At 54.1% G+C, this 107,755-nt stretch overlaps 3 protein-coding genes, 1 long non-coding RNA gene and 1 other non-coding gene across 13 annotated transcripts; all 5 read right to left on the bottom strand.

Moving 5' to 3' along the window:
- Positions 1–207: 207 nt before the first annotated feature.
- On the bottom strand, positions 208–39,180 carry NAP1L4 (nucleosome assembly protein 1 like 4). Of its 4 annotated transcripts, XM_019755643.2 has the most exons (16): positions 39,090–39,180; positions 25,920–25,950; positions 25,018–25,076; positions 22,322–22,421; positions 20,027–20,168; positions 19,724–19,810; positions 18,309–18,440; positions 15,266–15,337; positions 13,950–14,089; positions 12,510–12,655; positions 9,063–9,085; positions 8,638–8,757; positions 6,505–6,534; positions 6,014–6,070; positions 4,123–4,160; positions 208–1,318 (listed from the first exon to the last, which is right to left on the bottom strand). In XM_019755643.2, the coding sequence occupies exons 2-15, from the start codon at positions 25,931–25,933 to the stop codon at positions 4,155–4,157; spliced, it is 1,128 nt and encodes a 375-aa protein (XP_019611202.1). In that variant the 5' UTR covers positions 25,934–25,950; positions 39,090–39,180; the 3' UTR covers positions 208–1,318; positions 4,123–4,154. The 4 variants fall into 4 exon arrangements, with proteins under 4 accessions (XP_019611202.1, XP_019611201.1, XP_019611205.1 ...); XM_019755642.2 differs by lacking the exon at positions 4,123–4,160 and having other exon boundaries at positions 39,090–39,154; XM_019755646.3 differs by lacking the exons at positions 4,123–4,160; positions 39,090–39,180 and adding an exon at positions 31,660–31,802.
- LOC141572577 (small nucleolar RNA SNORA54) lies at positions 14,510–14,635 on the bottom strand. The gene has a single exon (XR_012497901.1). It is a non-coding gene; the product is annotated as a small nucleolar RNA SNORA54 (small nucleolar RNA).
- A 4,174-nt stretch (positions 39,181–43,354) lies between the features above and the next one.
- CARS1 (cysteinyl-tRNA synthetase 1) lies at positions 43,355–88,632 on the bottom strand. Of its 3 annotated transcripts, XM_019755657.3 has the most exons (23): positions 88,516–88,615; positions 81,710–81,958; positions 78,697–78,785; positions 77,329–77,417; positions 76,856–76,952; positions 76,235–76,333; positions 75,198–75,347; positions 63,775–63,915; positions 63,473–63,561; positions 61,422–61,543; positions 53,597–53,709; positions 52,978–53,106; positions 52,453–52,582; positions 52,228–52,331; positions 51,803–51,900; positions 51,402–51,591; positions 50,834–50,902; positions 48,730–48,811; positions 48,154–48,234; positions 47,433–47,500; positions 45,125–45,184; positions 44,132–44,215; positions 43,355–43,637 (listed from the first exon to the last, which is right to left on the bottom strand). In XM_019755657.3, the coding sequence occupies exons 1-23, from the start codon at positions 88,538–88,540 to the stop codon at positions 43,503–43,505; spliced, it is 2,493 nt and encodes an 830-aa protein (XP_019611216.3). In that variant the 5' UTR covers positions 88,541–88,615; the 3' UTR covers positions 43,355–43,502. The 3 variants fall into 3 exon arrangements, with proteins under 3 accessions (XP_019611216.3, XP_019611218.3, XP_074193007.2); XM_019755659.3 differs by lacking the exon at positions 81,710–81,958 and having other exon boundaries at positions 88,516–88,632; XM_074336906.2 differs by lacking the exons at positions 43,355–43,637; positions 44,132–44,215 and adding an exon at positions 44,244–44,417.
- On the bottom strand, positions 64,398–65,959 carry LOC148755997 (uncharacterized). The gene is made up of 4 exons (XR_016018446.1): positions 65,827–65,959; positions 65,608–65,681; positions 65,064–65,171; positions 64,398–64,526 (listed from the first exon to the last, which is right to left on the bottom strand). It is a non-coding gene; the product is annotated as an uncharacterized LOC148755997 (long non-coding RNA).
- Positions 88,633–90,838: 2,206 nt separating the features above from the next.
- Positions 90,839–104,606, bottom strand: LOC109460373 (tumor necrosis factor receptor superfamily member 1A-like). Of its 4 annotated transcripts, none has more exons than XM_074336903.2 (12): positions 104,457–104,606; positions 102,113–102,200; positions 100,840–100,965; positions 99,806–99,920; positions 98,952–98,996; positions 98,329–98,405; positions 96,711–96,821; positions 96,296–96,334; positions 95,568–95,593; positions 94,414–94,722; positions 92,300–92,342; positions 90,839–91,434 (listed from the first exon to the last, which is right to left on the bottom strand). In XM_074336903.2, the coding sequence occupies exons 1-12, from the start codon at positions 104,493–104,495 to the stop codon at positions 91,130–91,132; spliced, it is 1,323 nt and encodes a 440-aa protein (XP_074193004.2). In that variant the 5' UTR covers positions 104,496–104,606; the 3' UTR covers positions 90,839–91,129. The 4 variants fall into 4 exon arrangements, with proteins under 4 accessions (XP_074193004.2, XP_074193005.2, XP_074193006.2 ...); XM_074336905.2 differs by lacking the exon at positions 104,457–104,606 and adding an exon at positions 103,933–104,054 and having other exon boundaries at positions 90,984–91,434; XM_074336904.2 differs by lacking the exon at positions 98,952–98,996.
- Positions 104,607–107,755: the final 3,149 nt, after the last annotated feature.

The raw sequence follows: 107,755 nt of genomic DNA, 5'->3' as shown, positions 1-107,755 counted from the left end.
AGGCCTAGCAGGCAAGCTGAACACAGCCTCTTCGTAAAATCTGGCTCAGGAGCCTCAGAAAAATGGAAAACCAGGAGACGGAAGTCCCGGATCTGACCACGCCCGTGGCTCTACAGAAACAGTCCCAAAGGGAGGACAGCCTTCCCTAGCCACGGGGCCCACCCACCCCCATAATCTCCCACAAAGAAGGACCGCACGGCACTGGAGTCATGTTTCACAACTTTAATAGAATATTCTAACTATTCTGTACAAATTGAAAACACCGTATTCGGTTACAAATGTATCCTAAGTAAGGCTGAGCACTCTGCAGGCCTGGTCGCAGCGTGGACCCGGCGTCCGTACCCCGGCTGCCAGGGACCCCGTCACACGTGGGAACCCCACACGCCAGCCAAGAACAGGTCGCTCTGAACCCAGGGCTTTTAAGACAAGATGGATGTCGGGCTGAGTGAGAATGGAGCTACTGAGCGAGCGAGACGGACATTTACACTGAGCGGAGGGCGGTGCCTCCCAGCCCAAGGCCCTTCCCGCAGAGCCCAGTGTGGGCTGCCGGCCACGGAAACAAGGCCCTGCCCGGCAGCTGGCGGAGGAGGGAGCGTGCGGTTCCCCCCCTCCCCCACAGGCCTCGCTCCCGGAGGGGACGCCACCACCTCTGCCTGGCCCACTCACAAACATGGGTTTGGAAACTCCGAGGACGAGCGACAGCATGCGTCCCAAGCCCTCACAGCACGCAAGAACAAATAAATACGAGGACAAACCACCCAAGCTCGGCCTCCGCGTCGTGTGCACAACCCCACCCCCACCCCGAGGAAAATAAAACCAAAGAACACTCTGCGGAGAATGGGACCCTACTCTACAGCTCGAGACGACCAGACACAGAAGACAGTGGCTGGAAACAAAGCGCGTGGGTTTCTTCAATGAAAGAAGAGTGAGTCCCACTGCGGGAGGTGGTGCGACTGGTTCCCGACACCCCGGAACCACATCCCCAGACACCAGCCCGGGGCGGCAGTGACCTTCCACCCCCACCCCATGTGCACCTCCCGAAGGAGAGCTGGGAAAACCCGCGGAGCTGCACCCCAGGCCGCAGAGCGTGCCGGAACGAAACCTCCTACTTCTGAAATGCACCTAAGCTGCCACTGTACAGGGTAAGCCAAACGATAAGGACAAAGGAAAAGTGGAAGTGAGATCATGCACGTGGAAACACGTTAGATGGAAGCATGTCAGTGCGGCGACGGTGTGCAGTGTGACGAGTCCTGACAGGCGTCTGTGGAGGGGGCGCTTCTCACTGCTGTTTGCACTCGGAGGGCTGGCTGGGTTCCTTCTGTCAACGAGAGAACACAGGGCTTGTAGAGAACCAAGACTCAATCATTAACGTCATTCTAATTGAAAAACAGTTTACTGCAAATATACCTTTTTTAAACAGTAACAAAAAGCTAACTTCCCAGTAAAAATGTCAGAGCAGGGCTGCCTTTCTGTTTAAAGACGCACTCGTGAGACCCTCTGATTCATGGCATATTCAGCAGGAGGGTCTCAGGGCCAGAGAGTGCCTCCTCGGCCCACAGGATCTACTGAACGAGCAGGACAGACCATGTTCCGAAGCTGGAAGGAAACCACGCGCTCTGAGCGACCCGCAGCACTGCCCGTGGGAGACGGCAGCATGCACACGTCCCTGCCACCCTGAGACGTGTCTTCCTGTGGGGCTGTTCACCTTGCTAAAGGGAGCAAGCCAGCAGAGCCAGGCCCAAGGGGCCGACACTGCAACAACAAATGACCAGAGGCCACCACTAAGCTCCACGGACCAGCCCGAGCCTCCCAGGAGTGTCCCACAGGGAAGCCTGTCCTTCCAGAAGAGGTACCAGGGAGAGGGCGTCCCCCCAGCCCCACAGCCCAGGAGCAGACCCACTTCAATGCCACCTAAAGGATGTGTCTCACACCACTGAAACCACACCAGGCGCCCAATGAATGCTGAGTAGGGACCAACAGTGGCCTGAGAAACAGATGACAATTCCACCTGTACGTCTGAGCAAATACTTACTAACCCGGTCACTAGCATTTTTGGCTGCTAAGGTTGGAATATTCTGAGCACCTGGCATGCCTATGGAATCTGAGAAAACCCGCACTGCACAGTTCCAAAGCAGCATCTGGGATACGCGACCGCCACACCTTCTGTGGAACAAGCCGGAGCTGCAGCTCATTTTTTGAGACATCTCCTTTGAGGGATGAGAAACAAGGACTCGCACAGGACGCGTAACGACAAAGTAACGACCTCGGACCCTGGTCTAGAGACAAGCCGGGAGCTTCCAGGGCTGGCCCTGGGCCTCTGCCCAGCACTGCCCAGGGACAGCAGCAGGCACCCCTGGGAGGGGGGCATCCCTGGAACTGGCCCGTCACAGGCTCATCCGAAACACTGCTAAAGAGCCTGGGCACCAAAACAAAACACACGTGACCAGAAATCCTAGCCGACAAAGTTTTAAATCAAACACTGTTGTTTCAAGGGTGACCTGGCAGTGGCCCAGGCTAGTGGCCTAGGGACTGAGACGCTGGCTCCAGGCTGGGTGCTGTGAGGGCAGGAGGGGGCCAGCAGCATGGACCAGGGGAGCACCACATGCTTCCGTGAACCGTATTTGCAGCAAGGCAGTGGGTCGGAGAAGGTGTCACTCCGGAAGTGGCTCCATGGGGTGACACGGTGCAGAGGGGCTGGGGCTGGTGTCTGGGGTGGGGGGGGACGGGAGGGGGATGCCTGCTGCACCGTCATACTCACACACACACGCCATGCGCACAGATGGTGTGTGGTCTCGTGTGCTGTGAGCCATGTCATGTACAGTTCTCACCAGGAGAATGTCTCGTCTACTCGTGTAAAAGCAACTCCGTAACCTGGGTGAAGACGACTGCTGGAGGAACGAGGCCTCGCTAAAACCAGGACCAGGAGGGGGTGAAGGGACACAGTGGTTTCTGGCCTGTGACACAGGAAAACCACCCTGCACCCCGAACATCCTGTTTCATGTCACTAAGTTTAGTGACACTGAGCGCTACCGACTCACAGACAGAAGTGGTGCTTCACACAGCACAAACTAATAGCTCAAAGCCTAACCGTCACGGGACCAGAGAAGGGTTTTAACAGATGACAACTGCCCTGAGAAGGGTGAAGACAAGCCACCAAGCACTGTCAACTGGCACAGCCTCTCAGGTGCAGGGCCCTCAGTCCGGAGGCGCAGCCGGCTGGAGAAGCCTGAACCCCGACGACAGCCGCTAACACTGCCCCAGCGTGATGGTGCTGGGCGGTTACACCAGAACCTCTCTCCTGCAGATACAGGCTGCACATTCGTGGATGATACAAAGTAGCAGGCAGCGTGGGGAGGAGAGGCGCTTCGGGTGGGCGAGCCTGGCTGATAAGCTCACTGGACACTGCCGTACTGCCCTCGTTTCTCACCACCGCCGCTCCCCCACCAGCCCCTACACCGGGCAGCAGAGCTCCGGGGATGTTCCTGGGCTCGCTGCTGCTACTCACACCTACACCGGGCCCTCTTCTGATTCACTCCGAGCGCGCCAGTGACCTCCCACGGCACTAATGCTCCTCCAAACAGACGCCAGCAGCTCTTTAGATGGAAAATCCTGGCATATCAGAAGTTCAGTTACCCCTTTAATACCTACTACTCTGTACAACGCCTAAATTTTACAAGTTGGAACAGTCAACAGGTACAGGTCAGGGGCCGACCCCCACCGCCGCACTGCGTGGGGACACAGGGTCAGCCCGTGCAGCGTGGCCTCTGGGAGGCTGCTTCTCCCTGGCTTACGGGTGCCCTCCTGCAGGCTGCCGGCCTCCCAGTGCCCTCTCGTTCTGTCCTGTTCCTGGAGAGCAGTCCCGTCATCAAGAAAATTGCCACACCTGTTACATTTTCGCTACTTGGTCAGCAAACAGGAGCCAAACGCAGTTTCTGTCGGTCGTTTTTAAAAGCATACACCAGACACCTGCCAAGTCTGCTTTCCCGAAAGGCCCGTGTCCAGCCTGGCATGAGCCGAGTATGCCTGGACGGCAGCTCCCTCTTTACCCAGTCACAACAAGGCATTGTTACAAAACACAGATCAGAAATTTGGAAGTTAGAAATGAATGGAATTCCACCTTACCTAGAAACGTATGAATGGTTAACAGACAAAAATTACACCTAAATGGGGGAAAAATTGAAAGCAACTGTCAGCATGAAAGAAAATGAAAGGCACAGAATTATACAGAAGGAAACAGCCACAATTTCTCATGGTACAAAAGGGCTGCAAAATACCGACCTGGAGATACACCCAGCTCTGTACCTTTCTCACCATCCTCTGCTTGTACACACACGTGACAATCCCCTTTGAAGAGGTGCATGTGAAGCTACAGAAACGTCACACCACGACCCCGGAGGAAAAGATTCTGGTCCTGTCAACTGCACACAGCTGACAGTCCTAGCACTTCACACCACTGACCCTCCTTATTTTGAGTCATTTGTCACCTACTCCCAACTAACAAAACAACTCGAAGACTTCAATGAAGGGTTAGGATCGACAATTCTTTACTTTCTGTCAAGTAATTTGCGATCACTTGGTATTATCTTCTAGAAAACAGACGTGAGACAGAAGGCTCAGCCAGGAAAGAGAAGAGGATGGCACAAGGAAACAACAGGAACGGAGCGCCTGCTGCCGGTGAGACGAGCGAGCCAGAGACAGTGCACGGGAGCGTGTGGTGGGCACTGCCAACCGCGAGTGTGTACGTCAGCGCCCCACGGGCAGAGAGCAGCCAAGTCCACAGCTGGGACTCGGGCATGGCAGTGGAAGGTGGCATTACCACCCAGTTCTGTCAACTAACGGACACCTGCGACGTCCCTTGCCCACCAAGTGTGGTGTATGGAGGCCGGGCCCCAGGCCGCACGTGCCCCCCTCGAGAGGGCCCCTTACCAGGCGTCTCACACACAGAGCTGAGCACAGAAGGTGCCTACTGTACACTGACCCCGTGAGGGGCAGGTCACGGCTCCGCAAGCTCATTCCCAGAGTGGTGTTTATGTGGCACATTTAGAAGTTTTAACCCACCGCCCCTCCTTCCCCAGGAGCTACTTGGTGAGCACGCACTTGTAGAGACGCGTGGTGTTAATATAAGGATCAGAGAACCAGGGCCTCACACTGGTGCTTAGTGAACACTCCCCTTGGGACACACACGCACACGCGCGCGCGCACACACACACACACACACACACAGACAGACACACAGTCTAGTTAACCACACACACACAGACACACACACACACACACACACACACTGTCTAGTTAACCAGGGACCTGCCCCACCCACCGCCAGCCCAGGCTCCGCTGCCCTCCGAGGCAGGTGAGCTGTAAATGCACGTTAGCCAACAGGAAAAGGCCTCACTGGAGCTCTCGGACTCACTACTGCGTCCTGTGAGGTGGGCGTCAAGTGGCAAACGATCGGGATGTGAGCTAACCTGAGACCAGGCTTACAGGTCAAAGGACTAGGGGTGCCCACTCATTCTTCTCACTTGTTTAAAGCAAAGCTTTGTACTTTAAATTATGAGATATCCAGACATATACTTGAGTAACCTCAGCCCAAATACAGTTGTAAATTACACCTACAAAATTCCATTATTCTATCCATTAAAACCAACAAAAAACAAAAAACCCCTAAAAGTCCCTTTATCCTTTCCAAAAACAAATGCACAAAACAGTTGATTATGTCGTCAGTTAACCTGAAAGAATGGAAGATCTGGACAATGACGCTATTCACTGACCAAGTTCACGTAAACGAGACGCAGCTTGAGCAGGAGCTGTAAGGACCTTTTACTGGACATTTACACTTAACACTCAAATCACGCAGGTGTCTGAATAATTCCTCATTTGAGTGTTTTCCAGAAAAACTTTAACTTTTCTAATTAGAGAACGACAAACACGATTCCTAACAGCGTGCCTCAGAGTGGGGGACACAGTTTAGAAGCCCCACCCCCGCCACAGGTCCGGCAGCCCCCAAACCACTCACCTTGGGGTTGACGTCAGTGTCGTCCTCATCTTCTCCTTCCTCGTCACCTTCCAATTCCTGTATGAAAGAGTGAGCAGGCCTTCAACTCCCGTGGCTCCACTGGCCACAGACTAAAGCAATACTTGGAGTTAGGAGATGGGTTATTACTCTCCGTAATTGCTTAAATCACTTCCTTTGGACACAATTATTTCTGGGCTCTTTCTGTTCTTACAGAGAACCCTGAAATAAACACACTGCTGAAAGAGTACACTGTTTGCTAAATGATTATTTTCTAAGTCGCATTTTCATGAGCCAACTGCAGGGTCAAAAACCAGACACTGTTACAGCATTTGTGTGTCTCTACTTGGTTTTCAACAGGGTTCAGTTTCAAAGGCAGCGTCACACAAAACAGGTGTGGCATGGTGCCGTCGTTTCATAACCTCTGTGCACACAAGCAGAGGGAACCTACCACGACCTCAGGGAAACGATGCTGCACATAAGCTGAGTCTTACCTCCTCTTCTCCTTCCTCACCTTCTTCAAACTGAAAAAAAAAAAAAAGGAAACCCGTTGTGAGGTTTCTGAAGCATGAGGGCGACCTGACCCAGACGCCGTCCCTGTCAAGTGCCCCCACTGGTCAGGCCCGAGAATGAGAATCAGCTCAGACTCAGCCAAGGCCAGTGCTTGGGGCAGCTGGCTGCCTGGCATCTCTGGGCACCGACACGGCAGGCTGGGCCACGTGCTCACGAGCCCTACTGTTAGGACGACGCCAGTCTGCACACCCAACACCGGGCAGCAGCCGTGATGGGATCTGACGGTATTTCCGCAACCATGTGCGTGCGGCTCTGCCTCTGACGGGGAAAGACCTTTCAGTGTCTTGGAACCAACGAGACTGTCTCGGTCAGCTTGGAACCAGCCTCAAACAGGCGCACATGCGGACTTCCTGGGGTTTTGGGCGGTGTCAGCCTAGACCGCCGTCAGTTCTGTAGGGCTTGGCACAGGCCTGTCCCCGATGCGTCTCACACTTGGTAAAGCAGTGGTTCCAATGTGGGGGTGTGCAGCCTCTGGGACGGACAGGACGACCCAGGAGAGTGTGGAAGACAAACCAGAACCCCTGCACCCACTTCATCGTATAAGAACACCCAGGGCCCACGCAGTTTCTGACGTATCTGACCTTTACCCCAACATTTATGGGGCACTATTCTAAGAGCTTGACAAGTGACGAGACCTGTCACCACGAACCCCATGCTAGGTGAGGACGCTGAAGCAGAGGTGACATGGCTGCTGAGTGGTGGGGGGTTCTGGAGGGCACTCTGCCTCCACACCACCGCTCAGCACGGGACGTGCCCAGGTGTTGCAGCGAATCCCACACACATCACATGGCACTTACTGCTCACACGCAGTGTCTACGTGGTGTGGATTTTAAGTAAATACACTTGAGCACTGCGTGTTCAAGTTTTCAGATCGATAGGTGTACGATCCAAAGGTGCAGCGACCACAGGCCTAGAGGGGCGCTTCCCACTGTGTGTGGCCACTAGACCTTTGGTGGCTAAATACAACGCACCTTGGGCTCCTCAGCTGCCAGCACTCATTCTGCACCTTCAAGCAGCACGGGGGGTGGGGGTGAGGGGGGTGGTCAGTGCACCTCACCGGCCAGAGTGCAGAGGACAGTTGTACCCTCACAAAGTCCCACTGGACAGCGCGAGTTCAGAATTCACGTACCTCAACGTCAGTCTTAGCAACTCCCTGCTGCATGCAGAAGTGACCCAGCAGTACGTGAGCCGTGTGTGGCCATGTTCCCCAAGCCCGAAAACCCCTCCCAGCCTAGGGATGGACCAGCCCCCGACTGCAGCCAGCACACGTGACCGGCCCAGCCCTGCTGGTGCGGGGCCTTTAGCACACGGGGGAGGTGTTGGGAGAAGCGGGCCTCATGCCTCGGGCGCGAAGCAACCCGAACCTGCCGGCCCCACCGCCTGGCTTGTTCGAAGCCCCATCCCCGTGTGAAGGCCCAGCCTGCCGCCTGGCCCCTGCCACCCTGTCCAAAGCCCCAACAGGCCTCATAAGAAAGGAAACTGAGAAGCCTCCAGGAGACTTAAGAGTTCTAAAAGCAAGGATATAAACGTCATCTGCAACATATTTCCACTAACACACTACAAAACAAAACTTCATCTCCACAATCGAGACCCGAGGCGGCAGCCCAAGGCTTGGTTATGATGGAAACTGCCTCAGGTGACATCACAGGACAGCTGGGGGCTGTGCTCGCTTCCTTCAAGCACAGTCTTCTGTGGAGCATGGCCTCCCGCTTCTTTGGGGCTCGTGCCACAGGGGGCATGAGTTGGCTCTGCCAATGACCGCTGGTGCGGCCGGATCTCCGTGAAGGAGACCCCCTCGCGCGCAGCAGTCACCAAAGCTCGGCGGCCTGCAGTGGACGCAGCGAAGCCCGGGGTCTTCCCCTGAGGAGAGCCAGTGGGGCCCCCGGCTTGCGTGGGGGCTGCCTCACACACCTGCTTCCCAGTCCCCCAGCACAGCACCCCGCGTGTCGGGCGGTGACGTGACACAGGTGCAGGCCTGGGCTTCCCCAAGCCGCTGCCCACTCAGGACTGCCCCGCCCCCCAGAGGCGAGCCCCCAGGCGCCCCTGCCACATACGTTGTCCTCATCCTCTATGGCCTCCCCTGTGAAGTACAGCACGGCCCGCGGGACTATCCGCTCCCGAAAGAAGTGTCCAATCTCGAAGTCGGAGGCTAATGTGAACTCGGAGTCTTCGTCCTGAGGGGAGATCTGAGTGTCAGCTCATTTCAGTGGGACAACTGCCGGCCTCGCCCTCACTCCTGTCACCACTGAAAGCCCCCCGCGCCAGCAGTGCTGGTGACAGCCATTAAGAGGTTAGGCAGCTTGAAGGACACCAGGGAGGGAGCGGGGGAGGGGGGCGCCCACACGAGGAACACGTGCTTCTGCCCACCCCTGTGCAGTGGGCGCAAATCCGGGAGTGCAGGGATTAAACAAAGGAGGCAGCTACTCCGGAAATAAGGACTAACAGCAAAATACACGACCCAAGACCACACAAATCTTACCAGTGATTCTCCATCTCCAGATGCTAGAAAAAGAGACAAAACACATCTGCGTTACACCACCACCAAAAATGTCCCAAGCCCACACCGGACGCTCGGCCGACAGAATGGAAGAGCCCGCACCTCGTGGTTGTCCCCAGAAATCACCTGTGCCGTGTGCCTCCGGCTGGGCACCCCCACCCCTGTCCAGCTCCCCCCACCTCACTCCTGTGCGGGGCCGGCACCAGCTTCTCACAGACCCAGCAGGATGGCGCCAGCTTTCAGAAAAGCTTTCCTACAAGTGCACGGTATTAACGGTGGAAACACTGCACGTCTGTAAGTGCAGGCTCAACTCATGTCCTGCAAAGCCACACGTGACACTTGAGCAGAGACGGGGACCATCCTTAGCTTTGGAAGTCCTAACTAAGTGTTACTGAGGCGCGGTCAACACTGCGCCATCAGCCTGGGAAAGAGGACGGACCCCACAGGGTACTGAGCGCCCTTCCTGTGGACGAGAAACATCTGCGAGTGCAGGGTGTCACTCACCGATGCCCTACCACCGAGCCCCTCAGCTCTGCTTGACCGAAGTGCAGCTGACATTTGGAGACAGACAGACAGACACACACACACACACGACGATGAGCTAGAGCCCACCACGCAACTGAGCATGACAGGAAGGGCAGGGACTTCAATCACGCTCAGCGAAGCCCAGTGACACCAGGTGATGTGCCGATCCCAATCCCCGAGTTCACAGGTGCTGGCTCAAGGCCCTACCTGTCACCAGGAGATGAGTGCTGACTGCTGGCCTCATCGTGCCTTTCCAGCTCCCACGTCCTGACTTGCTGCCTCTGTCCCCACAGCTGTGCCAGTGAAATGGCAACGCTGCTCACTGCGCGGGGGTGCGAACACCACCCACAGCAGGCAGCGGTCCGCAAGCCTCGGCACAGGCATCCACGGCTGTTTATGACTCAGGTTTGGGGGCCCCGGCCTGCAGTCGGATCAGCACCAGGCCCTTCCTTTCCGCACGTGGCTGCTGCACCAGTTTTGTAGTTTTAGGATCAAGAGGGCACTGGGCTAGCCAGCTTATACTTCCTTCATTTCAAAACACATTTCATCAAGTCAGGCTTCTCCTGACCAGCCCATCACCACCTCCCACTGTCACCCTCTTCGTTTTCACACAGCGTATCACTGAAATTATGTTTATTTGATTACTTTAAAAATAGCTACATTGAGTTATAATTTATGTACCATAAAGTTCACCTACTTCAAGTGTACAATTCAATGACATCTGGTACAGTTTTTGAATTGTGCCGCCACCACAATAGAGTTTTAGATGCCCCCAAATTCTCAAGCCCACTTAATTCCATTTTACCAATTACTTAAAATCCAGTTTTAAGAAAACTTCCATCAAAGTGCCTCCCTGTCATGACTTCACACAGGTACCCTTGAAATGCGTGCGAAACTCCAAAGGGGATCTTCCCAAAAAAGGAAACTGAGGCACTCAACTTATGGCTGTTCTTATCCCCCAAACCAACACACACCTGCATCTTCTAAGCTCAAAGACAAATTGCAGAAAATACCCACTAGGATAAGAAAGAACGAGCGGTGAGGGCCAGCTTGATAAATGAGGACGCCAGGCTCGGAGATCAAGTGAAAACCCAAAGCCTCAGCCTTGAGAGCAGCCCCAACGCACAGCCCCAGTGCTCGCCATCCTGTGGCAGGGCCGGCAGTGCTTTATCTCAAACTGGTTTGTTCATGGACAAGAAAGAGCCACCGTCTTCCCCCGTATCTGTATTCTAACACTGCCAGCTGGTCTGGCCTTCACATTCTCTCAGGATTAGGAAGTTTCTGAGACTTCCACGTAATTCACCCTTAAAACCAGTTGCTCAGCCTTTCCGAGCTCAAAGGTTCCATCTTTATTTTATGACCTGTGGGAAACAAAACACAGCAGCAGAAGACCGAAGTTTCCAAGCTACGATTCTGCCCTAAATCTTTAAAAAATGGAAACCCAACTACTTGTTTGTCACAACACGTAAATCCCCACTGCCCGGATACGCAGAAAGACAGCACTAAGCTTATGAGTGGGGTGTGCCGGTGACTCAAAGGGGTGCAGTGTAACCAGAGCACAGCCTGTGACGGAGGCCCCGCAGCTAAGTCCACAGCCGAGCCGGTGCCAGAGGCACAAAGGGAGGTGTGGAAGCGCTGGCCGTGGGTGCTCGGGCGCAGGCGCTCCCTGCAGCTTTCCCGGACAGGAGCTCGCCTGCCTCGGCTTCCCTTCCTCCACCCCTGGCCTCTGTGAGCACAGCTGCCTCTGGCACAACAACAGGCCCCTGTGGTTAACAAAGCCGTTTTCCATAAGGACAGGTTTCGCCCGCTATCTGAAAGTAGAGCTTTCCCTGAAACCTTTCAGAAGCTGAAAGGCATAAAGCGAACAAGCAATTACTATTAATTTAGATGGGAAAATTTCTGTGTTCCCAGAACCAAAAAATAACCTACCAAATAACACTCAAAACCTAAAACCCTAACATACAGTAAAAGTCGGATGACGTGACCAGCACACACCACTCTGCACACTCACCAGGCAGTCCCTCAAGCAGCACACTTTCCATCTTATCCATTACCGGGTGCTGCCTAGAGACCGCTGTGCTACTAGCAGGACCTACAGGGACTTCGGGAACTTTCAAGACTCTTCTCTCTGCGTGTAAAGTATGAATGGTGGCCACAGGCAAGTGTCTCTCTCTCTCTCTCTCTCTCTCACACACACACACACACACTCAGTCTTTATTCTGCTCACTATGCCTGAAACGCTTAACGACATCCAGCCTTCCGCAGAGCGTAGGGAACACCCTGACGAGCTCCCTTAGGCTTTTCTGAAACCTGCAGGCAACTCTTACTAAGTGATGCACAGAATAAACTGGGCTAAAGCCCAGGTGCTTGCAGTCAGTCAGAGTGGTGGGGTGGGTGCTGAGATGCGCAGTGGCTCCAGGGAGGAGCTTGGTGGGGCCGCTCCCTCTGTCACGGCTCATGCAAAACAAATGCTGGACGCTATTTTCACTTTTCACCTTTTTCCCATAAAAATGAAAACAAGTTTGGGTTGCTTTCAGTCAGTGAAAACCATGTACAGTGGTCCCTCGGTTTTCGAATGTAATCCGTTCTGGAAGACCGTTCAAGTTCTGAAACGTTTGAAAACTGAGGCACGGTTTCCCGTAGAAAGTAACGCAAAATGGATTAATCCATTCCAGACCTTTAAAATCAGCCCCCAAAACTGCAACTTTAGCATGAATTTTACTACATGATGATACCATCAATCCATAAAATTTCCAGCATTCGTAAACCGAAATGTTCGTCAACAGAGACGTTCCAAAACCGAGGTACCACTGTACTTCATTGGTAAGAGTGAAGTGGTGTAACAGACTTTCAGAAAGCAGGGGGACACTTACAAAAGCAGTATTCACAACCCAACCCACTCACCTTTCAGCGGATTGAAGAAGTTGAAAAATGAATCATTGGGAACTTGTTTGGTAATTGTTCTGACAGTGCCTCGACCCTTATGTTTCTGCTTTTTCTTGATCGTTTTGACCGTAACGTTTTTTCCTTTCTTCCAGTCAATAGTGCATCTACAGGGACAAGAGAGAGATCCCGGCTACATACCCCGTAAGAAACGCCGATTACAAACACGCACAGTAAGCAAACCACAGCTCCACTCTTAACCTGGAAGATGTTGCAAGCCCTACCCGCAAGCAAGCACTACACATGCCCCTGAAGTTCACCGGAATTGAAGGTCAGTGAAAGAGAAATGGCCGGCCTGCCACCACCCTGGGAGGGGCACGGTCTCGAGCTTTAGGCTCCGGAACTGCAATGGTGTCATTGCCCCGAGACTGCACGGATTCTGCAACGTGTTTCCTGTGACCAACCCCGACCAAAGCTGGGCAAAGGAGCCTCAAGAGCCTGTCACCAGCTGCCCTGTGCAGACCCGAGAGCACACGTGAAGTCACCCACTCACATACCCGAATTCTCAAGGCAACTAACTGAGTGAGTGGGACAAGTTGTGGAAAGGAAACAAACAAGCACCGCAAATACTGACGAGCAGTGCGAAACACACGGGTTGCAGGTGTGCTGAGCGGTCCTGGGGGGGTTGGGGTGGGGGCAAGCAGGGCACGCCTTTTAGCTCGGAATCACCTTGGACCCACGGGCAACAGCCGACAGCACCTGCTCTAGAACACGCCTCGAAAGCCAGGCCTACTTCTCACATGTCGGCTGGCCCTGGCAAGTGGCTCTCTCTAAATTGCTCTAGACGTGCAAGGCTAGCAGGACTTGCACTTAATAAAGTTCTGAATTACACAGATGGGGAGATTTAGAAGGACAAGTACTTGGTTCCAGTGAATAAAAATAACTGTTTCAATTTAAGGATAAAACAATTTCCCAAATGGTTTCAAACTAACCAAGAGGAATGAACTCCAAGCTCACTGACTCCCTGGAGGCCTACAGACTGAAAGGGCCAGAGAGCTCAACCACGAGCTAAAGGACGATGGGACGGCCCCCTTCCTAAAGCAAGCCCCGCCCAGTACTGCCTGCCCACACTGACTTGTTGGCCCATCAGCACCTCTTTGCTGACCACAATGACCACAGCGTCGTTGACACTGACTAGAGAACCCAATCCCCTCATGCAAAGAGGAAACCGGTCACTGTCCCCAACCTGGGCACACGTAACCACATGATACATCTCCCAGTGCCGGCCATCATAGCCCCACCCCAAAAAGAAAAACTATTTAATTTAAATCTTTGTCTACCGGGCTTTTAAGCAGATTAAAGACGTTTTGGTTTATTCCTAATTTCTATCTTACTTGTACACTTGTAAAATCATCTCCTGGTTTTGTTTCAGAAAAAGAAGTTGAAATGGCATTTCCTTACCCGTCACAGTCAACTATTTCAGGACCTTCAAAGGAGAAGGGGTCGGCCTTATCCGGCTCCGACTTCATCTTGTACGTTTTTGTCAGGACCGTGTTAGTAAAGTACTCATTGGGTTCGAAGTGGAACTCTAATATAAAAGACTGAAAACAGAAAGTCTGGTAAGCACCACCTAAAATCTACAAATACCAGAGCTTTTATAAGCCTCCAGGGGGCACCACGGCAGAGCCTCCGCACGGGAGGAGGGAGGAAGGCGCTGGGGTAACCGGGGTGCTGTGGGCAAGAAGGGGTTCCCTCCACTGCCAGAGCGGCCCCTCAGCCTGTGAACAGGCCTCACTCCCACACATACCCGCAGCCCCACCTGCAGAGGGGTAGCTGAATGTCACCTCCAAGAGAAGCGGACAGGAAAAGTGCAAGGGACAGAGGCGTACCCCACTGCTCGGGCCTCTTGCAAGCGTCCCCTGCAGGACGAGGAAGAGAGAAATGCCATTCCTCATCCTCCACCTGGGACAGGTGCTCTGCGGTGGGGAGGGAGGAAGATCCCAAACCCACAGGCCCAGGCACTTTGTCTCCAAGACCTGAAACTGACAGCCACCACCAGCCAGCCAATTATGTGTTCTTGGAATTGCTGTGGCACTGGAATGGAACCCGTTAGCCACAGCCAGGTAAACAGGTCACGAACAGTGCTTCTGTGAGGACCCAGCTCAGGGAGGATGGCATGCACCATCCCACGTCATCTTCAGAGAAAAGGGAGGGAGGGCAGCCGAGGTCCCACTCCTTATAAACTGGCAGGCCCGCCCCACTAGCACAACGACACCCGATAGCAAGTGTTCTGGAAAGATGGCTGTGTGACAGACCGAAGAGCAGGGAGGCGCCTGCAGTCTTATCCCTCTGCACTTACGCTCTAGAACAGGAGCCTAGTCGCTCCTTCCACCAGGGCCTTGGGTTTCCTGTTCAGGTGCTGCTCATACTGGAGCATTTACCTACCGTCCTTCTACACCTGTTTTACATACACCCGACCCCTGTAACCCTGGGTGACCCTGAGAACAAGGACGACGTCACCCACGTGACAAGAAACAAGTTAGCTGACACCACGTGGGGCCAGGGGCCAATCCCGTGTCTGACTCCTGTACCTGCCACCACACAGCTCGTGGCCCAGAAGGACCGTCACAGACCCCTGCTGCCCAGGGCCTGTCTCGCTCGAGTCGCCCAGCATGGGAGTGGCCAGCTTGGACTCCTTGCCCTGGCGCCAAGCCCTTTACCCTCAGTGGCCTGACTCCCTCCGACGCCAACCAGGAGCTCGAACAATCAGTACTCACCATAGGCTGTCCAGGTTCTGAAAACAGGACTTTGATGTCCTGCAGGTGTTTCAAAATTGGCTCATCATACTCCTAAACACAGAGAAAAAAGAAATTTCTAGCGAGCTTTGGAAAAACAACACATCGTCACGTTGCTTTTCGAAACCACACGGCTGCTGCATACACTCCTAGGTGCTGGATAACGAGCCGGTTGGAATTCTGTTCTTGTCAAATAGCGCCTCCCAGCAGCCAGTGAGGGGCCATCCTTCTTGGGCACGGAGCACTGGCAACCAATGCCTGGCATGAAGACAGCGCCTCCCACACCAGGGGCAAGAGCCCTGACTGCTCTCACCCCAGCCCCAGCCGCCACTGTAAACGGGGGTCAGAAATGCCGTCACGGGAGATGCCGGCGCTGAGCTGCTCTGAGACTGATGACAAGCAGCATGTGGGTCAGCCCCGCCCCCCAGGGCACGCGGCGAGAAGCCAAAGCCCCTGCACCCCCACTCCGTCACTCAGAGTCAGGAACACTCCCGAGGTGTGTCTGAGAGCTCACGTGCACGCATTACGTAGGAGCTTCTAACTGGCTACACGCTTTTACAAGTGACCGCTATTCAAGCTCAGAAGTTTGCCAACGCATCATTCGAGAAAGTCCAAGTGAGGAAAAAGCGGAAACAGAATGACAAGACTTGAAACTCAGTGACCACATGCGAGCGAGAGGTGCTTCGTCTGTAAAGCAGCCACTTCTTTACCCTGAAGGCTGGGGAATGAACTGAAGCGTTTCTGGCGGTCCCACTGAGATCTAAGAATTGAGTCATAACTAGCAACTTCCCAATTTCAAACTCTTCTGACCTTACAGAAAACAAAACCAGCAGCCACTAAGGCACACAAGTCTCTAGACAAGAGTAACCCGACGGTTTCTAAGGAGGCCACATCAGGCAGGGATGTCACAGCTTCAACGCCAGCACACGCGGCCCTAAGACTGTGTGGCACTGACCTGGCACCACGCTTGCCATCCTCCACTGCCGATGAACGTTCTCACTAGGACGTTTGCCAAGTACAGGGCACTGGGGTCTGCAAACTCACCCCGTCAAACCAACAGTGCCCACTGGTACCCCCCAAATTCACACAATAACCACCATGTTCTTAACGTGCCCAGCAGCCCCCCACACCGGGGAGGGCCCAACCCCAGGCCCGGGATCTGACACCGCCGTCCTCACACAGAACCAAAGGGCCCAGGGTCAAGCATGTCTTTGGGATGTGTCGTTTGACCAGGGGACCTACGACTATTACCGCTACCAGGTCACAAACAGGGCAAACGATATCCCACCACTCCATGCCTACTCTAGAAATGCCAACCTGGTTTTTTACAGCTTTGCGACAAAAAGCAGCAAGACCCTTATGGCTTAAGAACTGAGGCACAGCCAGTAATAGAGAGGTGCTGGGAGAACGACAGACACCTCACTGGAGTGCAGCTAACTGCACCACCAGCCCCACAAGGATTACTAAGTAGCTGGCCGCACAGCACCGCAAGCCAGGCTGCCCAGGCCAGTCACCTACTGACTCCATCGTGACAAGCCTGCCACCACACACAGCGTGTCCCAGGCAGCAGCATGGGCCTGGCCTGGGAGCACAGCAGGCCCCCCACATTCACTGCACCAGAACCTGCAAGGCCTTGGGACGGGTGTCGCCACAAAAGTGTCAGAAAACCTAACCCATGGGTCTGCCCAACTGCTCCGCTGGCCCGGCGACTTCCAACCCTCGGGGCCCATCAGAATCCCACAAAAGCTACAAACACCTCGAACTCTCAATGACGAGGGGGCGGGGAGGCACTGATGTGGCGATGCAGCTTTAGAAGTTGCCCAGGTGATGCCTCCAGTCTCGGGGAGAACTACCACCAATTACTCAATTTCCCAGCGCCCTTCTGGCACCTGGCATATGACCTCGCTGTTTTAAACCCCGCCTGAATTTGCATGTGAAAAGGAGGCTCGGCCAGGAGAACAGGCTGTCCTACACCTCGTATTCCAGTGCTGCCAGCGCGGAAGGAAGGGAAGAGATGCAATCCTTCCCCTTTCCTTACGTTCGGCTGACAGAAGCATTACGCAGGGCAGGGAGCAGAGGCAGCAGTGTGGCGAGCTTCTGCAGACCACCACGCCCATCTGCGAGACCTCCTGCGGGCGGCAGCAAAGCTGTGTGCACCCACACGCCCTGTGCCCAGGGCAGAAGTGCCGACAACCCTCTGGAACAGGGCCCAGGACCATCGCTGTGGACTTTCGAGCCATGAAAACCCGCCAAGAAGTCTGTGAGACTTGGGCAGGACTTATTTCTGTATTCTGGGAACTTCTACCATAAGTCAGTTCAGAGAAAGTCAAATTTATTCCCTTTTAATTTATTTACCATTTCATTATGGAAAGCCTGACAGACCAAGACAAAAACAGAAACACTGGCTATTCCAATTTTTTTTTTTAAACTTTTACTTATTTTTAAGTGTGTTTTTCCAGGACCCATCAGCTCCAAGTCAAGTAGTTGTTTCAATCTAGTTGTGGAGGGCACAGCTTGCAGTCGCCCATGTGGGAATCGATCCAGCAACCTTGTTAAGAGCACCACGCTCTAACCAACTGGGCTAACCAGCCGCCCCCCAATTTTTTTTACAACAGACTTTATCAGAAACATGTGATACATCTATTTATACAACTAGCAAGGCTGCACATCAGGCCCAACCAACGGGGAAGTCTGAGCGTGCGCGTGCACGCTCTCCTCACACCTTCCCGCCTGTTCACGACACAGGAAGACGGAGACGGCTCTGGAAGCTGCTCACGGGCTTACTGGGCTGAGGCAGCTGACCTTTCACAGGAGGAAACCACCTTTGAGTTCTGGCTCAGCGTTCCAGGCCTCTCCACTAGACGTGCCACAGAAATGAACCCTCCCAGTAAGGACAAGACCACTCACCTGAGTGGCGGGTCACAGAAAGCGCCTTTCCATCCAAAACAAAAAGCAACTAATGCCCAGTTGAGCAGCTCACAAACGGTTGTCAGACTCGCACCCCTCGGGGTGCAGAGGCGCTTACCTGGACCAGCTCACTCAGCATGTCCACGTTTCTGAAGATGGTGAACCAGAACTCCGGGATTCCTTTGGGGTTTGGCTCTTCTGCCGTTGCTGCTTCATTTTCTGCTATGACTACTTTATTTTTCATGTCTCCCTGCAATATTAAACATGCAAAACAGAACTTATCACAATGTAACAAATTAACAACTCATCCAGTGATTTAATGCAGAACAGAACTTCAGAATCCGACACAAACTATCAAACCCCTGGTCTTTGAATCTGCATCCCCAAGACCACAGCGCACGCCCCAATTTCAAACGTTTCTGAAGGACAAAGCCCGCGAGGCAGTACATCCAGACCTAATTCCACGACAGGATTTCTCATTGGGGCAAAGGCTAAAGAGGTGGTCCAATCACCCACCAGCACACGCAGCTCGTGTCTTCAGCAACAAGAAACTGCCCTGTTCCCGTACGTCCAACGCTAAGGAGATGTCTCTAAACGTCAGACAGAGGCACCGTGCATCAGGGTGGTGACCAAAAAGCTACGCAGCAACGGGGAAACATCAGGCCCCAGGGAGGGAGGGAGGTTAAACACAGCAACGCATGGAGCCAGGGCACGTGTGATGCTATGTCCCAGGGGACCCTTCTGAGGGGCTTTGGAATGAACAGAGGCAGATTTCCTTGAGCAATAAGGCACTCACTCACTCACTACTATATTGATCCACAGACACAGCTTCAGCTAGGCCAGCTTCTGCATTATTTTTAAAAGATCAAAAACATGAACCAAAACTCACATATGCTTAAAAAAAAAAAAAAAAATCCCTGCAAGTTAGTATTACAGGGTGGAAGCTACTTTTCTAAACATAAAATCAGGCCAACAGTTAACCTGTGGCGCGTTGGGCTATTCCATGGCACTGGACTAGGACCCCGTCACCAGAAAAAGGCTGTGAGCAGGTGACGGACAGGGCAGGGCAGCAGGAGTAACGTACCGATTCAAAGCGTGGGATGCCCTCAGGCGGCTTGTTGTGGCTGCTGCTCACCCCCCCAAGCAGGATGGCATTTCCAACGCGCCCTTCGCACCACAACCCCCACTTCCCAGGGACCGCTGACACAGGTGGCCTCTCCCCGCAGGGCTTCGTGTCTGCCCGAGGAAGACTTCTGCTGATGCTTTCATCTCTCCCATCTGATCCCACCCCACTACACCCTGTGTGGAGTCGCCGCAGGTGACTGAGCGGGAGGGAGACCGTCTGGATCACGGGAACTGCCAGCGCCAGCTCAGACGCCAGGCCTGCCGGCTGCTCAGTATTCACTCAGAAAGAGGTCTAAACACCCCAACTAAGGGCGAAACAGCACCTGCTAGAGACCCTTAAAGGAGGTTCCCTCTTCCCAACAGTGTTAAAACAGAACCCAAGTCCACTCATTAAAAACAACAACTTACGGCCAGTTTATCGTCCTCTTCGTTCTCACTGTGCCACTCCGATTCCGCATCTGTCGGTTCCACGTCACCAGTGACAAACTCCCTTCTCTAAGTGAGAACGAGACCTTCGAGTTAGGAGGCTTATTCGGAAAATCAAGAGCTAAGCTAATGAGTGTGTGAAGAATGATAGGAAAAGACTGCCAACTGGACGCTCCCGTAACCGGCCCTGAGAGTCCAAGTGTGAGGGCCTGCAGGACAGCCGTCAGTGACGCACTGGCACGTGCTGGGCTGGACGTGCTGGCGAGACCGACGGGCAGCGCCCACCTTGTCAAACAGGGGCTGGTACAGCGCCGCGTACTTCCGCTCCAGGTCGTGGACCTCCTCGTAGAACTTGGCTTCTATGTGAGCACACTTCACCTGGAGCTGCTTCAGGGCATTGATTCTTCTCTTCACCGCTTTAGGTAAACTAAGAGACGGAGCAGAAATAAAATTGCCACATGCCTACAAAATCAAGGGGACATCTCCCAGATTTCATTAAAACAAATTTAGGCTAACGTACAATCAACATCCTCACTATGAAAAACAGCTAAAAATCATTAAGAAAAGGACAAATATCCCAATAGAGAGAAAAAGGGGAGGGGAGGAAGCCGAAAAGGTAATTCACAAAGGAAAACACAAATAATCAAACATGGAAGAAAACATCCAATTTCACAAAATACCCAAAAGAACATAAGTGAGAAGAACTCCTGCGTCATCCTTACAAATTAGCCATTAAAAACAGCCCACCGCCCAGGTTTGATGAGGCTGAGGGAGGGCAAAGCAGCACTGACACCCATCTTTCTTAGGGGCGACAAGAACCTTGAAAACGTTCTTTAGATCCAGTAATTCTAAGAATCTGTCGTAAGGAAACCACCAAATATTTGTGTGCTGAAATGTCCCCTCACGCATTGCTCGTAAAAGCGGAGACCTGGAGCAGCGACACGTTGAACAGGGCCAAGGCCGGCCTGTCCAATCACGTACCAGGAGCGTGTGTCACGAAGTGCTCGCACCCACACGCCCAGGGGTCTGGTAACAGATGGGGTCTGTTTCCTTCTGCAGTCAGAGAACTAGGAGCTTCTCCGCCTTCTGATACTTTTCGATATGCTAAAGATATTTTAGTTTGTATGTATTACTTTTCTAAATCAGAAGAAAAACAACATTCCAGCCCGTCACAGTGATGTTTGCCCTGAAGCCCTTGGTCACAGCGCAGAACGCAGCTGACTGCTGGGCCTCGTCACAGGCCTACGCCGGCCCCGGGTGGGCCTGGGTCCTGCCCTGGAGGGCTCCTCCCCAACTTGGCCTTCGTCGCAGCACTTTAGTGACCGTCCAACAATGCACAGCAGGGTACCTGGCAGCGCCCGCACATAGGACTGTTTAGAAAGTGCTAGGGACATGGGGACAGCCTCGAATCAGAGGACCCGTCCTGGGTCCCTCCAACCCCAGGGCCCCTCAGGATGAAGGCCCTTCCTTCACCCAAGACCCCCAATGCAGTTACCTGGCTAGGATTATCTGCCAGGAGGAGAAAGCAGACACAGCAGAACAAGAACCAAACAAAGGTAGACATACTTAGCATCTGCACTGCTTTTTTGCATTAATTACTCAATCTGAAATAATTTTGTTTACCTTTCAAATCTTCCTAAGGGAGTGAAAATAACAAAGGACTCTAAGCAAACCGGACCCGATGTCCTCCCAGCCGCCCTCCGGTCAGTTAGTCACTACACACTGCTGTTCCCACGTGTGCAATACGCCCACATGAACTAACCCTATGACCACAAAAGCTCATTCCCACTTGGAATGCCACCCCATCACCCCGTTTCTGAGGCCAGAAAACTAGAAACCATGGCTCACCTTCAACTCTGCTGCCACCCAGCATCACTACCCTCCACTGGTTGAGTCTGCAAACATCCCACAAAACCTTCCCGTGCAGTCACCTCCCAGAGAACCCTCCGCATGGGAGAAGCACACCCCAAGAGTCCGCTCCCCATGACAGCAGCCTCGGAACACACAAGTGCTTCGTGGGGGGACCATGTAGAGGGTGGGGCGTTCTGAGCCTAAGGCCTGAGCTGACAGGCGGAAGGAAGCCCAGCAGCAGCTTGTGCCCCGAGAAGAGCTGTCCCAGGAGCCCGAGAGTGGACGTCCTTACTGTTTTCGCCGTGCAATACGCCCGGACACAGACCTCCTCTGAAAACGCACAGGTCTTGGTGTCGCAGGCGCATGCAGGAAGGTCAGGGAGGAGTGGCTCTCTCAGCCAACTAGGAGCCAACAGGAGGGAAAGCACGTTGCCCTCTGCCTGGCACGTCCTCCCCATCCCGCCTGACTCGCGGGACCTGTAAGGTCCTCTGCAACGGCCAGAGGAGGGCACTCAGCTCTCACGCACCAGCTAATGCCACAGGCTGCGTTTTCCACACTGTCCCTCTCCAGACTCTGAACCCACGCACTCTTCCCTGAGCCCCTGGCGTCGGCTCTCAGCAGGCAGCGTGCGCTGAATGGAAGCGCACTTATTCCTACGCTAAGGAACAGGGAAGCCGCTTCTTCCTGGTTTCCCCCAGCGGTACCAAGTCTCACACACACCATACTCACGTCTCAATGTAGCTGGAAGGAGTGTGGGAGACGCTGTCAAGCCGCTCCTGCAAGGCTGCCAGTACCTGTGGGTTCTGCATCGCCTGATCTGTGAGCTTTTCTGTGAGGAATGGAAAACAGGGCCAAACAATGTAGAAGATGCCGCCAGCACAGAGGAGCCCAACATCTGGAACCACCAACACGTGTCTGCTTAGCCTGGCTTATCTACTTAATTCCTAAATATATTGAGTGGTATCTTAAAAACACCTGCTTCGAAACTACTTAAAATGGATTTTAAAGGCAATTGAAACTGTGTTCATCACCTGGGTGGGTGAGAAACTCTACGGAAGGGCAGACCTAGCGATTTCCAGTTCTCACCTGGACTGTTGAAGCCCCCACCTCCCACTCAGGACATGGTCACTCCCTAAGTTCAAGTGGCTTATGTCCTGTCACCTCGCCTTCTCTCCCCAGTGCCGTGGTGGGGCCCAGACGCTGAGGACAGGGATGAGCTGACAGTTCCTCAGAGGTGAGCGCCCACTGGAGCCCCAGCTCGCAGCCAGGGAAGGCCTGACTGTCACCAGTCCCCTGGCGGCCAGGCTTCCAGCCGTCCTTTGGCTCCTCCTTCGCCTACAATGTCCTCTGGCCCAAAGCCACCCCCCCACAGGCGGGTCCTGACTGTCGCCCTCCCAAGTCACTTGCCTTCACGTCTCCCTCGCTGGCATCACTTCCCTGAGCAAACAAGGCAGCACGAGGCAGTGAGCACGTGACCGCGCAGTGGCCCATCACCCAGCTCACAGCAGCGTCAGTGTCCATTGAATAGTCCCTTACTGACTGTACAGAAAACCAAGCTTAGCAGCCTCGCCTGACTTAAAGGGTGGTCCATACCTGGGAGTTCTCCCCACCGTTTCGTAAGAACGTGACGTGGGCGAGCAAAGTACACCGAGCAGGCACTCAGTTTTCACTACAAACCACTAACAAGCACTGTTTAACGTATGTAACTGCACAAAGAACACATCCTCTCGCTCTGGACACTGAAGGGCCTGGAAACAGGGATACCTGGCATCTACGTTGTAGTTTTTAACTCTCTCTCCCCACTAAAAACACAGGGCCTCTTGGATAAATGACAGAGTCCAGGTCTGGGGCAAGGACAGTTCAAGGAAACATGAGACATCACTTTTGCCATAAAGCTACTAAAAAATAATAATAAAAAAAATAATAAAAGCACTCAAAACTGACGGGAACACAGCAACAGGGCACAGAAGCCAGCTTGAAGGGACCCCCACTGGCCAAGTGGGACAATTTGTACACCAGAAAAGATGAAGATGGCAACTGATAAAACACTGAAGGAACAACTGAGCCATGTGTCTGGAGTGACACTGGGGGGGGGGGGGCTTCTTTAACGGCGGTGGTGTGTTGGACTAGCAGGATTAGAAAACACCAATGTCACTGATGTGTGGTATATAAACCAAAAACAACAAAAGAACAAGACAAACAAATGAGAAGCAGAAGCTCCTAGACACAGACAGTGGTTTGGTGGTTGCCAGAAGGTGGGGTGGGGGCTGGGAGATGAGGGTAAGGGGGATCAAACATATGGTGATGGAGGGAGGGCTGACTCTGGGTGATGAACACACAGTGGGATTTATAGATGATGTAATGCAGAATTGTACACCTGAAATCTGTGTAATTTTACTAACAATTGTCACCCCAATAAATTTAAAAAAAAAAGAAGACACCGATGTCATTAGTGACTCCGCAAGGATCATCAATGGCTGCTGAAACCCTACGCGAGTCTCACGGAGGCCAGGCTAGCCACGGGGGACCCGACAGACGCCTCAGAAGCAGGCTGTGTGAGGGAGACGCCGGGCAGGCAGCGTCTTCACCAGCTCAGCGATGTCAGCACCCCCGCCACGGGCCTACTGCTCTTCCCAGTGCAACAGGTAACCTGACGGTCGCCTGCGGTCACGCCGAAATGGGAGCCCTGATCTAATGAGGACACCACTAGACCAACCCTGCGTGGGCATTTTACAGCTGGGCATACCACCTGCTGGCTGGTGTGCCACTGCAGGGAAGGGTGAGAGGGTGCAGGGACAGCCCTACAACAGAGGAGGCAGAACTAAGTGCAGCATAAGAGCTGTGCCTGGTCCGGATCTGGCTGTGGGGTGACACGACGTGCGTTAGCTAATGGTAAGGTATTAACATTCAATGTCTGGTTGTGGTAATGGCGTTGTGCTTATGAGAATTCATTCCAGTTTTTAGGAAATTTACATTGAATTGTTTTAGGGGTTTTAGCCAGTGTATCCACATCTTGCTTTCAAAAGTTCAGGGGGGGGAAAGTATAGATAGACTTGAAAATGGAGAGGAAAAAGAACATCTACAAATTTATGGACAAATACGGCTCTCTGGGTTCTGCTTTGGAACAACTGGGAAGAGAAGGAAGGCACAGATGAGGAAAGCCTGGCCATTAGTTAACCACTGGTGACGCTGAGTGCTGGCAAGCACAAAGACAACGTTGTGCTACGTTCACGTTACTTCTGCAGCCTGAATTCCTAGAATAAAAAGTTTTAAAACAAAGTACTGATTTTCATTTTAATTGCTCTAACTTTTCCTGAGATGTTTGCATAACCTTTCACTTGTATTTCTATAACGAACGGTTCAAGAGACTCCCGCACTGCTGCCAACTCTCCAGCTGTTACCTTTTCCACGCGCACTGAACTGACCTGTGGGAGACGCATTTTTAGCAGCTTCTAAGGAATCCGAAGGAACTCCATCTGAAAAACTAGGACAGCAGGTGTAAGAAAGTATTACTGTAAAGAAAGTTCCAAAGATACATAGCACAAGCGCATTCTTCTTATTTAACAAAGTGTCTCAACAGTGACTTCAGATTTGGGCAGAAGAGAACTGTGGACACACACGTGTTCTGTACAAGATACTGTTTTGTTAAAAACAAACTCTACCACTTAACACCCCCCCCCACTCCCTCCCCCCACAACTTCTGATTTCCAGTCCTGGCCAAAGCTTCTTAACTTTCCTCAAGAAAAATCTGCTCCCTGCTCTCAAACCAACCCCACTAAGGCACCGACCAGCAGGCCATGGTTTAGACAATTGCTTGAGCGATCCAAGAGAAGCCACGGTCCCCAGCTGTGAGGACACAGTACCAGTGGCTCTGTAAGCCACACAAAGCCTCTAAAAATAACTAAACCCACAAAAACAGGCCTACCAGTTTTCAAACATGTCTGGACACAAGTCCCTCACCAAAAATAAACCACAGAAAATACCACACACAACCCAATGTGACCTCAAGATGACCCACAAAATAGAATCTTTCATATGACCACAGAAGGCTACAGAATGTTAGGCCCGTGTCATCAGTCACATGACCTCACCTGGGAGTGTTAAAGCCAGAAGAGCAAACTCATCCCTTCCCACAAATGGTTTTAAATATCAACGTGTGAGACACATTTAACATTGGAAGCAATTTCTTTATGGGTTCAAATACATGTACGCAGGGCAAAAAGAAAGCCATCCGCTGGAGGGAGCTTCTCATGATGCTGACTAACGTGGCTTGGCGCTTGCTCAACTACAACTTAAACGCTAAGAAACAAAGTCTATTTTGGCTTACCTGTTATCTGCCATCTGAATGTTTTTATCTCCTACAAATTAAAGAAAAGTTGCAACAATTAACATTACTAAACACTCCCAAACAAAAACTGTCAAATGTACTTTTACCAGCATTATCTAGAGCGGGGTGTCCAAACTTTTTTAACGTTTTTTACCAAGGGCCATAAACAGGAAAATACACAAACAGCCTCTTGAGGTGAAGTACGTATTGCCTCACCTGGTTTATTTAAGTAAACTAAATATATTTTTGGAATTTGCTGCGGGTCAATTAAAAATGGATTGCGGGCCACAGTTTGGACACCCCTGGTCTACAGGGATGAGGTTTTCCTAGGAGAGAACTTTTGGGGGCAGGGGTGGAAATGTCCTCGATTTTGAATGGGGTGTTGGTCACCCGGATCTACACACTTGTCAAAATGAAAATATACACTTAAGATCTGTACATTTCAGTGTGTGCACATTTGGCTCATAAAAATTTCGCTTGTTGCTACTAAAATGACCAGACTTCAAAATAATAATCATTTCTAACTTGCCTTATCGGCATAATAAGTTCTGGCAGCAGGAACACGAGTACAGATTGACGCGAGGCCAATGACGTGGGAGCGAGCCAAAGCCTTCACTGGTGTGCAGTTCACATTGTGGGCTTACTTGCACTGAAGACAGCACTTGAGTCAAGACATGGAACACGCGGCACTCCATACAATCCCACTTTTACAAGACACAGGTTAAAATTTAAAAGTCTGTCTCCAGATCAGGTGACGTATACCTATAAATATTAAAGGTGGGTTCTAAACCGTTTGCTCCTTAACCCTATCTAAATGCAGAGTGCTTAAATGAAAAATAGAGGCGTGGTGACGAAGTTCCTTAATCTTAGGTGGTGTTTCGCATGTAGGTATTTGAGCAAAGTCTAAATCCCTCAATCACAATGCTTTAGCGTAAAACAAACCAACAGAAAAACGTATTTAATACTCCAATGGCTGGCCACGTGTGCACCACTGTACCAGTTGGTCACTGTCATGCGGGAGACCCTGCTCGCTGCGCCATTTGTCATGTGGGAGACCCTGCTCGCTGCGCCATTTGTCGTGCAGGGAGGCCTGCGGGGTCTCTGCTCCCACTCCCCACACAAGAACGCAGGATATGGTGAGGCCAAAAAGGAACACCCACGGAGCCATAGGTAGGGGAGTCATACCACTATATTCTCTCTGGCGGCACTATACTCTCACTGGAGGCTGGATCCACACTGTCCGCAAACCACCATCCACGCTTGCCAGCCCAGCCGCCATCTCCTTGCTAGCCCCCATTCTTCTCTCTCTCTTCTCTGCTAGCGTAGCCACAGCAGTTATATTAGTGGCCAATGGCTCACTGGTTACAGCTGACGGCCAACTTAGCCACAGCTGATGGCCATGCAATCACAGTTGGCCATTTACTACCTGAGCCAGCACCTGTCTATGTGAGGCCGAGAGCCTGGAAACTGCTTTCTGGGGCTCTGCCCCCACAGTCACCCACGTGCAGCTTAGTTAGTGAAGGGTGTTAAAGCCCTACAAGAGGCCCCATCACCACCGGCGGAGTCTGAAGTCCCTGCACAGAGAAATTGGGGTTTCACTTCCAGCTGTCTGCCTCGCCACTCTGATTCCCAGCCCATGCTCATGTGCGGTTTGTGACAGGCACACAGCTGCAACCCTAGCATCCCTGAGCTTTTATTCTGTTCTGCCACGTTATAAACGTGACCTGTAAGACAGGCAGGTCTGCAAAGTAACATCTGCTGGCAACATTCTTGGCGCTACTGCACTTACTGTTCACCAGCTGTCAAGCACTGCGGGTTTCCCTTATATCTTTGATAACATCTCTCTGAGTCCCTTAGTTTGTACAGCCTGCCATCCCCGAGTTATTCTTTACCTATGAAGAGTGGAACTGCAAGAGGATGGCTGGGGCAAAGGGTCCAAAAGGATCTTCCACCTGCTGCCAAGCTGGTTCCACAATGACCCCAACAACAGCCTGGCCACACACAGTCACAGCTGTCCACGGTCTAACAAATACACTCAGTCACTTCCGTGGACTGGAACGAACTTGCTCTCTCCTGAGGCCACTGCTGTCACTGCCAGGTTAAAGGACAGACGACAGATTTCAGGGCCCAATCAGTAACAACCAAGCCACACCCCTAACTAGCAAGAGACCTGTGTGACAGGCACCTCCCTACATTTTATACCACACCAACTACCAAGGAGGGGGCACCACTGTGTATTAAGAGGGCAGGGAAGGGTGAAACACCTCAGCCAAGACCAATGGCTAGTAAGATGTGGACTTGGGTTTCTGTCAACCTAACAGGAGGTAAACTGAGGCAAGCTCAAGTTCCCAGAAATCGAGTTTATTCAGGAACTGCAGAGGAACTGGAATTCGGGACACCCAGACCGCAGCGAGCTACTGGAGAGTCCGCTGGAGGTTTGGGACGGGCTGCTTCTATGGGCAGAGTGCAGAAGGGGAACCCAATCAGGGGCCACGCGGCAGGGCCACGCGGCAGGGTCACTTGCTTGTAGATGGGAGAGATTAAGTTCTGATCTTCTGCAAATCAAGCACTTACAAGACGTCAGTCTCACAACTTTCAGAGGGCGCATGCGTGAGATTCTCCACTTCATACCTTTCATTTTGTTTTAGATTAAATGTTCTCACATCCCCGTTCTGCTCAAGGACTTTTGCAGAGAGCATCGCTGATCAACCTTCCTGTAATGGGGATCTTGCTTAGTCATATGCGTCCCTCGGACCTGAGGACCATCCTCAGGTGTCCTGCCCCACGTAGCAAAACGGCAGGCCAACACGTGGCCTCATTTGAACAACAAAAGGACCGAGAAATGGGGAATCTATGTCATGCTCCTCCAACATGGTCAGCTGAGCTTCAGGGTAAGCCTTGGAAAGGAAAAGAACTTGATTCTGCACATGCACCTGGGAGGAAGACGCGTGCCTACTGACACAGGCAGGATGCATTTAACGAGGATTACACCCAGGGCCAGAAGTCCAATCGCAGCTGTTGACACTTTTCAACCAGTCCCCAGCTGCCTATGTTTAAAAGTTTGAAAATGTCCCAGGTCCTGGGGGCTTGGTCCACTTCAATTAAGTTTCCTAATATCTGTCATTACTTGTAGTTCTCGTGTGACTTCCCCAATCTGTTAACATAAAAACGGCCTCCTTCCCCCAGCAGGGCACAAGCTCCTTGTTGATGGGCAGGGAGGGCGTTTGCTAAGACTTCTCCCACGAGGCTGTCTGTCTGGGGCTGATATTCAGAAGCTCTACCAGCAGCACTGAAGGTGGGGGCCACGACTACGGAGAATCCGAGCTGCCGCTTCCGCTGCTCCCCGCACAGGGACAGGCTCCGGTGAAGGCACGTGCAAATCCCTTCCCACCTGCCACGTGATGTCTGTGGGTGTCCACCCAAGGTTGGACCCACCCCAGCTCTTTGAAGTTGGCAGAGGAAAGGGCCCTGACGGGGTGCGTAGTGGTGGAAAGGTCTTTCCTGACCTTGGCGACGGCTCCACGTCCTTTCCATGCGAGGGGGAGTTTGGAGTATACGTTTCTTCCACATAGAAAGAAAGAACCGCTGTTTTCTAAATACAGGGCGTAAGCGGGCCCTTTTGCCCAGACTCTTTCTCATGATTAAAAACAGACATTTACACACAACACACGAGACCTGGCGTCAGTGTGGTGGGAACGGTTAGGAGAGCACCTCGATTGTGAAGCATGTGGAGCAGTGGGGGAAGACGGCTGTTGCGGGTGAGGTTCTGACGGAGCCCGGGATTCCCCAGGGAGAAGGCAGGCTGAAGGAAGTTCCACCACCCGCCGGCTTTCTGACCAGTCCCAGGAGGTACTGCTGCAGTTTTCATTACCCCACTAGAGAAAGCCACCTGCCAAACCCTAATGGCCCGCTGGGTAAATTAAAATGTCTTGGGGGGCTGGTGGTGGTACAAACAGGCTTCCCTGGGTTGGATTTCAGACAGTTTGGAACGAGCAAGGTAAGCACTTTCTGTGGCCTTGCTGATGTTTCCCACCAAAATCTATTCATAACTGTTACTGTTTTCCTAGTGGATCAATAGTTTCATTTGTGTTCAGGCGTCAGTAAAGGAAATTTTAGATTTACTGGCAGGACTGGCTTATTACTGGGTCCACAGCAGAGCCCCCTTTCTTCCGACTACCAATAGCCTTTAGGTTTCCAATTCTGCTTTCTTTCAGAGGCCAGCTGGGGTCCCTCCCTGGTTATTCCCTCAGGTCCTCGCTAGGGGGAGCCGCAGCCTTCTCCAACATGACAGTTTCGGTCTATGGAGCGCATAAGGATGGCGTTTTCTGCAGCGGCATCAGCAAGGTGGTTTCTTCTGGCTTCCAGATTTTTTGCAGTGATGATACGATAGGACGGATTTACTGTGGTTCCTCCAACTACTGGCGCTGGAGTCAAAACCCTGGTTGTCTCTTTTTTGGTGTCACCTTCTGGGGTAGGAGCCAACTGATCGGCTGGACTGACAACGTCAGGGGGGAACCATCTCTTATTTTGTTCAGGTTCTTTTGACTAACTGGGTAAGTCCTTGTTTAAGCCATTTACACATCGAAAGCCACCTGGGTGGATTCAACATCTACTATGGAAGCCTGGAATTTCCTTAGAAACAAACGAACAACAAGAAAATCAGCCTGGAGTCTGCTTCTAGTCAGGACACAGTCAGCGGGCTTTGGGGCCTGAACCTTATCCCAGACCATGGGCGTGGGTCTAGGATGGCTTCATGCAGACTTTTGGCTGTGCCACGAGCGTGGTCATATAAAAGGCTGGTGGTGGGTTTAGTTGAAACCCTAGAAGTGGTGCGGTTTTCCCAACCGGCAGTTCTAATCCAGCACGGGGTGTGATCTTCTCCAGTAAGTGTGTGGACTGACTGACAGATCGGAGGCCAGGCTGGTCGGTGAGTCACATGTGTGAATTTCTAGCGAACAGGAGCCTGTTACCTTGGGAAAGTCCTTCAGTTCAGCCCTGAGCTCGGCTCCTGTCCTGAGCGGAGGAAGTTTGCGGTGGTTTAGCAGGATCGTCACAAGGTCTAATTTTGAAAGTGACACTTTCAATGAGCCTGGCTGGTGGTTTCAGAGACAGGAAAGAAAGGAAGTTCAGATAGAGGGGAGGAGTAGGAGGCGGCCAAGAGGGCCCTGGAGGAGGGACCCGTGGGGGTGGGAGAGACCTCAGCCAGCACCAAGAGGCCTCTGCAGGTTTGTTTTACCACCTTTACTTGTGTATTTGCTTCAGTCCATTTGGAAATAGTACTTCGTAACGAGGTAATTTTAGAATCCTGAATCTGTTTAGAAGCTTCCAGTTACCAATTACAATAAACATCCCATTTGGATGATTTAATCTTGCATTCTTCTTAGTTCTAAGTGATGCTGAAGGAGATCGGTCCATTTAGTACCCAACATGCATGAGGAAGGACAGTGGTTTTTTTAACATAAACTGGCTGGGGTTACTGAGGTGGGGCCACCCTCACAGCACTGAGGGGACTGGGGTCCCATTACCAAATCCAGAACAGAAGGTACAGCTGCCCTTGAACGACGCAGCATTTAGGGGTGCCAACCACCCAACCACAGTCGAAAATCCACGTATAACCTAAGCCAGCCCTCTGCATCCATGGACTCCCAACTGCGGATAGAAAATGCGGTTGGCCCTTGAATAGCACAGGTTTAAATGGTGCTGGTCAAACCCGTCTCAGTCAGGGGTCAGCTGTACTCACCAGAAGGACAACCTGTCCCTATCCAGATCCGGAATGAAGTCGGGGAGCTCGAGATCGGGGGGCACCGCACTCAATCCCGAGGCTCGTCGTTCCTTGGTGGCTGTTGCTTTCGGATCCCACTTCTGACACCATGTAACACCAACCTAAAAGGAAAGAGGCAAACTGAGGCGAGCTCAAGTTCCCAGAAATCAAGTTTATTCGGGAACTGCAGAGGAACTGGAATTCGGGACACCCAGACTGCAGCGAGCTACTGGAGAGTCCTCCGGAGGTTTGGGACAGGCTGCTTCTGTGGGCAGAGTGCAGAACGGGAACCCAAGCAGGTGCCATGCGGCAGGGTCACTGGTTAGTAGACGGGGAGAGATTAAGTTCTGATCTTCTGCAAATCAAGCACTTACAAGACGTCCGTCTGTCTTTACGTGTCAGTTTTCTGAGGGCGCATGTGAGATTCTCCACTTCTACCCTTCGTTCCGTTTTGGATTAAATCCTCTCACATGTCCAATCCAGACCCTCCTGTCCTTTCCCTACCAGCACCACCCACTTCACTTCCTGCTGCCACTTCCACCTGCTCAGCTCAACAGCCCAGTCAGGGTCAGGATCCTGCAGTTCCACAGCATTTCCAAGAAATCCACTGTTTAGAAGCAGTGTGAAAACACTCCTTCTATCCTGTTCAATATGTAGTCCCAGGGCCTGAAACAGCATCTGGTGCAACAAAATCTCTGCTGAGTAAATAAACACACTGTTGCAAGACACAGACCAAAGGTTAGCCTTCCCATGTAATGACACCACTGCAACTTAATAAATCCCATCAATACGATCCACTGAATTTCCATCTATGTGAAGGCATGTGCTATTTAATCCTATTTTTGGCAACACAGGGCAAAGCAGTTAAATTAAACCCAACACAAAATTCTCCCCCCCCCCAAAAAAAAAGCCCAATCAAGGATAGAAAAACAAAATGAGTTTAAGCAATGGGAATACAACAAGCCCAGAACTCAACGTCTAGAACAAAGCAGACACACAATAAATAACATGCTTTTGATCTGGAGTTGAACTCTATCTTATCATTTCCTAGTTCTGTGATCTTAGTTTCAACATCCATAAACTAGAAAGTACCTCCCTGAGAGGTATCGTAAAGACAGAACCGCATGCGTAAAGTACCTAGTATGTGACCCATTCCAGGTCTCTTTCCACTTTGACTGCAATATGCTTATAGATCATTGTTTCTACGGCTTGGTATGAAACCAACAAATCAAGTTAAACATTGTTCCCTTTAAGGAAAAATAATGGAGAGTGATGATGTATTATAAACAAGATGGAGTTCAATTAGTCAAGTTTCACCAACATAATTTATTTTTGTTCAGCAATCCCTACTAAAGTTAAAATAGAAAGTTACAAGGAACTACCAAATTTGAGGTTTGAGAAATATAACCACCCACTTGTTTTAAATACTGACACGCTGCGTTTAATCAATTTTATGACATCATCATCAGGTTCTCCTACTTCTAAAAGGCAATTGAGTTAAAATATGAAAGGGACACCAGGCAGGAGAATATTCTAAAATTTCAAAAGAACACAGTAGGTAGGGCAGGTTCCCTCCCAGGGTCAAAACCTTTGAGCCTACAATTCTAAATGTCACTGGCATGCAGATTTGCATAATTACACGAATGAATGTTTTGCTTTTATTTATATGACACTTCACAATCCTGTTTATGGATTAAGTTATTTTTACCCCAACTAATAAAACTTTTTATGGAGAAAGTAAAAATAATTTTTATAGCAAATTATCCAACATAACTTCAAATTCCTAATTTTAAATGGAAAACATTTAGTCTACAGCTAGAGTAATATTATTTCAAATCAGGCCACTTTTGAGAAAGAAGACGTAAGCTGGGAAATATAGCTGCCCTTCACGAAACTAAAATTTTTATACATTTATCATTCCTTAGTCGAGTCAACGGTCCTCATTGTCTTCCCATGAGATAACTGAAGGATTAAAGTTAACTTACATGTAATCAGTGTCCGTAAGACTTTAAAACTTCATTATAATCTAGAAATCTTATTAAGTTAGGGTGCTAGTTAAATAGACCCCGTAGCACAATCAGTTGGTTCACAGAAAAACCTGAAGGACGGAGATCCCACCCTATCGGCCCTGGGGGACAGGTCCACATCCTCCAGGACCTCAGAAGGGACAGAGTCAGGACATCCAAATGTCTCCGCCCACAAAACCTGGCCAATATGTGACGCCCTGGGATAGTGGTGATGTCACTTATATTGCCCCATCAACAGATTCTTTACCCAGTCTATCACTCCATTCCTTAGTATCAGAAAATAATTGTGTTGGATCCAATACACCAGCAGGTAAATGAAAACAAATCTAAAGTAAACAACTAAATAACTTTATGTAAGTTTTCAAACTCATGGTAAATGTGCTTGCTAATTAATCTGCAATGTCTTAGCAATTTAAGAAAAGGTGTCCAGGTCCTACACTCAGATAGTTTTGAAATTATCTTCAAAGTAATTTCGAATCACATGCAATGATTGATAATCTAATATAGGTATATAATCTTTTCTGGCATTTATCAAAACAAATTTAAAAACACACATTTACACATGAACTAGAATAGGCAATAGCGCACCTAGATGTTACTTACGGGGGATCACCACTTCCGTGTATGTCTGAAACTACTTCTCATCATGTGGTTAAAAAAGAACGTATGACTGATACTCGTGTCTTCCCACTGAAGAACAAGCTGTACGAGGGCCGGGGCCTGTCCACCGGCTCGACACGGCCGTCCCTGCGCCCAGCCCAGGACCAGGCAGGACGGAGCCAAGCTCTCCGTGCCCCGTTCTCTCCCTCCCTGCAGCTGAGTGCCAGTGTTACCTGCACACGCATGGCTTCAGGGACCCCGCACACTCCTTAGCTTCCCCCAAGCAGTTTCTGAAGACACCAGGCACGCAAGTCTGCTCACAAGATCTAACTGCCACCGGACAGGTGAGGACAGTCTTTTCAGAAACTCGCTAGAGACCAAGCCTTCAACTTTCAGGAAGAAAGTAAAAAACTATTTCCTTTCCTTAACCAAAACTCTATTTTACCTCGAGCCACAATGTTTCTTCATTGCTACAGCGTCTATTTCCTCCTCTGCTCGCTTTTCTCTGCGATTCATTAGTATGTGACTGAGAAAGGCAAACATTTAAAAGTTCTTCTTAACCCTGTACTTGAAGATCTTGTCACCTTATCATTGAGGGTTTCCTGTCTCCACCCTATGTAAAATCGTACCCCCACACCCCTATGCCTTCTCTCTACTTCTCAAAAACACCCACCACCATCTAACCTGTCCGTCTCCCACTGCGGAAATACGTAAGAGAGGTCTGTCCCGTCCTTCAGGGCACATCCCCTTACCGAGAACCAGCAGGCAGAAGGTGCTCATGAATGAACCCATATGCAAAGTACTGGAAAGTTACATTGTGATAACTGGGTAAACAAGTCATGTTTCAAATTGTAACAACTGCATTCTTCTAACCTCTGCACATAAATATTTAAAGTGTACAGTTGATCTTCCTACCACAAAACTGTTAAACAAAAATCATCTCATTTTGTTTTTGAATAGGCTTTTTTGGATAATAATAAAGTACACTATTAATAAATAAAAGTCCCGCAGACCCAGAGTGGAAGCACATTGAGTTACAACAGCTGACAGAGCTCATTTGTAAGAGGAAATTTAAGGCTACACAGTGGTCAAGATCAAGAGGAAAAGATCACAAAGCGATCTTTTGTAGTTTTCTTACTACAAAAACACCTGTCTCTCCTGTTACTAAATACTCATGAAACTCAAAATTCAATGGCAACCAAAGTAAAGCAGCCTTGTTGTCACCTGAAGAGGGCAGCGTAGAAAGCCAATGGCCACCAAATGAAAGAAATCTACGTCACCACAAATTATTTCTTAAAAGTTTCATGAAGTCAAAGACCCCATTCTTCACCTCCCACTAATAAGGGTTTCCCAGTTACTGTGCGCTCATGGGCAAATCTTACCATTGGAGTAATTTAGGGAGTCAAGTATTTGCTAAACCAGGAGATACCATGCAAAGTAAGCTAAGGCCAGAGGAGCCATTTCCTGCAATGATTCCCCATCAGCTACTTCCTACTTCTAAAATCATGCCAGTGGCAGAACAGTCAAATGAAGTAATGTCAGCCTTTTACTTTCGATGCCTAAATACATCTGAAAAACAAAAAAGTAAGCACTCCTCAAATAGTAATCCCGGACAAGCTCCCAAGCTCCTCACTGCTGCCTTGTTATTCAAGTACAGACCGCCAGTGGGAAGTATCAGCTTCGAGCTGTACCAGCTTTTGCCGATTTCACACAGCCCATGGCACCTAGAACTTTGGGAATTTCAATCACCCTCCTGCCCACAGATACTATTTCTTCCAAAACAAAAAGAAATTTAGGTTCTCTGGCAGAATCTTTGGAAGTACAGCATGAGTTTATCAAAAACGGTTTTAAAACATTTGAAAACTGCAGACAACAGAAAGGAAGAAAAATAAACTAAAAGTAAGTAATTCTGAGCTCTATATTGCCATTTATACATGTACATTTGAGGTCACTTCCTCCTGCTGCTAAAAGACTACCAACTGCTAAAAAGAAGAACAATGGCAAAGACTTCAATCCTAACCCCAGCTGGTTTGAGAACTGCAGGCACAGGAACTGGTATGCTCTCAGCACCAAGTGGCTGTTAAAAACCCTGACAGGTTCGTGGAAATAACACAGCCTAACTCGAAGTACTAATCTCTGTATAAAATTATGAACTACAGACAAAATCTCTAAACTCAAAACACCACAGAAGAATCTGATAATGTGAATGGTGAATTCACAAAAGAACAATGCCTGAACATTTTTAGAGGACAACAATCTTAAATGTATCCTTCTCAGAATTCAGTTTACTGAGGTTATCAAAACAAAAATGATAAAATCAGCTATCACAAATAATTTCTCCAATCACTATTCTATACTTGTTCTGAAAAATAACAAAGTTCACAAAAGTGTTTAGATGTTATCTTATGACAGGCCCAGATGACTGCAGATGTTCTAACCCAGGGGTGTTCAAGCTGCAGCCCGCGGGCCATTTTTAATTGGCCCGCAGCAAATTCTAAAAATATATTTAGTTTACTTAAATAAACCAGGTGAGGCAATACATACTTCACCTCGAGTGAGTGGCTCGGCTGTTTGTGTATTTTACCACATATGGCCATTGGTAAAAAACGTTGAAAAAAGTTTGGATACCCCGGTTCTAAATCATAACACTGATCAAACGGGGCGGGGGCAGTGAGGGGGGACAAGGGGGTGGCAGGAGACTGCAAATGTATGTGTAATAATAAGTATTTAAGACAGCACTATAGTGGTGAAATAATTGTTTTATAGAATTACAAATAATTATTTTGAGACTTATTCTCATCATATCATGAGAAGAGGCCTTAAAATTCTAATGAAAATGTCCCCAAGGAAACTTGGGAGGGTTACAATTCTATTACCTGTTTTATCTATAAAATGAGTCCCTTTTGTCACTATAATTCTTTAAGAAATTAAGTTTTGCAGTCGTATTTTTATGGACCAAAAAAGGTCTTATCTTCAACGGATCCTTTCAGGTCTCTGAAAAAATAGGATAATTTAGTTCCAAAGATGAAAGAAAAAAGTTTCCTTGTCCCCAAACAAGGAAAACAAACTGAAAAAATTCATTTTCTGGGGTTTCTTTTTCCTGCCAATTCCACCTTAGTAAGTGAACCACTACTAGGTAACTCTAATTTTTAAACCATCTTCCTCTTCTTTAGTCACTGGTTTAATTTCTGGAATACATCCCTATTCCTCCACCACCTTTATTGTTTATTCCACTAGTAACTGCTAATTGAAGTCTGAAATAATTTCCAGATTTTACTACGAGAAGCATTTGGCATTCTGTGGAACCACCGAACCTCGAGCTGGCAATGATCAGCCAGCTCAAATGCTCATAAACTAGACCTCAGTTAGGCTCAGGGCAGTAACAAAAACATAATTCTACGTTAAAACTTCTTCCATGCCCTCTACAAAAGCAGTAAAGCTGGGCAAAGTTAAAACTGCCTGCATTTTAATCCAAGTTGTCACCCCGGCCAAGGCATCATACTTAAATAACGTCCCGGGCCTTAAGTTTCCTGAGGAGCCAAATGGGAAAACAACAGCACCATCTCCGAGTTAGTAGATTATCATGAAATGAACTAACACAGGCAAAGAGACTGGAGGCATCCGTGGTGTGTGGTAACTGCCATTCGTCCCTCAGCGTACAGTTATTACTGCAGGAAGGCAGTAACTGAAAGAAAAGACTTCTTAACTCTTAGGTCCAACAGCCTCGCCTGCACACCCGCACAAGAGAACACCCACAAGCCCCTTTCCAGATGGGACACGCAGCAAGACGGAGCAGGAACTGCTGGAGAAAGTGAAGCAGAGGGGACACACGAGCCCGGCCCTGGCGAACGCATCCTGCGGCCGCCTCCTGCCGGCTCTCGCAGCAGGTTCAGCGCACAGGCGCCCGCGCGGTCACCTGACCGGCCCTGGGGAGTGAAGTTCTCGCGCGGGACTCAGGCTTTGATAGGGAACGACCGCGGACGATGCAGCCCTTTCCTGGAAGGAGCAGAAAGCATTCAGGAAGGGAGGCGTAGGGCACCAAGTGGCCAACGCCTGTCACCGTCTCTGAACCGAGAAACGCCGGAACTTGCCCACCCGCAGCGCGCACGGCTGGTTAAACCTCTTATCTCTTGGGGAAGGTTCTGCTCCTCTCTCCTGACGGATGACGGTGAGGAGCGAAGCAGGCTGCTGCCCCCCCTGCCCGCTGCGTCGAGCCCGTCAGTGTCCGGTGCGTCCGTTAGTCCGCTGTGCGGCCCGCGTCGCCCCTCGCTCTCACGACACGGCCCCGACAGCGGCCAGGAACCCCGCGAGGTCTCCGTCTCCCCACCAAACCCAAAACCTCCAGCCGACAGGCATCAGGAGCCCGGCAGCCGAGGCTCGCGGTCACGCTCGCCGCAGGGAGAGGTCGAGTTCCGAAAACAAAGGCCTTTCGGCGGCTCAGCGCTCACGGGAGCCCAGCCCGCTCCGGACGCGGCTCTCATGGGAGGCACGGGAGGAGCCCGGCCCGCACCCTAACCTTCCCCGCGACGCCGCGCGGGAACAAAGCGCCTACTGACCTTCAGGGCCGCGCCGAGGGCGGGCGGAGCGGGGAGGGACACCCGCCGCCACCCGCCTCCCCGCCGCGGGCCCGGCCTCCCCCGAGGCCCGCCGCCGCCGCCCCGGGCACTCCGGGCCCCGCCCCTGCCGCCGCGGTTTCCCGAGATGGCGGCCCCGGCCTGTCCCCCGCACTCCCAGCCTGGTCCCCGGCCCCCGGCCCGGGCGGCCGCCGCAGCACGCCGTTACCTGGCCAAGCACCCGCTCCGCAACTCACGCCTCCTGCAGCAGTGGCGGCGGCACTGGCTCCGCTCGCTCCGCTCGCTCCTGGGATTTCGCCGCCGTAGCCATCAACAACGTCGCCTCCCATTGGCCGAGCCTCCTGGCCCCGCCCTCCGCGAGCAAGACAGGCTGCGATTGGACTGACTCGGCGCAAGTCAACTACGCTTCGGCGCCGCCGGAGATGACCAATCAAAAGCTGCGCCGCGCTCAGACGCTCGCGCCTGCATTCCTTCCGCCTCTTTAAGGGGCGGGGGCGCACGGAGGCCACGTGGAGGGCGTTCACTGCAGCCCACCCTGCCGCCGGTACCACCGAGCCCCGTAGGACCCTGCGGCAGCTCTCGTGCCCTCCTGGCCCGTCCAGGTCGGCTCCACCCCCAGTGACCCGCGCGCTGGCCCCGCTGACCCCCGGCTCCCCCTCCGCCTCCCCTCTCCCCTCCTCAAATCCGCTGGCTCTTGCTGCCTCCTGGGCGTCGCAGGTGGGGTCCCCCCTAACGTTCCCACCCCCGCCCTCCTCTCGCACACACACGGTCTCCCCGGGGCAGCCCAGGTCAGTGCCCCTCGGCGACTCCGCCTGGCGCCGGCTGTGCGGACCCGGCGGGCCGGGAGCAGCTGCAGGCTGGGTGCGGTGTGGCCGCTGGGGCTGGGGGTCGTCACAGTGCGTGGGAAAGGCTGGAACTGAAGACAACTGGAGTGTGATGGTTGGGTTGCAAGACCAACCCCCCAGGCCCGGGCCTCTGAGTCGCTACATTTCTACGCTCTACCTGCAGCCGGGGGTTTTCATTTAGTTCATTTTTTCAGAACTTCTTTTGGGTGGGACTGCTTTTGAAACAGTTTCTAATGTTTACAGCAAGCTGTTCTTGTCCCAGGATGTTTAAGGAGGTGGGGGAGGGGTGGGGACATCCGGAGACTCCTGGCTGAGGAGCTAAGGACGAAAGGTCAAGGTGGCCAGGGGGCGCCCAGGTGTGGCCCACACTTCGGAGCCCAGCCTCTGCTCCGGTGTGTCCGTGTTGGGAGGCTGCGCGTGTGATTCCTACTTGCCTTACTTGGATTTCTGGCTTTTCTGTAATGGCCTTGCTTTACTGTTGGCCAGGGTGGGGGGCAGGGGTCATACACTATAAAAGACAGGAATGGGAGCATTTTGAAGTTTGAAGGTCTTTCCTCATCCTATTTAATAAAGGCTCAAATCCACCTAAGCCCCTGGGTCTGGCCCGCCTGGATGTCCGTCGGGGATTGGTGCAGGTGGCATCCAGCTGAGGAGCCCCCCCACCCCACCAGTGGTAGTCAGGAGGCTGCCCGGTGGGCAGGCAGCTGGGCCTGGTCCTTGGGGGGAATCTAATATGGGTGGACCAGCTGTGGGGTGTGGCCTTTCCCTGGGTCACTTTGGTGAGTTGGGAAGGTGGGTGATGTCCACCCAAAGCCTTTCTGTTTGTGACAGTGTTGAGAATGCCGTTTTAATTCCCTGTGGCCGCCACAGCAAAGTGCCCTAAACTGGCTTAGAAGACACAACAGTCATGGATTCTCTCCCTGTCCCAGAGGCTAGCAGGCAGAAATCAAGGCGAGGTGTCAGCAGGGCTGGGCTCCCACCAAAGGCTCTCGGGGAGGGTCCTTCCTGCCTCTTCCAGCTTCTGGGGCTCCAGGCGTCCCTGGGCTGGCGGCTGCATCACCAGTCTCTGCCTCCGTCTTCACACAGCCTTCTCTGTGACCCTGTGTGTCCTCTTAAAGGACACTCCAGTCACTGCATTAGCACACACCCTAATGGCTTCATCTTATTTGATTACATCTGCAGACTCTTCCAAATGTCAGGTGCACAGGTGTGTGTAGGGGTGCCCTGGCCAGCGGACATGCAGCAGAGAGCAGGGATGAGAGGGCAGGTATTCCGGCACTGCACCACTGGGGCCAAATCGCGGCTCCAGCCCACTCTGATACAAGCGTCACCTCCAGTGCTGACAAATGATTATTGCTAGGTTTTCTGTGCTTTTCAGAATAAATAAGATGTCTGGATGTCAAGTAATCCTTTTCAGTGCTCAAGTTGTCCCAGACTTGGCCAGTGGAAGTGCCGGAGGCTTTTTACTTTTCAATAATGAGACTCCAGAGACGCTGCAATAGGGAGAGGTCTCCTGGGTCCCGTGTGCCCTTCACGGTTTTCCTGATGGTTCTGTCTTGCCTCGCCAGAGCGGCACTGTGTTGTGTGGCTGTCATGTTGTCTGTCACAGGCGCAGATTCATGCAGCACCACTGCCACCGAGACCCAGAACCCCTAACACCTGGGGACACTAATCTGCTCCATCTCGGTAGTTTTGGGATCTTGAGAACGTGTAAGTGGAATCATACAGCACGTGACCTATGTGGTCGGCTCTTCCACGTGGCACAATGCCTTTGAGGTCCTTCCAGCTGTCGTGTATCACTCGTTTGTCCCCGTGTCCTTTTTACACGACCCCGTTCGTCTCTGAAAGCTTCCCTTTTGGGCCCCACATGGTCTGGAGTCTCCCTGTGCTTCTGCTCAGGCCTGGAATTGGCCATTTTTCCAAAGAGAGGGCTGGCATTTAGACAAACCTGGCTCTGCGGGCACTCGTGGTGACCAATCTGTCCGCCTCTCAGTCTACACAGCCAAGAAATACCTATTGTTTAAATGTCAAGTGTTGTTTAACATCAGTGATTTTCCTTAACATCCTTGATTTTATATTTAGAACACACCCCACTGAAAGATGTACAGGAAAGTGTCCAACTCCCAAATCCGTTGAAGAAGCCCTTTCTCACTGGGTTTTGTGGCAGACAGTACTTTCCGCAAGAGTTGCAATGGTATTTCCAGCCCCTCACATTCCCCCTGGGAGCCCCGCCACACCCCTCCCGGGGAGGTATCTCCACACCCTCTCGTAGAGCATGGGCCTCTGGGAGGAGGACGGTGCAAGTCATCCTGTGACTTCTGAGGTCAGATCCTCACAAGCCTACAGCTTATCTCTAGGGACAGGCACCTTTTGAGCTGCCAGCTGCCACACACTGGCCGACAAGCTGGACACCACACCCAAGCAGCCCCAGCTTTGAGTCTCCCCGCCCAGGGGTGGGCATGACTGCAGACCTGCCCTGACTGCGCCCCCGGGGGGAGACCCTAACCCTTCACCAGCTGACTGTGCCCAGGGGGTGGACCCTGACCCAGAAGCGCCCGGGGAAACCAGTTAACCCACAACCGTCAGATGAGATGATGATTGTCGTTTTCAGCCACCTGCCACCTTTTGGGGTTGTTTGTTATGTAGCAGTAGGTAACTGGCAGGAGTTTGTTTCACTTTGTTTGGGGCCTTTTTTTTCTTACTGGTTTAATTTTTTGTATGTGACACGTTTCCACGGTTCAGCAGTGGGGCAGAGCCCGTCCTCACTGTCTCATAGCCGTCATGCCCATGTGTGACTGGGTGCTCCCAGGACTCCGTTGACAGACAGCTGGTCCCGACACTGCAGCGAGCAGCACGTGCACATTTCACATCACACTGGGCAGCTGTGTCTTTCAGGCAGTGTCATACAAGGGACCAAGGGACAAAGGACGAGTATGCCCACAGCTGGGCCCTCCATACTGGCCCCCAGGGGTTGTGTGGCTTTGCACTGCCATCACTGACGCCTGGGAACAGACAGTGATTTCCAACCTGAGTTCCCAGCACTGGTGACTCGATTGTTTGTCTCGATGGAGCCGAGCGGATGCCAGGCTTTTGCAGGCGTGGAGCGGGTCCTGGCTCTGCCGGTGCCCTCAGTCAAGGAGGGCGAAGCTGCTTGAGTTCAGGTGCTGAGTCTGAGCCCCAGCGGGCAAGAATGCATGAGCAGGGTGCACGCAGGCACGCCCCACTGGGGCCTGGGGACAGATAACTGCTCTGCTATGCTGAGACCTGCCCCTTAGCTGTCAGCTGACAGATGCTGGACCCACGGCAGTGCTGAGCCAGCCAGCCCTGTGCAGCCCAAGCGTGGGGCTGCTGTGGGGACGGCAGCGCTGACTCATCAGAACCCTTTTGTGTGGGGCTCAGTGGGCTTGGTCGGTTTGAGCCTGCCTTTTTCCTACTCTAATACCTCCCAATGTGCACACACCAGAAATCAGCAGCCAGCACTGTGAATGCAGGAGCGATTCTAGGCAGGCGGCGGGGCGGAGGCAGCTCAGCTGACCCAGCACCCCGAGCACTGCAGGCGGACCTGCTGAGCCAGCCGCCCGCCGGCTGCCCCCCGGTGCTGTGTGCAGGCGACAGAGAAAGCGCCGGCCTCCCTGAGGGGAAGACTTTATTACCGACGTCTCAGAGCCGGTGATGGCCTGGGCCCTGTGAACACAATTCTTAGAACCGAGGGCTGCTGTCCACATGAGCAGAGCATGGGCTCAGGAAGCAGGGCTCAGACTGGACGCTCAGCCAGTTCATTCAGGGCCTCCATTTTGAACCATCTGCAGATACTCCTTGTGCAGCTTTTCCTGAGCTTCAAAGAGCTTCTTCAGCTTCTTGGCTTGTCCTTTGCTCAGCTCCTTGCCTTCCGTGTCGTGTGTGGGCAGGCCCTGCAACGGCGACAGCAGACAGTCACCAACCCTTCGGAGCCCACCTGTCTGGGCCCAGCACCTGGAGGCACCCGTTTCACCCACAGAGACGTGGCCCTCTGGGGACCATCTGGGCACCCTCCCGCTGGGGGCATGATGACCCTGCTCCCACCAGGGTTGACATGCCCGGCTCGGAAGTGTGCGGCAGACACAAGAACCAGGAAGGAAGGCGCCCAGGTCTAGGTAAAGTGAATGGCTGTGATGAAGCGCCCCTGGGGGCAGGGGACACATGCCGCAGCCCTTGTGGCCAGTTCATGAGAGACGGTGAATTCAGTCCATCATTCTCAGCCCGGCCACGGCTCTCGGTGCCACAGGCCACTGGCCGCAGTGGTGGATGGCCCCGCCTCCCTTCAAACTGCACCCCACACAGAAAAGCTCGCCCAAGGTTGAAAGTTCCTGCCACCCCAGTGTAATGGGTCTACCAAAGTTCTGAAAAGAACAAAACGAATTCTTACGTTTTCGTCAAACTTGGAATATTTGTCGCTTTCTGACAGGAACATCTCACTGGGCGGGATCTTCATCTTGGCCAGCTTGGCGGCCTGGAACACACACGCGATCACTCCATGAGCACACGTGGGCTTCACACAGATGCCACACACTGGCATCATGTGCAGAAAAGCCGCCCAGGAGCTCGTAGCCAGTCACAGGGAAGCCCCCTCAGCACGCTGTCTTGCCCAGGGCCTCCCGGCCTCCCCGTGGGCACTGCTGGTGGATGGAGGCAGACGGGTACCCGGCCAGGCCCTGGGAGGCAGAGAGAGCAGGGCACGGGGTGGAAGTGCCAGTGTCGGCCCAGGAGCGCCCCCGGCCACACCAACGCGCAGTACCTCCTGTTCCTGCCCAGGAGCGCCCCCGGCCCACACAAACATGCAATACCTCCTGTTCCTGCCCAGGAGCCCCGGCCCACACAAACGTGCAGTACCTCCTGCTCTTGCCCAGGAGCGCCCCGGCCCACACAAATGTGCAGTACCTCCTGCTCCTGCCCAGGAGCGCCTGGCCCACACAAACGCGCAGTACCTCCTGTTCCTGCCCAGGAGCGCCCCCGGCCCACACCAACGTGCAGTACCTCCTGCTCCTGCCCAGGAGCGCCCGGCCCACACAAACGCGCAGTACCTCCTGTTCCTGCCCAGGAGAGCCCCCGGCCCACACAAACGCGCAGTACCTCCTGTTCCTGCCCAGGAGAGCCCCCGGCCCACACCAACGTGCAGTACCTCCTGCTCCTGCCCAGGAGCGCCCGGCCCACACAAACGCGCAGTACCTCCTGTTCCTGCCCAGGAGAGCCCCCGGCCCACACAAACGTGCAGTACCTCCTGTTCCTGCCCAGGAGCGTCCCCGGCCCACACAAACGTGCAGTACCTCCTGTTCCTGCCCAGGAGCGCCCCCGGCCCACACAAACGTGCAGTACCTCCTGCTCCTGCCCAGGAGCCCTGGCCCACACCAACGTGCAGTACCTCCTGTTCTTGTTTTCTCCTGGCAGCCTCCTCTTTCTTCTTCCTCTTCTCCTCTTCAACCTGGGGGACAGGGCACAGCCATGAGCCAGGCCTGCTCCAGGCCCTCTCGGGTGGGAGGTAGAACGCGGCCCCAGCTGTCCCCCTGTGGCATGGCCTGCCCTGAGCTGGACTCTGACCCGGCCCACCCCATGGAGGGAGATGAGCTGGTGTGTGAGGACGGGCCAGCGCTTATCCGTTGGGGTCCCCGGCCCTGCTCTGGACACAGAGGTGGCACAGAACAAACACGCATTAGATCCGAAGTACAACTGTACAGCTACATGAAGGCACGGCCGGGAGGGGGCTCTGATGGGTGGGTGACCAGGGAGAGCATCGTGAGGCCCTGTCAGAGGTGGGCAGAGGTCAGGGCACGGGGGTCTCAGGCCAGGTAAGAGCCCGGGTTAACTGCAAGGGTGAAGGGCCGAGGGGGGGCTGCGGGACACAGTTGGAGGCCCACTTTCCACCTGGCAGGCAGCATGTAGGCAGGGGAGGGGGAGCCTTAGGCCTGGGTATTGGGCCGGAGGCAGCAGGGCTGGGTGCCCGCAACAGGGGGAGGTATACGGCTCCCTCAGGAGGTTTGGCTTGAGTCACTATGTGAAGAGACGTGCAGCCAGTGACAGAAAGGACAAACAGGTTTGGGGAGTTGAAATCATGAGTTCCTTCTCGGGCATCTTGGGTGGCAGGCAGGTGCTTCCTGGCCAAGCGGACCTCTCAGGCAGGTGGCTGGACACAGGAGTCTGGGCACAGGCACAATGGGAGCCAGGGAGAACTTAGGGGTCACAGGCAGATGGATGGCAGAGAAGCCCTGTGACGGGGTGAGGTCACCTGGGGGACAAGGTCTGGGGAAGCAGAGTCGGGAGGGAGACGAGGAGGTGCCACCCGGATGTGCCCAGGCGGGACAGTCACAAGAGAGCCAGCTAAGAGCAGCGGCTTGAGGTGGGGATGGTGGCCTCCTGCCTGGAAGAGGCTGGGAGTAGGGAGCAGGGAAGAGAGCAGGGAGCCGACTGCTAAGGTTTCTGCTTTCCCTTTAAAGACAGGATTGTTTATCTGCTGGTAGACACACTGGAGGAGAGGGACGGCTGTCTATGAGGGTGCAGCGACGAAGTGCCAGAGTCTCCCTGGGGGAGACCAGCTTCCTTGGATTTGGTTGGGCTGGGAGTCTCGGGGTGTGCACACATGAGCTTCTGGAAGGACGGCACACGCTGTCACCGTGGGTGGAATGCCCCCTGAAGGCCCAGCAGGTAGAGGCACGTGGGAGCGCTTCCCCATGGCGGAGCCCACTGAGCACAGCTAGTGGGAAGCTGTGGTTTTGCTTCATAGCCCAGCTTGGGTGGCAGGAGGGGCAGTCTGCCCCCCATCACCTCTGTGGAAGGGCCTGGACAGGAAGGTGACATTGGCCGGCAAGGCCCCGGCTCCTGGGAGCCCACCAGCCAAGCCGAGCCCACAGGCGGTCACCAGTCTAACTCGGTCCAGAACGTCCCTGGCAGCCAGGCGAGTTAACCTGGAAACTTCCTCTCAGTGTCCACACTCACATCTCCCCGACCCTGGGTCCTGCTTTCTGAGCACCCACCGAGGTCCTTCCCAGTCTCCCAAACTCGCTCTCCCGGGTGGTCTCCTGCCTAAGGCCTCTCGGGGCCCCTCCCCCCCTTTCCGTGGGGCCTGCCCCCCACATCCTGCAGGGGCCGGGAGCTCAGGGGCCTCTGTTCCTGCTGTCCACGTCCCCATGGGTGCCTCACAGGCTGCGCCCCACAGTTCTGACACGTATGTGTTCCTGTTTCTCTCTCTCCGTGACACCGAGGCCCTTGACAGCAGTGCCATCCTGATTCCCTGTGGTCCCCGAGGCCTGGTTCAGCCCCGACTGTGGGATGTGTGGTGCCATCCCAGGCACACAGGAGGGATGTGTGCCAGGTCAGGGGAGGGGCAGACGGAGGTGCAATTGTGACAGAGTCTACCCAGTGGCTCAGGAGACACCACTACAGCGAGGGGCAAGGTGTGACCAAGCCGTCCACTCTAGTTGACTATAAGGGACTAAGTTCCCATTAAAGTTCGGGAATTACTTTTTTAAAAAGAGGTCCTTCATCAGATTTTTTTTGGTTTTGTTACCTAATTGTCAATTAGTTACCCAACTCGTTCATTTTTCCTTCTGACATTTAGAAATCCTGGGACTTTAATAAACATATAAACACTAACTCTTAAAAGGTAACTATGCAAACGCCAGTGGTTTTCCCATTTTCAATAAGTACCGAGCCCAAGTCACTCCCGTTTTGCTCACCCTTTTCTTTTCTTCTCTCTCTTTCAGTAACATTTCTCTGTCCACCAGCTTGACCACGGTCGGCAGCCCTGCAAAGCCAGGGGTCCATGAGGGAAGCTGAGGCCTGGGTCCATCCTCCCTGCCGGCCGGCCCCTACCCTGAGCAGCCCGCCAGGTCACCCCCCCCCCACAGCTATACCCAAGGGTCACCTGAAGAAAAGCAAGGGGGGGGGGCCCTTCCTGATTGTTCAAGATGGAAAACCCAGAAGTCATAAAGTAAGACATGTCAATTGAATCTTCAAAATCTAATAATTCTCTATGCAGCAACCCCCCCCATAGAATTAAAAGACAAGCTGTGAAACTCGCTGACAATTGCGTGACACAGGCTGTCTCCTAAGTGACAGATAAGAAAAGGTGGCCAGCGGACCAGCAGAAACATGAGCAATGGGCACTCAGGCCGCAGGAGTGGACACCCAAACGCCTTCCAAACAGGAGATGTTGGCAAGGACACCTGAGAAGGTAAAACCACAAGCCCCCTGCCCCCACACCCCCAACCCTGCAGAACCCTGGGGCCCCGCTCTGGGACTCTTCAACATGGAACACATGCCCTCAGACCCCACCCCAGGAACTCTTCCCGTGGCCCTTTCAGAACAAGCCCCCGCCCCGCGTCCTTCCCACCTCCTTGCCTGTCATATCTGAGGCTCCTTGCATCGAGACCCCAGAAACGGCCCCGCAGAACCCACCTTCGTGATCTTCCAACCGCACTCCGAGCTCGGGCAGGACGTCGTCTCGCAGGGTGTCGCTGAGCTGCAGGACCTCAGGGACTGGGGACAAAGGGAGAAGTTCAGTCTGATTCTCTGCGGCAGGCAGAAGCGCAGAGCAGCCCCCAGGCCCGGGGCCCTCACCCCAGGGCACCCCAGTCGTGTGCTGTCAGGATGCACAGACAGATGGTCCCAAGCAGGAAAAGTCATGGCCACGAGAGCCAAGTGGGTGGGTTCATGGAAACAGATTCTACTGCACAGAAGGAAGGCTCAGAAACTGCCTGCACCCCCGGCCCTGGCATGGCCCTACCTCCCGAAAGAGGCAGCCAGGTCCCACAGTGTGGGCCCTGGGGACCCAAGGCCACACTTGCTCTGGGCCTGTGCCGAGGTCACCTAGAAGTCCTGGGAGGGCCCCTTGCTGTAGCTGGCACACCTGGCCCAGGAACCCCACGGCTCCGAGCACCTATCTCAGCTGGAGGGAAGGGCGTGGCTGTCCAGGGACAGATGGGGGTCGGGAGGTTGGGGTGACCCCACAGCTCTCTGGGGCACCAGCCTCACCTTTTTTCTCTCGGGCAATCTTCCGCACCCCTTCTCTGAACTCTGACAGCACCTGCAGGTACGGCATGACTGTGCACTCGAGCTGTGGGAAGAGGGGTTCCGCTCACTGAGAGAGAAGCTCACCCCTGGATTTATGACACTTCGCACACCTGCTGCACAGCAGGGACGCCCAGACTCGGGACACGCTCTCCCTGACAGCCGGTCCACTCCAGGTATGTGAGTCACACGCGACATGACATGTCCCAGGTGAGATGCAGGTGTTAAAACGCCCGTCTCTGGTGGTGCACCCCACCGTCTTTGGGGACGACTTCCCAGGGGACTGACGCCGTCCCTCCCGGTGGGGCCTTGTCCACACTTATTGAAGCTGAGTATGTCCGTGGCCTGCCTACCACCCACTCGCACGTTCACGTCCTCTCTATGGTTAACCGCCTGTGGGGACACGGAGGCCACAGAATGCAGAGACTGCTGGGAAAGGAACGCCGACGAGGGCGGAACCCGAACTGGAGCAACGACAAGTTTGGGAACAAGGTTTTGTCACATCTGTCGTATTTTCCCAGCAGGCTGCTGACCAAGGTCTCCCCTGCCTCTTAGGTAAGTCATGCGGCAGCTCAATAACCAAAATCATAATGATTAAACGCAAAAGCTGGCTGAGCCAATGAGCCGTCACTAGGACCTAAACCTTGTTGTGAGGAGCAATCCTGTACCTGGGCTGAGGGGAGGCGTCCCTGCAGGGGGGTAGGGGGAACTGGGCTTCTGGGGTGTTGGGTCTTTATGTCACCCACGCAGCAAGACAGCGGGTGGCCCTGGTGCGGGAGGGACAGAAGCTTCCGGCGGTCCAGCTGACCACAGCAGGCACTCTGGACCATTCAGCACCGAGGGGGCTGAAGACTTGGGAGCTGCCCCACCTGCTCCTAAAAGAACTGGGGTGTGGAAGTGACCCCGCAAACTTCCAATGGCCTGACTTGCGCATCCGCCCTTTGCCCCAGCAGGCCCACCTGCCCCAGTCCCGGGGCTGCTCAGCGAGCTGACTTCAGAAGGCCCACGGAGGCCCCCACACCACTGTGACATTCAACAGTAAAAGCATTTTTTTCTAAAACTCCAAGGCAGACTGTCTTTAACCTAGGAGGTTTTTTAAAGAAAAATACCTAGAATCATTTGCACAAGAGAACAAAGCAGCTGTGTGGCTTTCCTTCTAAAAAGCACCAATGAAGGCTCAGATATGGCAAAGTCTAGGCGACACCCCAGCAACAGCGAGCTCTAAGGCTGACAACAACCTCCGGCGATGTGGGAGTGGAGTCTGGCAGGACTTCTGACAGCACAGAACTCTTTACTCTTTGGAAGTCAGTTCTTGGGGAAACCGCTATAAACTCCGTCTGCAGGCGTTCCCTTCCGCCAACGGGAAACAGGGTTCAAAGGCTTTGTCTTTTTACACTGTATTTGACTCCTGTTTTTATTTAAGTAACAGTTGTTATGTTTAAATATTTACACATGCATCCTAATCACGTAATTACAGAGCCATCCTGACGGGGGAGGAAAGTGGAAGTTCGTCTGTGAGGAAGCTGAAAGTGCATGGGACACGTGACGGTGGTCAGGCAGCGGAAACTGCGTGTCTGCCCACGTGCCAAGTACAGGTGAGACGCCAATGATCGCAAATGAACTTTCTCACGTGCACAGACCCATCAGACAGATGGTTCAATGTGGCCTCTGCATACAGATCCACACGTGCCAGGACAGGGTCGAATGACCCGTCCCTTCTAGTCTGGCCCTGGGCTTGAGCTCACATAGGCAGCCCAGCAACACATGTGCTCCCCGACTAACGGTCAGTGGGGAGGCAGTCAGGGTCCCACTGGCCTTCCACACATGGGAGGGGCAGCCGGCTACACTCAACTCTCCCAGCCAGGGAGACATGGCCCCAGACTCAATCTGGAAGGCCCAGTGTGGGTGGGACCTAATACTGGTCTCCAGATGTCCACAGGTTGGACCCAGGAGGGGAACAAGGAACAGGGAGGGATCAGGTGTGGAAGGAAGACGGTGCCCTGGCAGTGGGCACTGTTTCCCGCAGACCAGGAGGGAGACGCTCTGGGCCCAGGTGGGCTCTACTCACGTTGAGGCTGGTGCCAGGTCCTCCAACTGGGAAACCCAGGGAACTTTCCTCTTCGATGGCCCCAAAGATCTAGGGAAAGAAATAACCATGCAGGATGGAGAGGCCCTGAGGGACGGCCGTCAGCGCCGGTCCAGGGAGCGTGGTGCTGGGCACAGAGGGCAGGCAGCAGTGAGGCCAGCCGAGCCAGGAAGGAGACAGACAGGGCAGCTCCGAGAGCCCCATGGGCTCCAGGCCGAGCGCTGGCTCCTGCTGCCCTCTCTAGCCCTGTCAGCCTGAGGCCACTGGGCAATAGGGAACCAGAAGGGCGAGGTCCTGCCTGCAGCAAAGACCCCAGAACTTGTCAGCACAAGGCAGCACGACGCTGCTGCAGGTGTCTCCAGGTCAAGGGCATTGGTTCTGCTTTCCACACCTCAACGTGGGCGGGGGATGGAGGCACAGAGGTGTGACCGCTCAGAGCGAGGACGGCAGCACGCACTCGACTTCTGACATGGGACTGAGGGCGGCCACACATGTGCCCCACTGGAGGCCGCCGTTTCCATGGGAACGGGTGGCGTGGGGACCCGCCTACCTTCAGCATGTGGGTGAGGTACAGGGCGATGGTCTCCAGCAGGGCCCGGTTGGGCCTCCGCCTTGCGGCCTTGCGGGCGGCCATGTACAAATTGCACTGGCCGACCAGACCTCGCATTTCTTCCAGGACGGTGCGCGTGTCGATGTTGTCACACAGGGCCGCGTGCACTGCTGCCTTCTTGCTGTAAAAGCTGAGCGGGAAGAGGAAGAACGGGGACGTCAGACCACAACAGGACGCAGAGCCTCTCTGTGCTGCCCAACAGCCAGCGCGCTTCGACTGGGAGGGCAATGCTGAGAGGTGACGATGGTGCCACGGGCCCCTCACTGGGGGGGGGGTGACACACGGGTTGGTGGCACAGGCATGGCACGCCAACAAACCCCCGGGAAGAGGCCCCACCGCACCTCTCGTTCAGCTCTGCTTCCTCCTCTTCCCACTTTTCAAACTGGCCGGTGATATCTACAGGAGCACGAAGGACGTCTTTCACATTTAAGAAAAACTCCTAAAGTGAGAACATTCTGTTTAACAGCATGTAGACCATCCAAGAGCCAAGAGCCCGCAGATAAAGAGCTGTCTAGGGACGTGCTTTCCCTGAAATCACAGCACACTGACTTCCCCAGGTGGTGAGCGTGTGGAGGGCGGATGGGCCCCTGCTGGTGAGTTCGCAGACTTGCTGGAGCAGAGGAAGCCGGCTGAGCTGGCTGTCCCCGCTGGCACGCAGGTGCTCTTGCCTGTGTCCTGCTCTCGACCAGAGGAAATGGGTAGCGGGAATGCATCCATTTCAGTTGACTGGCAGTTCCACCCACCTCTGGGGCAGAGGGCGACTTACGTTCATGAACTTCTCAAACTGCAGGGCCGACTCCATGGTGTTGCTCGAATAGTCCAGCGTGTCCTTCCACGAGTGCATGAGGAACGCCAAGCGTAGCTGCCGCGCTGGGGAGGAAACGGCACATGGTTCCCCTACTCTCACGAGGAGCCACCATCACCGCGCATCCAAGGAAAGTGCACGTCCGAGGAGAGAAGTGCTTGGTCTCTGGGAGTGGCCAATGTTTACCTGAGTGCTTCTTCAAGGCGTCTTTAATGGTGATGAAGTTTTTGAGAGATTTTGACATTTTGCAGCCTGCAATTGTCAGGTGGCCAGTGTGCAGGAAGTAGCGGACCCAGCAGTCATTTTCAAAGTAGGCCTGGGGCAGAAAAACATGGGAGAGGCCGCAGCGGTGAGCTCCGTGGGCCTCTGCTTGCGGGGAGGGTGCCATACTTTGTAAGCATGGAGTCTCCTTTGTCTGCACCGGACGGACGTGGGAAAGAAGGTGCTGCCTCCTATAGGTGGGCACCTGGGGCTCAGAGGGGCCGCCCTGAGGCGTCAGTGAGCCAGGAGGGAACCACTGGTTCCAGGCCTGTCTGTTGCCAAAGGCCGGGCTGTTCATGTGGCAAATCAGGCTAAAAAATTAAGGTTCAAACCTCCCCCCGACAACCCTGATGCGGAAGCCAGGCTCTCTTAGACAGCCCCTCGCTGACAGCCCCCCGACTCGCCCCATCACGGGGGGGACCCAGGCCCGCCCGTCTGCCACCCGCCTACCTCAGACTGCGCCAGCTCGTTGTCATGGTGGGGGAAGCGGAGGTCGAAGCCCCCTCCGTGAATATCCATTGAGGCTCCCAGGAGGGTGCCCGCCATGGCAGAGCACTCGATGTGCCAGCCTGGACGCCCCTGGAGAGCAAACGACCCGGTGACCGGCCGGCCTGATCTCCAGGCTGCCATTTGCCCCAATGTGCATGGGCCTTAAAACCTCTGAGCCTTACTAGGACACTAAGGGGAACCCCGTTCTGTAAAGCTCCCACAAGCTTTGTGGAGGCCAAGGCTATGCTGAAGCTTGTGTCATTTCCAGAACATTCCAGCATTCAACACCCCCTTCCTGAAGCTCTGGGAGTCGGGACTATCATCACAGATAATGTCGGGGTGCACTCGTCTGCAGGAGCTTGGGGTCCTCTGAGCCACAGCCCATGAGGACAGCGGGGCGTCCCAGGTGCTCCCGCAGCAGACGGGCAGACAGAAGTCCCAGGAAGGGAGTGACCTGCCCAATGGCCCACAAGGCTCAGTGGCATCCAGATCCCGGGGTGGGGCAGTCGAATGCTGCACCAGTGAGGGGCCCTGCCTGTGACCGTGTCCCACCTCAGCCGTGGCCTTCTCGGTTGCTCACCTTTCCCCACGGGCACGGCCAGGACGGCTCCCCCGGCTTGGAGGCTTTCCACAGGGCAAAGTCACTGGGGGACCGCTTCTCACTCAAACGGTCTGCCGAGATGCTCAGGTCACCTGCGGACACGAGGGAGGGAGGGGCTCCTCAGCGGGGCCTGCCGCAGCCGTCTCACTTCAAGACTAACTTCTGTTTATTGACTTGGTCCAGCACTCCTTCACCTTCACCCTGCCCAGACTATCGTGCTGTCCCAGGGTCCCAATTTACAAGGCCCTGTTCATAAGCTCACAGGCCAGCATCTAAGGGCCATTAGCCATGGGCCTGACCCACACCTGCGTTTCCTCAGCCCTCGCCTCCCCGTCACCCCTCCTCTACTTCCCGTCACCCCCTCCTCTACTCAGCCCCTTGCCAAGGACAGTGACAGTGCTGTTCTGAGATGTGAGGCGACGCGATGGTGACAGCTCGGGGACCTTGGCTCGTGTAGGGGTATCGCGTACAAACGGCCTACGTGCCTCCCAGCTGTGACTCTGGGAGACATGAGGACAAGCTAAGTCTGTGTGTGCAGCTTCTCGTGCCTGGAGGTGGCCGATCGGGACACTCACTGTCCCTCCCACGTTCACAAGGGACGTAGGGGAAGACGGCTACAGAGCAGCCTCTGAAAGCCAAGAGCAAAGGGAGCACGTCGTTTCCTGCTCAGCCACCAGAAAGCAGAGAAGGCCAGTCACCACCGGGCCCAGGGGTCGGCAGGAGTGACGGGAAATAAATAACCTTTTCCCAGAAAAGGCAGGCGAGGTCAACAGGAAACTTCTAGACCACACGAAGGACTCACGGAACACATCAGTGCTATGAAAGCTAAAACCTGCTGGTTGGCCCAACCTTTGCCCAGTGAATCCCCATGGTGACCGGGTAAAAGCTGGGTGAACGGGCAGAAGACGCCCCGCACTGAGGCCCTAAGGGTCTGGCGTCTCCAGGCAGGGTCCCAATGCTGCCTTTTCCTGGGTGCTGTCACCCCCTTGTGGAAAACTCTGGAACAGGAAGGACAGACATTCAATGTCCAGGGTTGCAAAAGCAGCACAATCTCATAAATGTCACTTTTCAAGTGCCAAGGAACATACCTAAGCCACCCTGAGAATACAGTTGAGAGGGAAAGCATTACTAAAGATAATTAACAAACATTATGATTTAAAACGGGTATTAAATGTAGGATACTTAGAAAATACGATAAAGAACCGAAAAAATGCCATCGGGATAACGACTTCACGTTTGGTATACTGCTCTGCACGTTTGTGTCTTTTCAAATCTGTGCAAGCAAAACACAGACACATCCCACCGGACAAACTCTATTCCAGTTTCCTATTTATTTTCTCACTGCCTGTATGTTACCACATTGTCAGAAATTATTCAAAGGTATACTTTGATTCAGCGCAGTGACAATCTTTCAGCCACTCTTTATTTGACAGATAATATACATTTAGGTCTTTAATTTTTCGTTCTTATGAACACATCAGGTGTGATCAAAATATACAGTGAATGTTTAAATAAAAAAAATTTATTATAGTAAAAGGCATGTTGCCATTAATCCCTCTCAGAACAGTCCCCCTCACTTTGAACACACTTAGCCCATCATTCTTGCCACTTTCTGAAGCGGTTCTGGAAGTCCTCATTCATGAGTGTCTTTAGTTGCGCTGTCATGGCTGCCTCGATGTCCTGAATCATTTTGATTTTGGGGAAGGGCCAGGAGTTGCACGGTGCTCAGATCTGGTGAATAGGTGGCTGAGGACACACCGTAACGTTTTTATTTGATAATAATTGCCATACCAGAAGCGATGTGTGACACGGACCCTTTCCGTTGTGATCACAAAATACAGTGAATGCTGCTGCCGAGTGCCATCTAACAGAAAGGCAGGGGCCTTCAATACGGGAAGCGGCATCAAACTTTAGTTAACAGTGTGTGACAAGTTTCAACTTGTTCAGTACAGTGTGTCCTCACCCACCTTATTCCCTGCATCTGGCCCGTGCGACTTCTGACTCTGCCCAAAGTCAAAATGACCATGAAAGATAAACGTTTTGAATTGATTCAGGACATCGAGGCAGCCATGACAGCACAACTAAAGACACTCAGGAAAGACGACTTCCAGAACTGCTTCAGAAAGTGGCAAGAATGATGGAATAAGTGTGTTTGGGGCGAGGGGGAATACATATTTTCTTAAACTTTTATTTATTTAGGTGTGTTTTTCCAGGACCCGTCAGCTCCAAGTAGTTGTTTCAGTCTAGTTGTGGAGGGTACAGCTCACACTGGCCCATGCGGGGATGGAACCGGCAACCACGGTAAGAGCACCGCGCTCTAACCGACTGAGCTAACCGTCCACACCGAGGGGCAGTATTTTGAGGGGGATTAATGGCAACGTGTCTTTTACTGTAATACTGTTTTCTAAACATTCACTGTATCGTTTGATCACACCTCATAGTTACTCACAAATGTATCTGACTCTTAAAAAATTTTGTAAGATGACCTTCGCTCTCTCACACGCCCCTCCCCCACTCTTCACCAACTGTCACTGTTTGGGAACATTGTTATTTGCTCCAGATTTTTTAAGTAAGAAAAATAATCACTCAGTCCTTCCCTCGCCCTCCTGGTGTCATTCGTCCCCCTCCCCAGAGCTACCCACTATGTGGCCCCAGCGTGTCAGGAGAGTTTGTCACTGTCTTTCGCTGGCGCCCTGTTTGACTTAGCAGAGTGAGCAGGCTGGTCCTGCAGTGAGCCTGGGTCTCCCCACCATCTGACCTTCTCTGTCGGAATCCCAGTCTTCAAAAGAAAGGTGACACTTCCTGGGTTTCCTTGCAGTGAAGTGTCATGTGGCCAAGTGTCACCACTGGGTGGAAGTGGAAATGCCCCTGAAGGGAGGGCATGTCCCACTTCGTCCCTTTGCTGTCGGATTCTACTCCTATCCCTGGAACTTAAACCGATTCTAAAGTCATTCTGGAATAAAACATGTCCCCCCAGCACAAGAGTTGTTTAAAAAATCTGCCAGCTAGGGTCAGATGGCGTGATTGATCACACAGCTTCCATGTACTCTTGCAATCTGGAAGGTTCTTTGTCCACATGACCCTGGAGACTGGGTGTCTCTGCACTCCCTCCGGCTGCCTTTCTCAGGCTTTGCCCATTTTCTCTGACTTTTAAAACTCTCTACAGTTTCCATAGTTGTGCTCACTTTGTCCTAATGTATCCTTGAATCACCTGTGTTCATAAATCAGTCTTGCTACAAGTTTTTCTATTTTTTAATCGTTTTGAAGAACAGCTACCGACTTTTAAAGTTACTTCCATCTCACTTCTCTCCGCTTTTGTCTTTATTTCCTTTCGGTTTGCTGTTGTTCCCTTTCCAGCTTTTGGGCTGACCACTTATTACCTCACTTATTTTTAATCCCTGTTGCTTTTCGATTTAACTGCATTTAAAAACACCATTTCTGGTAATGGGCACGCCAGCTGCATTCTCCCAGTTTTGTGACATGGCCTTTGGCTACTCAGTTCAGTGGCCTCCAGTTTCCACCGTGGTTCTCTTTTCCTCCAGGTCACTCAGGTCTGTCAGTCTTAAGTGTCCCCTCAGTGTTGACACCAAGTCACTCATCGTGGTGGGAGAATGCGGTTTCCACGAGAAGCCGTGCGTTGGGATTTGCAGGGACTCCTGTTTGTGGCCTGGTGTGTGGTTGTCTGGGCGCCTAAGGGAGTGGACAGTCCACATTGCTGGGCGTGACGTTCTGATCTGGGAGACCATGGCCGTTAGTGTGCGCGTCGATCCTGTCACATCCCTGTGAACCTTGGCTGGGTCCATCCATTTCTGGGAAGTGTCCTGAGCCTCCGTACAGGTGTGGCCAATGCTGTCCCGAGTCCGTGGCTGGTCCTCTTGGGGAACGGGCCTGTAGCATCGTGAAGTCACCTCCTTTACTCTGACGAACGTCTTCAGCCTTAAATGCCAGTGGGTCTCCTGTTAATGCCGTTAACAACTCTAACTTTTCATCATGTTTCTGTGTTGTCTGGTTTTGTTTCCAGTTCTGATACTTTTTAGAACAGAGCCCTATAGGTGAAATTATAGATCAAAAAGTATGACCATCTTTATGGCCCAACTGCCTTCCAGAAACACTGGAGGGCAAATGCAGCACTGACCCAGGCCTGAGGAGGCCACCCCACACCTCAGGACTGCTGGTTCTGTGTGTGTGTGGCTCGTACCGATTCACTTGGGGGGCGAGAATGGAGAAAACTCTATGCAAGGCAAACATGAGTGGACCTGGTCCAGAAGGAGCCTGTCTATGTTAAGACATATGGACCGAGATGGCCCGGGCTGCTGTCACATGCTTGTCAGTCACTGGGATCAGAAAACAGCCACTTGGAGCTGCTGTCAGGGCATGTGGTAGCCCTGGTCACACCGAGTCCGGACGCTAGGCGAAGGACCTGAGCCTGGATTTCTGCCCCAAACCCCCACCTTGCTTTTCCCGGCACCTATTAAAATGAGCACTCAGTGGAGCCCAGGAAAACTCGCAACCTCCCCTAACTGCCTTTGAAGGAGCAGGTGCTCGTGAGCCTGTGCTTGTCTCCTACTCACTCGTGACCTGGGACGCAGGGTTGCCCTCCCTGCTTACCGCGTCTCTGTCCTGGGACTTCTAAGTAACAAACCTGGCAACTCCACTTCCTTTCTGTGGGCGTACTGCACCTTCATCAAAACAGCCCAGGGTTTTCACTTCCCCAAAGCGGAGCTCGCATGCTGAGGGAATGACCTGCCGGCCATCTGGGAAGCTTGTGCTTCCCCATTCACGATCTGCGTCTTTTTTTTTTTTTTAAGACACATTTATTCAGTGTCATGATTAGACTGTTACATTTAGCAATCAATAGCATGGGTGCAAAAAAATCTGCATGAAAGCCCTTTGCTGGAATGCTGTACACTTTGCACAGACAGAAACTAAAATAACCTGTTAACACAATCAGGCACAAATACAGCCCTCGAGCTTTTTTTTTTTTTTTAAAAGATTTTATTGGGGAAGGGGAACAGGACTTTATTGGGGAACAGTGTGTACTTCCAGGACTTTTTTCCAAGTCAAGTTGTTGTCCTTTCAATCTTAGTTGTGGAGGGCGCAGCTCAGCTCCAGGTCCAGTCGCTGTTGTTCATTGCAGGGGGCGCAGCCCACCATCCCTTGAGGGAGTCAAACCGGCAACCTGTGGTTGAGAGGATGCCCTCCAACCAACTGAGCCATCCGGGAGCTCAGCGGCAGCTCAGCTCAAGGTGCCGTGTTCAATCTTAGTTGCAGGGGGCGCTGCCCACCATCCCTTGTGGGAGTCGAGGAATCGAACCAGCAACCTTGTGGTCGAGAGCCCACTGGCCCATGTGGGAATCGAACCGGCAGCCTTCGGAGTCAGGAGCATGGAGCTCTAACCGCCTGAGCCACCGGCCGGCCCTGAGTTTTTTTGCCATACACATGAGTATTGTCTAAAACATGGCTTCTTTTTAGCAGCTAGGCCCTGCCGCCACTGTGCTGGCTCAGTTCATAAATCTGCTGTCACCTGTGGTTTCCTTGTCACTTCTCTGGCTCTTCTCTCCTGCTAAGCTTTGTTTCCTGGCAGTAATTAAAACCTTCTGCCACTGCCATAGCTGCTGCTGCTGTTGGAACCGCCTTAGCCACCTTGGTTTTGTGGTTTGGCAAATATTGGCCTCCACCACCATAGGGGCCAAACTTCTGCCTCCAAAGTTTCTTCCTTTCATGGGTCCAAACTTTGAAGATTGATTGTTGTGATTGCCCAAATCATTGTAGCTTCTGCCACTTCCGAAGCTGCTCCCATCGTTACGAAACCCACGACAGCCATCCCCACTGTCATCTATCCTCCATCAGCACGACGGCCACCAAAGCCACCTCGACCACTGAGGTTTCCTCCACGACCAAAGTTGTCATTCCCACCAAGACCACCACCAATGTTTCCGGAACCACTCTGACCTCTGGCTGGATGAAGCACTAGCCATCTGCTTGGATAAAACTTCCCTTCCATCACAGTTGGGGCCATTCATAGGACGGTGTTTCCGAATGACAATCGTGTCTACTGAGTCACAGTCATCACAGGTCACAAAAGCAGAGCCTCTCTCCTCACCACTGCCTCGTAGGTCGTGATTTCAGTCACTCAGTTTCCCCGCACTGTTCAAAGTCATTTCTTAGGTGACGTTCTCCAGCGTCTTCTTCAACAAGTCTTTTCCCAGTGAAGTGGGCACCAGGCCTTTGAGAACCTTCTCTTGGCACAGCCCTCAGGCCCCACAGCCCTTCTGTCCACCTGTGTGGTCTTCACGGCTGCATCCACCACCTCCCCAGTGGCATAGGTGACAAACCCAAAGTGTCTGGAGCACCTGGCCTTTGGATCCCATTACCCTACAGTGTGAGGGTCCCTACTGCTCAAAATGGGACCTCAGACTCTCATTGTTGTTGCAAAGCTCAGGTCTTCGGGGAAGAGCGTCCGCTGTCCAGTCTCAGACATGACGACTCGGGAAGGGAGACTAAGGATGGTTCCTCAGTGGCGTCCGCTTTTCCAACCCGCACACACAGCATCCCATACCCACCCTGACCACAGGGGCTCTAGGTGCCCAAGACAACCAGTGCCAACGCTGGATGGAAGCCCCGAGGTTTGCGATGCTTCTCAACACAGCATTGAATATACAGCTGCCCTTGAACAATGTGGGCTTAGGGGCACCAAACCCCCGCCCAGTCAAAAATCGGGGTATAGGGTGGCCGGATGGCTCAGTTGGTTAGAGCGTGAGCTCTCAACAACAAGGTTGCTGGTTGCCACATGGGCCAGTGAGCTGCTCAACCTGCAACTAAAGACTGAAAATGCCAACTGGACTTGGAGCTGAGCTGCGCCCTCCACAACTAAGATTGAAGGACAACGACTGATGGGTCCTGGAGAAACACACAGTCCCCCAATATTCCCCAATAAAATAAAAAGTCTGGGTATAACTTTTGACTTCCCAAAAACTTTCCTAATAGCTATGGCTGACCGGAAGCCTTGCCAATCACATGAATAGTTGATTAATACATATTTTGTCTGTTACGTGTATTATATGCTGTAGGCTTACAATAAAGTGAGTTAGAGAAAACAAAATGTTATTAAGAAAATCATAAGGAAAAGAAACTATTTATTGAAAAAAATGCCATGTATATGGACCCACGCAGTTCAAACCTGTTCAAAGGTCAAATGTTCTTTTTTTTTTTTTGCTTATTAAAAAATAATACATTTCACAGGATTGGTGTAGAAAATTCCTAAAGTCCCTTTAGGTGAAAAAGGGCGGTTCCCTGGAATCTCGGGGCTGCCTCCACTCTGGGGTCTCCGCCCTCCCTCGCTGCCACCTTCACCCCTTCTCCGCCCACTAAGGTTTCCAGGAGGGAATTTCCGCCCGTTCTCAGGAATTTCTTTCGCTTTCCCCTTCCCGAATCCCGATATAAACTGTTTTCTATTCTCCAAGATGAATCGTTTCCACAAAGTGACAGCCGATACTACCAACTACCTGGGTTCAAGGAGCTGATTTTCCCGACCAACTTTTCTTGGGATTCGGAAATGGAAAAGCGAAAAAAATTCCAAGAACTGGCGGGAATTCCCCCCGGGAAACCCTAGCAATAAATAGAAAACATATCTAAGAGATACACTGTGAGTAGTACGTTTATTTCCCATTGTGGGTATTACTGGGTTCAAAGGGCTGATTTTCCCAATTTCCTGACCAACTTTTCTCGGGCTTTGGGACCGGGAAAGCGAACACAATCCGTGAGAACGGGCAGGATCCCGCGTGGAGACCCTGCGCCTACTCACCTTCCCCCTCCTGCAGGGCCTTCTGGTCCCCGACGGCTTCAGGCACCAGCTTCCCGTAAGAGTGATTCTCACTAGCAGCAAACTTCGCCGTGTCGAAGTACACGGACCCGTTTGAAGCATAGCTGGAAAACAAAACAGAGCCCGGGGAGTGTGGCAGAGCCCAGGGCAGCGCAGAGCCAGCACAGGATGCCAACCTGCAGACGCGAAGGCTGAGCAGGCCGCGGTCGGCTGACTGCTCCCCACGCGCCCGTTTCACAGCTGTGATGTGACTATTCAAAACCACAGCGCTGCACGAGCCGAGCGCGGCCACGACAAGGACACTCTACAGGGCAGGGGCCAAGTCCTCACTCCCTGGGCAGCGTGTCCCCTGTCTCCAGTCCTGTGACCACGCAGCTCCAGCCCTGCCCCCGCCTCGGTGACAACACAATCATGGGTGACATGCCCTCGCCACTCGGTCTGTTCTCCCCACGTGCACGGCCCAGTCCAGGCTCTGTGCCTCCCAGAGACCAGAGTGACCTGTCTTTTGTCACCTGGGCCTGGCCCGTGTCACTCATTTGGCACATAATCTCACGTCGCCCTGCAGTGACCATGTTAAGTGGGGAGAGGTGGTGCGATCACTGCTGACGACCCGTGTCTCCCCGGCCCACCCAGGAGCTCCTCACTCTTCACTTCACTTGGTGCACACAGGCCCCGCCAGCCTCACCTCCCCTGGGAAGTGGGGAGCACGCCTCCCGGAGCAAAGGCACAGCTGGCAGGCGCCACGCTGCAGGCGGACACCTGGCCCCCACCTGCGCTTCCACTGTCGGCTATTTGGGAAAGTGCTAACTTCGGAGACTTGAAAAGTGCTTCACGCAGTCAGAAAGTGCTCGAATGGTAAACCTGGGGCAGGGCAGCCAGGCTGACCAGGGGCAGGAGCGGCGTGTGCTGGTCAGCAGGTACAGAACACCTGCCCGGGGCGGCCACATGAGGATGGGCACACCCAGTGCTGAAGCCCAAGGGCCCAGAAGGGCCCATGCTCACCAGCACGAGCTTCGGGGTCTGAGCTGGTGGCCTTAACTGTGAGCTTCCCTGGACCGCGGGCCAGGTGCTCTCCACACCTCTCCCCCCTGCCATGGGCCCAGGGCAGGCCATGGCCTGGGCAAAGGGGCTGGTCAGCCCCTTGGGCAGGTGGCCCAGTTCCTGGCTGGGCCCTGAGCTGTACTAGCAAGGCTGCTGGGAGCTTGGAAGTCTGCAGGGGTTCTGGGGGCCTGCAGGGGGCTAGGGGGCTGGCTGAGGGCCTGGAGGCCTGGGGACCTGGTGGGGGCCTGGGGGCTGGCTGAGGGCCTGGAGGCCTGGGGACCTGGTGGGGGCCTGGGGGCCGGCTGGGGGACCGCCAACACCACCTTCTTGCTCTTCCTTCCTGCTCTGAACAAAGAGGTGGTGTCTGTACAGCTGAAAACCTGTTCGAATAACAGGGAACCCAGAGGGGCTCTTACACTTAGCTGAAGACTAAGTGACAGCAGGAAAGGCCTGCTGGGAGGGTAAGCATGAAAAGGGGCTGCTGAAATGGTGAGGTTATGGGCTCAACTGTGTTCCCCAGAATTCACACGGTGCAGTCCTGACCCCCAGGACCTCGGAATGTCACTGCACCCGAGTCTTTCAAGAGGTGACAAAGGTAAAACATGGCGGATTGGGTGGGCCCCAATCCACTATGACTGGTGTCTCATAAGAAGAGGAGATTGGGACTTAAAGAGAGACACAAGGGGCACGCATGCACAGAGCAACGCACGTGCGAGGAGGCAGCGAGAGGAGCCTGGGACAGCCCTGCCCTCGCGGCCCCCAGGAAGCAGCCCTGCCAACACCTCGGGCTTCTGGCCTCTGGAGCTGGCGGCCATACACCTCCTGGCTCAGACTCCAGGCCCCGGTGCCCTGTGATGGTAGCCCCAGGCGCTGACACCCCGGCAGCATTGCCACAGCACGCCTGCTCCCAGACCCTGACTCAGGGATGGAGGGCGGCTCTCCTAGGACACTGTCCCTGAATGTCATGCAGCCCTGAGGGGCCTCAGGCTCACCCGTAGCCATTGTCCACAATCTTCTGGACGAAGTTCACGATCTCTGGCACATACTCACTAACCCGGGTTAAGACGTCTGGAGGCAGAACCTGTGGGAGACAAGAGAAAGGCCTGTCCCTCTCATCTGCAAACACCGGCCTAGGCCAGCCCGTGCCAGGACCACGCTGGCACCAGACTGGAGCCGAGAAGCCCTCTGCCCTCAGCCGTCATGTCAGCAACAGGAATGATCTGGACATCTCGAGGCCTGAGCTCAGAGGGCCTCAGACCCGAGACAGCCAGGGCAGGGCAGCGGCGACACTTACGTTCAGGGCTTCCATGTCTTTGTGGAACTCCCCTTCCCAGAACTTGGGCAGTTTGGAGAAAATGGAATTGTCAGTCACCTCGCTGCCCAGCGTGGAGTCCAGCCAGTCGGAAAGCAAATCCTTTGCTTCTTCCAACAACACCTAAAGAGAAAGAGACAGCACATCCACACTCGTGCACAGGTGTTATGGGATCATCTCGAGTGGGCTGACCTGAGCCAATGCAAAGACACTCTGTGCACAGCCCTGACCCGCGAGCTGCATCTCCCAGGAGCCCCCAACGCTCACACGAATGGCTCTGGAAGCGGGAGGTTTGGAGGTGGGGCGTGCTCAGGAGCCCTCATCACTGAGGTCAGGGGTCAGGGCAGGAGTGCACGTGGGGCGCTCACCCACAGCCTGGACACCTGAGCGCTTCAAAGTTCACGCCGGGAGACGGCAGGTGGTTAGGAGATGGGCAGAGCCCCAGTCCTGGAGGGAGGTCTCCAAGCCCACGTCGCCCCGAGGGTCAGATGCCATTGACCGAAGATGCCAACCCACGTCATGCCCCACAACAAGGCGGCACTGGTCGGAGACATGTTCTATCACCACGGCACTCACACCAGATGGGAGAAATGTCCTCCTGTGCCATGGTCTCAGGGCTGCGGCCTGAGCCCTGCAGGCGGAGACCCTGTTGTCGTGCGTTGCAGGAATCTAGTGCTTTCAGCAGGTTAATCGGAGCAATGGCAGGGTGTGGGGAGTGGCAGGCAGTCTGCGGTCTGCTCGTGGGGGCGGGAGGCAAAGAACAAGGGTGGGGAGAGAAAGGGCAGGACAACTGAACCTGGTAGAGAAGCTGAGGACGCATGGGCTGGGGGGCACACGTACACATAACACGGACAGGAAAGGGGCAGCGAGGGCAGTCTGGGCTTGCAAGTGCCAAGGAAAATGTGCAAGGACACTCAGTGCCCTGCCCACACCAGGTTCGGTGCCCAGGCGTAGGAAAGCAGAAGAGGCAGGGCTCCTGGGAGGCAGAGGTTGTCAGGCCTGCTGCTGGGAGGCAAGCATTGGACCCACCCCAAGGGGAGGGGCAGAAAGCCCGCAAGAGGGTGGCAGCCCTGGCCCTCAGGGAGGCAGATGTCGTGTCCATGAAGGCATCTGCATTTCTGGCCACAGCTCATGACCAGGAATGACATCCTACTCTAGGTCATGAAACCCCGAGGAGAAAGGCACCCGGGAGCTGAGTGGGGGTCTGCAGAGATAAGCGACAGACAGACACTGGCAAGGGCCCCAGATACAAAGTAACAGGTGCTAAATACCTGAAGAAGAAAGAATGGAGTCCTGAGACAAATAAGCAGTAAGACGCTATCAAAGTGGCCTCGCAGGTCAGAAAAGAAATACAGTAGTATCTCGGTTTTCGAATGTCTCTGTTGACGAACATTTCGGTTTATGAACACCGTAAATTTTACGGATCTATAGATAGTAAAATTCATGCTAAATTTGCAGTTTTAGGGGTTGATTTTAAAGGTCTGGAACAGATTAATCCATTTTATATTACTTTCTATGGGGAAACTGCACCTTGGTTTTCAAATGTTTCAGAACTCGAACGGTCTTCCAGAACAGATTACGTTAAAAAACCGAGGTACCACTGTACATGGTACTTCTGGAAATGAAATATATCAACCAATGGCAAAAAAAAACAAAACAAAAAAAACACTCGATAGGATAGGTAAGATGGCTGAAGAGAGAATCAGTGAATGGGAACACAGGACTGAAGAAGTCACCCTGAAGAAGCAGAGGCAGGAAGGGAAACATTAAAGACAGGTAAGAAATACAAGGATGGAAAGAAAAAACGTGACTTACATCTAACGGGAATTCCAACGGAGAAGAGAAGGGACAGAGGTGCTACTTGACAACGTGTCTGAGAATTTCCAGAACTGATGCAACAATCCATGGACACAGAAGCATGAAAAATACCCACGAGAACAAATAAAAATAAATCCCTTGCTATGTCTTAGTGACAGAGCAGCAAACTAAAAGATAACATTTTTATAAGGAGCCAGACAGAAAAGGCATATTTACCTACAAAAGAAAGGCAACTGGAAGGGCAGCAGACTTTTCCCAACAACAGTGGAAGCCAGATTAGTGGGACAGACCCCAAAGCACTCAGAGAAAATGGCTGTGAACCTTAACTGCATGACCAGCAACACCACCTTCAAAAAAACAGGATGAAATAAGTACATTTCTAGATATACCAAGGCTGAGTTTCGCACCAACTGCCAAAGCCTGCCCAGTGCCAAGAATCACTAACAGGTGCTGGGCAGACATGGGCAGGTCACCAGGCCTTTCCCTGGAGGTTGGCCGGGCTGCAGCAGGCTGGACGTGCCCCTCCCCCAGCAGGCACTCCAATAATTCTCCGATCCAGGAGAGTCCGGGTGACATCAGAACTTGGCCTGTTCAAAAGTGCAGTCACACCGAAGTGTGGCCCGATGACCCGCAGCGTGCGGAGCCCCAGACTTTGTAGGAAACGGAGGTCTCAGGCCGGCCACAGCCCTGGTGATGAGCCCCTCCGGGAACCAGCAAGCGGGGCTTCAGCAAGTGACGTGGGCGCATCTGAGCTCAAAGTGCCAGGTCAGGGGCGCCCATCCCTCAGGAGACGAAAACGCTCCCAGAGAGAAGAGACTGAGAGCCAAGCGGGGAGTCTAACCAAGGGGAAAATAGCATCCAACTAGCTGGGCTTTTAAAATGACAGACTTAAAAGACTGTCATGAAAATCGTGCTTTGATCAAGTTCAAGTGCCCTAAAATCCTTGTGTGGCGCAGGAAAGGGGACGCACTAAGTTATCATGCCCAGTACCGATCCAGACGTAAGCACCAGAAGAACAGAAACAGAAATGACCAAACTGTTAAAGGAGAGAAAATGAACTACAACGGGGGACGGGAAGAGAAAAACTAAGCATGAAACAGAACCAAGACAAAGAGAAACAAAGTAAGGTGACAGACAGAAGCAAGTCTAGCAGGTAAGTGGACCCAGCTGAAGGCAGAGATTGTAAGACTGGATTCCAAATCAGGGTTCCAGACACATAAGGTGACAAGAGGCGCTCTCAAACCACCAGGGCCACAAAAAAGGAGAGAGGAGGACACAGGTGTGGTTCAGGGGTTCGGCTTCCCTGGGAAAGGAGACCTGGGGCCGGGGGAGGGGCACAGAGTCTGCGGCCAGTGTCAACCATCCTTCTTATGGGGATTCACAGGCGTTTACTGGGGACAGAGAGGGCCACAGGGTAAGATTCAATTCACTGCAACAACATAACCGTTTTAAGCCTGACTCTCCTCATCAAATAGCTTCAAACTGTATAAGTAAAAAAGTGATAGAGAAGGGAGACTTTGTGGGATTTATCTCCAGGAAATCGACCAGCTTCTCACAGTAAATATCACAGAAAACTCCATTGGTGCTTCTGGTGACACCTCAACTACCCCAGAGCACTCCCTCTCACCAAGGCCCGCCCTCAGGAGGAGCTAGCTAACCACAGCCCGACCTGCTGCGTTTGGCAGAGCCCAGCTGGCCTGCGCAATGGACAGGCCTTACCCCACCCCTCTGGACATCCTGACCCACCTAAGGGGGGGGGAAAAGCTGAGAAGCACTGTGACGTTCACATCCAGGGTCACAGACTCACTAAAAGACAGAGACCTAATTGTAGGATACAGAACACAGCCCTGCCCCCACCTCACCACCACATGACAAAGGACCGACTTACAGCAGGTCCTTTCGCTCGGCACACCCGGTCGGGTTGGCAAGAACAAACTACAAGTCATATACTATAAGGCAGGAAACAACCTGGAGACAGAACCACAACACCAAGGATGCTAGAATTAGGAGACGTGGAGGCTACAACAACCATGATGCACGTGCCCGGGCTCTGATGGGTGAAGTAGACAGCAAGCAGGAAGAGGTGGGCACTGAGAGAGGAGAGATGGAAGCCCTAAGAAAGGGCCAAAGAGAAGTGCTGGAGATGGAAAACACAGTAGTGGAAATGAGGACCGCCTTTGACGGGCCTGGCTAGGTGCGGCTGAGGAAGGAATCTCTGAGCTCGAGTGTATTGCAGTAAGAACCTCCAAAATGGAAAATCAAAGTCTTTGTTCTCAAAGATGGAAACAAACAGAAGAGAATGTCCAAGGGCTGTGGGGCAGCCACAGGAGGTGTGACATGGCACAGTGGGAATACTTGCAAGAGGGAAGGGAACAGAACGGGAGAAGTAGCTGAGCAAACAAAGACTGAGAATCTCCCCAAATTAAAGTCAGACTCAAAAGCACAGATCCAGGAAGCCCAGAGAACACCAAGCACGACAAACACCCAAAACGGTACACCTTGGCATATCGTTTTCAAAATACAGAAAATCACAGATGAAGAAAAAAATCCTGAAAGAAACCAGAGGAAAGAAACACCTCACCTGTAGAGGAAAAAGATAAGAACGATATCCGACTTCTCCTCAGAACCACTCGAGTAAGAAGAGGGGGAGTAAAATATTTCAAGTGCTGAGAGAAAAAACCCAGCCACCTACAATTCTGTACCCTGAAAACTTATCCTTTAAAAGACAGGGAGCTACAGACATTTTCAGACAAACAAAACTTGCGGGAATTCATTGCCAGTAGATCTGCCTTGAAAGAAATGTTAAAAAAAAGTTCTTTAGAGAGAAGGAAAATGACGTAGGCTGGAAACTCAGACGGGCATAAAGAAGACCAAAGAAGGAACAAGGTGAACTAAAAGCTTGTTCTGTCTTATTCTTAGTTGATCTAACAGATAACAGTTTGTCGAAATTATAACAGCAAGAAGCTAGTCAATTGTGTATATGTGTGTCTATATATATATATTATATATATACACACACACACATCTTCATATATCCTTACATGTAAGTGAAATAAATGACACCAATGATATAAGGGATAAAAGGAAATTAGGATTATTTTGTTATTATAAGGCAGCCACACTATCCGTGAAGAAGCATAGTGCTATTTGAAAGTGGGCTTGGATTAGTTGTAAGTGTATATTGCAAACTCTAGGGAAACCACTAAAAAAAGTGAAAAGGAGAGAAAATGGGACATACAAAATACTCAAATAAAACCATTAAAAGCAGAAAAAGAGAGGAAGACAAAAATAGGAATAAAGAATAAGGACAGGGCCGGCCCGGTGGCTCAGGCGGTTGGAGCTCCATGCTCCTAACTCTGAAGGCTGCCGGTTCGATTCCCACATGGGCCAGTGGGCTCTCAACCACAAGGTTGCCAGTTCAACTCCTGGAGTCCCGCAAGGGATGGTGGGCTCGGCCCCCTGCAACTATGATTGAACACGGCACCTTGAGCTGAGCTGCTGCTGAGCTCCCGGATGGCTCAGTTGGTTGGAGTGCGTCCTCTCAACCACAAGGTTGCTGGTTCAACTCCCGCAAGGGATGGTGGGCTGTGCCCCCTGCAACTAGAAAACAGAAACTGGACCTGGAGCTGAGCTGCACCCTCCACAACTAAGACTGAAAGGACAACAACTTGACTTGGAAAAAAAGTCCTGGAAGTATACACTGTACCCCAATAAAGTCCTGTTCCCCTTCCCCAATAAAAAATCTTAAAAAAAACAGCAACAAACATGGCGGACATTAATCCAACTATATGAATAATCACTTTGAATGTCAGTGGTCTAAACGTACCAATTAAAAGACAAACATTGTCAGAGTGGATCAAAATACAAGACACAACTATATGTTGTCCACAAGAAACCCGTTTTCAACAGAAAGACAAGTGTAGATTAAAAGTGACTGGATGGAGAAAATGGGTCATGCTAGAACGAACCAAAAGAAAGCAGAATAGCTATAACTACTTTCAAACAGAGCAGACGTCAAAGTAAGGAAAGTGATCGAGGATAAAGAGGGGCATTACATAATGACAAAGGGTCAGTTCGCCAAGAAGACAGAACAGTCCTCACTTTGTGTGCACTGAACAACCGAATGCTGAACTATCTGAGACAAAAACAGATGAAGCCCCGAGGAGCTAGAGGAGTCCACTCACAGCTGGGGACTTCACCACCCTCCCCCTCCCTCACACATGGGCAGGCCCAGCAGCAGAGATTCAGTCAGGACACAGTGGGACTCAACAGCGCCACCAATCAACTCGCTAACATGGACGTCTGTAGGCTACCTCATCCAACAACGGGAAGAACACAAATTCTTCCCAAGCTCATATGGAATATTCAGCAAGACGGACCTCAGGGTGGGCCATAAAACACACCTGAACAAACTTACAAGCACAGAACTCATACAGTATCTGCCATCAGACAACGTGGAATTAAACTAGAAATCAATTAACAGAATGGCAACCGGAAAATTCCAAAAGACATGGAGATTAAATAACACATTTCTAAATGACACATGGGTAAGATACCTCAAGAAAAATTTAAAAATATTTTCACTAAATGAAGATGAAAACACATCAAAATGTGTGAGATGCAGCAAAAGCAGCGCTTAGAATTTAGAGCACTGAAGCCTAGGGCAGAAAAGACAATCTAAAATGAATCATCTCAGGCCTCCACCTTAGGAAATTAGAAAAAAATACAACAAATTAATCCAAAATAGGCATAAGAAAAGAAATAATACAAATTAAAGCAGAAAATAGGAAATCAAGAGAGAAAAATCAACAAAACCAAAAGCTGTTTCTTTGAAGAGATCAGTGAAATTGATAAGCTGTTAGCCAGGTAAACGAAGAAAAAACAGAGAGAAAACACAAATACTGATATTATATCAGAAATGAAAGAGAGGACGTCACTACAGCTACCATGGAAATTAAAAGGATAATAAAGGAATACTATAAAACAACTCTTTGTCCCCAAAATTGATAACCTAGATTAATGGACCAATTCTCTAAGAGACACAATTTGTCAAAACACACACAAGATGATATAGACAATCTGAATAAACTTTTATTAAATAAATGGAATCAATAATTAATAACTTTCCAAAATAGAAAGCACCAGGTCCATACGGGTTCACTGGCGAATTCTACTAAACATTTAAGGGAGAAATTATATCGATGTTCTACAATCTCTGTTAGAGGATAGCAGCAGAGAGAATACTTTCTAATTCATTGTACGAGGAAAGCATTGTCCTAGTTCCAAAACCAGATAAAGACATGGCAAGAAAAGAAAAATACAGACCAACATCCCTCATGAACACAGATGCAAAAATCCGTAAGAAAATATTAGCAAACTGAATTCACCAAAGCATAAAAAGAATCGTACACCACGACCATGTGGGATTTATCAGAGGTATGCAAGGCTGTTTCAACATTATAAAATCAATTAATGTAAATCAATTCATCACTTCAACATACTAAAAAAGAAAAATACCAATACATCCAAAAACAGCAGTTGACACAATGCAACACACTCACCATTCATGATAAAAATGCTCAGTAAACTAGGAATAGAGGGGAACGTCCTCAATTTGATAGAGAACTTCTACAAAACCCTACAGCTGACATCACACTTCATGGTGAGAAACCAGGTTTGCCACTAACATCAGGTCCAATGCGAGGATGTCCCGCCTCACCACTCCTCCTCGTCAGCATCAAACTGGAAGTGCTTGTTAATGCAAGGAAAGAAAAGGAAAGAAAAGGTATACTGATGGGGAAAAAAGACATAAAACTATATGCCAACAAATAACAAGTGGAAATTAAAATTGCAAACAATACCGTTTACTTTAGCACCCTCAAAATGAAATACTCAGGTTAAATCTAACAAAGCAGGTACAAGATGTATATGAGGAAAATGAAAAAACTCTGATGGATGAATGAAATAAATAAATGGAGGATATCCCACGTTCATGGATAGGAAGACCCGATATTGCCAAGATGTCAGTTCTTCCCAACTTGATCTATGGATTCAATGCAATCCCAATAAAAATCCCAGCACGTTATTTCATGGATGTTGACGAACTGATTCTGAAGCTTCTATAGAGAGGCAGAAGATCCAGAACAGCCAACACAATAGGAAAGAGAACGAAGTCCGAGGACTGACCTACCAGACCTCAGGACTCACTGTACAGCTGGAGCAATCAAGCCAGGGTGGTGTTGACGAAAGAACAGACAAGTAGACCAATGGAACAGAACAGAGCCCCCAAATAGACCCACACAAATACAGTCACTTGATCTTTGACAAAGAAACAAAGACATCTCTTTGACAAGTGCTGCTGGAACAACTGGACATATACATGCAAAAAAATGAGTCTAGACACAGACCTTACACCCTTCACAAAAACTGACTCCAAATGGACCACAGACATAAATGTAAAATGCAAAACTATGAAACGCCTAGAAGATAACATAGGAGAAAATCTAGATGACCTTGGGTTTGGCAATCATTTCTTAGATACAATACCAAAAGCACAATCCATGATAAACAAGAACTGAGAAGCAGAACTTCATCAAAATTTAAATTTCTGCTCTGGGAAAGACACTGTCAAGGAAATTACAAGATAAGCCACAGACTGGAAGACAATGATTGCAAACGACATATCTGATAAGGACTATTATCTAAAATATACAAAGAACACTTGAAACTCAACAATAAGAAAACAATCTGATTGAAATATAGGCCAAAGATTTTAACAGCCACTTCCCCAAGATACACAGACAGCAAATCAAAATCAAAAGAGGTTCCACATCATACACATCAGGGAAATGCGCATGAAAACAAGAGACCATCACGCGGCCATCAGAACACTGACCACACCAAGAGCTGGGAGGACATGAACCGCAGGAACCCCCACCCTCGGCTGGGGGAGGAGGTGCAAATGCTGCAGCCACCACTTTGAAGTACAGTGCGAAGGTTTCTTACAAAAATAAACACACTCTCACCCTACGATGCAGTAATCACACTCCTTGGAATTGACCTAAAGGAGCTGGAAATGCACGACCATGGAAAACCTGCGCACAGATGTTCAGGGCAGCTTCGTTCATAACCGCCTAAACTTGGAAGCAAGCAGCACGTGCTCCAGGAGGGGCAGGATGAATACACTGGGACATGCAGACAGTGGAATCCTCTTCAGCGCTAAAGAGAAATGAGTTCTCAGGCTATGAAAAGAAGCGGAGGAAGTTAAACGCATATCAAGTGAAAGAAGCCAATCTGAGAAGGCCACACAGTATATGATTCCTGCGATGTGACATTCTGGAAAAGTGAAGAGCATGGTGACAGTAAGAGATGAGAGGTTGCCAGGGGTTGGGGTGATAGAGGGGTGACCAGGGAGAGCACAGAGGGTGTTCGGGGCAGGGACAGTTCTCTGTACGACACTGCAATGGTGGGTACATGTCATTATACTTTGGTCCCTCTGCAGAATACTCCACACCTGGTGGGGGGAGCATGTGCACTGTGTCCCCTCCCAGGAGGGAAGGAGGGAGAAAGCTACGGAAGCCTGCGTGTCGATTCCTCCAGCCTCAGCCCGAGCCATCTGCCTGGGCTGGTCCCTGGCATAAGCCTCAGAGGAGAGGACAACTCTATGCTGAGTCCCACGGATCCTTCTGAAGTCACCGAACGTGTGGGTGGTGCTGGGGACCCCCGACAGCTACCCAGATACATCGCCTGCAGCCAGCAATCCCACCCCCAGGTATGCAGCCCAAGGAGACTTGCAAATGTGCACCCAGAGACAAACAGGAAAGAACTCACAGCCCATGAAAAGATGCTCGGCATTACTGGTCAGCAGGGCAACGCACACCCAAACCGGAGCCCTCCCCACCCCCAGCATGGCTACTGGCAGAAAAGCAGAAAGACACTCACAGCATGTGAAGTACAGCACGGGAATATAGTCAGTGGTATGGGAACAGCCGTGGACGGTGTCAGAGGGACAGGAGGTTTGGTGGGGGGATCACTTGGTGAGGGGTGTATATGTCCAATCATTACGTTGTTTTGCACACCTGAGACTAGTAAAATACGAAGAAAAACAAACGAAAGTAACCAGTGTGGAGAGTGGACAAAGCGGAGCCCGGCTGCTATAAACACCAGCACGGCGGTTCCTCGGATCATCCGAAGTTGAACCGCCAGGCGAGCTGGGCAGATCCACGCTGGGAGCAGATACACAAAGAATTAACAGCAGGGCCTGAAACAGGTGTTTGCACACCTGGCTCACAGGGCCCTGGTCACAACAGTCAGAGGTGGAAGCAAGCTGAGTGTCCGTGGACGGAGGAACGGATACAGGAGACGTGGTCCCTCCACACACTGGAGTGTCACTCAGCCTTAAAAGGAGGACATCCTGACACCTGCTACAGCGTGGACAGACCTGGACGACACTGTGCTGAGTGAAACGAGTCAGACACAGACGGACACATCCTGTGTGACCCCATCACACGAGGTCCCTGGAGGAGTCAGATTCACAGAGACAGGATGTAGATGGTGGTGCCAGGGCTGGGGGAGGGGAGGGGAGTGTTCCATGGGGACAGAGTTTCTGTTTGGGTCGATGGAAAGTTCTGGAGATGATGGTGGTGACCGCATGACAGTGTGAGTGTATCTAACGTCACTGAAATATACACTTAAAATGGTTAAGACGGTCAGTAAATCTTGTGTGTCATTTACCACAGTTAAAAAAAAAAAAAAGGATGTTAGTGAAACAACTGGGAAAAAATTCACAGGAAACAGGAGAAGGGGTGAGGAGTGGGCCCAAGGCATCCCCGGGGGTCAGGACAGCTGCCACGGGTGGTCCCATGTCAGCACACCTGACAGAAAGCCCTCGTCCTGGACTATGGACGTCTGACCCTTCCCTACAACAAGCTCAGACAAGCACACCCGAGCCACGGGGCTTGTGAGGACACAGCAGAGTGAACTAAAGGGACAATGAGAGCTGGGCAGACGGGCCTGCGGGGTGACAGGTGACTCCGTGTGACAGAAGGGCCAGGGCACCCTTTGCAGCCAGTGCCCTCACTTGTGCCTGAAGGAAGGCCCTTCCAGAGGCACCAGAGCTGGCCGGGGGAGGCCCCAAGTTCAGCGGGAGGCCCCAAGTTCAGCGGGAGGCCCCAAGTTCAGCGGGAGGCCCCAAGTTCAGCGGGAGGCCCCAAGTTCAGCGGGAGGCCCCAAGTTCAGCGGGGCGCCACGGGCCCACAGCTCATTGCCACTGTAACCTCTCCTCTTTCTCCAGGTGCTGACGCCACAAATACGGGGAGAGACCCTGCGTAATCGTGGACTGAGTCAGAGAGAAACTGTTCCCCACACATTCCGAGTGCGCCTCCCGCTCACCTGAGGGAAGTGGAGGGGACCCCAGGTCTCACTCCAGGACGCGGGGCAGGAGGATGAGGGGCGCCAGGTGCACGGGCCCCGCCACCATCACGCCACAGCTGCCAGGGTGGCCGGGCCCAGGGCGCTGTGCTCTCAGACGCAGGCCCGCACCTGGGCCGTGAGCCCAGCAGTGCCAAGGGCTCCTGGGACGGACTCACCTGCGCACGGCGGGCGACGTCCTCAGCCGCCAGGTTGGACCGCACAGCTTCCTCCAGCGGCGCGGCAGCTAGCTGCACGGCGAGCTGCATGCGCTCCAGCATCTGCTTTTTGTCGGGGTCTGTGGTCTCGTCCAACTTTCCCGAGAACAACTGCAACTCAAGGAGAGGGCCACCGTGACACGCTGCTCACAGCCCTATGTTCACCAGGGACAAGCGGGAAGAGACCAGCTTTCCCCACCACCTGTGGCTGTGACGTCTGTGTCCTTGGGAGGGTCACCCGAGGGGCCGGGTGGCAGCTAGCAGGCTGACATCCCAGCCCAGAGGTCCCGGCTGCCTGACTCTGAGCAGGGCCCGAACCCCCGCTTTGTCCCAGTGCCCCCGTTTCTCAGATGTAAGGGGGGTGTGAGAGCATTTCTCCCAGGGATGTTCCGCTAGGGACGATCCAGGTGTCATGTAGGGACCTCAGGAGGGGCCGCCCGCCACCTGCATCGTGCAGGTGCCCACAGCCGAGTGGCCTAAACGCTATTACTCCTGTTTCTTCTTCTGGAGACAACAGGCCATAAGCACACCAGTGATTATTACTGTCATTCCACAGACGGCAATTATTAGAGAATGAAGCAATGTTTTCTAACCTTGCTATTTAATACAATAACTTGTAATAGTGCTTATTCAAAATGAAAATACTAATTAGAAAAACCAGTTGTTTCAAATAATTCTGAAAACGTCCCATACGACCTATTTAAGAAGCTTGCTACAGCTTCTGTGTCTCGGTCCAAAGGACTTGGTTTAGTGGTGACCTCAAGTGGCAGGCATTCTGACATATCCCGTGAGTGGCAGGCACGCACGGTCACCTACTCCACACCCTGCCACTGTGCGGCTGTCCTGGCGCCTTTTCCCACAGGCCAGGGGACAGGGGACACACCCATTGAGAGCTTGGTGACCCGATGGAACTGGCTGTAACACTGAGCACGAGGACAGCCACTATGCTCGGGCCTGTGATATGCACGTGGCCGAGGGAGCGACAGCGAGGGGCCCACCTTCAGGGCGGCGTGAATGTCCTCCAGGAGCTGGGCGGCGGGGGGGCGCCTCTCCCGATACCGCTCAAACAGGTAGTTCTGCCGGGCCCTCCTGATGATCTGGAAAGAGAGAAGGGCAGTGGGTCCGGCTCACAGCCCACGTTCGGCCTCGGGCGGCAGGTGGACTGTGGGGGGGCAGCCGTGGGCCCCGCCCTGCGCTCCGCCTCCCACCATGAAGCGGTGCCGAGGCCCCCACCGCCGGGCGCAGAACTGTTCAGATGTGGCCTTTCTCATGCTGAGGAAACCGCGGGCCCCACATCCCACAGGCTGCCGCGCACGAGACCGCGTGCTCCCGCCGTGTGCCCTCCGTGAAGCCCCACGGGCAGCATGTCATCCGTGGGGTCCCTGCACATCCGGCCACAGGGAGCCCAGGTCTCCTCCAGGAAGCGGGGCGGGAGGTTATGGGATGGAGCCCACGGACTGTCAGGACCCTAACCGAGGCCCTCAGCCCTCAAGGGGCTCCAGTCGTTTACAAGGTCAAGACCTGAGCTGTGCACGCCTGCCTCACTTTACTCACGCATCCCCAAGTCACAAACCCCCATGGCACCTGCTGTTTGACCTTCCACCTGAAGAGCCCGTTACCTTGTCGTCGATGTCCGTGATGTTCATGCAGTAAAAGACGTCGAATTTGAAGTAATCCCTCAGCACTCGTCTCAGGATGTCGAAGGAGATGTAGGACCTGCAGCCCGACAGACACACGTCCTGCTGCTACCTCAGGGCTTCCAGCACCACCCCAACAGCCAGCCCCTGGCACGCGCCCCACCCGTCCGCCCTGGCCTCAGGGGAACGCAGCACCGGGGCCGCCCCCCAGAGCTGCAGCTGAGCACTGGGCCGGCACGGCCAGGACGCTACTGCCCGGCTGTCAGGATTCTCTCACTTGGCTACAGAGAATACAGGGGCTGCTTATGGAAAGAGAGGTTTCACCTTAAAAATGAGAAGCGTTCTGCATTTATTTTCATTTCAAATCCAGGTCCCTGAGGCCGATCAAAGACCTCCTTAGAGCTGAGAGGCTCCCTGGGGGTCCCACCCAGGCCGAAGCCGGCAGTGGGCCCTACCTGGCGTGTCCCATGTGAGACGCGTCGTAGACGGTCGGCCCACAGCAGTACCACGTCACTCTATTCCCGTTTTGAGGTATAAACACATCCTTTGTTAGAAAGAAAGGAACGACAGTCACAGGGAAAGCAAGCGGTGCGGCAGGGCTCACCAAAACCAGCACACCGCGGATGGTTTGGTTCATTCAAAATTCACAAGGACCGTTCTGTTTGAAAGGAGTCACAAAGTCTGGGGTGGGAGTGGGGACCCAATGAGACTCTCCAGGGCGACTTTTCACGGAGACAAGGCGTGGGTGGTCGGGAATCTACACAGCAACACACGCGGACAGTGAGGAAACGAGCGCTTTGGTTTGCTGTGCAATGTTGCTGCTTTGACAACAGCAGCTAACAATTCCCCAGCACCTACGACCGAAACATGCCAGGCCTGTGCCAGGGCTTGGACAGACCTATACTTGCTCTGAGAAACAATCTGACAGGCAGTCACTGCCATTTTCCTTTCCCAGGTGAAGACGCGGTTTCGAGCAGCTGCCCGGGGCCTGCACTTCTGGAGGAGCCTGGCTCTGAGGCCTGGCCGCTGGATGGAAGCCCGTTCTCGCCGACCACTGAATGGTACGATGGTCTCCAGCCAATTCAGGCCGCTGCCGTCAACAGGCCACAAGGGAGCCATGGCTGCTCCGTGAGCTCGCCGATGAAAGTCCGGAGCCCTTTTCCAAATCTCTGGCCACTGGCCACGCAAAGAGAACCAACCAAGCACACCCTGTTCAGTTTGGAGGCGCCTGACGTCTCTGAACCTGCTATGTCACATGCCCCCGCTTTGTCTGTCGCGCCTGGAGTAGGCTGTGCATTCTGCTGCCACGCGTCCTCTGAAAGCCAACAGCTGGCGTGGCCGTGAATGAACCAGAGGCTGCCCTGGGCCATGCCGCGCAGGATGTGGCTTCTGGGGACAGCTCCGTGGCTGTGACCGCGGAGTGTAGCTTCAGGGCACAGCTCTGTTCTGTGGCCGTGCCATATGGGGTGTGGCTTCAGGGGACAGCTTTCTGGCCCTATTCCTGGAGTGTTGCTTCAGAGGACAGCTCTGCTCTGTGGCCATGACAGGCAGGTTGTTGATTCAGGGGACAGCTCTGCCCTATGTCTGTGCCATGTGGAGGTGTGGCTTCAGGGGACAGCTCTGCTCTGTGGCTGTGACACGTGGGGTGTAGCTTCAGGGACAGCTCTGTCCTGTAGTTACACACAGAACACCTAGCAAGTAGTTGAGGGATCTCACACTGGGTCTCCAGGGCCCAGCATAATGGAGAGACAACAGTTTTTGTTTCGGCAGGGCCCGTGGGGCGACCACAGAGCCGTCTCTGCCCCACCCCGAGAGCCCCCTACCTTGTTCCGGGTGAGGCTGTTGTACAGGCGTAGCTTGCACGGCTCAGACCCGGTCGGAGGAGACCACAGGGGCTGCCGCCGCCCTTTACCTGCAGGGCAGAGAGCAGCTGGGTCACAGGGAAGCAGAAGATACATTTTTTCAATGAAATAATACATTGTCTTTAATGAAATAATACATTGTTTCAATGAAATGATACAGTTTTCAATGAACTGATACATTGTTTTCAATGAAACCCAACAGGTTTTAAAGCAACACGGTTTTAAAGGGCACATATCTGTCAGCACCACCCAGGTCTAACAAATGCTTCCCTACTTAGCTTTGCTCAGACTCTCTGAGCAAACCTTACGACCACTTTGGGACGCCCAGTCCATTCCACTGCCCTTCACACACATGCCCTCCCGCTCGCTGCCTGCCAGTGGCGGCTTAGCTCGTGGGTCAGGATGCGCGGGCCCTGCAAACACGGGGGTCACAGGACCGCACTGGGTGCCCTGGCCTCCCCAGGAGGACAGCCCTCGGGGGACACTGTGGGGCCGCTGCCAGGTGCAGCAGAAGCCAGACCAGGACAGAAACAGCTGGTGGCTCATGGCCCCGGAACGGACAGCAGGAAGAACGGCTGCCAGCCCTCATCTCCGCCAGACGCGGGTGAGTCCCCACCCCCACAGCGCTCGGTGGCTCCCTAATACGACTCTGACACAGACACTCGTGATTCTGAAATTCCTGACCAACTGGGGAACAGCCGGGGTTGTCCCCGAGCTGAGGGCAGTGGCTCACGGAGTGACACGCCGTCCAATCGCTTTCTTCCAGGCAGCCTGCTCTCATCCCTGCTCCTGCCACCAGCACTGTCCCCTCCTTGGCAGTGTCCTGCGCCAGGCTGTCCGGCCACTCCACTTTCTGCAGTCTGGGACTCACCTGCTGCTCGATGGGCCCCAGGCCCACGCTGCCAGCCAGGAGAAGAGCGGTCCTCACACAGCCTGGGGTTCGGGGGCAGGAATAACTGCTAAGGTGACCACTCACACCCATGGGCATCTGGGGACACCCACCCACCTCCAGCTGCCCCCTCAGGCCTCGTACACAGACTAGCTTGGTGCCACTCGCCACTGGGCACAGCTGCGGGCATGGCTGTCCCACAGCGGACACCCCAGGACAGGTCCATGGGGGGAGTTTGGGCACTACCTGCCCCCCATCTGCCCAACCTGCCATCTGCAGCCCATCATGCTTCCCTCTCCTGTCCACCTCCTCTGTCTCTGTTTGCAAAGGGCTCTCTCTCATGCCCACGGCCTGCCAACAGTGACACTCCACTGGCCTCCTTCGATCTAGGGAGGCCAGTGGTTCCCTACACGCTGCTTCCCCAGGGAGTCACGGAGCAGTCCTGGGCTCGGCCATTTGCCCAAGGTCACACTAGCCACGCAGAGGATGCACATAAGTGACAGGCGAGGGTAGAGGAGGAGGCAGGCAGCTATGTGTGTGTGTGTGTGTGTGTGTGTGTGTGTGTGGTGTACGTGTCTGCGCAGGTACCCAGGTGGGGAGGATGACAGACAGACAGACAGACAGACAGCCAGCCCTGAACAGGAGCTCCGTAGTCGAGGCAGGGCCAGCGGGCTCTCGGGGGGCACAGGTTCCAGTGCAGGGAACCCTAATCTTTGCTAAACATCAAATGCTCGCTCTGGTCAGGGATGGTCTCATAGGTTCCTTTCAAATGCAGCGAACACCCTGGAAGGAACCTCAGTCCCTGATTCGATGATGCTCACTGACTCCATCAATCTCCCTCATGAGTCATGTCAGCCCCAAACCACAGGCAGTGTGCCACCTGGGGCAACTGGGGAGACTGGCCAGAGCTCCCCCCACACTGATGTGAACCAGATGACCGCCAGCAATCGCCCTGCTCAGCAGGAAGGAGGCAGGAAGGGCTCGGGGTTCACACGACCAAAGGCTCACCCGAGAAGTCTCAAAAGGGCTGGTGACAAGTGTCATAGGACACAGCTGAGTGCGTGGCCCAGGGAGCCCATCCAGCGGGACACTGAGTCACACTTGGCTTTCTTGCTCCCCGAAGGGCAGCTCCTGCCCCACCGCTGGGGACAGGCCCCAGGAAACCTGGTGGAGACAGATTCCTACTTGCAACTGGGGATCATGGGAGAGAAGACACAGGCCTCGGTTTCACGGCGACACATTTCCAGTCATTTCCTCACTTCGATGCCCCGATGTCCCGTGCACTGAAGGGCGCACTTAGTCCCATGTCTCCCCCGGTCGCACACTGCACCCCAAGCTGACATTCCAGCCCATGCTCCTCTGTGCTTTCTACAGACACCAAGCACAGCGGGCTGCGCCCCGGTCCCGGGAAGGGTCCCTGGGGCTGCTGAGGCCGCGGCCATGGGGAGGGCTTGTGAGGGGCCCGGGGACAAAGCCCCCTCGGCTTTTCAGAGGACAGAGGAACCACACCAAACTGAGCCCCTCAGACATCCCAGAAGCACCCCGAAATAACTGCTGGGGACACAGCAGCAGTGACACGCTGCAGCTAAAGCTACGTGACTGATTTTGTCAAAGCTGAGTAATGACTCATTGCTGGTCCTTTACAAGTTCAATGTCAGCGGCTACTGCTTTAGGACTCAACCATTCTAACCCTGGTGGACACACACACACACACACACACACACACACACACGGCAGCTATGGGAAGAACACGGAAAAAGAACCAAGTCGAATCCGATCCAGGCAAGGAATGAGTTGGAAACGCCAGGCCTGGACCCCTGCTCGCGCCCTCCGGGCAGGTCCCCTGCACACGCCTCGGGAGTCCTGACCCTCAAGGGCCAGCTTCTAGGCATGTCTGATCCTAACCTCCACTCAGGGAGCACTGGCCGCCACCAGGCCACCTGCTTGCACACGGTGACAGCAGCCAGTACGTGGGCTCCTCCAGGCACCGTATCCAACGAGCGCCACGCAGGGGGGGCCCTGACCTTGGAGGCGGCCCCTGGAGGGAGAGGGTCTAACGGCCGGGGAACCCGCCCTGCTACTCACTTGCCTGGAGCCCATGGGGCTCGCCAATGCCACGGACGCTGCCCAGCACGGCTTCTATGTGCCTGAACCACCGAGCCACGTGGAAGAGCTGCGTGTCCGTGGGAGGGGCCGAGAGCTGCCTGAACACATCCACATCTGCCTGGGACAGGGAGTAGCCGTGGATATAGCTACGTGTGCTCAGGTGCTCGTTCAGCGCCCGCACCCTGGCGGCCTCGTCACTAATGCCCAGGATGGACGTGTAGGCGGGAGCTGCAAAGACACAGGCACACGGGTCAGTCGGGGCGCTGGGGTCCACCCTCTCCCGATGCAAACAGAACAAGCCAATCCGGACGCAGAATGCAGACCGGCGGTTGTCTGGGGGGACGGGGGGCTGGGGAGTGAGTGCCAGTGGGGCCTCCTTTTGGGAATGTTCTGGAACTAGACAGAGGTGGTGGTTGTACAACACCGTAAATGCACGGAAAGCCGCTCAACTGTGCACTTTTCAATGGTTTTTACATCACGTGACTTTCACCTCAATTTAGAAAAGCTACACACACACACACACACACACACACACACACACACACACATGCAAACCCTTTTCTGCAGGGGCAGCCCCCTGACTGGGCGCTGGGAGGGCGGTGCTGACCAGTTCCTGGGGGATGAAAACCGCACAACTCTTGGTCCTACAGACGCATCCAGACCCGTCCTGAGAGGTGACCCAACGCTGGCGTGGCTTCTAGGACCGCAGCCCCCACAGCGCCTGCCTGAGAAAGCTCTACCCGCCGGGACCACTGACTGTCTGCCGGCACGTGACCACAGGCCCTGTCCCCCTTTCTTCCCGTCACTACGACTGATGGCTGACTACTGTGATACGTGTCCTCTACACCCCAGAAGTGTCTCTCAGGGAGCTGAGGCCACTGTTCTGAACTGGAATCCTCGGGGAGGATGCGCCAGCTGCTGTCTCTGCAGGAGACGCCACACGCGGCTGGCCACGTGGCCCGGATGCCCAGCACCCCTGTGTGGGAATCCCGGGGCTCAGCTCCTCCCTACGGTGTCGTCACTGAGCAAAACCTCTTCTCACCACGGTAACTAATGTCCGGCTCTGCCCATCTCTGGGGTCGGGGCTGGGGACTAGACGCTGCCCCAAGCGCAAGCGGGAAGGGCACAGACCCAGGCCCTCAAAAGCAGGGGGCAGGGGCGAGGCGGGTGGCACCAGGCCCTTTGGTGCGGAAGGAGCCTGGTCCCTACCCCGAGTCTGCGCCGCGTCGAGGCGCTGACCATCCAGTATTTAACTTCAACAGAACCGTGAGGAAGGCCCAGTGCTTATCGCTCCCACAGCCCGCAGCCCCAGAGTCAGCTGTGAGTGACAAGGTGCCAGCCCGGCCCTCTCGCTCTGCCAGGTGCAGCTCCTCTTCCTGGCAGAGGGCAGACACCTGACATCGGAGCCCTTTGGAGCGAGCAGCCTGACACCATGACGTCACCGGTCACCGTGCTGGACCCACGGCCTGATGGCTACAAAAGGGGGAGACGTGGGCCTACGGGCCACTCTCCCACCCTCTGACCCTCTTCCTCCCCCATCTCTGTTTACCTGCTCGGCCCAGGAACAGGAAAATGACTCAGCCAAGCCCACACAACTCCTGAAAACAGACAGCAAAGCCTGTGTGGGGGCACCCGCTGCACAGACGCCTCCACGCCTGGTGTCCACGGGGGGAACCTGCATGCAGCCCTGCCAACCTCAGACTTCCTGGCACAGTGGCATCAGCCAGGATGAGCTAAAGCCAGCCCACCAAGCTGCTGCAACGCAAATCACCCCAACGTTCTCGGGGAGGTCCTGAGCGCCGACCTCTTCACCCACAGGGAAGGTGTGGGCGCCAGGGGGAAGTCCCTGAGCTCGCGAGTGGATGCAGCGCTGAAAACACAGGCATCCTTGCTTCCCGCCCCACTGCATCCCGGAAGGCTCCGCACAGAAGGGTCATGGGGAAGCCCATCTCATCTGTCGCTACTGGGACGACCCCCAACTCCACGCAGAGCAGACGCAGTGCCAGTGCTTTGCGTGCCCTTCCACCCCAATGGAGTCACGCCCTGTACACATCAGTCACCGTCAGGAACACCCATTGCATGTGGGGCGGGGCCTCCCCCTCCAAGGCAGCCGCCCCCAGAATCCAGCCGCTCCCACCATGGCAGCCTCCCCCTCTCCGGAGGCCATGTGATGCTGGTTCCCCCACGGGTCTCCCAGCTTCCCCAGCGCAGTGGCCTGTGGATAAGATCACGTGTCCTCCCCCAGACCACCCCTGCCCCATTGCACACAAGCACAGTCCTCACACGGGCTCCAACAGCCCCACGTGGCCCCCACGCCTCTCTGACCTCAGTGTCCATCCCCCAAGACCTGCTCCTTCTCGGGGTGTCTCGTCCCACCTCCCCGCCTGTATGGATGCTCCCTGTCAGGCCAGCTGGCGCTCTCCCTTCCTCAGGGCTCCGCAGGGGGCCTCCCTGGACACTGCTCCAAGTGACCCCACAGCCCCGAAGTCCCAACACCCTTCCCGCCTTTTTCTCTCCACAGAACTTATTTCTGTCTAATATGCTTCATTCTTTCTTCCCTTTATCGTCTGCCCCGTCCCCTGCAATTTTTATCCGCTTCATTCACTCAACCTCAGCATCTAGAACTAACCCCGGAACATTCTAGACACTCCATAAATTTGCTGAGTGAGTGAATGAGCGAGCAGCAGGTCATCTCCAAGTGCAGGGCTCCTGGGATGGGCTGGGTTTCCCGTGTCATTTCATGACCCATAAGCCCTCGGGGGAAGCACCCCAGGGACCAGGGCTGGGGACCCGCTGAGTCCACCTGCCTGTATCCCGCGACTCTCTCAACTGGAGGAGCCTGGCCGCTCAGAGGCGCACACCTGCAGGGGGCGCTCCTTGTACCCAGAGGCGCACATCTGCAGAGGGTGCTGCTTGCACCCCAGCAGCATTGAAACCTGCAGGGGGCGCTCGCTGCTCTGTGTCACCATAGCCTACGGAGAACAAGTTCTTGGAACGGCCAAAGGAAGCAGAGAGACCCAGAGGGGTCCCTCCTGAAGGCGGCCTTGAGTAGTACCACCCCAGCTCTCCTTCCTTCCCCTGAGCAGGTGGCTCAGGGGAAGGACCGAGCCCGTGGGCTCCTGGGGAGCAGCCCCGTGTCCGGTCTGCGTGGATTCCCCCTGAGACAGCGCGGGAAGCCCAGGTGGATCTGTACCTCCCGCTCGCCTGTGGAGGGGGCCACCCTCGTGACCCCTGCCTCAGGGCTACTGCTGCCAATGAGTCCCAGGGAGAAGGAAGGCAGCGCCTGCCAAGGCAGTCCTGGGCACGGGAAAACCCAACTGCAAAGGCATTCTCCCACAGGGCACCTTCCTCCCAGGGTCCCGGTCTGCCAGGTGGTTGCTGGCCCCGCTCCTGTTCTCGGAAGGAGAAAGTTAAGTTCACTAAAGACAGAACAGACGACCTGCCAGAGGTAGATGGAGCGGGAGGGGCCCAGACGCCTTTCAGAAGCTGTTCTCCCAACGCTGACCCTCCATGTCCCCTCTCCCTGGCTCCACGTGTCCCTGTACAACTATCTGTGACAGGACCGCAGGCAACAGGAGGGATGGGGACGCAGCAAGAGGGACGCACCATTCTGAAACAGCGGCAGCACCCCCCAACCCCAGGGCATCTGCCGGCCTGCTCCCTGCCTCCCTCCCTCCCCACCCCAAGCCCGGGATCTGCAAGCAGACAGAGGCCGCCCTATGGGCTGAGATGCATCCTGGTGAGCAGACGCCCAGGGAACTGGCCCATGGTGACAGCGGCTGTCCCGGGTGAGCGGATGCAGGGGACTTCTCTCTTTTTCCTTCACTGCTCGCTGGCGTTTTCTACAATAAGCATGTGTTATTTTCATAACAAGAAAAGCATGCCAAACGTTCTAAGCAATACGAGGCTTTCAAACTCTAACGAGTAGTTGGGGCGGGGCGAGACCAGCTTCTGACAACACACATCTCGCCTCGTAAAGCTGGTGAGTAGCAGTGAAATTACACTTGTAAAAGGTTAAAATGCCGCCTGGCACACAGCCCATGCCCAGTCAGCCTGCATGGTTACCATTAGTGCCATCACCCCTGGTCCCCATTATTCTGACAATCACCCTGGAGAGTTACCAGGGATTCCACACGCCTGGCCTGGCGCAGCCTCAACCATCCGTAGGGCAGGGCAGGGAGCCAGGCGGGGAGCCCGAGGACAGGCTTCCGGGGCGGGGGCAGACAGGCAGGGGTAACTGCCGTCGCCACGCTCAGCGTGTCTTGAGGACACAAATGAAAATAGGTCAGCTTCCAAGTGGTCAGGGTTTGGGCCAGCCTGCAATGAACGCCAAGGTCACATTTGAGGCGCCCACCGGGGACCCATCTGCAGTGGCGGTCCCCATGGCAAGCCCCGCACACACTGCTCCAGAGAGCAAAGTCCTGCCCCGACAACCAGGGGAATGTCCACGTGGCCGGCCAGTCTGCAGTGCCGGCCACGAACATGGCGTAGGGGACGCCTTCGGATCGCGACTCTCCTAAACGTGGACTGTGGCCAGCAGTTTAGAAAGCCCAAGTCTTCATGAAACCTTTACTAAAATCACACCGACGCAGGAACCAGGTATGTACACGGCACAGGGATGGAACCAAATTCACATCAGAGGAACCGCAGTCCTGAGTGAAAGGACAGGCACGTCGTCTCTCCCTCCCCAGCTCGTTTCAGCAGCATTGAAACCTGCGTGGGGTACCTCCTTCCCACCTTCCTCCTCGGCTCCCACTCAGGTAAGTCCCAGCCCATCAGCAGCGCCTACCAGCTGTGGGAAGCACCCTGGCAGCACCCAGCCCTGGGACCCCTTTGCAAAGGCTCCGCCAGCTTCCTTGGCCCCGCCTTCCACAACGGTCCCTCCTCCTGGGTCCCCTTGATACCTGTTTCCTGTGGGGATGTCCAGCCTGCCCAGGTGGCTCTCTGAAAGGGGGCTGGAAAAGCCTCTGGAAGGCCTGCCCTCCCCCTGGAACCTCCATCGGGGAGGAGAGAGGCAGCCTGCTCTCCACCACCTGGGGGCAATGGCTCCCCTCAGGGAACCCAGGGCCTCTGCCCACAGGTCCCTCCTCCCAACGCCCCGTCTACCCCCACCTCTCTCCTGAGCACCAGACCCTGCAGTCGAGCCGTCACTTGTCCACAGTGTGTCTCCAGGCATCAAGTCTCTGCCCCAAACCTGGCCACAAGCCCAGGGAATGGACGGCCATCCTCCCACACTCGGGCTAAAGCTGGGCACCTGTTTCTCACAGTGGCCCAGGCCATCACCGCCTGGGGTCCTTCCTGGTCTCCCTGCCTCAGTGGACTCCCCCCCATCCATCCTCCACGTGGGGGGGGCAGATGGTCTTTCCCAAACTCAAAGGTGTGACCGAAACGCCGGCAATGGGCTGAAGGCCGATGAATCCCAACCTAGGCCTCAATGTCCAACACACGCCACTTTTACCAAGACTCCAGAAGCCTCCAGTTCTGAAGCAATTAAAGAAAAACGACATGTCATTTATGTTTAAAAAATGACCCAGCATACACTTTCATTTTAAAAAAAAGAAACAAGCTGCCACTTTCCCTCCAGACAGCTGCTATCCCGTGCTAGGGGCCCTTCGAAGTCCTTTACACCCACTGCCCCTTAACACCCACACATCCCGAGGGAGGAGGGTGACCCCGTTGGACCTGAGGAAGGGGCAGAGCCGGGACAGAGCCCAGCCGGCTCTGGAGTCGGGGCTGTGAAACACGCTACTATTTTATAGGCGTCTGGGTGGACTTCTGAGGGCTGCCTGGCTCTGGGGCAGGTGAAGACGGTGCTGGAATCCAGCCCCACCTGTCCGGTGGCATGCGGCGCGCCTGGAAGGTGATGGGACAGCAGCCCTGTTCTCTGGGTGCCTCCCTTGTCAGCCAGCCCCCCACCTAGAACCCCAATGCACCCTCAGGAGCCAGGGGACCTCAGGGGGTGGAGGAAGCCTTGTGCAGCCAGAACAGCAGACGAGGGTGGAGGCGTCTCAGAAGACCTGGTATCTAATTCCTCGGCCAAGAGAACAGAAAGGACACACGGAGAGGTTTTCCCGAGAAAGGTTTGCCCCAGACTGTTAGCGACCCGCCAGCATCCTCTGCTCTTTCCAGTACCTACAATCTTGCTTGGGGGACATGAGAAAACACCCAGAGCTCTCCGACATCAGCCTGCAGACGCCCCCGTCCACCCTAGTGACACGAGGGACCCGGTGTCAGAGCCAGAGCTGCTCCCCAAGCTCCCAGAGGCAATAAAGTGGGGGCGTAACCCCCGGCCAGGCCGGTCCAACGGCCACTGTTTGCAGCCCCCGAGCACAGCCTCCGTAAACCCCAAGCCCTTTCGTGTGTGTCGCTTCCCCGAGGCTTCCTCGGCACGTTGTCCCAAGTGTCACCCTCGCGCGCCCCCCCACCCCCGGGACGCTGCGGGGTCGGCGGAGGCCAAAACCAGCCCCTGCTCTGCCAGTCCCCCAAGTCCGGCTGCAGGGAGCGCAGCCCGGCCGGGGACACGCAGGGCCACCGCCCGCGTTGGGGCGCGCGACAACCTGGCTCAACCCAAGGAGGGGACGGAGGCCGGGCAGGGGACGGCGTCGGCGGGGCCCGGGGCGGGGTCGGTCCCCGCGGGCTGCGAGCAGCGCAGGCCCAGGCTGCTGGGGTCCTGGAGCCTCCCCTCCGCCACCCCGGCGCGGGGTCACCCGGCGCCTCGCGCAGCCCGGGGACCCGACCCCCACAGGCTGGGGGTCATCCCCGCCCGCTCCGTCGCGGGTACTCACCCTGCTCCCCGGAGCAACCTGCCATACTCGGAATCCGGGGTCAACAATCGCAGCGCTTCCCAAAAAATGATGCAACAGCGAACCCGGAACTTCCGCCCCGCGCGCGGGTAGCCTTGTGGGACACGCCCGGTTGCTAGGCAACCCTAGCGGGCACCCACGCCGTCGGCCCGAGGCATACTGGGGATTGTAGTTCTTACTGGCTGCGGCTGGAACCCTGGAGAATCCCCAGGGTCAGTGTTTTGTTTGGCAGGGGCATCAGGCCCGCCGAGGCCGCGCACGGCTTTGCGGTGGAGTTCGCATCCCGCCGTGGGGAGATAGGCATTAAAGACAGACCATCCAACACTGGGGTGTTTACTTGAGCATTGCACCAAATGGTGTGGGGACCAGCCAGGTGGTGGTCCCGGACCGTTCAGGTCTGGAGGAAGGACTAGTTCCAGGGAGGCTTAGAGGAAGGGCCTGGGGATGGATGGGGAGTACATTCCAGGCAGAGGGGACTGTCCTGCAAATGACCCGAGCAGAAAGCAAGCCACTGAGAAATTCAGCACAACCATGGGACACGTGGAGCACCCAGGCCTGAGATGGAGCTTGAGGCACAGGCTACGGCTGGTGAGTCTGGCATAGTCTTCGAGTCACGAATGGCACAGACCCACTTAAGGCCTTAGACAGGGGACGGCAGGACCAGATTTGTACTCTGAACTATCACTGCAGGGGCAGAGTGGAGGCAGATTGGATTCAGGAAAGCAAGGCTTGATAGGAAGCCATGTCATGGACCAGCATAAACAGTGGCCTGGGCCAGTGGGTGAGCAGACAGACCTGGGAGAGCCACAGGAGGCAGCAAAGGCTGGGATGTGGGGGGACAAGGATGGGGTGAGGCTGGGAAGACACCCACGTTTTGTTAAGTCCGGGAATCTTTCACCCCTCAGAAAGACAGAGACACACACGATAATGCAAGTCACACAGCGAGGTTTATTTCCAGCTAGCTGGGGTCCCCGTCTCTGCCCGACGCAGCGGGTTTTAACAAGGACTCCTAGCCTACAAAGCTAAGGGTTTTTATAGCAGTTCTAGGAGCTTAGTAATGACTAAAGTCTTAGGGAGTACAGTATGGACTTCAATTCTCACATAACTAAGACATTCTGTAATTTCTAAAGTCTTAGGGAGTGCAGATTGTGCTATGCTTCAAAGAGGTTACAATAGATACGCTTCAAAAGCTTCTATATCAGGAGATAAAACATCTGGTCTCTATGCCCACATCTTGGAACTAACAATTAGGCCATTAGGTTGTTTTAAGCTCAAGGCTATTAGGCTGTTAATCTTACTCTGACTTTAAAGTAACAGTTCTTGAGCCCAGGGCCGCCATGGCTGTTAACCCTATCTTAACCGTAAAGCGGCAGGCCTTATGGTTAACCCTATCTTAACTGTAAAGCGGCAGGCCTTACTGTTAACAGTCTCTTACAGTTTCAGGACTGAGAGACCAGTGGTTGTGGCAATTACCTTTTTCATGAATTGGAAGTTGAAGCAGCTCGGCACTGGGTGGAAATAAGTGTCCAATTTGTGACTATTTCCAAGGACCGCTGAGTTTGGGGTGAGACGGGGGCAGGCGGGGCTCACATTGGGAGGTGAGCACTGGATGGACGGAGCTATCATTCCCAGGGACAGAGACCGGGGGCGGGGACACGACAAACCAGACAAGAGGCTTCTCCCGCCTCTGCTCACCATTCGGGACACCCTGCCCCCACAAAGCACATCCTTGGGGCCCGGCCAGTGCCTCCCTCTGTGCACCGTCACCTCCCAAGGCCATCACACGCGAGGTTACACACCCAACAGGAATTAGACAAAACACTATTTCAGTATAAATTTTATTAGGTATAAAAGTTATAAGTCAACTATTGTCATCCCAATAAATTTAACGAAAAACTATAAATGTACTGCTAAATTATTCTACGTTTTACTAAAACAATGTTTCGCATCAATACTTTTAGAAGTTTAAGGCACTTTAAAAATGCTCTGTAATTGTCATCATGGCACACCCTGGCCTATCCTGCCGTAGAAATGGGGGGTCTAGTCTCAGCCCAGTCTGATCCTCAGGCAGAAGACCCGAGGGACGGTGTGATCCTGGTGACAGGTATACCCAGGTCTGTGACAGCTCAGAATGGCTGCCGGGTGACTGTCATTGCACACACATATTCATGGAGCACAGGTTAGTGCTACACCATGTTCTAGGTGATGGGACATCACCGTGACTCTGAAACCAAGGAGGTAGTGGGGACAGAAAGACAGCCACCAACTCTCTCGGCCTCAGCGCCCGGAAGGGGCTTCGAGGAACGCGAGCCCCCCCAGCATTATACACGGGGCCCGATGAGAAGCTCAAGCCCCTGGAATTGACGACGTGCCAGCCCATCTCGGCCACACTGACCTGGGCCTGGCGGAGGAGCACACGTGCTTGTGTGCGAACTGACCTCCCCATTGGAAGCTGCGCACAGAATCCATTTAGATAAGCGTCAGTGCCATGTGGGAGTCAGGAAGTTCCCAATGGGATTGGAACTGGGCCCGAGCTCTGACCCAACCCACCCACGGTACCGCAGAGGTACACTCCCGTGCGAGAAAAAGAGTTGGTCTAGTCTGAGGTCTCGGCGTGTCTACCTAAGATGTTTTCAGCAACCAATGTGTTGACAATGTTCTGCAAACATACGTGGAGCCCCATTGTATGGAGGGCGGCCAAGAGTTTAAACACAGAGGCCTCCCGTCCCAGCTTGTTTCTCCACCTCACGAGCATCTTATGATGCTGTTCCACCAAATTGCCAGCATTTTCGTGTTCGCAAATCTCAATGTCATTGTCCTCAAGTCCGACAAACCTCATTAACATTTTCCAATTCCGTTCTGGTACTTTATGTCCAAATTCATAATAGATCCTATTGGTGCCTGAGAAAAAAGAGAAATGATAAAGAGACTGTTACAGCACCCGCTGAGCTGTTGCCACCTCCCTTGGAAGCTGGGCACCCAGGAGGCACTCCATGGCCCAGGGGGAGGGGGGCCCAGTGCCACCCCAGATGCCCTTGAAGAAGGGACGAGGCCCAGGGGCCAGGAGGTGCGATGGGCCATGACCTGGCAGGGCTCCCGACACGCCTGCTGCTCCATCATGGACCCCAGGAAGCTGGCAGGAGGGACCAAGGACCCCGGGTAGTCGGCAGCTTGGTGGGATGAAGTCTGCTGCGGGTGGCCCTGCCCTTCCTCTCCCACCACAGCCTGAGAGGCCACAGGTGGTCAGCACTGAGAAGGTGACGCCAGGGGCCATGTTTAGGAGCTGGGGCGAGAGCCATAATCTCTCGGAGCTTCAGATTGTCTTGTATTTAAATCTGTAAAGTGGGGTGGTGTCGCAGAGCTGGTCCAGAGCGTGAGATTATAGAAAGCACCTGACGTGCAGCGTGGGCTCAGTAAGATCCCGTCCCACTAAAAACACAGCATCACAGCCAGCAGGGGGCGTGCTGACCCAGGGTTCCCCAAGAATTCCTACCACCACTCACACTGTTTCTTAAAACCATGATTGTGTTCTGAAATAAAAGCCACATTCAACTGTTGCGACCCCCACAAAACTTGTACTGGACAAACGCCTGTCTTCCCTAATGCCACTGCGGTGACTTTTGAGGCCACAGGAAAGTTCCCTAAGCTTTTGTAGGTAGCTGTTCCCCCTTCTCAGAAATAAAGACGTTAGACCTTGGCATTGACACCAAACAAGTGAGACTTATGCCTCAACAGTTGCTATGAATGAAGAATCCACGTGACTTACCATCGCAGGAAGTGTCCTTCAAATAATATTTATGTTCATATTCCTGGGGAGAGAAGAGAATAAAATCATTCCAGGAGAAATAGATGCGTCCTCAGAGGAATTGCACTGAGATAGAACCGCCGTCTGGGTTCCTGTGGGGGGGGGGGGGGCGGGGGGGCAGGGGGTCCTCCAGGAACATGAGAAGTACCAGAAGGTGGCCGGCAGTCCGCCCACGGCGAAGTCGCCCCCTTAGCCCACAGGCAGCAGAGAGCTCAGCCCACCTGTGCTGCGGGTCATGCTCCCCTAGGACACTGCCTGGGGCTGGTGGGCAACACTGTTGTTGGCACGGCTGCCCGGCTGGGAGGGCGGGGGTCCTGGGCCTGGCTGCTCTGAGTATGGCTCCCTGACTCTTTCCCAGACCCAGGACCCACTCCTGACATCTGGGGGGGCAGGTCAAAGTTGCATGATGTCACCTGGGGGTGACCTGCTCTACCCTGGACAATACTAGGGAGAGGACACCTGTCCACAGAAGGCACTGGGACCTAAATGCAATTTCCGTGTCCCAGGCACCAGCCAGGCTGAACATGACCCCTTTTGAAGGAGCAGCTGCTGGAGACGCTCCAAATGCCCGGTTCTGCTGAAGATGAGGAGACCGTTGCTGTTAGTATGGAGCCACCTGCTGAGGGCACGAGGCTGGGGCGGGACCGCTGGGTCACACCCCAGCTCTGCCTCTTGACACGGCTGGCCCGGCATGTGACTCCCCTCTCTGTGCTGTGCCTGGTCAGCCCCAAGTAGGGTAAGAATGGGATACAGCACAGACTGAGGGAACCCCAGGGACCCCAGCACATCACCTGACCCCCCAGTTCCTCCGCTGACATGGGCAGGGGGTTCTAACTCCTGCACTTTACTTGCCTCAGACCCCTTGGAAAAATATGACACAAGTCACAGACCGTCTCTGAAATGATGTGTGAGGGCACACAACCCACAGAGCATAGTGTCCATGCCCGTCCCAGGGGACACAGGGCCAAGGACCTATGTCACGGGAGCCCCCTGACATTCTCCTGGGTACGCTAACCCTCGGCTCCTTACCTGTACCTGCCTTTAGGATCCAGAAACGGGGTCCTCGTCATTCCCCAAACACTGGCTCCATGTCCCTCTGGGAGGATGCACACACTGTCCCCTCTCCCTGAAGGGACACTTAGCGGCCGTCTTCTCATCTTGTCAAACCCTATTCACGTGTCACTGCCTTGGGACAGCCCCAGCCCACAGCCCCACAATGCAGGATGAGACAGTCACTCTCCTCCCTGCACGGTTGGATGGGGTGTCTTTTCCGCCCTGTAAGCCTGCCCTGCAGGTGTGTGTGCCCGCCTCCCTACACCCTACACCCCGTCTTCTCCAGTCGCCTCACCTGGCACACAGGGGGAGTCTGGCCTCATGACCTAGGAGACCTCACGTGCTCAGGAGGCCACAGGATCCAGCAGCCATGGGCTGGGCCCTTTGGTGCAGCTCCTCCCAGCAGTGGGACCTGGGTGAGGACCTCCTGAGCCTCGGTGCCCCCCGGGTCACACCCTTTGGACAACAGTGAGTGTTGGGGGCTGTTACAGGTTGGATTGTGTCCCCCATTCACGTGCTGAAGTCCTAACCCCAGCAGCTATGAATGGACCATATTGGGACAGAGGGTCACTGCAGACAGTAAAGCTGAGACACTTGTTAGGGTGGGCCCTCATCCATGTCACTGTGTCCCATGAGTGGGGAACTGTGGACACACACTCGCACGCAGGGGAACACCGCGTGAACACAAAGGCAGAGACCACGGGATGCGTCTACGAGCCCAGGAGTCCCGAGTTCGCCAGGAAACCAGCACAAGCCAGGGGAGAGGCCGGACGAGACGCTCCCTCACAGACTCAGATGGAACCAGACGCACCGACACCTCGATCTTGGACTTCCAGCCTCCAGACAATAAATTCCTGATGTTTCAGCTGCCCAGGCTGTGGTGCTTTGTTGTACTCGCCCCAGGAAACTCATGAGAACTTACAAGAGCACGCATGTTAGCACTTAACGCGCAGCCCTGCACCCAGGACGTGCTCCGGACCTGGCTTCCTTGGCAGCCAGACCCACGCAGATGTGTCACTCACCTGCTGCAAACCACTGAGGGGTGCTGACGCCTCGGCCCGGGGCTGTGGCCCGCAGGCAGCGGGAGCTTGAGCTTGTAAAGTCGGCGCTGGGGCTGGGGCTGGGGCTGGGGCAGTGTCACTTCCTCCGGCCACCAGCACCTGCAGCTCAATTCCGTCCTCGGGGTCCTCAAAGGTCGGCGGGGGGGTCCTGGCCCTGGGCGCTGAGGATGAACCCTCGTCCAATAGCGACGTGTTCACACCAATGGCTGGTGGGAGCCTCTCGGTGCCCATGGGGGGCAGTATCTCGTTGGGCAGGCTGGAGCTCCATGACTAAAGGACATTGGAATTACTTTTGGTGACAGGGTCCTGTAGCACAGCTCCCCCAGAGCCACTTTTGAGGAACGAAATGCCAAGCTGTCTGGAAGGTACGCTAGGGCTGTGCAATGTCAAAGAACAATACTCCAGGGGTCAGGTCCCAGCCCTGCCACTAACTCTCAGGGGATCGCAGGACAAGTCTATCATGGGTTGAATGGTGGCCCCCAAAAGATGTCTACACCTGACCTGTTACCTGTGAATAGGATGGTATTTGGAAATGGGGCCTTTACAGATGAGGTCATACTGATGAGAGTGACCCTGAGTCTAATGACTGGTGTCCTCATAAGGACAGAGATGCAGACACATGGGGAGGGGGCTGTGTGACAACAGAGGCAGAGTGATGCTTCTACAGCCAAAGACCCAAGGATGGCTGGCAAGACCAGAAGGGGTGAGGACAGGGACAGGACGGTCCCCCCCAAGGACCACGGAGCGAGCCAATCCTGCTGACACTGCATTCTTGACGTATGGGCTCTGGAACTTGGAGACAGTAAGTTCCTATTGTTTTCAGCCCCTCACCCCCAGTGTGTGATCAATTCTTTCGGCAGCCCCAGGAAACCCGTACAAAGCCGACTGCCCCTCTGTGCCTCAGTTTCCACTCAGGGGTCTAGACCAGCAGAGTTTAAGTCTTCTCCCAGCACAGACGTTCTGGGGCTCTAGTAAGGGGATGCAGACACCACCCCACAAGCTGAGCTGTGCACGCAGGTGGGGGCCTGGGCTGCTGCCTCGCGCCCACCCTGGGGTGTCCCCACTGACATCCACTCCTGAAGCTACCACCGGGCAAATCCCATGGTGATACTTACATAGCTGCCTGGCGTACTCGACTTTTCTGAAAATCAAAAGGAAGAGAGAGAAGTGAAACAAAGTCATGCTATCGCTGTAGTGACGATTCGGCCAAGGATGGGCCCCATACACGACGGTGGTCCGGGAAGATTGCAACGGAGCTGAAACTTTCCTATTGCACAATGACATCGTACAGTCACAGGGCAACACATTCCCCACGTGTCTGTGGCCTCCCGGGCTGCCAGCCGCATAAACGCGCAGTGGGTACGATTACGTACAGCACATAGTGCCTGACAATGGTAACACACGACCACGTTCTGCATTATGTAGTTACTACCCTTTGTATCATTACGGTACAGCGCCCTCTTCTATTTATACAGACTTTGCTGCAAACTGCACGCCGTGTGGCCCGGCAGCAGCCTCATGCGTCTCGTGTTCACCGTGTCTCTGGACGGCATCATGTCTCTTGTGCTGGTTAATCCCGTGTTGTTCTGTGCAGTAATGTGCAGTGCAGGCGGGTGGCCCGGGAGCGCCAGGCTGTAGCGTGCAGCCCAGGGGTGCCATAGGCTGTCCCGCCTGGGTGTGTGTAAGCGCACTGTGACGCTGGCACACGACAGCCTCGCCTAATGATGCATTGCTCAAAACGTGTCCTGTCAGTAAGTGGCACGTGACTGTAACTGATATTAACTGGACAACAAGTTCCATGAGAGAAAGGAAAGGCATGGAATTCACAAGAAGGTATACTTACTTTTCAAGAAATTGACAACCTGCTGCGAAAGCGGCACGCCTGGCAACACAGAGAGGTGAGATGACTCAGTGCCCTTCACCAGCACCCAGGGTCCGCCCCGCCCGCCCTCCCTGCCCGCTGGCCCAGCAGCACCAGTCACTCCCTACTCCTGGCCGAGGACACCCCAAATGCGCCATCTGCAATCAACCAGCCCTCCTGAGCCTGGAGCCCTGCGTCTGGTTGGGGAGCACGTGGCTGAAGGCCCCTACCCCCGAGCATCAGCTCAGGCCCAGTGAGGCCCCCTGGGTTAGAAAGTGAGTGTCCCATATTTTAAATGAAAACCCCCCATCAGGACCTCTTGCCCCAGGTCCCCTTTCCGGAGCTCCCAGTGGGGTCGGATCTAATTTTCTCTGGGATTGCTCGACCTCTAACTTACATTGTCTCCTACAGCAATAGATGCTGACAATCACACAGACAATGACGACAATGCCCACCACGACGAGCACCCACACAGGCACAGGGACGGACGAATCCATGTTTGCATTTCCTGGACGGAGGAAAGAGGTGGTGGAGCGGGGTAAGCACGCTTCCCTGGCCAAAGGCCCTGCTGCAGAAGCCAGCGCCTGCTCCCAGGACCGAGGGCGGCACCCCAATCGCCAAGCCCCAGAGCGCTCTCCTGCTGAGGGGGAACTGGACCCGCCTGGTGGGAGCCAGGAGGGCAGGCTCCTCCATCCCAGGTCTCAATAAGGACCGCGGCTCACAGGCTGTGTGTCCTGCTCTCAGAAGCAGAAGCAGGTCCCTCCCGCCCGAAGAGCAGGGAGAGGTCCAGTGTGAGTGGTCACAGCTGCAGGACTTACTCCTGGGCCAGCAGGAGGGAAAGCCTGGATAGTGGAAGGAGGGACAGGACGGCCTGAGTGACTGTGGAAGGCCCAGCATGGTGACCCAAGGAATGGGCCAGGGTCCACCCCGGGGAGATGTCTGTTGAGACCACTCAGGTGTCCTGGTCTCACCCTGGTGACAGCACAGCACCAGTAAGAGCCACAGACACTCAGACATGGGGGCGGGGCAGGTCCATCGGGACTGTGACAGCCCCATGAAGGACAGAGGGACCCCAGTGACTCTTTCACAGGATGCCACGGTTCCATTCTAATGCTTTCTTTATATTTAGGTGGAGCCCTTCCTAATTTGTTTGTTTCTTTTTTTTTTTTTTTGGCATTAAGTAACTATTTGAGTGTTTGTAGTGTTTGAATTAACTGTTTTTTAATGAAAATCAATACACTGACTCTGAATTGGAAACTGACACCCCAAAGTCCAAATCAGCCCTGACATCATCACTAAGAACAAACGGGGGACTGTTACCCCCGATGTCAAGGCCTGCCACCAGAGTGCGACAGGCCCAAGGACAGACGGACAGAAAGTCCCAGGCTTCCACAGGCGCTTGGTACATGACCAAGTGACAATGAGGGCAGGGGAAGGGACCGCCGTTTGCAAACACGACCGGGGTCATTTGTATGTGTGTATGGAAAACGACATACCAGGATCACAACCCCCGCCTCCCACGAGGAACCTGGCACGTCCTCACGGATTACATCGGGGAAGACGGAGGCAATGGGAAGAGTCTGAACTACAGGAGAAACCTGCCAGCGCCTGGGAGCCAGCCACTCAGCTCCCCACCTGCTGCGTGTGGAACGTGAGGAGGACGGCACCAGTGAGCGACCCGGTCAGCCCGGGAAGCTGAGCCTGACCCCACAGGACCCCAACTCAGGTGGCAAGGATGGGGAAGCCCAAGGAGTCCCCAAGGATTCTGCTTACTCAAGACTGGGGTCTCTGAGCTACGGCCCACAGGCTCCACCCAGCCCACCGACGAGTAGTGCAAATAAAGTTTTATTAGCACACAGCCAAGCACATCCGTTTGCTCTCTGCATCCGCTCTGTCACGACAGCAGCAGAGGTGAGTACTGACAACACAGACCATTCGGCCCGCAGAGCCTAAATCACTTGCCTTTGCAGAAAGGTTTGCTGACCCAGATTGAAGAGATGAGATCAGCTTCTTACCTGGCACTGGGTTCCTTTCTGCAGCACAGATGGCATCACTTGTGGCATTGCATGCATGAAGGGTGGCACCGTTACACCTGAGAGGAAAGAGAAGAAACCCCGAGGTTACTTCCCCTGCCCTGGCCCAGCCCCAGCTCCCCACATGGGGGCTGACCCACCAGGCTCTGGGCATCTGTGCCAGGCATTTCCCAGGCTATCTACCCAAATCAGTTCAGTGCAAATAAAGCTCAGGAATTCTATCTCTCTGTCCCGGGATAAAACTGGGTGTGGCTGTGAGGACTGGACCTGCTGTGGCCGGATCTCTACCAAGAGGGAAGTCAGCCTGGAGATGAAGCCCAAGGAGAAGGAGACAGGCAAGCGACGTCTAGAGGTGCTGGAGCCCTGATCAAACCTGACCTGACGACAGCCCTCACTTTGCACTTGTCAGATACACGAGCACCAGTCAAACATGGTCTGAGTTGTAATTAAGAATCTACGATGTGCCCACAAAAGTGAGCTATTCTTTAAGTGGCTTTACCACTACAATGTCCCCCCCTAACCCATGTCCACCCAGAACCTCAGAATGAAATCTTATTTGGAAACAGGGCCTTTGTAGATGTAATTGCATTAGAATGAGGTCCTACCAGAGCAGGCGGCCTGAATGACCACCGTCCTTACAAGAGGGACATCTGTACGCAGATAGAGAGGCCATGTGCAGACACAGAGACAGGCACACAGGAGAAGACGCCGGGCGTGGAGACAGAAGCAGAGGTTGGAGCGATGCGTCTACAAGCCAAGGGGCGCCCCAAGGAGTGCCGGCCACACCCAAAGCGGGAAGAGGCCAGAAGCGTCCTCCCCAGGGACTTCGGGGGAGGGGGCGTGGCCCTGCCGACACCTTCATTTAGGACTTCTGGTCTCTACAACTGTGAAAGAACACATTTCTGTGGTTTCTGAAAGCCATCCAGCTGTGGTGTTGTCACAGCAGCCCCAGGACACTCAACAGCGATAGTGGTCACTCAGAGCTGTCACAGGGCACAGCACTCTATTCTCTCTGCCTAGGGCTCCTCCTTCTGGAACATTCCATGGCCCCTCCGTCCCTCCCCCATCAGGCCTCTGCCTGAGAGTCCTGTCTAAACAGTCCTCGCGCTGAGCCCCTCAGGGATTTGTCACTGTGTGTGTGTTTCCAGCACCGCTGGGACTTGAGGCATGCATCCCACCCACGGCCACAGCGGGCTCACAGGCATTGAATGAATGGATCCATGGTCCAGGGGTCACTGAGGCTGGCCTCCAGGTGGAAACATCCAGGTGGTTTGTCTGCTTTAACCTTGAGGACCCCTCTGCGCGGCAGGTGCTACCATGAGCCCCATTTTATAGATGGGGAGACTGAGGGGCCAGGAGGGGTCGGTCCACAAGTGACCGAAAGCAAACAAACCGTGAATGGAGGTGTGGGGACCCAGCCCAAGCCTGTCTGGTGTGCCCATACCCCCGAGGCTGGCACCTGGTACAGCGGTAGCACTGCTCCATGCAGTCCACTGAGTCACAGTAATAGATCCCCGGCATGCACTGGCACTGCCGGTCCCTGGTCGGGTGGCATGAGGTCACCTCCTTCTGATCTGTTAAAGAGGAAAGGCTGAGGGTCAGTCACTGGGGGACAGGCTCTGTCCCCACCCACACTGGACCAATCCAGCTGCATCGTGTCTGTTCTCACCCTCCCTGCCAACACTTAGGGACGACCAGGTAGCCGCCAGGCCTTATTTGCTGCACTGGGCTGTCCATGCACAGGCTGCTGGGTGACCCCCAAACCTGTGGCGTCTGTGGGGGTGCCAGAGGGTGCCCTTACAACATGAGCATGGGGGACAGAGCCCAATCCTCAGAAACACCCCCAATCATTCCATCTTGTTTGTCCCAGAAAGGAAGGACACCACCACCCTGTGTTCCGGCTGTGACACAGCAGACAGAGGACGGGGACCGCAGAGCAGCCCTCACACCCCCAGCCCTGCAGTCACACTGACTACCGCCCTTCTGGAAGCCCTCTGGGCGTGCTTACGTACTCCTCACACACAGCCACAGGTCAGAACTCCCCAGCCTGCCCATTGCCTCAAACGTTAGGGTGCACTCAGGTCTGAAAAATGCCTTCACGCATCTGCCCGTTCCCCTTCTACCAATTGGAAGAGCCATAAACTGAACGTGAGAGATAAATGAAAACGGGGTCACACCCCAGACCACCAGCCACCCCCGAAGTTACATTCTTAAGAACACTTTGCTGCTGAAACACAGAAAGTGGGATGCACGTTAGTATAAATATTCTTGTGCTCAGCTACTCTGAAATCCTGATAACATGCAGACTGATTCTTTAACCATATACACGTATCATCATGGGAAAACACACTCTGGGTGGTGGCTGCTTTGGCAGCTCCGTCACCAAGTTCATCTGTATTAACTGCCTGTGGGACGGATGCCACGAGCCAGGTCGAAGGGGGCGTGTGCTCTGAAAACCAAAGGGCCCACCGTGCTCACCCGCAGTCTACTTACCCTCCCGGCACTGGGTACACGGCAGGCAGTAGGCCTCCCTGTTGGGATGGGCCATGAAGGTGCCAGAGTCACACTCGTGGCACTGCGTACGGTGGGTCTTGTCACAGTCTTTTGTGACGTACTGGCCTGTGAGGGAGACACAGAGGGGAGGCGTATGCTCTGGGCAGCCATCTGAGCGCAGACCCCACCTGGTCCCGAGGCCTCTGCTCCAGGAGCAACCACAGCACCTGGTGGCCAGGCTCCTGGAGAGAGCCGACCCTCACCTCCTATCTCCTTGGAACGTTCTGGACTGACACCCCACTGCATGTGTCCCAGGAACCACAGAAGTAAATCACCCCCCACCCCGGGCTTTCACCGTTATCCTGCAGCTCGTGTAAATGGATGGAGCCTGTCCGGGAGCCAGAGGCCTGTGCGTCCAGACCACCCCACCCCCACCCCACCCCGTGACCACCTGGCAGGCTCAGCGGCTTCCAGACCAATTTAAGGGGATATCAGAGGTCCAGGAACACAGGCATCTGACCCACTCGCGAGGAGCCCTTGGGCCCGGTGCTCACCTCGTGTGAGACTGTATCTGAGCCCAGTCGCACCCTCCCAGGGGAAAGGCCATCACAACGCGCACCTGGTACATATGCCAGGAGGTCACAGGTGTCACGCCTGACCAAGTGTGTCCCATTCGTTCCTAAGTGTGGTGTGTGCAGGTGTGCGTGTGCACGTGTGTGAATGCAGGTGTGTGTGCTGGGGCATGTGGACAGGGTACGGGGCTGAGTGGTCCCGCTGTGATGTTTGGGCCCTGAGACAGACTCCCTGTGAAGACACAGGTTCATGGACAGGAGGAGGTGTGTGTGGGCGGGGGGTACAGATGGTGACGGGTGCAGGTGTGTGACTGGGACCTGCAAAGAGGAGACCCCTGAAGTCATTGAGAGTGTGCACAGCTGCCTGTGTGAGTAGATGGGGGTGCAGGCGTGGGGCAGACGGCCTCCGACCAGGCTCCCCAGAAAGACTCCTGACAGGAAGGTAGGAGGGGGCATCCAGCCTGTGCATACACCCCCATTTCTGTCCTCCGAGCCCTGCTGAAGGCACCTCGCCCACTTTCAAACAAGCACACAAACCCCTCTGTTCACAGGAGCGCCCCACTAGGCGGGTGCAGACGTGGGGGCAGGGGGAGACTGCCAAGGCGAGGCCCAGCCAGGGCAGCCTGCAGTTCTGCTCCAAGCCGCCTATGCCCCCCAGGTCAGGCCTGCCCCACGGCTCTGGAAGGCATCCCGAGACTCACCCGCCTTGCACAGGTGACAGCACAGGCCGAGGCTCTTTAACTCGTACTTGTCAGGGTCACACGGGGGCACACTGGTCGCGATGGTCACCTTCCATCAGAAAGAGAGACTGGCTTTACCGAGAGGCCTCTGCTCCTAATGGACGTACATGTTCTCGATGGACACGTGTGAGCAGAGGCGGGCACTGCTTCCCTGCTGGGTGGGCCCCCAAGGGAGCAGACTCTCGGAACTTGGTCAGAAGGAGGTCCTGTGTGGTCGGGACCCTTTGCAACTCAGCATTTGGTTTTCTTCTAGAACATCGGTCAGGGTTCCACCAGCTGCGTGTTCACATCTTTCCCTGCCCCGCGTCCGAGGCTGAATTCTCTTTTATCTGGTGGTGAGATGCCACCCCTGCCCTGACCCGACTGACGCCATGCCTGGCACCTACTTTCTGCCCTTTCATTTCCCTCCTGGGTTCCTGTGTGAGTCCCGTGTTACCGCCGTTTAGGCACAGCTCAGGGATGAGTTTTCTTTCCAAAGCAACCTGAGTGAAAGTTCATGAATGAGCTGACCCTATTGCTATGTCCTGGGTTATTCCCCTATTTAGAGTCACGTCTGCCGTCTTACTTGGTGGTTTTCATGTGGTACTTTCTCTGTGATCTTTTTCCCTCCTATTCCGCCTGTTACTTTCCTTGGCCGCTGGGTCCCCCAGATCCTTTCATTTCCTTCACAGCCAAACTGAAGAGATTCTATTTTTAGTTTTTACCGGTTTATGCTGCACTGATTAAGTCGGGGAAAAATACAGCAAAAAGTAACCGAAAAAGGCATTTAGATGGGTTTCAAAAAGAAAACTCAGTTTGCAAGCACCACAGTAGTAACTGCTTCAGGCAAGAACCAACGTTAGTAACTGAAAGTCTGAGGAAAGACAGTATTTACACAGTATCACAGCAAGTCCCACAAGACACCAAAGGCGACACCACCAGATATGGGTCCTGGGCCCCCTGAGATGGTACCGTAACGATGACACATCACCTCTGAGGTGTATTTGCCCAAAGTGCCTAACTGGGATTTATTTACAGGAAACCATCAGACAAACCCAAATGCAGAAACGTTCCTTTACACTATTTTTTTTCTTTACACCTGCGCGCAGGAACGCGTTAGGCACCTGGAGGAAGCAGGAGAGAGGCGGCGGCCGAGCGTGGGGGGACGCGTCCCACGGCCCCCGCCTCGACGCCGGCCCCGCGTTCGCAGCTCGCCCGCGGGAGGCGGAACCTCAGCGCTGCCGGGCGGGGGACGGGCGATTGCCGCCGGCGCCGAGCCCCCCCCCCCCACGTCGCCGCCTGCGCCCGCCCGCCCTCCCGCACCCGAGGCGCTCCCCCGTCCCGCCACCAGGCCCCCGCACCCGCAGACCTGGGCCCCTCGCCGCCGAGAAGCGAGGGGCTGCGACGGGGAACGCGGGGGACGCAACGGGGGTCGGAAGGGGAGGGAGGACCCCGGAACGGACGGGGGTGACGGCGGCCGGAGGGCGTAGCGGGGGCGGGGGGCGGCGTTGGCGCAGAAGCGGAGAAGCGGAGCGACCGGCGAGGCCGCCGGGGGGGGCGCAGGAGGCCCGAGCCGCGGCGCACGACCCCGGGGGACCTGACCCCGGGGGAGCGCCACCGCAACGTCCCGAGACGCGCCGAAGTGCCCCTCGCGAACGAGGGGAGTCGACCGGCGACGAGGACGGGGACGATCACGAAAGGGGTTCAACGGGTTACGCGCGCCTGCCCGCGCAGGGTAGGCACACGCTGAGCCAGTCAGTGTTGCGCGCGTGCAGCCCCGGACAGCTAAGGGCATCACAGACCTGTTATTGCTCAATCTCGGGTGGCTGAACGCCACTTGTCCCTCCACGAAGCTGGGGGACGCCGACCACTCGGGGGTCGCGTAACTAGTTAGCATGCCAGAGTCTCCTTCGTTTTCGGAATTAACCAGACAAATCGCTCCACCAAATAAGAACGGCCATGCACTCCATTAAACTATAGGCTGGGACTTCAACAGTGTTGCGGTTGTAGGAGACATCGAGGACCCGGCCCCCCCACTCCCACCCCCCCCACCGCCACCCTCCCCCACACCGCGGACTCCTGCGCATGCCCAGCTGACGCCCAGCGCCCGAGGACCCGGCCTACTAGCCTCTCCGCGGTGTCCCGAGCCGCCCTCGGCCGGAAGAATGGGGGTGGCAGGGCGGTCAGGGCGCGCCTGGGATCCGAGATCCCCGGACAGTTCCCTTAGGCTACGCCCGGAGGGGGCTCATCCCGGGCCTGCCCAGGTCGCGCCCAGCCTCCCCGTACCCGGCCTCCCGGCGCCGCTCTGCGGCGACACCCTACTCACCGAGGCCGCGAGCAGCAGGAGCAGTCCCCGCACCGACATAGTTGGTTGACGCGAATGAATGGCGGTGACAAGAAATCCCAACCAGCTGTGAGCTCCGGAAATCTAGCGGACTCCACCTACGGTGCCCAAAGCCCCACCCCTACTGGAGGAGTGGCCTTTGCGGACATGCGCAGGAGGCTGTGGGGTGGGGTGGGGTGGGGTGGAGTGGGGGTGGGGTGGGGGTGGGGGTGGGGGGGTGGGGTGGGGGTGGGGGGGTGGGGGGGTGGGGGTGGGGGGGTGGGGTGGGGGTGGGGTGGGGTGGGGTGGAGTGGGGGGTGGGGGTGGGGGGGTGGGGTGGGGGTGGGGGTGGGGGTGGGGAGGGTGGGGGTGGGGGGTGGGGGTGGGGCTGGGGTGGGTGGGGGTGTGGGGGTGTGGGGTGGGGGTGGGGTGGGGTGGGGGCAGCGCGCGGGGGGGCGTGGGCTCCACTCTGGGCTGTTGTGGGGTGCTCCTGAGTGATCTGATCTGCAGGACCGCCCAGGCCCAGGGGCCAGGTGGGCGGTGCCTCTGATCCCTTGAATTCCTGAAAGTGATGTGTAATTAGTCATGTGAAAGAAATTGTCCTATAGTCAAAGGTGACCGGGTGGCCCAGGAGGCACCCACCTGTATTAATTTGCTAGCGGGGCCTTAACAAAGGACCAGGGACCCTGCGGTTTAAACAACAGAACCTGTCCCTCCCAGGTCTGGAGGCTGCAAGCCTGAGATGAAGGTGTCACCAGGCTGGGTTCCTTCCCAGGGTGAGGGAGAGGCTGCTCCAGGCCTCCCCCAGGTGGTGGCCGGCAAACCTTGGCTTTCCTTGGCTTGTGGAAGCATCAGCCCATCTCTGCCTCTTCTTCACCTGGTCTTCTCCCCGTCTGTGCTAAATTTCCCTTTTTGTAAGGACACCAGTCACACTGGGTTACAGACCACAGGTCCTCCATGACCTCATATTAACTAATGACATCTGCAAATATGATAATTAGATCCTATTTCCAAATCAGACCACATTCTGAGGGCCTGGGGGTTAGGACCTCAACATATGATGTGGGAGGGGAAGGGGGGACACAATTCCTTCTGTAACACGAGGTGTCTGACCGCAGTCATCTAATGACAGCACGGGTGGAAGACCAGAATGAATGAACCTGGAAGGAGCATTTGTCCTCAGTGAAGCATGTGCTATCCTCACCTCCTGCCACGTACTCATCTAAGCACCCTGCACGTGTCCAGTCCTCCACACCACTGGGTACCACACTGAGTGCCGCTGGCTAAACCATCGAGTAACTAACGCGTGAAGTCTCGGTGTAAAGTACACAATTGTGCCAGGGCCTGGCAATGGGAGAGGAGGCAGGACAGGCAGACTAAGGAAGGCACGTGGGAGCAGGGCGGCCTGGTGTCGGCTCGGCTGGAGCTGAGTGGAAGCCCTGCTCCTTCTAGAGCACAGCCCCATTGCCTGGGCGGGAGGCAGTGTTTTCACCAGGACGTCTTTGATTGAGCTGGTCCCCCAAGGAAGAAATCAAGGGGGGCCTCGTAGGCCCTGCCATGGCAAAGCTGCTTCTCATTCCACTCGAGACCCAAAAGAACCGAGAGCAGGGTGTCGAGGAGCCATCTCTACCCCCATGTTCATAGCAGCATCATTCACAGCAGCCAGAAGGTGGACACAACTCAGGTGTCCATGGAGGACGAGTCAGTGCTTGTCACATATGCTCTCTGAGCCTCCATGACCACAGGGTGACAGTACAGGGTGACCCCACAGTGTGGCTGATGGCAGCCACCTCTCTCGGCTTCTCCCTGCAGGATTCATCACGTCTCCCACTGCTGTTCCACAAGGGAGCGTCTCTTCTTCCAGCCTTAATAAGTATAGAAGTACTGCTCCCACCTGCGTGCACAGAAAGGCCAAACATCGGCCAGAATAGAGATGCAAGAAGCAAAAGTAAAAGTAAAAGGCATCGAACTGGAAGGGAAGAAGTAAAACGATCTCTGTTCGTCATCTTTTATGCAGAAAACCCTAAACAGACTCCACAAAGCTAACACACAAGCACAGCAACTGCCTGTTAGAACTAATGAAGGAACTCAGATCGGAAGCCTGATCGCAATGCAGCCCTTAGCTGACCCACCCACACCTAGGCAGCGTCCCCATCGCAGGCCAGCACACCCAGGAATGAAGCCCCAAACACAGCCCATGTGGGACTCGGGGAGCGTGAGCTCCCATCCTAGGTAGGTGGCTCTGGAGGTGGCTGTGGGGACCGCACAGGGTGTAAGCAGCAGTCACTGGAAGGGACTCCCCCAGGACCGCTGTGTGCCGCCTGACTGCGCCCCTCTGCATGTCACCGCCTTGAATGAATCAAACACAACTTTAAGGACTGAAATCATTTGCTCATCCTGAGAAATCCCTGCCCCTCCTAACGACCCTAAGATCGTCAAGGTCCCCCAGGAGGGCATGCCAAGGCTGGGCAGGTTCAAGGGATCTCGGCCGAGGTAACGGAAAGTTCCAGATATGACTCAGTGCAGGGCTGCAGGACATTGACCAGCGCTGGGACAAGTGGGATTCTCAGAAAAAGGGGAAATGTAGACCAGCTTCAGACAAGTGGGGGGATAGGGGTGTGGGTGGGGAAGAGAACAGGCCTGTGGCCAGCTTTGGACAGAATGACAGAATGATTAAGCATGAAGACCAGCTTTCAAAGTCATAGATCAGAATGTTTCTGAGCTTCTCACTTCCTGGCACTGAAATCCGGGCCTTCTGGCACTGAAGCGAACTCGTGTGTGTGTGTGTGTATGTGTGTGTGATTTTCAATTTCAGTGTCTGTCTTAATGCTCTTTACATAGAGGCAAAATTCAAGTTCGAACTGAATTTTCAGATTTAACAAAAGAATTTTCCCAACTCTGGAAAAAAAACACACCACCTCTACAAAGAAAGTCTTTAAAATGTAACGTCATTACCATCCAGTAGAGGAATTTGGATTCTCTTGGTGTTGACATTTTCTGGCAAGTCTTGGTCAGAAAAGGTGTTGACACATTGGGTTAGAGACTCTTAAAAAAAAAAAATCCTATATGTATAGTTTAAATCAATAAAAACGATCAATCAAAAATGAAAACATAGACGAGTATCCACATGGGAACTTGTACCCCATGTTCACAGAGCACTACGCACAATAGTAAAAAAGTGGAAACCGAATGTCCATCGACTGCTAAATGGAGAAATAAAGTGGGGTCTGTGTACACAATCGGTCCAATAGAAGGGGTGGGGCACTGACACACTACGACACGGACGAAACTCGAAAACATTG

Source organism: Rhinolophus sinicus, chromosome 14, assembly GCF_057876585.1.
Source record: "Rhinolophus sinicus isolate RSI-liver-muscle chromosome 14, RSI-T2T, whole genome shotgun sequence".
NCBI lineage: Eukaryota > Metazoa > Chordata > Mammalia > Chiroptera > Rhinolophidae > Rhinolophus > Rhinolophus sinicus.
Note: the sequence above shows the minus strand (reverse complement) of the source record. Positions and strands in the feature narration are given on the sequence as shown.

Excerpts from the sequence above, each read along its gene's own strand:
- NAP1L4 (XM_088789793.1), bottom strand. The coding sequence starts at position 31,791 with ATGGTGTCAGAAGTGGGATCCGAAAGCAACAGCCACCAAGGAACGACG. Across the intron at positions 25,951-31,724 it reads GAGCCTCGGGATTGAGTGCG|GAGATAAAAACATTCAGATG; the intron begins GTGCCCCCCGAT and ends TTTAATTTGTAG. Across the intron at positions 6,535-8,637 it reads CCATAGAGGATGAGGACAAC|TTTGAAGAAGGTGAGGAAGG; the intron begins GTATGTGGCAGG and ends TTTTTTTTTCAG.
- CARS1 (XM_019755657.3), bottom strand. The coding sequence starts at position 88,540 with ATGGCAGGTTGCTCCGGGGAGCAGG. Across the intron at positions 52,332-52,452 it reads CGCCTTGAAGAAGCACTCAG|CGCGGCAGCTACGCTTGGCG; the intron begins GTAAACATTGGC and ends TTTCCTCCCCAG. Across the intron at positions 47,501-48,153 it reads GCGGTTGGAAGATCACGAAG|GGCTGCCGACCGTGGTCAAG; the intron begins GTGGGTTCTGCG and ends CTGGCTTTGCAG.
- LOC109460373 (XM_074336903.2), bottom strand. The coding sequence starts at position 104,495 with ATGTCGGTGCGGGGACTGCTCCTGCTGCTCGCGGCCTCG. Across the intron at positions 98,406-98,951 it reads CATTCAGGCCGCCTGCTCTG|GTGTAACGGTGCCACCCTTC; the intron begins GTAGGACCTCAT and ends CTTTCCTCTCAG. Across the intron at positions 96,335-96,710 it reads CTATTGCTGTAGGAGACAAT|GCGTGCCGCTTTCGCAGCAG; the intron begins GTAAGTTAGAGG and ends CTGTGTTGCCAG.